This window comes from Carassius carassius, chromosome 18, assembly GCF_963082965.1.
Source record: "Carassius carassius chromosome 18, fCarCar2.1, whole genome shotgun sequence".
Classification (NCBI taxonomy): Eukaryota; Metazoa; Chordata; class Actinopteri; order Cypriniformes; family Cyprinidae; genus Carassius; species Carassius carassius.
Genome location: NC_081772.1, coordinates 2,913,312 through 3,057,490, shown reverse-complemented (window position 1 = coordinate 3,057,490; position 144,179 = coordinate 2,913,312). Strand labels below are relative to the sequence as shown.

The following is a 144,179-nucleotide window of genomic DNA, read 5'->3' as shown; positions in this document are numbered from 1 at the left end:
CATCTTGTTTAGATACATGGCATCTTTGATTATATCAAATACCAACACATAAAAAATAAAAAAGTGACTGACTCTGTTAGAAATCTTATAATGGGCCATGTTTGGATCTTCCAACCGTACAATAATACAAACACAAACCTCAAAAACAACACAAAAATGGGTCACTGAGCTCAAAACCAAGCTTCTGCTATAGCCATTCCAGTCCTCTGACCTGAACCCTACAGAAAATGAGAGGAGTGACCTGAAGAGGAGAAGCACCAACATGGAGATGGGAATCTAAAGGGTCTGGAGTGATTCTGAATGAAGGAATGGTCTCTGATCTCTTGTCAGGTGTTCTCTTACCTCATCAGGCCTTATAGGAGAAAATGTAGAGCTGTTAAACTGGCAAATGGAGATTTAAAAAAGAATTCAACAAAAAAGGTGTCCTCAATTGTGGCCAATGTGTATTAGAGAAACACATTTATTTCATAATGATATTTCCCCCCATTTTAAATTATTATTATTCAATGAAAGGTTATAATTTTTTAACATTTTTTAAATAAAAGATCAAAAGGATTAACAATGCAGATTAATTTTCACAGCATTCTTTGATCATATTTACCAAGGGTGTCCATATTGCCAATATTTACCTCAAAGTTATTAAAGGGGTGGTTCGGGATTTTTGACATCGGACCTCATTTTTAAGTCAGCCTGGTTGTTATTCATCAGTGGAGACATTTTTTTTTTTTAATTATCCAGTCTTTATATTTGGATAGATAACCGATGCTAGGCTAGCGCGAGTCAATGGGTATATGTTAGCCAGCCATTAAAAACCGTTTTACCCGCTCCACAGTGCACCAAACGCAAATCAATTATAACACTAGACTATCGATGCAAATGTCCGTTGATAGAATAATGTTAGAAATCAAACTTACCTTTCATCACATTGCATTAGTTATAATTTGTTCCCTGTAATCATAAGCCTTGTCGACAGCAGCAGCGGAGTGATATTGATTACCTAGGCAACCGAGTGAGCCGGTTAGCTGGATGTAACGACTGTAGTGCGCTTCTGTTCTGTGTTTACTTTTTGCCGCATTACTAACCGGAGCAAAGTAAAATTCCGCAGCGGCTGAGAAACTAGTTCCTTTAGGATCATTGAGATGAAAGGTAAGTTTGATTTCTAACATTATTCTCTCAACGGACATTTGCATCGATATTCTAGTGTTATAATTGAATTGCGTTTGGTGCACTGTGGAGTGGGTAAAACGGTTTTTAATGGCTGGCTAACATATACCCATTGACTCGCGCTAGCCTAGCATCGGCCAACTATCCAAATATAAGGATTGGATAATTTTAAAAAAAAAAATGTCTCCACTGATGAATAACAACCAGGCTGGCCTAAAAATGAGGTCCGATGTCAAAAATCCCGAACCACCCCTTTAATTATTTTAGCTATTTTTACTCAAATTAGGGTTTTGCCAGTAATAATGAACTCAATTAATTTATTTTTAATTCATACTCGTCGCCGGAGGGCGCCCTCGCACAGGAACTCCAGAAGTGAGACTCACTGATGAAGTTTCAGGAAACTCAGCTTTCGCTGTAGATGTAGCTGAATAACATTCAGATAGACGTTTTACTGATGAAACTTGACGAAAATAAACAGTGACTGCGACAATATATGCTTTTATCTCTGCACTTCAAACCATCGCGCGTATTTTTATGAGAATAAAGACGCAATCCTAATGCAAATTTATTCTGCGTGTTGTATTACCATGTGGACTCTGATTGGACGGTGGAGAGGTACTCATGTTTATGTAATGACCTGTTTAAATGAAGATATCTCCAAATGCATTCTTACTAGTTCTTAAATTTTTTTTTGGCTAAAGGTTGTAGGCTTGGCTTCCACACACTTGCTTTGACTGTATACGCAAGAGCAAGAGTCCTGTGAGTCCGTTTCAGTCAGATAACCATTTCGTCCTTATTTTATTTAGCTCTTTTTATCCCAACACAATAAAGAAACGGATGTCTGTCTAAATAAGCACGTCACTTTTGTTTTAGTGTTTAGCTGTAAAGAGAACATTTCCTTTGTGTTCACTAGAGCCTATTGCCCTCATTATTAAAAAGACTAAAAGAGAAGACTGAATGGATTGATGTCTATTATATTATACAAAATGGTCTAAGTATCTAGTCATACAACAGATTTGCTGAAAATTGTGTGTGGGTTCCCACCGTTCTTGCGAAATGTGTTCCTGACGCTCAAGTACGTACTAGCGCTGATATGATGGTAGTGCACTCACGTTTCTCTTCAGATCGTATAAATCTTTCGCCTTTTACTAAAGATTTCCGTGGAGAGGAACACAATGAGTATAGAGTAATTTTTGATTCCCTGCATAGTTGTAGGGATTTCTATACAGTTTGAAATAGCAGACTAATGTTGATTTGTTTATTTGAGAAAGTATGGTAGCATTAAATTACAAATGCAATAGTAATGCTGTAAATTATATTTTTTCATGTAATAGGAGTGTGAGTTTCAAATGTAATTGAATTCGTATTTGTCCGACATAAAAAACAATTGTTATGCATTTCATTGTAAAGCTACGGAGCCCCACACATGCGGTGTAGGAAAAAATAGTAGGCTAAAGCCTGGTTCACACGGCAGTATAATTAATCCGATTTTAGCCCCGATTGACAACTTCCGACAATTTTAAGTAGTGATGGGATTTATGGCTCTTTGACGGGATCCGGATCTTCGCGATCCGTTCCTTTCAAAGAGCCGTTCAAAAGAACGGCTCTTTTAAATATTTAGTCAGTTTTAAGAAGCCAGCTTGGGGGCATCTCAGTTTATCCTGGAAATAATTACTGGGAGGAAAAATGAGGTGAGATTTGTAGTCAAATAATTATGTAGAAGAGGAAGCCCAGCTGCGCCCTCTGCTGGACGTTATTATTATTTGTTCTTTTAACAATCATACAGGATGAGCCTGATCATGCCCTGATCACGTGAATGGACAGCCAATCAGAACAGTGCACAGAACTTTTTAGTTTGTTTAGTTCGATCATAGAGAGGTGGTTCGTGTGTTGTTTCCTCCTAATTCCTGCTAGAGTTGTGTGCGTCAATCATTAAAAACCACACACACACACACATGAAAACAACACTTGTGCACATGCTAAAGACCATACCAATGTAACCAGTAAACTTGAAGAACATTAAAGTCATTTAAATGGGGTTCCTGTCTCCGTGTCCTTACCGACACACCATGGCGATGACCACATCTACCTAAGAACCAGTCAAGCTTCATTACATTAATGGTCCTTCGAGCCGGAACCAGGTCGTTACCATGGCAACCCCAAAGTCTGAAATGTCGAAGTCTGCCCCTCCCTCGTCCCGACGTCCACGCAGAGTAATCCAGAGACCTGTCTACCTAGATGACTATGTGGTCGACTATGCTGGGAACCCATCAGGGCAGGCGGTTAGACCAAAAGAGAATGCAATGGTGACTTCAACCCCTATCTCCTCTCAGCACCCATTCGGAACAGCTGGTTCATCAGAAGACTTCATGCTGCAGATAATGGAGATTACAAAGCAACAGAGTGAGACTGCTAGGCGTCAAACAGAACTCTTGGAGAAAGTCCTGCTACACAGTACTCCTCAAGCATCTGCCCACTCCTCACGAGCATCATCCCGGCATCAGACACCTAGAACCCAGATCCTGAAATCAGTGGAGAAGGGGCAGTTAAAATCTGATGCTAGCCCTGATGATGTCAGTTCAGACCGTCATCCTTGGCCACAGCCTGCCAAAACCCAACCCCCTTTCATTGAGGAGCTTTCACAAGTACTGAGGAAAACCCAAATCAGAGACACTCATTTCCAGTCACCACCTCCTGTAAGCAGAGAGACTACCCTGTCTGAACATCGGTATGCCTCACCATGCCGCAGCCCCTCGTCAGACCCAACCAGAACCCAAGTGTGCCACAGAGAAGAACCCTGGATTAAACCATTGCCTCCTCTCCCTGAACAGAGACCGAGCCAAAATACCCAGCTTCCTTTATATCAAGTAGCACCCCCAGAGGCTTATCCAGCGCACAGTCAGTTTGCATCAGAAACTGAGCCAATACCAAGAACTTTGTACCCAGTTACAACATCTCAGCTTAGGGCTGATGCTGTACCATACAGCCCCCATCCCTCCTGGCTTTCAACAGTAGAAGGCCCTACCTTCCCAGATTTCACTAAAGAGGACAGAGCCCAGTACGTGGAACTTAGGATCACTTTAGACAACCTGCTCCACCCACAGTTACCAGAACATTATAAGTACTCCATCCTTCTTAAGCATGTGAAGGTGCCAAATGCTCACAGGCTGGTGTTGGCACATGCAGAGTCAGTCATGCCCTACACTAATGCAGTACAAGCCCTTGACAGAAGGTATGGTTGGCCCTACCAGTTCGTGCTGAAGGAAATAGAGATTTTGGAGAGCCTGCCACCTATCCGTGTCGGTGACGAGCAGGCATTCGATGACTTTTCTCTCAGAGTACAAGCAATAGTCGGCATGCTCAAAGCCCTAAAGGCGGATGGTATTGAAGAACTGCACAGTGGGTCAAATGTGAAACGCCTTCTGAACCGTCTTCCTCGTTCACAACAAACCCAATTCAGGAGGCATCACCTCAAGAGGAATCCAGATAAGACTAAGTTCTCCCTCCTCGAATTTGCAGATTGGCTGCAGCTAGAAGCCAACTGCATGGAATTTGACCCAACTGATGGGACAAAAGCCACAAAGCGAGATCAAAGGGCAGCAATTTGGGGACAAAGCAAACAAACTACCATACTGCATGGTGTGGAACAAAGACGGGTCATGGAACCACTAACCAAACCCAAGGCTGTTCATCCCAAAGTACTTACTAAGCCCAAAGCCATCTGTCCATACTGTAGTGCAGAACATTACCTCAGCCAGTGTACAGTATTTACAGCATTAACCAAAGAGCGAATGGTTGGCTGGATCAAAGACAATAAACGGTGCTGGAAATGTGCACGCTCCCACATGGCCAAAGACTGTGACCTAAAGAGGCCTTGCCACCTTTGCCAAGCCAAACACCTCTCCATACTCCATGACATCAACCAAAGGAAAGGTGACGTTACCAGTGAGAGCAATAGCCTATATAACTCCACCACAGAAACTCTTTACTTAGACCAACCTCGTTGCGGTGGAAAAGTGTTCCTGAAAGTGGTTAAGGTTACCATCCATCACCAGCACAGAGCTTTGGACACATTTGCTGTACTTGATGATGGTTCAGAGCGTACAATTTTGCTCGCCACAGCTGCACAACACCTCGGCTTAAAGGGCAGACCAGAGCGACTGAATTTACGGACAGTGCATCAAGACATCAAGACACTGCATGGCACTTCCGTGAACTTCAGCTTATCCACCCCAAGCAACCCCGCGAAAAGGTTCAACATTCAGGGGGCATTTACAGCTGATCAATTTGGACTAGCAGAATACACCTACCCAGTAAGTACCCTGCAGGAAAGGTACAGACACCTCAGAGGGATACCAATACCACCTCTGGTCAAAGCTTGTCCCCTACTGCTTATTGGTTCAGATCACGCTGAGTTCATCACCCCAATTGAACCAGTGCGATTGGGTCCACCTGGGGGTCCAGCCGCTGTCAGAACTCGTCTTGGCTGGACCTTGCAAGGCCCCTCCAAACATCTGCAGGATCAACTCCCAGTCTCGCAGTGTTTGTTCACGTCTAACTGCCCCCAGTCTGCAGAATTATTTAGTCAAGTTGAAAGGTTATGGCAGATGGACACCCTGCCTTATCGCAGTGAAAAGATGGTCATAAGATCACAACAAGACCAAGAGGCAGTGAACATGCTGGAGGCACAGACAGTGCGAGTGCAAGTGGATGGAGTTGAACGATATGCCACCTCACTTTTGAGAGTTAAAACCATGCCTCTGTTACATGCTCCAAAGGATGCTGTGATGGGCCACCTCCGTAACATGGAACGTCGGTTAGCTAAGGACCCATCATTAGCTAACAAGTACCAAGAAGAGATCCAAAAACTGGAAGAAGCGGGTTACGCCACTAAAATTCCACCTCAAGAAGCAGCCCTGTCTACAGAATCATGGTATCTGCCCCACCACATTGTGACCCACAACGGGAAACACAGAGTGGTGTTCAACTGCTCATACACCTACAATGGGGAAAATCTAAACAAGCAGCTGTTACCTGGACCTACTCTGGGCCCCTCTCTCCTTGGAGTGTTAATCCGCTTTAGAGAACATCGAGTAGCCATCAGTGGAGATATAAAAGGGATGTTCCACCAGGTCCGTCTGCTCCCCAAAGATAAACCCCTTCTAAGGTTCTTGTGGCGGGACCTAAAGCCTGGGAACCCACCTGACGTGTACGAGTGGCAGGTCCTTCCATTCGGCACAACCTGTAGCCCCTGTTGTGCGACATTTGCAGTACAGCGACATGTTTTCACCCAATGCCAGCAGGGTGATAAGATACGACAGTCGATTGAACGCTGCTTTTATGTTGACAACTGTTTACAGAGCACTGCATCCTCAGTTGAAGCCCGTGAGCTAATCGATGGATTAAGGTCCCTACTGGCTTCAGGCGGGTTTGAAATCCGTCAGTGGGCAAGCAACGAGGCCTCAGTGATTAGCCATCTCCCCAAAGAGGCTAGATCAGAGAACACTGAGTTGTGGATTTCTCGCAGTCAATCAGATCCTCAAGAAATGACCCTGGGACTAAACTGGCATTGCGTACCAGACACCCTCCATTACCGCCATCGTCCGCTATCCTACTATGAGATAACAATGAGGAACATCTACCGGGTCCTCGCCAGCCAGTACGACCCCCTGGGTTACATAGTACCTTTCACAACCAGGGCTAAAATCATAGTAAGACAATTGTGGGAGAAAGAACGAGAATGGGATGACCCCCTTCTTCCTTCTGAGCTGCTGCAGGCCTGGCAAAAATGGGAATCAGAACTGGAACACTTACCACTAATCAGTATACCTCGGTGTTATGTGTCAGCCGCATTAGATGTCCCAGAGGTGGAACGAGAACTTCACATCTTCTGCGACGCCTCTGAGGCAGCCTATGGGTCAGTAGCATACCTCCGTACTGAATGCCAAGTTCAAGTTGAGCTAGCATTCATCCATGCCAGATCAAGAGTATCTCCAAAAAGGCAACAATCAATGCCTAGGCTTGAACTCTGCGCAGCTCTCACTGGAGCACAGTTAGCCAAGTTACTCCATAATGAGCTCTCACTGGAGATCAGGAACACATTCTTGTGGAGCGACTCAACAACAGTTCTCACCTGGCTGAAATCAGAGTCCTGCAGATTCAAAGTTTTTGTAGGAACCAGAGTAACTGAGATACAAGAACTTACTGAAGGGTATTGCTGGCGCTATGTAGATTCAGAAAATAACGCTGCAGACGACATTACACGTGGCAAAACCTTGCTTGAATTATCCCAACCCAATCGATGGTGTAAAGGGCCGGACTTCCTCTACCTACCACCTGAATCATGGCCAGAAAGTCCTGCCATTGGACTGAATGAGGACCCTTCTGAGCTCCGTAAAACAAAGTTTTGTGGCCTCACTTTGACTGATCCTGGATCACCACTGCCAGATGCTACCCAGTTCTCAACCTTTGAGGAACTCCTTGAAGCTACCTGCAGATCCTTACACGGGGCGGCAGGAAAAATAGGTGATCCAGGAGCACCGGAGTATCAGCAAGCTGAAACTAGTTTATTGAGGCAGGCCCAATTAGACAGTTTCCCCACAGAATATCAGGCTCTTACAACTGATAAGCCGCTCCCTTCATCCAGCCGTTTGCTCACGTTGTCACCAGAGTTGGATAAAACGACTACACTCATCCGTGTAGGAGGCCGGCTACGCCAAGCTACCCACTTGAGTTACAGTACTCTACATCCCATAGTCTTGGACCCAAAACATCCTATTACCCGACTCCTCATAAAACAATATGATACCAAACTCTGCCATCCTGGTCCAGAAAGGGTCTTTGCAGAAATGCGAAGATATTATTGGATCCTCAGAGGGAGAGAAGCAATACGTCGCCATCAACATTCCTGTGTCGAATGCCAAAGGTGGAGAGCTAGACCTAACATTCCAAAGATGGCAGAACTTCCTCCCGCCAGACTCCGTCTAAGAAAACCAGCCTTCTATTCCACAGGAGTAGATTGCTTTGGCCCATTCCTTATAAAACGAGGAAGGAGCAATGAAAAGAGGTGGGGAATAATTTTTAAGTGCATGACTACCCGCTGTGTCCACTTAGATCTACTGAGTAACATGGATACAGACTCCTTTCTGCTGGCTCTTAGGCGTATGGTTGCTCGACGTGGAACTCCTTCTGAAATCCTTTCAGATCAGGGCACCAATTTTCGAGGAGGTGAAAAAGAGCTACAGTCAGCTTTCGCTTCCATGAGTCCACATCTTCAAACCCAATTAGCTAAACAGAAGATACAGTTCCATTACAATCCTCCAAATGCCCCACATTTCGGAGGTATGTGGGAGCGAGAAGTCCGCTCAGTTAAAACTGCCCTACATACCATAGTGGGGTCTCAGATCCTTACAGAGGAGGTCCTTCGAACACTCCTTACGGAGGTTGAGGCTATACTCAATGCAAAACCACTGGGGTATGTCTCTTCTGATGTAGCGGATCCAGATCCGGTGACACCAAACTACCTGCTGATGGGGCGGCCAGATGCATCACTACCGCAAGTGATTTATCCAGAATCTGAAATCCTTAGTCGGAAAAGATGGCGACACTCACAAGTATTGGCAGATCAGTTTTTGACAAGTTTTATTAAGAATTACTTGCCCACCCTACAACCACGTCAAAAATGGATGAGTGACTGTAGCAACCTCACACCTGGGACTGTTGTGATGATAATAGACCAACAACTTCCTCGAGCTCTATGGCCTGTCGGCAAAGTAATAACCACATACCCTGGATCGGATGGCCGTGTACGCTCCGCAAAGATTGAAGTAAAAACCAAACACTACCATCGACCAGTGTCTCGTCTCATCACACTGCCCCCCATCCCAGAGAACGACACTACAACAGACTAACAAGGAAGAAGGAAAGTACATTTGCACAGTAAATGTAGGGGCGGCTGTAGAAGAGGAAGCCCAGCTGCGCCCTCTGCTGGACGTTATTATTATTTGTTCTTTTAACAATCATACAGGATGAGCCTGATCATGCCCTGATCACGTGAATGGACAGCCAATCAGAACAGTGCACAGAACTTTTTAGTTTGTTTAGTTCGATCATAGAGAGGTGGTTCGTGTGTTGTTTCCTCCTAATTCCTGCTAGAGTTGTGTGCGTCAATCATTAAAAACCACACACACACACACATGAAAACAACACTTGTGCACATGCTAAAGACCATACCAATGTAACCAGTAAACTTGAAGAACATTAAAGTCATTTAAATGGGGTTCCTGTCTCCGTGTCCTTACCGACACACCATGGCGATGACCACATCTACCTAAGAACCAGTCAAGCTTCATTACAAATTAAAACTCAGATATCACACACCAATATCTGAGTTTGAATTATTCTGAAATATTGATTACTACCTCGTTTGTCATGTGTGGACTATATTCCATAGGGTTGCACAAATCCCTCTGCTTAGACAGTGACATCACTATTTTGGATTTACCTTTAGTACAAAGTGTGTGTGTGTGTGTGTGTGTGTGTGTGTGTGTGTGTGTGTGTGTGTGTGTGTGTGTGTGTGTGTGTGTGTGTAAAGCTACGTTGACTTATGTTATTCATACAATACCTAATCAAATAAACATCAAAAACAAAGCCGGCTGCAATGAATTTCTGTGCAAAACAGCTTTTACTACAAACACTTTCACACAAGAACATTGTTATCACACAAGAACATTTTGATAGAAAACAAAAAATATTTAAAGTAGATAAAATTAGAATAAATAAAATGGAAATGTCTACATACTACATACTATTACTACTGTAAACTTTGCAAATAGGACATCAGCCCCTTCAAGTCAATGAACAATAACAAAGTGGGCTGCAATGAACATGCACAACTAATAACTAATATCATCACGCTATAAAGGGTTGGCCTGCGCTGGGTGCGCCCCTCCCCCTATAACTGTTCTGTCTCGCGGGGGAGCTCATTTGTGTGCATCTGTGTGAAACACGCATAGGAAAAAAGAACGACAGAAAGAACGGCTCCCCTCCAGCCGCGACTCGGCTCCCATCGTTCATGTTTATGAGCCGTTCAAAAGAATCGGTTCGTTCGCGAACGTCACAACTCTAATTTTAAGGATGCTCCGATTATCGTAAAATAATCTGATCAGATATTCCTGCCGTGTGTGGTGTGTTAAGACTGCTCTCCTCTGCTCGGAAGGACGTCGGGACCGCTCCGATCTCAAATCGGGGATATCCAACATGTTGGATTTATTTGGCCCAATCTCTTCTCGTGTGTGGTGTCCCCATGGTGTCCCCCGAGGACAAACGATCACGCAGCCTGTGGACTGTGGCGTGTAAGCCAATCAGAAAGCGAGGTGACGAGGCAGCGAGGAAGTACCGGGAAACAAAATCAAAACAGCCGGCGGCATGGCGCACCAGAAAGTCCGGTGGACGTCGGAGATGGAGGACTTTGTCTCCACTTCTTTGACCATCGCCTTTTCTTGTTTTTCTTATGTTTTTTTTTCGGTTACAAACAAAGCACAAACTATGGCCACTGCATCCTCTTCGTCCGCCATGATTGTTTACTCTGAAGTCACGTTTGATCTCGAGGGATTTTGCCAGATTTCCCGTCTGACCGGGGAATGCTCGGGAGTCAAATCGGTTCGTGTGTGGTGTGCAGCCACACGGCAAAATCAACACATCACACACGAACCGATTTGACTCCCGAGCATTCCCCGGTCAGACGGGAAATCTGGCAAAATCCCTCGAGATCAAACGTTCTTCAGAGTAAACAATCATGGCGGACGAAGAGGATGCAGTGGCCATAGTTTGTGCTTTGTTACCGAAAAAAAACATAAGAAAAACAAGAAAAGGCGATGGTCAAAGAAGTGGAGACTGTACGACCAAAACTGTTAGACCCGTGATTTTTTTATTGCCGTGTGTGTGGGGTCTCTCAGGTTTGGAAAATCAGCCGACAATTTTAAAATCGTCCCGTGTGAACCAGGCTTAATCGTGTGCACGATTTACTAAATCGTTCCCTCAATGTACTAAAACGTGCACATTGCATTCCCTCGATTTAATTTTTCGTTCACTCGATTTATAAATTGTGTGCACGATTTACTAATTCGTTCCCTCGATTTGCTTAATCGTGCACACAATTTAGCAAATCGAGGGAACGCAATAATAATCGTGTGCACGTTTTAGTAGATTGAGGGAACGAATTAGTAAATCGTGTGCACATTTTTTTTTCCTTGAATTTCATGTGCAGGGCTCCGTAGAAAGTTAAGTGTTGTTGATTTGCTAAATAGTCTTGAATGCATGATATCATAAATTAGCCTCCGATTCATTTTATGAATCTGTTGCATGACTGGTAAGCTTCTGTTGACTTAGTGACAGCACAATAAACTGTAGCTCATTGTTTTTCCATTTTAATTAAGTTAAAATAATCGTAATGTTTTAACTGTCACGTGCTCAGTTAGCATATGTTATGAGTACGTCACTTCATTTTGACATGGTTTTATAATGTCTATTGAGACATGACATTAATGTCTCACTGGTTGTCTCATCTATCTGTTTTAAATTATTATTATTATTATTGTGTAGAGATGTTGCTGGTCCTGATGATCCTGGTAGCTGGACTGAGAAGACTGGGCATGATATTGTGGTGAATAATATATTGCATAATATTTTCAATGAAATATGATTGCCCGTAATCTGCATTTCATATACAAAACATGTGATAAAGAGGACAGCAGTTGATGTTTCATGCATCACTTCCTTTTGTTGATTATGTGGCTTGCCACACCAGATCTTTGGACATGAAGAGATTTTTATGCTTATGGCAAAGTGGCCTTTGTTTTTACAATGTCCAATCTGTCCTTTTTTAAGCGATAACACTATTTCTGTTAACCCAGCAGTGATTATGTTCTCCATTATATTTCAGTGAAGTTGAAGAATTTAATAGGGTGATAGAGAAACAATTGAGAAAAGAGGGGAGAGAATCCAGGAGGTAGTGCTGCTGCATACATCACAATGTGTGCTTTAAATATTTAAAGGTCAGGAAAAGTCATCTCAATGATATGTTATATTTCTATTCAGATTTCTTGCATCTCTGTTGTTATTTTTTATTTAATTTTTTAGTTCAGGTGGGCATTATTGACATGAATTTTTCAAGAACCTTTGTTCCCACAACATAAAAAATTAAAAAATAATAAAAAATACTTTGAACAGTATGCAATAACAGTATTATGAACATTAATTGGTATGAAGAGTTATATAATTATTTTTGTATTGTATATGTGTGTGCGCTCTGTGGTCACTAAGATCTTTTAAATATGAAATTTAAAATTAGAACATGTGCAACTAAATGTTCTTTATAATGAGATTCACGTCATGAAAAAAATTGTTTTTGTGTGTGTTCAAGTTCAACTGTTGTAATATGCTATTTTATAAAATATACACAATCTTAAATCTAACCCCAGAGTCATCCTTGTGTATTCCCTCTGTACTTGAAAATGTGGTTAATTTAGACTGAAAAGACTGATTCCTTGTTTATTTTACTTGATGAGTTATAATATTATGATACTTAGACCCAATAATTACTCAACATTCCAGGTTTAAATGCAATAAAGTAGTATTTGGGTGAAATAAACCTTTAAAAACCTCTAAAATTCTTAAGTAGTTAAAACGGGCTGAAAATACTGCTTTGGTGGCAACCTAAATCTAGGGTCCTGGAAATGCGTTCCTGGGACCTCAAGCGTGTACGTCTGCGGACTGCAAGACGGGGGCGTAACTTGAAGTGGGCGTAACTTGAAGTAGGAGGCGTAACTTGAAGTTGTCCAAATCACACAGAACCACGCGAGATCTCAAAACGATAAGTTGTTTGCAATATGGCAGCTTTAATTAGGGCACAGAGTAGAATATTGATTACGTTTTAAGGGAGGCAGGGGTTTTAGGTTTTTATGTGTGTTTAGATATTAATGTTAGGGGACAATGTGAGAGATGTGTAGGTTTTAGTAGGAAAACGTATTATCTGATCCACACTCCGGAACAGAAGAGGGCGGTAATGCACCAACTGGATGCCAACCGCTGTTAAACTGGAAAGAAGACGAATATGAAAGCTTGCTGTGATAGTGAGAGACAACGGTGAGAATATTTTTTTTTCCCGAAATAATTATTTAAATTGAAGTGTATAAGTCATTTTCATACAGTGGTATTGTTTTTGGAGTTAATAATTTATTAAAACTAAGGCATAAAGTAAGCAACCTATAAGCAAAAGGTCTAAAGACGCTATCCTCCGGTTTCACAGGTTTAATCTAAACCTGTCTGTGACCTAATATAGCATATTTGTGATTTTGCTGTAAACATGTTTTATAATGTTTCACTTTTGTCAACACTGCTATAGATGAGTGTAAGTCATATAAACAAACAAATCTATGTAAAGTAACTAAACATAAGTTATCTATTTTATTTGTCCATTTGCAATATTGATAATTTAAGGAACATTTGTGTTGAATAAAAAGTGAGTTATCAGTTATTAACTCAACATGTAAATGCAGTATATCACAGATACATGACAGAGGAGACTGACTCGTGTCTGGATGTTACAGGGACAGATGAGACACATGTGTGTTTATCTGCTGAAGAGACACTGATGAAGGAATGCTGCCATCAAAGGATTTGTGTAAGTACACTACAAAAATAAATTAAACATTTTAAATCTTAAGTTGTATTTTATTTTAATGTAATTTTAAACAACTATTACACCTCCTTTCTTATTCCTGATTTCTGTGCATTTGCTGCAGATCTTTTGTGCTGGAGCAGGACCTGCAAGGAAAGGTGAAAAAAAGGGAAAACCTGAAACAAAAGAATGATGTAATGAATTTTTGTATTGTGTATGTATATTTTTGTAGGACATGAAAATGTCTGTAGACTGGTGTGTGCACTGAGGATGGAGAAGACCAAAGCATCATCCTGGAAATGATCGAGAGTCACAGATGAGACGCTCCCTCACTCCACCTGCCCTTTACTATCTCATCGGGACCAGATGCTGCTGTGATGTCTTCATCCTCAGTTCGAATACCAGGGAACACATGTTAGGTAAAAACTGTTAGTCGGAATGCACTGTAAGTCACTTTGGATAATTGTATAATTTATTTATATATTTGAACCACTTCAGTGGTTTAGCCCACTACAAAAGTAATAAATCAATGCATGTACTTGTAAACTCTGTGTAAATGTTTTTTAGGTAGTCGTGCTCATGGGGTGCAGGCACACGATTGTTTGGAGCAGACACAGCAGTCAGATTGTCCTGCACGTGTTTTTCTGCTCTAGCTTCAAGGTTGTGTGGTTCAGAGAGCCGTCATCAAGGTCTTCCTCATCCTGTTGCTCAACGACATCCCCGTCGAGAAGAGTGAGATTATGAAGTGCAGCAGCAGAACTGTATCAGCTGTGTTCAGATGGCAGGAGGATGTTGGGTTCACCATCTGTAAATACATGATTGTTAGAACAATAAGTTTGAATGAAGCTTTGTATCATGTGTTGTTGACTTGTACATGTATGCATTTATTGTGATGCTAACTTTCATTATCATTATCATTATCATTTAGACATGTTTTTTGTTCTTAGTAAATAAAATATAAATATTTTATCCATTCATGTATTAATTGCTTGACTGAAAATTGATGTATTCACATCGACTGCTTTTATTTAACTAGTATTTATTAATGTATAGCTATGTCACAAAAGAAAATACATTTAGCTTCTTTTACTAAAATGTCATTAAAAAAAAATGATAGAATTATTGGTTGGCATTTATCGTTATTATTGCATGTAAGTGTTGGGGTGGGCAAAATATGCAATTCATTATGGGGTAATGTTAATTTTCGAGTAGTAATACTTACATTTTTAGAGTATCAAATCAACAGTCTTCTCCAAAGGTGAGATCTTCGAGCAGCTGATCGAAGTACCCTTTGTGCAGATATTGCAGAGTCGCTGTGAGGAGTTAGTGCACCTGACCCTCTTTTTTTATTATTATTGCCAAATTATTTCATAAAAGATCATGGTAAGACGGTTGAATCTAGCAATAAACAATCATAAAACAGTAAATAAAATAAAAATCATGTTTTCATCATAGTATGAGATACTATACAAGAAAAACATTTTTCACGTAAAATAATTAAGAGATAACAATTTTTCTAATAATAAAAAAATGCTTTAAGGATAACATTTGATCACATTAGTGATTAGTTATAAATAATTAAAATCAACAGTATTGGCTAAACTACAATCACAAAATAAAAAGGTAGCCGTTTCTGCAACAAGACTACAACATGGGCAATGTTCTTCATTATCAAGATACTTAAAAATACATTAATTAAACCTGTCACTTATATCTTTTAAGTTTTTGTGCTCGTTTAAACTTTGTAGGTCACATGATCAACATAGCGGATGATGATATACAAATTGCATTCGTACATATGCATTTAGTCTGTAGAGTATGTACTCTTTTAGCGCTCGTTAAGTTAGTACTTCTTGACAAAAATGCCTAATTAAAGGGTATGCGGTTTCGAATGCATCCCGACAAAATCTCGTTTTGAGATCTCGCGTGGTTCTGTGTGATTTGAACAACTTCAAGTTACGCCTCCTACTTCAAGTTACGCCCACTTCCAGTTACGCCCCCGTCTTGCAGTCTGCAGACAGACCCTTCTCTGGGACTTCGGTTCTCTGACTCGGTAGGTGGCGCTGTCACAAAAAAAACTAGGGTCCTAAGCTATTTGTGCTCTATTAGTTTGGTCTGTTACGATGCTCTTTGTGTTTGATTACTAATGCTTGTGTAGAGCGTCATTGCACCATAGACTGTATAAAAACATATAATGTAACACAATAATGGAACAACATAATACCTATAGTCACTTTCATATCGGTGTAGCCCCTCTCTTGAAATGAAATACAGGAATTGTATTATTGATAGCACGCTTTAATCAAGAATCACGCGATTACATCCTGCAAAACACACATCTCACGATCTTAAACAATTAAATAACTTACACAACACACTCCGGGACTTTTTCGTATGTACTAAAAAAAACTTTGATTGCTCAATTTCAGATAAACTCTATAATATTCATACTATTTAAAGAACCCCACATTTAAGCAGAGCATCAAAAACTAGTTTGTAGCTACTCATTGTGTTCCTCCCCACGGAAATCATTAGTAAAAGGCGAAAGATTTATACGATCTGAAAAGAAACATAAGTGTACTAGATTTAATGTAGCAGCAGTACGTACTTCAGTGACAGAAACACACTCCACAAGAACGGTGTGAACCTGACAGACACCATAGATACAGACGGTTGGTCTGGGAACGCCTCCGGGAACGCCCCGTCACGTGAGGTGAATTTAGCCCGTGGGGGAAAACATTAGCGCCAATTGAAATACACGGGACAATCACGCCGGAGAGCTGCTATGTCGTTTTGTGTCAGCATTTTTACACATTCATTCATAAATTCACCCTGTCTGTGTTTGCGAAACGATTGAATCGCGGAATCCAGTCAAAAATAGAAATTGCTGTATAAAGCAGAACGTCACGGAATTTGGCTATTTTTGAATGAATACATCTACCTTAGGGCTCTAAAATGAATCAAATATCGATAGTGTATATGAATATTAAAGTTAAAAGAGACTGCAATTGTTCTACGTGTCACTGGGAATGAGTGCTCAATATGTGCATTTTTGTCATTCGAATACACGCGATGTTCAGAGTGTTTTCCCCATAGACTGTATAAAAATATGGACGTAGTGTCCGTGACGTCACCCGTAGACTACTGAAGAGAGTTTTTGAAGCCTAAAGTGTGTAGAGCGGGCCGTCGCCATCTGGCAGCGCGTCACCGCGCGACTCTCCCGGACAATCAAAAATGGGCAAAAAGGCGGGAGCTAGTTGCTGTAGCCACGCCCACCTAGCGCGACGGCAGTGTCAGCAGCGGCAATCTCCCTGTCACTCAAGTGACCACGCCCTTAATTATGCAAAACTTTAAGCCTTAATATAATTTAAACGGATGAGTTATAAAAAAATTCACCCCCCTCACAGTTGTCATGAAGGGCAAAATGAGCTATTTAGACCAAAATCATTTTTTGAACCAGGCTGTAAACATGTTTTTTCCTGCTGTAAAGTTGGGCATTTTAACATGGGGAGTCTATGGGACTGACTCCCTTTTGCAGCCAGCCTCAAGCGACCAGTCGATGAATTGCAGTTTTAGTCACTTCCTTATTGGCCTCACGAGAGAGAGCGGGAGGTTGGCGCTCGGATTTCCCCCACGCCGACTCCGCCCTCGCCACGCCCCCAGCTATGACTAGATGCCGACTGTATCTATCTGTTCAACACAACATTGATTACTGTATGATGGTTACTTTAATATTCTGTATAATAAGAAAAACATCCGCTCTTCTTAAAAAAAAATAGTATTTTAGGTAATATATATATATATATATATACATAATTATTGCACTCAAATATCGCTTTTAGGCACGGGCACTAGTCTCATTAATGAACAAAAAGAAAGGGTTCTCTTCACGCATTTGTGAACATGTCATTTGTCTTTCTTTATTTTGTGTTTTTATAATCAAACCCCGTCTTTGTAGATCGTGTCAAACTACACGAAACGACTGTCCGCTTGATACTAAATGTTTCGCTGGAAGAAAGGTCTAAGATAATCTGCTTCATATCTTAATTTTAATTCTACGATACTTCTTCGAATCAAAACTCTGCCGTGTCTCAAATGCGTTCCACAAACTAGGCAGCAAAACACGTATTTGTACAAAACACAGAATATCTGTTTTTTTACCATAAAGAGAAGCCCCGCAATAAAGCAGGGCATCAAAAAATTAGTTTATACTCATTGTGTTCCTCCCCACGGAAATCTTTAGTAAAAGGCGAAAGATTTATACGATCTGAAGAGAAACATGAGTGTACTAAAGCTTTGGAGGCAGCAGTACGTAGTTGAGTGACAGAAACACACTCCACAAGAACAGTGAGGACATGATGACATCGGTACTGCACATATATTACAACAGAACAACGTATAATAACGTTAAACGACTGTGCTATTAAACTGCAAAACAAACAAGAAAGTACGTGTGTATAAAATAAAAAAAACTTAAGCGATTTTAAGTGTGCCCCATTGCATTGTGGGTAAGAGACCTTACTTCCGGTTTCGTCATCACTCTTAAGGACTTGGCTAGCTTTACCTGACATAGTATCACTGATGATCTTAGTGCAGTTACACTGGCTTCTGTGTAAATAAAGCAGTTTAAATGAGAAAAAAATAAGATTAAAAAATTAAAAAATTACTGACATTGTAAAGAACAAGCATTACGTTTTACTCGCCCCGCCTCCCTGAAATTTCCTTCGTTACTATTGGCTAGCCTATCCGCGTCGTACCAGTCGCAGATAGGTGTAGAGCGCTGACTAGCCAATAGGAACGAAGGAAATTCCAGGGAGGCGGGACGAGTAAAATACGCACAATGAGAGGCCACAAATAAAACAAAATGAGTTTGTATTCGTTTTTCTATCACTTTATCTAGATGAACTTTAAGAATGATTAACATATAATAAACGAACTTTGTGAACAAATATAAAATAAACCTTATAATATTGTTCTTGTGTAGGATGTAGCTACAAAATGTGCAACGATCTTAATAAACATTTACATTATAATATAGAATAGTTATCTATAATATTGAAAATCTGATTAATTAAAAAGAACATTTTGATCATGTTTATATATGTATAATTATGTACAGAAAACCCATATATATGAAATTTAACTAACTCACAAAAAAGTAAGTTTTTCATTTTATTTATAGTAAAATAATACACCTATTATAAAAATGAAAAAGGGTAATTACTACAGTATAGTACTAACCAAAATATATAATTAAATAAATATAGATACAATTATTATAGATTTAACAACAACAAATATAATAAAAATACAGATGTAGAGCACACACACAAAAAATAAGAAAATATTTTATGTAATACAGTTATTAACATTTAGTATTTACAAATCAGTCAGTAAAATGTAATATCAATAAAAAAAAATTGATTTTGAAATTTTTAATCAATAAAAAAACAACACACTAAAATACAGTACAAACAAGGCCAATACTTCTGGTACTTTAAAGAACAAATGATTTTTTTTTTAAATGTATAGATTCAAAATAACAACAATAACAAAATCTAAAGTTGTGGAGAACACAGAAAAAAAGTACACTACCAGTCAAATGTTTTTGTACAGTAAGATTTTTAATGCTCACAAAGCCTTTCTTTATTTGATCCAAAATACAGCAAAAGCAAAAAAATTGTGAAATATTTGTACTATTTAAAATAACTGCTTTCTATATGAATATATTGTACAATTTTATTTATTTCTGTTATCAAATCTAAATTTTCAGCATCATTACTCCAGTCTTCAGTGTCACATGATCCTTCAGAAATCATTCTAATATGCTGATTTGCTTTTTTAAGAAACATTTATTATTATTATTATTATTAATTCATTTATTTATTCACCAAACAATAAAGCATACAGACTTTTTTTAGAACAACAGAAAGAAAAATGTTTAGATGAAAATGCTCAATATACAATTCATTATGTACATTAACAACGATTCGGGGTGAATATAATGTAATTAATGGAAAACTATGTGAATGGCTCTGAGGCAAGCTTTTCTGTCAGCTGTATTTAAATCCAGATCTGAAGTTTCTCACTCTGTTCAGTGGAGCATCACGTGACTAGACAAATAGCACACGAACATTGTACAATGAAAGCAGAGCCTTCTCAGCCGCTCCAGCAACGAACGTAACCCGGAAAACCCTCGGCATGAATTTTTGCCGATAACCTATTGTTCCAGCAATCAAATATCGGTGCCGATTAATCGACAAAACCGATACATTGGTTGACCTCTACTCTCTTTTTTTGCTGTACTGCATCATGCACACAAAGAATTCAGGGTAATAAATGCTCACAACAACTCATGTGCACGGTAGAAATGGCCTGAGTAACAAGCATAATATACTTTCCTTGTCCTTGCCTCTCATATACAGTTTGTAGAACACATTGCAGACCGGGATCAGTGAGAAGAAACTGTTTCATCCAAAACTGTGCTGCATTTCTCTGTCTGGCCGTTACAAGTGAGGAAAACTCATCTCGCAGGATCAGGGCCAAAGGGCGTAAAGTAAGACATGGGTGGCCGTCCACAGTTGTGATTTCACTGTTAAAATCTTTTTCCATGCTGTGGCTTTGTGCGCTGGACAGTGTGGGAAGACATGTGGGATGAAAGAGTGTATAGTAAATGCTCAACCACACAATGTTTAAAGTCTACACAGGGATACTTTATGAAATCAAGTGTAAAGGATGGAAAGTCTGCTAGAATTCAGAGCCCTTTAGATAACAGAGTCTCAGGCCAGAAGATCATAATGAATATGTTCCATCTGACTCATTTCTGCACTGAAACCTTTTCAGAAAAGTGCTCTGAGAATAAATGCATCAGATTTTCTCACTTCTTGAAGGAATTGTAAATTAATCTCAAAGCCTGTCAAGCACTTGTTAGTTGAGGTTTACATCTGTTCCATTGTTTCTACATTGACCTCTGACCCCTATCATAAGGACGCTGCTGTGCACAATTTCTTGTTGGATAAAAATCATTTTATATCATTAGTATACCATTAACCATTAATTAATATCTCAACATATAAGGATTATAATGTAAAGATCGAGCTGTTTTGGACTCTATTCTGCCATTATCTGTGAACATCTGCTGGCTTATATGAACCAAAACATTGTTTAGTTTAGTTGGCTTCTTGCTCAGCTCTCATGCCTGTCTGGGACGATGCTCTGGTCCTCTGGAGGAGTGAGTTAGTGCCAGTGTGGTTTGGGTATCCGGTCAGACCATCACCGCCTGTCCACAGACCTCCAGTAAAGAGTGAGCCATTCATGAACACATTCAACACAAACCAAAAGTTTGTGGTCAGTGATGTTTCTGAAAGAAGACAGAACCAAGGCTGCATTTATTTGTTTAAAAATACAGCAAAAACAGTATATGTATTATGAAATATTATTACAATTTAAAAATTACTTAAAATCGTATGTTGAAATTAATATTCATGTGATCAAAGCTGAGTTTACAGCATCATTACTTCAGTGTTCAGGGTTACATGATCTTTCAGAAATAATTTTAATATGAAAACAGCTGTGCTGCTTTAATATCTTTTGAAAAGCCATGAAAGATTTTTTTTTACAATTCTTTAATGAAAAGAACATAAAATCTTTTATAGCCATTTTATTTATTCATGAAGCAAAAATTGTAAATCAGATCACTTCGAAAAGTGCTGTCCTCTTTATAAGGCTGTGTAAACAATGACACTGTTGGCTTTGTAAAAGGAGAAAAAATATAAAAACTATATATATAATATATACATGAAAGAAACCTGGGGGATTGCACTTTCCAATCACTAAACCTGCTCTGTCCTGCTTAGAAAACAGTTGTTCCTGAAATCCATGGCATCAATCTCAGATGATTTTTTTTCTTTTTTGTAATGTTGTCCTCACTCTATATGCTCTTTCATGATTGTATAACTCAGAATTATGAATTATGAGATTTGATCCCTCCCCAACAGAGCTGAACATAAGTGTAATACATTAGGCAGGAGGAGAGGCACGTGAAGTTGAGGATATAAACAGAAATGTCAGGCTCTTTCTTCAGCATGTGGACTCCATTTGTGCGGCGCATGAGAGCGTTTGGCACAGAAGCCCTTTGGTATCTCTCAATCCATCTGCTCGGGCCAAATTATCATATCCTCCAGACTCCAATGAACATAAATCATTGGCGGGAACACGTCATAAAATGATGATTTAAAGCCACGGCTGTCAAAACACAGCCATGCAGATGTCACACAGCAGTTAAGGCAGGGAACTCAAGGACTTCATCTCATCTGAACAATTTATGGCCTCTTAGGGACAACAGACAGATGAGCTGCTCTCTCAGCCCACCAGCAGACAGGAACGCACATGAAACCTGTATTTAGTAGCCCAAAGCCTTGATAAACCCATCAGCAGGGAGTTCCTCGTTCTTCCAGAAGTCTGGATACATCACTTCTTGCGTACTGGTATGTGGAAGCTTTCTGTCGGTTATGCTGTGTTTGTGAGTTTTGGAGGTTTGGTACTATATAATGTTGAAGGACACACACTGTTTTAGACTCAAGGCACAAATTGAGACCAAGGAAAATAAATACTGCGAGTTTCCTGAATTTGGGCAAGATGTATGTGAACATAACTGGGTCCTTCCTATTAAGCAGTACATTTTCATATCCCCATCATACATAACACTCACATTTATCAAGGTGGAAACCATTTGAGAAGAATAAATCGCAAGTTTTAAGAATTAAATAATTAATTTGTACATATTAATTTTAACAATTAAAAAAAAAAAACCAAAACCAAACTTTGTTTAACCAAAGCCAAGATATGAATACATAGCAGTTGTAGTTATATTATTTTTAATATGATTACTTAATTACTTTACGTATATAAATTAATTACATAATGTAATCTAATTGATCGCAAATTCAGTTTGACTGAAAATACACACAAAAATTATTTTAAAGCCATTGTTTTTTTAACAAGGAAAAGTATTAAGCAGACATTACAAAATGTAGCTTTAGAAAGAGATATTTTATTTGATTTATCATTTACAGCATCAAATGTATTACACATAAACATTTAAGATATGACAGCCTAACATAGACTAAACATAAAAGAAGATTATTTGAGAAAAATCTCAGTATTTTTTTGTTCATATAATGAAGGTCACTGGCAACAAGATGAACTTGCTTACCAACAATCTCAAAATATATTTTATCTTCCGCAAAAAGAAAGTATGTCATAGGGTGAGTATATGACGGGTGACATTTTTGGGTGAACTATCCTTTTATTTATTTGTTTGTTTGGAATTGGTTGTTTGTCAATAGGTAAATGTCTTTGAAAATTTTAAAAAGTCATTGTGTCATTCATTCTTTTGATTCATTCAAACTGCTGATTCTTCAGGAATTAAGTAAATTGCTGTGTCTGAAATGCCATACTCTTACTATTTCTGCAGTATTCAGTTTGTATTCTGTGCATAGTATGCAAACTTTCTTTATGCATGGAATACAAAGATGACCTACTATATTTGCCAGAATCTGCTATATATATTAATTATTAAAAATGTGAAAAAATATTAATACATTATTAAAATTATACAACAAATTTAATATAAGTCAATAATAAGTCAACTAATGTTTTACGTAATTATTTGAAAAAATTGAAATAAATGCATTTTTAAAAATGATACAATTATGTATAATAATACTATGTATAAATGTTAATTAAATGTTAACTTTATTTTTAACTTTAACTTTAAACAACGCAACATCTAGCTAGCTATCTGTCTTTGTTTGAATCAGGGTGTTCATGACTTTTGTGTTTTATATGTGGGCAGATGAAATTAAATGAAATCATTGAAGGCTTGAATCTGTTCAGTGAATGGAAATGGGCATTTGGAAAACAGCATGACGTGAAACCGCCTGAATGAGTAGTGTGTCAAATGTGGAAACGGTTCTGGCCTACGAGCCCCCAAATGAATGATAGATGTGATATTTTCCCTGCAAACACAAATATCTTTTTTAGATTTCAGCTGCTGAGTATACACCCGGGACAAAAAAGACCAGACCACCGTCACAGCCAAATGAGGATGAATTCTTTTTCTGGATTTTTTCATCTATTTTTACAACTTCCAGTCAATTCCCCAGCTGATCGTTGAACTCCATGTGAAGACAGGCTGCTCGGGCCGCACAAGATGATCCTGATGTAGACGGCTATACCTGCAGGTGCTTTACCCAGCCAATTCATGTTTTGGAGGACAATGCAAAGGATTTTTCTTAACAGGCAATGTGATTCTTCAGTTTAAGTCATGAAAGATTAGCTTTTCCATCAGACATTTTTACAAAGTAGGTATATCTTCAGATTGTTCATAAAGAATTAAACCAGTCCTACTGGACCTCTGAAGATTTATGTCAGTGATGAGATGTAAGATGAACAACAACAAATATAAGACAGACCAGAAAACCATGACTAAAGTGATTTTATAAAGTGATTAATTAGTTTGAGAAAAGTTAATTGTGCATAGATTTCGACCATGCTTTTGCACTGGGACACTCTGCTCAAATATCAAATCTGGATTATTGTCACTGCTGGTGATAATATATATATATATATATATGATGAACTATATGTCTAAGAAAAGCTGCTTAATCGTCTACACAGAAACAAAAGTCTGTCATCTGCGTTTAATTCAATGTGACCTGAGTAAGGTCCATAGTTAACTGCTTTATTAAAATACACTGAATGTTGCTGCACTGTAAGGTTTGTGGTTGCAGTAGTTTCTCACGCTCAGTAGATGTCAGTGTTGCATCATCAGAGTGGAATTTTCCCGTTGATTCCTGCACATTAAGCCCTGACACATGGTCCCTGTCATAGATATCATATATAAACGTTTATATATGATATCTATGGTCCCTGTCCCTTTGGACGAGAGGTCCTCGGTCTTCCAGAAGCGACTCCTCGTTTTTTCCTTCCTTCTTTTTTTTGTGATAGGTAAGACATGTTTTTGGTCTTGTTGCAGTTGGACAAGTGTTGGTCAGTCTGTCAAACAAATTCACTTTAACTTCTTCCTTTTCAAATGTAGGTTTTGATTGTAATTTAAGGTACATTGAAAATAATTTTTATTTTGTCTCTCATTATTTAAACAATTTTATTTTTCATATTTTTTAACATAAACATAATTTCTTACAACGTATAAAACTAATTGCTACGTGTGTAGGCTATGTGTGTATAATATTCTATTCTAATATCGTTATGTAAAATCTTGCATCTGAATTCCACATGTCTGATGTCAAGTGATCCAGACTTTCAATGTAAGCCTGAGAATAATTTAACCTTGTAGAATTTATCAGGTAATAAATAGACATTTTGGAAAACACTATCAGTCTTCTTTTCTCTTGTTTTTATGAATGCTCTGTTCTGACGTTTCTTACAAAATAATGAAAACATACATTTGTATTTTCCATTCAAATATTTGATTGATTTCAGCTAAGAAATGTTTCTTAAATTATTCTGCACTCATGCACGCGGACGCACGCAGATGAAATCTGTGTACCTTGAAGGTGGTGAACTTGTATAGCACATAAACTTGAAATGTAATGAAACTCTTTAAATATTTTATTTGCCCTGAATCAGGTGATAAGGGGAAATCACCGTTCTGTTCGGCGATCCCTCAACATTTATAGATTTTATTTTTCTGCATGAATATAACTCCAGATTTTTGCTTCAAGAAGTCAGGACACATGTTCAGCACAAGGAACCCTGAAAAGATTTCATTGTGGAAAGTGTGTGAAAGGTTAAGGACCAAAGAAAAAAAAGTGATGTTCAATCAATTTGTTTTTCTATCAATTGATTACGTTTGTCATGGTTAACTGCATTCCAGTAATGCATACCTCCAAAAATGTCCTGAAAACATCATCTTTCTAACTGATATATTCCACACTGTATTTTTAGTTCCCTGGATGTTTTGTAAAAATAGCTGGGATGCATTTAATGTGTGGAAAAAATAACCTATAAACCTGGACAGAGTAGGCCTAAGCCAAAACACGCACTTGATTCAAAAACAACAGAATCACTGTCTGCATAAATAAATTGATTCAGGTTATCTGAAAGATTATGTAGTTATTTTTTGCATGGCACAGGTCAAGCGCCCTATTTCAGTATTTTCTAAGTCATTTACAATCCTTTTTTTATTTACCCTAAAAAATTCATTATAATAAAAATAATTCAAAGTTACTTTTTGTCTTATTTTTGGCAGACGTTTTTGTGACTTCACAGAGCAATAAGTAGGCTAAATGTAAACCACATCTATAACTTCAGAACAAACTTTTTTAATTTTAAATTATAGCAGATCACTCTTTAATGTAGACACATGCATTTTCTGTAAAACTGCTTTGAAACAATGTCTAAAAAGCGCAAATAAATTTGAATCGAATTAAATATATAGGCTACTTAAATAACAGATTCTGTATTTAAAGTTTTAGGCATATACGCCACCCACGATTAAAAAAACCCGTGCACGGCATGTTTTCTGATGACTGTAGTCAGTTTAAATCTAATAGCAATTATAGAAAAGCGTAATTGCGCTCAAATCTTTCGATTAGACTGAGTGACAACAAACAGAGCCTTGAAACGGTTTCTTTGCAGTTAAGTTCAATTAGCTTCATTACCAAAGTGCCTGGCCCACCGGCTGGACCTGAAACAAACAGCCCAAATGACTGTAAGGGTTACATAAACATTCCCAAACGAGACGCTGGAAAACCCCTTCTGGTCTGCCGCGTATCTCTAATCCCAGGAGACATTCGGATTACAGATCTAGTAGGAACAATCCTGCCTCTTTTAATCTGATAATGAGCTCAATCCAAATCAAAGTGGCGGGAGGTTGAATATGTTGCTCTCTACATTTCTGTGATGCTATCCTGGGGTGCGTTTCCCAAAAGAGAATCGTTATAGCCACATATGATCGCAATTACATAATTCAACGATTCATTCGATTTAAAATACATCGAATCTATATATTTTAGCGTGTAAAAAAATCTGCGCCATTTATGAAGCGTGAGCATGTGCAAAAATGCGCGTTGGAACCCCACTTATGATGTTAAACAGAACCTGCTATTAATCAAATCTTAAGGCTTTATTTGTAGTAAAACTATGGTTAATTTTCGTAAGGGATTTCAATATATTGTGTTAATTACGAACACACCGGTTTGTAGCACAAGCAGTTTTACAGTTTACTGCACTTTCTTATTCTTCTTATTATACTTTCTTATGTTTATGATTTATATGATATTCGCTTAGAACATTATAATGCAAATTCAATGCTTCAATAAATACATCGACTTCACCAGCTAATTAAGCTACTGCACTGTTTGTTTACTTCACTGGATTGACCTCTATCTGCCATGTGCCTTGTGCTGCTTTACTTATCTTTCTTTTTACATGACCTTTTTGTATACTTGTATAGCTAGTTGTACTTTATATTTTATCTGTAGGCCTATTTAATGTTCTACTGTTAGTGTTATATGTATGGACCAAGGGTCTGAGAGTAACGCCATAAATCCTCTGCATGCACTGTACATGGGAAGAATTGACAATAAAGCAGACTTGATGCAGACTTGCACTTGTTTCTCTGATGCATAAGGTCTATAATGTTGGAACAGTGTGATTCAAAATGATTTCGAAAAAGCATTTGTGAATGACTAGATGGTTAGTTTCTCCAATGATGCGTAATTAAAGAGCGAGTTAACATCGTTGTAGAGGAAACATATATCTACCCCTCTCACCACAATGAAATGTTAGTAACCTAAATATTTAAGTGGCCTGTTAGTAACCTAAACATAGATGTACGTGTATGTAGGTGTCTATTCAGAGTCAACAGTAATCCTCCATCTGGGTAAGGTTTTAGGTGTTGAAAAGAAATATGGGCGTACTCTTTAAGGATATTATTAGTGACATTAAACAAGTGCAACCAAAAAGATCATTAACCCACAGATGAGTGTTTAATAGACATTTTGCCACAGGTGTGGTCTTTTTTTGTGGTTGCATTCAAGACAATGTCAATAAAAGGATTCAGAACTGAGATTTAGAGCGGAGGTTTTGCATATTATGATTGCATACATTTTTCCAGAAATGTATTAAGAAAGGGTCATAAATATCTGATCTTTTCCCTGAGAATGTTACCCATGACATTTCTAATCCAAAGGCAACTGTCTGCCGGTTACCAACTTAACTGTAATGGTTTCTTATGGGCATTTATGCATGGTTCTATTAAAAACCATGGAACCTTTCCATTACACAAAATGTTCTTTATAATAAATAAATAAATACATTCTAAATGTTTTTCTGATGCAAGACTCATTTTGAAAGACATGCGTGAAAGCTGTTGACACTTTAGTCAGATGCAGAAGGATTTGCATGAAGGTATGATATTTATTCTGTTCAGGAGCAGTTTCCACGTTTCATTAACAGTTCAAGTTATTATTATTATTCACCTTGTTTACTGTTGTTTCCATAACCCAAAATGCCATGTTATCTCACTTTGTGTTATTTTGTACATGTTTAAATGACTGTGGAAATTCATACCAACCTAATTGTATGAACAAACTGGGACTAACCTTACTTTATAAGCTATATATTAATCAGTATTAGTGATATTCTTACAATTTATGTGTTAAGTAAAGGGGGAAGGTGCTTCTGCGTGTGCGTCAACAATTTTAGATAAAAATAAATTTGCTTTGTTAAAAAAAAAAAAAAAAAACCTTCTGGAACCATTCTTTTTTCTGTTTTGGAACATTTTGACATTTGACTTGTTAATATTTTGTCCTCTTACTAGCATCGCTTTAGATGAACAAGATTCCTCTGTAGATTATGTTTTGTGAGACTTCCTCTCCAGGGACCCTGATTTTAGACAATCATTCCAGCACTATCATCATAGATCAGGAATATTCTGTCGACAGGAAGCCCATTCTTCCCCTTGGTTTGACTCATGCTGTCATTTTCCCATCTGCCCGTGTGAGTTTCAGCCCAAATGATGTGTTCTGATCGGTGTGCATCAGTGCCTCTCCAAATGTCAGTGGCTACAGGGAATTCACTGCAGCCTATCCAAATACAGTATACATACTGGGACATGAGCCATCCGTGAATGAAACTGGGCATTTCCTGACATCTTCTGAGCAGAGAACAGAAATAGAAGCCACAAACTAAATGGCTATATTTTACTGTTGTACTGTTTATGTACATTTTGGTGCAATAAAGATGTAGGAGGATTCATTGTTTACACAATCACAATGGTTATTTTAAATTATAATAATATTTCACAATATTAGTGTATTTTTGATCAAATAAATGCATCGTCTGTGAGTATGGCGCTTATAATATGACAAAACTATTTGAATTTGTATAAATTTCAATTATTGACAACTGGCATTTATCAAAACTGAATATTATGTGGCATTTAACATTTCTGATAGATTTGATTCTTTTAATTAAATATTGAACATTTGAAATGTGAAAAAACTGATTTTTATTTAATTTTTTTATTGCAGAGTTTTATAGATGTATTTTTGAACAGCAATTTTTTTGTTCCGAATTCTTTCACTGCAAATATCCAGTTTTTAAAAATACAACTTCAAGTTTTCAAGATGAAAAGGAAATTCAGATCATCAGATTCAATATTCTAAAATTCCATATGCAGAACTCAAATCATAAAGTAGGTCAGATGTAATCCACAGGGAAGAGTAGATGATCTCCGAAAAGTCAAACAAAGCATTTTTGCCAATTAGTAGTTTTCTGGTGTTCAGATCAGGTTGATCTAGCTGTTGAATAATATTAATAATGCTAACATTACAAACACAAAATTTACAAACACATTCAATTATGTCATTTGTTTCCAAAAACAACCAATTATTCTCAGAAATGGCAGTTACATGTTACTCAAGACGACTGGCTCCCGCCCTCCTTCTGTGTTGACCCTTTATGCTGCGGCGCCTTCCCGGTCGGCCTGCCACCCTAATTGTGCTCATAATCGAGTCTCTCCATTTCTCTAAACCAACAACATCAAAGTTGGACTCCAGCACTCCTGATAGCAGGATAATTTAATGGCTGAGTCTAGTTCTTTAGTGGGTGGAGGTCTGAGAGATGCTATCACCCATTTCCAACAATTTAATCACAGCAATTAGAACAAATTTTCGATCTGTAATTTGCTTTCATCTGTAACGACAGAATCGATTGGACGATGGAGATTGTTTGACGTGCGCAAGGAGTTAAGAAAAAGGAATTTCTATTTTAGGCTGTTTGTATTTTTGCTCACTAAATTTATTGTGGGTTTGCTGCTGTTTCTTTTGGATGAACCAAATGCGACGCCGTGGTTGGCTGTGTACATATAATCCCACAATCATCCTCAGAATCTTGACAGATTCCAGTCGGTCTGTTCATAAGTTTGTTGTAATTAGTACTGATGATTAATGTGGAAAGGAACCCACAAAACATGCACATACACATATGCAGACACACACTCACACACGGCTCAGTGTTTCCTATATGGACTGTTTGCGTTGATGAAAACGACTCGTTCTCAAGCTGAAGCGAAACCCCCGAGATACACAGAACTCCCAGAGATCTCTGCAGGAATGTCTTTGTGCAAAATGTGAAATATTCATTAGAGTTAAATAAGCCCTTCAGTCCTACCCTGAAGTCAACCGCGTCCTGATTTTAATCTTGCACATGAGACAAATCTGAGCATGACTTTCTTTAAGCCCAGGTGCCGCGCTAGAGGTGCTTTTGACAGGGTTTATCACCCACACGACAGATCATTTACAACAGCCCCCAGCTCTTACCAGCAGATAATCTCTCTGCTCGGCTTCAGTGCGGGTTCTGTGGCACACATCATCACCCCTCTTGACTGTGGCCTGCATCTTGCACACATGCTGTATGCTCACCGAGCACGCTTAAAGGACAGGTTCACCTAAAAATGAAAAATATGGCATTATTTATCAACTTTCATTTTGCTTAAAACCTATATGCTTTAATATGAAGAATCATTACACAGTGCATCACACAGCGAGCGTAAGCGCAAAAAGCACCATTACGGTAATGTACGAATCTAGTGCTATATTCAAAATGGTCTTAAACTTTGTTTTTATTTAATATAAATCAACAGTGAATATCTACAACTTAAACCCTAAATAATGTGCACTTTAAACAATGACTCTTTAGATTAACTTAATTGTGCACAATGATTCCACATGTTGAGCTTTCTTCTGTATCATATTTGATACCCACATTTCTAATGCCTAAATGAGCAACATGTTGCTGAGAAACCTCAGAAAACCTTAAAACAATCTACTGAAGTGACGTGTGGCCAAGTATGGTGACCCATACCTGGAATTTGTGCTCTGCATTTAACCCATCCATACACACACACACACACACACACACACACACCATTAACATAGGAACAACGTGTTTGCTTAATTATCGATGCATATATTTTTTTAAGAAAAATTATTCAAATGTGAATATCAAATTAGATTATCAGGCTTTTGAGCAATGTTTTTTCATCTCTCAATCATTGTTTTGCATTGCATTTGACATATTATTGGGAGAAAAGTATCTGCTGTACTGTTATAAATGTCTCCTTGATTTACATTACAAGATATAAGAATTTCATCTTACTTTAGCCATATAAATATCAGCAACTGCAACAATTTGCATATTTTTGCTCACTTTGGGCCTCTGAAAAAAAGTTTTTTCCTCCTTGAGTACGTGATCCATATTCTTACTATATCATATATGAGGCATAAAAGTCTGATGTATTAAATATGATACAAAACATAAAACACACATGCAAACTTTTATATATAAAAGTCTATATATTTATAGAATAAAGGTTCAAAAACTTACATTTTATTAAAAAAAATCGGAAAAAAGAAAAGATTAGGTTAACTACCAGCTTGCATGTTAGCACTTTGTTTTTTTGGTTGTTTTTTTTTTTGTTTACATGAAATCCTTGAGATATTGTTCACAAGTACAAGCCAACAACATAACAGAAACTCTTCTAAATTGCCAAATACCAAACCATTAACAACTAACAAGTCGACCATTTTCTCATCTTGCTCAAAAACACACTAAATAACACTTCATTTCAATTTTTTTCTTCCAAACCAGTTACATACAAAGCATACTTAGAACTAGAAAGCAACTGCCCAGTTTCAGCTAATGCAACAAAAAGTATTCCTGCAGTCCCAACACACAAATGCATAAATAAACTTCTATTTTAGCGGACTAAGCAAAAGTTGTGAGAAAATACTCGGAAAAAAATGTAAGTAAACTAAACAAGCACAATGAGAACAGGCAGTTTCATCACATTGTGTAGGTGATTTAAAGGAACAGCCCTTCAAAAACAGGGTTGGGATGACCTGGTGGTGGGTAGATAATGACAGAATTAAAAATTTAAGCAGTGCCTGATTAATGGTTTTGTCTTTTTCTGTTGATTTTAGGATGAAATATGACCTGGGCCTTCTTGACAGATGTTGTGAGATTCACAGAAACAGATGAACTCTCACACACAATGATGACTGTGCTCATTATATGAATGATGTCCTTCATTTACAGAAGAATTTATTTGGCCTACGAGTTGACCCAACTTTCTTTGGCATATTCCAGCGTACAACCACCCATCTCTCCTCTAAGTTTTAACGAGCGAGACTTGTATGACCCAAGAAAACATCTTAATTACTCTCTCTGGACCCTGTTTGAGACATGCAGGGGTGGGTGGTCCGCTGCAGTCTTCCCCTGCACAACACTCAAATGTGTGCTGTGTGTCCATTTAAAGGAAAAAAAATAACAAAATGCCTCATTGAAAACACTTGAAATGACTTAAACATGCACTCTTATTGGCTCATTTAATGGTTAAACTTTCAATAAAACAGCAAGGTCAAACACTGACTTTCTGTGATCTCCTGACATTTTCAAATGTTTATACTTTCATGTGCAGAAATTCATCAGTTACCACATGTATTCAAACATCCCACACAATAAATACAAAAATATTTCAGTCCCTGCATTTACGATTTACAGTTTGGATAGGTTGACGCTAGTTGCTGAAAGTCCTAACCAGTCTGCAGATCTGAGCCGACAGTTTTCATAGAACATTGTGTAGTGGATGATTTTACTTCAGACGATGGGTCTGTCCATTTACATTCACATTTATTCACTTAGCTGACGCTTTTATCCAAAGCGACTTACAATTGCCACATATGTCAGAGGTCGCACACCTCTGGAGCAACTAGGGGTTAAGTGTCTTGCTCAGGGACACATTGGTGTCTCACAGTGCATTCGAACCCGGGTCTCTCACACCAAAGACATGTGTCTTATCCACTGCGCTAGCACCACCCATTGATATACTGTCCAGTTGGAGTATATCAAACATGTTTGATATTTTAAGCCGATTTTAGAATGCGTATTGTTTTTATTTGTCATGCTTCTTCTAGCAACAAGGCACATTTTTCTGCATGAGTTCATTTTAATCGGTATGACTTTAAATTCTGGTAGTGTATGATCCTCAGCCGTTTTAATGTATGATGACCAGTTTTTCTATTAGAAAGTCAGTCCAGTGTTTAAAAATCTGGTCAGATTTTAAAAATCGTGTAGTGTATTCCATCCTTAAGAAATGTAAAGTTTAAATACATTAGCAACGCATACGAAACACCAACATTCTGTTTTTAGAATTACTTTAACACTTTAGAATGTTAAAGTTCAGATTAATTCTAGAATGTCATATTACTGAACAGGCGATGCAGTTTCTAGTGTTATGGGTGGTTGTTTTTTCTAGGGTTTTATTTGGCAGTGATATACTGGTTTAAACCAACATACAATCATTACCAATTGTACAAGCAGCAAAGCTTTCAGTTTGCATACCCGTGCCTCATCTGAATAAGTGTTGGGTATTTTCGATGTAAAAGCCGCTGCATCTTCAAACTGAAGAAAAGTAAATATTTAAGTGCTTATTTTACACTTTTTTTCTATTTTGCTTATTAATTTCATACAACTGGCAAGAGTAGTACGTACCTGGCAGAGCTGAGGACATGGCTGAATGTGCGTGGAAATGATTCAGTTGAGTGAGTGAGTCATTTACATTAGAACAGCTTCGATCGATTCAAACTTAAACTTAGGCTGGCCACACACTTGAAGATTTTAAGGTCGATCTAAGCCTGATTTGCACCTCCGAACTGATAATTGGGAGGGCGTGGCCTGATTTGAGATTTGTGGCAAACATTCAAAGTTAAATGATTGAGAAGATTAATCGATTCCTGGATCAGACATCACATGTTTTGAGTCTAAACAGTCAGTTTAACATAATATACACTCCTTTTGTTTGCTGATCCCTAGCTATATATTAAAAACAATTCCACTACTAAAAGCTATATGATTTAAAAATAGCAACGCTGCCATTTCACTACTGTGCATTACTGTTAAATAGAGAATCCTTTACGTAAATTAACCATGGTTTTATTATAGTAAAAGTATAGTAATCATGTTTTTTGGCATATTTGGAACACAGTTTTACTACAAATACCATGGTTAAACTGTGGTTAGTGTAGTTAAAACAAGGTTAATTTTTGTATGGTATATTATAGTGCTGACAGTGAGTCTAATCAAAGCTAGATTTTGGCAAGAACATGTCACCATTTTCCTGAACTTTGACCATATTAAAACTCAATCAAGTAGAAGACCAGCAGAAGAATATGCATGTGAAAGGCACTTATGTCACCTGTGGTTAATCAGTCTCTCTTTTTAATGTCTTAAAGGCTTTACTGCCTCTCTTCCCACACCTTTACTGTCTAAAGCAGTCTGGAAGTGCTTTGACAGAGTTTCAAATCAGTGAGATTTAGGCAAATGTTTGGACATATTGAGCTAATGCATGGATTTCGCTTTTGAAAACTTTAAAATAAAATAGTATAATATTAAAAATTACACTATTATCATGCAGTTTATTAATTAATACATTTCTTGCCAACATTTTAATTTACTTGTCAGATTAGTTCCTCTTTTTGCATCACTGACCAAGATAATGCTATTTTTTTATTTGCTATTTGCTATTTATGTTTAACATTATTAATTGATATTAATTTATTCCCTTTGAGACCTTTTGATCAGTCAAAGACAGTTTTGTGTCAGTGATATTAACAGTTGACACACTTGTCTAATTCTCAGCCTATTTAAAAGTCCTTAACATTATGATACTCTTAACATATAGTTCCCAAATATCTCCCAGATATCTGATTTAAATGTGAAAGCAAATAAAGCATTAGATGTGTATGTGCATGTCTAAGGATTTGGGTGTGTGATTTCATCTACTGATCACTATAGTTGTGTGATAAGTCTCTTGAGATCCAAAGAGGGCCGATGCTACAGACAGTTTACCTGCACATGTATCCCAGCATGCATCTCTCTCGGCCTTCCTTCTTTTCTTTTGTAACACATCACCTTTTCACATTAACAATACTATCTACATCAGGGGGCGTCCACAGTACCACCCAGAAGGGCTGAAAACATCCTCCTCCACTGCAGGTCCTGAATGAGCCCCCATTCGATGCATCTCTCTCACACCAGTGTGTACACAGAACCCATTCAGAGCTGATGGGCTGAGAGGAAACAACACATCCACACTGACTCTGCGCAAACACAAATGACGGATCAGATGAAGACTATTGGCTTCACATGAGACACTAACATTTTATTCAGTCTATTTGAAGAATAATGAAGTGATCATGAGAAGTATGTCCACCGACACAACAATCCATGCGTCTTCTGCACACAAAAAAAAAAAAGATTTCGCATAGAAGAAACATTCATGGTGCCACTGAAGAACCTTTCAGAGAACAAGTCTTAAAAGAATTGTTTTTCCTAATGTGAAGAACATTTTATTAATCTAAGGGACGTTTTTCCACAAAAAAGAACCTTTTGTCCAGTGGAAAGGGTTCCATGGATTTTGAAAGGTTCTAAATGGAACCCTCAGTGCCAATAAAGAATCTTTATTTTTAAGAGACTGCAATGAGATGAAATGGAGAAGTCTCCTGCTTTCATATTCTCCTGAGAAAAAGACCTCAAAGAGGCAAAATTGAGATTTAAATTAAACATAAATCCCCTGAGATCGGAGCAATACCCTTTTCCTCTAGGTGTCTTTGCTTTCCTTTACATCTCAGTCATGATCTTCACCTTCACGTTTCCACCTGAACATTCCTGATATCTTAATCTCCAGAGATTTTCTGGAAAGGCAGATCCTCAGTGCATCAACAGACAAAGTAATCTGAAAATATTTAGTTTAGGGATTAGGAGTGAAGCTTTTAGAGGTCCTCTGGGAATGAGGAGTGGCTCGGTCACTCACCTGTCTGTCGATGCTGAAGGTTCAGGTTTCACGAGAGAGGAAACAGATTCAAGGGCCGTCTCCACATGAGACCCACTTGATTGTGCCTTACATGCTGTTAACACTGACCTCAATTTAAATGTGAATTAAAGATGGATTAGAGACACTGTACACTGACTCTCACTATATTAGCAGTGATTGAGAAAAAATTCTCAAACCTTTCCTATATCTACATATGCACACAATATTTTCATATTTATGCATGCATTTTTTATGCGACATTATAGTCAATGATTTTCCTTTTCCTTTAGTGTGGAACGAATGAACCCATGCTATGCGGCTTGAGTGCGAACAAAAAAAGAAAAGTTATAAAAAAGGATAAAGAAGGCAGCATCAACCGAAATTAGATTGTTTATGTAACGCAGCAAAGACTGAATTGCTTGTTTCGAACAGAACAATCACGTGTTAGGTGAGAGGGCGGAGCTTCACAGCTCTTTCAGGCTGGATAAAGTCTGCTGATTTATCCACGTTTTAATATTCCTTTGTTCATAGAGATTTTTAGATATATGCCAACTCCCTTACTACCACCACGTCCTGCAACACAGCGTGTTTCGAATTGCCTGGCACATGTTTGTGAACACGTACTATATACAAACATAAAAAGAGACCTAGATCAGCACAGATTTAAACCCAACTAATGTCAGAGAGAGGGGGAAAAAACACAGATACAATCATAATTGTGTATAAAACACTTGAGTTTGCATTTTGCTGAATCTATTTCAAGAAATCTACAGCCTTTCTGATTCAGAGCTACAGAATGTGCCGTCTCAGCACTGATGGATTCGGATTAAACCAGCGTCAGAAACGACTCGCTCCGGCTAATGGAGCTATTAGAGACTCAGTGCTGTGCCCCTGTAATTGTTCACTGTTGTTCACCAAGGCTGGTGATAAAGTGAAGTGGGAAATGGAGGAATGGGGCCGTGCTGTGTGGCACGGCAGGGTAAAGTCAGCTTCTCGGCGGGTATTGGCTGTGATCTGTTCCCTGGTTCATTTCCATGAGGTTGGGGGTGGGTTGGTTACATACAACACTCTCTTCTATCAGTCACTGCCATCAGTGCAGCAGCTCAGAGCTGCTGATAAGGTAAAATGGGACACACACAGGGCGTCATGCACTTTTTTAAGGTCACCAGTTGAGGGCTCTATTTTTTTTGCCTATATAGGAGAGTTAAGACATGACCAAAGAGTAAAGCAAAATAAACTTTTAACAGTTTAGTAGCTGGTTCACAATTTAAACACTTTTTCTTTAGTGTTGAAGGACACCCAAAACATATAGCCTACGTTGTGTTTCTCTTAATACAACTAAAACTGCACCTGACCTTGAAAAACCTTGAAAAACATGACATTTTGATAATAGCTCCTTTTTGTTCAATCAGGAAAACTTTCAAGTGACACAAGAGTGGGTGGATGATGACAGATTTTTCAGTCTGAAGTAAATGATCTGCGGAAGTGTGACTCGATTGGACTTTTAGACAGACACATTTTTTACTTAGAACTTCTAAATTGCCCAACCCTTTAAAAATATTTAATTGGAATTGTCTCATTTTCATCCCATGAAGTATTTTATTTTATTTTTATTCTGTTTTTGTTTTATTTATTTTTATTTTAGTTTTTTGTTGTTATTTTCATTATTATTTCATTTTATATAATTATTTTATTTAGTTTTTGTGTTGTATTTATTTACTTATTTGTTTTATATTAAATTGTATGTTAATTTATTTATTTCATTTATTTATTACTACTATTATTATTATTTTTTTTTTTTTGAGGGGGAGGGTGTTGCATTAAACTACCAGAAATTCAAAATCATGATGTTTCAGTGCACACACTGACGCACATATTTTTATTTTTATTTTATTTTTAATTTGGGAGGTGTAAAGTGCACCACTTCCATATCGGTGGCCTGAGATATTCGTCAGCCAGTAAGTTGAGATGGAATTTCCCGATTACAGTCAAAACTTGAATTTTCTCTCCTCAGGAGGAGATAGCAATCAGTTTAGTTCATGTGTGCGTGCAGCTTTTCATTAAATATGCTTTTGACTTGCAGACATATTTACACCTTGTTTTCAGGAGCAATCAACACAATGACATCAATGAAAAGCATCTCAATACTTCGCTTTTCTTTGCATTTCTTTCTTTCTTTTGTCTGATGTGCAGACTGAGTTTAGTGGAGCTCAGATTAGAGACAGTCGTGTCGCTGCGGTGGCAAAACGAGTTTGACGGTTGCCATCCACCGTTACAAATGAAACACTCTTCCGAGGTCAGCAGAGAGTCAGTGCAAAAGATGAAACAGAACGCGGTGTCACATGACCACAAAAAGCTCTTGTCCAAGTCTTTCAATCATGGTAGATGATTTTGAAATAGACCCACCTTAAATTAAAGCACTGTTGACAGCACGGTCTGTCTCAGAATGCCTTATGACAAGCAAAGGCGTGATTTGATTTTTTTTTCTTCAGGAGAATGTAATCTGTTAGTCAATTGCTTCTATGGAAAGACAGACTTTAATTTATTATTGCAAAATACTATAACATAATACCAGCCCAGTGTTTGGATACACTTGACTGAATGATCTGAAAGACACTGAGATGTAAAGGCTTCCACTTGAAATGCTTGAAATTAGTTTTGCAGACAAATATTGGTATAAATATAAAAACGTTGTGCCTATGCATTTCTGTACAATATTATATAATTAATATATTTACATAATCATTTCTGTATATACAAATTATGTGTTTCTAATAATAATTTACTAATAATACTAGCTATATATATAACTATATATAACTTTATGTACTAAAATAACTAGAACGATTTTCTTTATTTAAATTAGACATTTAAAAAAATAAACACATTCAAAATTACTAAAACCTTAACTGAAATTAAAATGAAAACATAAAATATGTAAATATAAAAACTATAATATTAATCTATAGTAAACTTCAATAACATCTCATTTATATAAAACAATATTAATATTTGTGTGTGGGTGTGTGTAGAAAAATCACCAACAATTGTCCATTGATTAACATGATTAACACTATAATTTATATATATTTGCATAATATATTACAAAATGTTTGTAATGCAGAAATATGTAATCTTTCTTCTACATTTTCTTATTTTTACATCTCGACATCTGGATTATGACAGAGCTCATTATGGAGAAACACTGGCATAACGCTGTAGTGTTTCGCATCTGTTTTTTGCATTGCCTACAGATGAGGAAGCTGTTAACATTGGGAGCAGTGCATTATGGGACACAGTGAAGCCATATATGGTGGGTTGATGTTCAGACGGGAGGATTTTTGTACTTCAGTTACTTGAGAGCACTAAACGTACAGAATGTTTGGCTTTTGCTAGATCAGAAAATTAAACAGTTTTAAACAAGCTTTACATTTCCAGCATTTTCTGAACAATTTAGATGCTCTTTTTTGAGGAAATTCCAGTTTATATCATGCAAATATTCTAAGCACCATCATGCAGCTTTTGCAAGCAGCCTGGCTCGAACACAAACCACAACTAAAACAAATTCAACCTCTACTCTTTCTTCTGAAGCTTAATGTAACCTCATAAAACCCTGGGCAATAATTCATATTTTTTTGTATGTCGGGCTTCTTAAAGGTCAGTTAGTCCAGTCATCTTTCAAAGCCATGCCTCCATACCACCCAAACAAACACAACATTTCTGAGCATGTATCAGAACCACTGGTGACCGCAGCAGCTGTAAGAGTAAACAGAGAGTGTATAGAAGACACTGGGTTTGAAGACCAAGACGGGCTAAACAACAGAAATAGATATGCAACACACACACACACACACAAGTGAGTGCTCGACAAACAGAGTAACCCTAAACTGCTGAGCATCCATTAGCTCATTTCCCATGAAGCTCCACATCAGGATGTGTTTTATGAATGAATGGGGAAGTAACACACCAGTGTTTCAGCTCACATTTCAATGTCCAAATGCAAGTCACTAATGTACATCACTTCAGATATAAATGTCTGCTAAATGCATGTAAATTAAAAGCAAACACTTATGATTTTGGATTAGACAAAATGTAATGATGTAATGCAATTTTAAATGATTTTAAAAGAATGATTCATTTGCAAACCAGACATCACCTTGACAAATTAATTTCATACATCCAAATCAAATGTTTTTTATAATTTTTTTATTGGACTTCATATATATATATATATATATATATGTGTGTGTGTGTATGTTTGTGTGTGTGTGTGTGCATGTGTGTATACTTTTTTATTATTATAAAAATGCATTGGACATCTAGTGGCTGTGACAAAATTTTTTAATGCAAAATGGAATGCTTTTATATATATATTTTTAAATCAAACTTTTAAAAGAATAGTATTCTCATGAACTTTGGAGGCACATTTTATGAACATTTTTTTTATTATTATTATTAAAAATAAAATTAATTGCATTTTATGCATTAGACATCAAGTGGCTGCATGTGACAAAATTGTTTGTCATACAAAATAAATAAAAAATATTTAAAATCAATCAAACAAAAAATATTATAATGAACCTCATAGCCCCAATAATTTAGTTTTAGTTTTATATATATATATATATATATATATATATATATATATATATATATATAATAAACATATACAACAATTAAAAAATTATTTCAATAGTTTTTTTTTTTTTTTTTTTTTGTGAAGAATATTTCAGCTTACATTTCGTGTAAAAAAATATCCATATTCTGCATCTGCCAAATGCATAAAGTGATTTTTGTTTTTTTTGCAAATGTCTACAATGGCCAACATACCATACAAAACACATTGTGGTAAACACAAAACATGTTCATCCACATTGCCAGTAAACCTGTAATTAACAGGACATTTTTTTAATTTTACTTGATTGTTTTTGAAGATGAAGGCTTGTCATGCAACAACCTTGCCAAGTTGAACTGGCGTCAAAGTACTGCATCGTTTGATTGGACATGAAACTTTTGACGTCAGCAGTGACAAAAGATGCGGGAAGTGTTTCCTCCTCCCTTTTAAAATTTGATAAGCCTATTTATTATTTTATCCAATGCACAATTATACAGCAACTCATCAGTTGGTCTATGAGATACACACTTGAGGCCTTGTGTCATTGTTGAGGATTGACTAAGACCCTTTGAGTTACTCTGAAACCAAAACTGTGTGTATTTTGTCATTTTGTTTGTGTTTTATGTAGTTTTATTTGAATAGATGTGCGTGTGGTGTTGAATGTGTGTGGTGCTTTTGAATGAGCGTGTGATATCTAGTCCTACACATAAGACAGCAGTAAGGCAGGAGACTTCAGGCTGTGGTTTCACGCTCTGACTGTATAGTGCATCTCCCGGCGCCTGCTGTCTGCACTGCTCAGAGACATTCAAACCCTGTGGCCTGAAGTAGAGCTGTGTACTGCGTTTAATCACGTTTGACTTGGACAAGATTAATGATGTTTCAAGGTTTCAATCATAACTAACAAAAGTCTAAACTGGTTTTACACAACAAGGCATGTACCATAATACCCCATAATTACCTTCAACCTTTATCGTTTGTCTCTTCTTGTGATGCTGTGAGCGTGCTCACTGAAAATTAGGATTTTATGTAGGATTATGTCTGAGACATGGATACGCTTTTTAAAAGATGTCATGTGATTTTTTACCGGCTCTTTGTTTGCCTGCAAAGTCTTAAAATAACACAATGATATGAGTATCATGATGCTTTAAACTCCTTTGTATACAGTGGGGTCCAAAAGTCTGAGGTGTTATATTTTGTATTTTTTCAAATTTAATACAAACGTTTTCATTACAAATTGTATTATCAGCATTTAATCTATACATAATTATTTAATATAATTTGAAATATATTATAAACATCTTTAGATTAAATTGTATAAATTTTAATTTTTTATAAACATTACACATTTATATATAAATATATATAATTATATTTATTATAAGTGGCATGTAGTTTTCATATATAATACATAAAAATATAATATATTTTATTTGATAAAATATGTTATCATTTTGTTTAACTCTCTTTTAACAAAATTATTTGAGTAAAAGAATTTCATATTTTCATGACAAATTATTATTACCAGTGATATTTAATTATCAACTAAAGGTTTTTTTATTATGGAAAATAAATTGAGAAAAATGTATATATATATATATATATATATATATATATATATACAGTACAGACCAAAAGTTTGGACACACCTTCTCATTCAAAGAGTTTTCTTTATTTTCATGACTATGAAAATTTTAGATTCACACTGAAGGCATCAAGGGCTATTTGAGCAAGAAGGAGAGTGATGGGGTGATGACCTGGCCTCCACAGTCACCGGACCTGAACCCAATCCATATGGTTTAGGGGTGAGCTGGACCGCAGACAGAAGGCAAAAGGGCCAACAAGTGCTAAGCATCTCTCGGGGAACTCCTTCAAGACTGTTGGAAGACCATTTCAGGTGACTACCTCTTGAAGCTCATCAAGAGAAAGCCAAGAGTGTGCAAAGCAGTAATCAAAGCAAAAGGTGGCTACTTTGAAGAACCTACAATATGACATATTTTCATTTGTTTCACACTTTTTTGTTATGTATATAATTCCATACATAATTCCACATGTGTTAATTCATAGTTTTGATGCCTTCAGTATACACGTTTTCATAATAATAATAATAATATTTTTTTTCCATCTCTAAATGAAAAGATTCCAGATTTTTAAATATATGGTTTATATAAAGCTTCATTGCAACACTTTGACTGCAGGGCCATAAACAGTCCACAATATTCAAAAACATTGTTGTAACACAATATAACTTGCAATTTTGCTTATTTGTGCTTATGTGATTGTAAAACCCTTTGGTGCATTGAGCCGAGCCATTATTGAGAGCTACTTAAAGGCTCACGTCACCTCGGCATAGAGTGCTGCACACCCACATTCAGATAGAGATGTTTGCAACTGGACCATGTTACATCTCACGTTACCTGCAGGACATGCCTGAGCTAACACAAGAATTAAGCTTTGAAAAAGTAAGAAAGAAGAAGCTCTAGACGGGACAGATAAGGACCAATAATTCACTCAGATGAGAACATACACATATTCTGCTAAACAAGAGCAGGGTGGCATAAAAAGTTTGCTAGCATGGCAACTGATGCATAAGCTTAGATTTACAAATAGTATAGCTTGTGTTTAAATTGGCAATTAAACTTATGGATAATTTCCGACTCTTTCATATTTAAGTCTGTTTTAGTTTGTTTTATTGAAAACTGGGGTTTATAAACTAAAAACACATGTAGAAGCATTAGGTTGGTCTAATAGGGTGCTTCTACATCTCACCCGATAGGCCAAGACTAAAGGGATAGTTCACCCAAAAATGTAAATTCTGTCATAATTTCCTCACCCCCATGATTTCCCAAACTTACATGAGGTTCTTTATGCTGTTGAACATAATGGAAGATATTTGAAAGAATGTGGTTTAACGAAAAGTTGCTGGTCCCCATTGACTTGGAAAAAAAACATTGAAAGTGAATGGGGACCAGTCAGTGGAGTTACCCATATTCCTCTCTCTCTCTCTCTCTCTCTCTCTCTCTATATATATATATATGTGTGTGTGTGTGTGTGTGTGTGTGTAACATTATTATAATCATACAGCTTGAATGTGAGTAAATGATAACAGAATTTCGATGATAATAGTATTGTCCCTTTATAGCCCGTATATACTTAGAGCGAAAACTATAACTCTGTAGCTTTAATAGACTTGATCTAGCTCCGCCCCTTTACAGCGGAAGTTCAAAGATACTAAAAATACTAAAGATAATGATAGGGAATGTAATGATGCAAGCTAATGATTAGGACACAAGATATGGAAAAATATTTTTGGAATCACTTTCAAACGATTTTTGTCAAACTGATGAACGCTAAAAACAGCTGACAGAAGGCAGAATCCATCCATCCTTAACTAGTGCTGGCATTTAAAGCGGCAGACAACATAACTGTGCATGCGTAATAGGGGTAAACAATAATAAAAATAATAATTCAATAATAATATATATATCTAATAATAATGAACATATCTCAGGATTTTGAAGTGCTGAATTCAGTCTAGCTCAAATGTATAAACCAAAAAAAATCGCTAAACCGTCAAATGTAAAGCCTCACTTTTTAGACTTTGTTACTAGCCTACTATAATTAGGCCTATTTTTATTTGCTAAAAATGAAAATGTGAAGTTATAAATAGGTTAAACTATAGCCTAGGCTACTCCAAATTAATTACATTGCAATAGCCTATCGCTTTAAGGATGTTTTTTCCCCAATATCATTAACAAGGTTAAAATTGTACTGAGCAAATAAAACTGTATTAACTCAACATTTAAGTAACATAAAAAAGTAAAAAAATATATATCCTGTATGGATATGTATCCTAGCTGTTTTACTATTTCTTAAGTCACGTTAAGGCATCTATGATCGCATTACTTTCTTAATTTAGTAATTTTTTATTTTCACTTAATAATATATTTTGACCATAATTTATCGTATAAACTTTTACATTTTAGGTGACACTAACTGACTTGTTGCAACAGTTTGATATGATCGTCTATCTGTTTATTTTTATGGTTGTCCGCAAGCAGATCTTCTGTCACGTGAACAAACATCGACAGCAAAATCCCACATAATCTCTCTGTAAACATGTTATCTGTGACCGTTGAGAAGAAATCAGCCATAAAATTGATGACACGCAAAAAGACAGTTCACTTTTGACATGGCTTTATTAAGCAGAAATGAATTTATAAAAATAGATATGCATGTGTGTATTACTCTATAGGCCATTCAATATCATATAGACACGAAAATGCAATGACATGGACAGTTTCATTTCATTTCCCCTCTAACAATGTTGCTTTGCTCACAAGAAAATATTCCAACAAATTGCAGCCCATTTATAACAACAGCCTGACGCTATATTTATTTGCACCAAAGAACGAGAAAGAAAATCTACTGCAAATATTGCAGAAATCCTCTGTGGTATTTCCACAGCTTCAGATCCCACTTTTTCTTAATGGTGTGAAACATTCAGTTGTGTGTTTTATCTATCCAGAAGTTACTGCTGAGTGAGTCCTTGAAGCTGCTCATGAAGGATGAACAGGTGATTTTTAGTTGTTTCTGGTTTCTCTGTGTTCTTATGACTCTGATGAGAGTCCATGAATGGTGCTCAGACCCTCGTGCTGCTGTTTGCTCAGAGGACTCTTTCTTTCTACAGCTGGAGCCAAAAGAGAGGAGTGTTTATAGCAAACAAGATGTTTGTTAAGTCTATACTTCCTTTACAATGTCAGTGTGACCTACACTGTATTTTTGGGGTACATTTAAGCTACACTGGCAGCAGTGGTACAATGGAAGGCCATGTCATAAAACTTCATTAAAATTGGCCTAAAATATGACGTCAGAGTAACACGTGGAAATAAATTAATGTATGCATTTAGCAGACGCTTTTATCCAAAGCGACTTACATTCAGGCCAACATTTTTTTTACCTAACATGTAATAATGCCAAAAACATGAACTAAATAACATAAAATGCAATATAAAACACTCCATTGCACACAATAAGAATTACATAGTGAAAGACTATTTTTTATTAAATATAAACAAATATGATGGTTTATGCAGGGAATTCGTTTCACTTAAACAAGCTATAAAAATGTAACATTTGATCGAAAACGTGTACATATTGATTTCCTAATAATATATTATTATTTACACTATATTTTACAGCAAAGCCTATAAATTTAAATATATATTACAGTTTACAAAGTAAGTTTTAATGCATAATTATTATATTCTTTTCAATCAAAATGTCCATTTTGTGTATGTTTTTGCAACATTTATTCTACTTCTTTTTATTTTTGTTTTAATTTCATGTAGAGGTTTTCATAATTGAGTGTTCAGTCTTACCTTCTCGGAGCGGGTTTTTGTGCAGGTTCGGGCTCTGTATCATGGTTCCGGTGTTCGGATGGGTGAGACCCGCGCCCTGAGACTGCCAGTGCCCGTAGTTACCCGGATGTCCACCGTAAACACCGTACTGATTAGCGGCGGAGTACGCGCATGCAGGAACATATCCCGATAAATTTGATGAACCCTAAAAATGTAAAAAATAATCTTGATTTTTTTTATATCTGCACCAAAAAGAACGACACCGAATAGCCTAATTCATAAAAACAGAAAATTATATTATGATAAAATGCAAAATGCAATCAAACTAGTGATCCATTTTAACCAGTGATCAATAGAACAACGCAGTATTATTCGATGACACTCAAAAGATCAAATTTGACTAAACTATAGAAATAATGAAAATTAAAAACATTTGCACAGATGTCTTGCACTCAGATATAAATATTATTTATTGGCATTTATGATTGCATATTTAACATCCATTTAACCTTTTTACACAAAACGTTCTTTATAGAGGAAAAAAGGTTCTGCAAATTATTAAAATGTTCTGCATACTAAGCAAAACGGTTCTGAAAGATTCTTTGTGGAACCTTTAGCAAACTTCTGCGAAAACATGGAAAGTTTATTTTAAAGAACGCTTCTTTATATTGTGCATAAAATTGGAAATTAAGCATGCACACGTAAATTATGCATATTCTAAAATAAGTAAACCAATAAAATAAAAGTGCACCTGTGTGTACTTGATGTCACTTTCTATTGGGGGTTTGTCGATCCCGGTGACTCCGTGAACGGAAGGAAATGAAGGTCTGTTAACGCCCGTCCAGTCCTCCATTTTGGGCTGGTAACTCTCTGTTCCGGCAAGAGCTGTTAAAATATATATAATTAAAATAAAGCTGCTGCACGTTAACAACAGCAACAAATAGCATTGTAATAAAATATTATGATTTCAATATACGCGCTAATCTTGGATTAAAACCATAAAGAACTGAACTTCAAATTGGCTCAGTCTGAAAATAATCGTGCTTCCTATGCAAACAACATTGATCACATTTAGAAACAGAAACTACAAATGCATGATCAGACTCTTGTGAGAGAGTTGGAATTTTTTAGCTTATGAAATTAAATTAGATTCCCACAGTGATACCTGGTGCCATAAGAAAACGTTTTCTTTTTATTATCTGCAATCATGCTTTAAAAGCTGATCTGAAGAACCAAAAATAAAAAAGAAGAAGAAAAAAAGAAACATCAATAGCTAACTTTTTAATCTCCAGACAGCAGAATACATCGAGAATGCAGAAGCAATGCAACACTAATAATCCAGATAGACCTATTCCCCAAACACCTCATGCATCTTCTCCATTTCAATTTCTCCAATATTGGAACTTTTGGTGACAAACTGGTAAGACACAAAAATTATAGTATCTGATAAATGAATAACATTTCCATTAATCGTTAAAATCGCACAAAGCCAGCATCATAAGTGGCTCCGAATAGAAGGCCTATAGAAGGTGGATTACCTGCGGGGTCCATAAAAGCTCTTATTCCTAATATGTTGCTGACGGTGTGAACGGAGGGCCAGGCCCGGGACAGGCTGACAGACACAGCCGGAGGATTGCACAGTTTGGAGCCAGTCGGGGACATGGCGTTCGGGTAGGAGTAAGGATACACGGGATTATAGGAGATCTGCGGCGGAGAGGGTTTGCTGTCGTACTGACTCGGCTGAGACAGGTTCCCAATCTTGTTTCTTAGAATGCGACTGATGGAGCTCACGGACGGAACGTTGTATTTGTCACACACTCCGTCGGCCAGCAGTCTGTCGCGTATTTCCCAAGCGAATATTCCAGGATCGCCCTGTTTGTAATCCCTTATGCTCCTCACCACGTTTGGCGTCGTGACCCGGGGTTTACTCCCACCGATAGCACCGGGTAAAATGGAGCCGGTCTCGTTGTATCTGGCCAGAATCTTGCTCACACAGCCATGAGAGACCCGGAGCTGTCGACTTATGTCGCAAGGCCTGATTCCGAGCTGCGCCAGTTCGACGATCCGGACCCGGATCGCGTTAGGAAGAGGCCGACCGTTGACAAACACCCCGCCGAGCTGATTCACCTCCCCGTACGTCTGATCTGCAACAAACAAACACCGTTTATTCAACAGATTCTATTTCTAACCAATACAGACTAGTCGTACCATCATTTTAGTAGCTATACTGTTTTTTTTGCACTATTGAGGCTGTTATGTAAATTAAATCTACACTCAAAATAATAAGATAACAAATAATCTTTTAATTAGCCTGTCTATATTATTGTGAACTAATTTAGTGGTTGCTTTAAAACTAAAGGGGTTTTCTGGCCTTTATTATTTTGTGTAACAAAAACTAATGACAAATGCAGACCAAAAATGTTTGTGTGTGTGTGTGTGTGTGTATATATATATATATATATATATATATATATATATATATATATATATATATATATTAGATAATTTGTAGATATAAAAACCCCATCAATATTTATTTTTAAGAATGAAAGCGCATGCACTGTCAGAAATAGTGGTAGCAGTCCATTTCTGTCCCCCAATGTACAATCTGCACTAACGTACCACATAGGGCTTATGATTGGACCTCAAGGTAAATTTTTGAGGGTCAAAAAGGTACATATATGTTCCCAAGCCTATGCCAAGGGTACAAAAGCTGTAACCTTGAGGGTACAGCCCCAGTGACAAGCCATTGTACCCATAAAGGTACAATTCTGTACTTTATTTTCTGAGAGTGTGGTTGTAAAGTATGCTACATTTTTATTAATGTATGTTTGAGCTATAGGGTTAGGGTTAAACTCTATCAATATATTGATGCCTAAAAAGTTCGACTAGCCTAGGCTATATGATTTGTGCCATTTTTTGCTCTAAGAATCCGGAGACACACAATATTTACACACATTTCATAATTGTAGAAGAAAGATGCATCGTAGGCCTACTCTCTTAAAAAAAACTAAGAAAACTAAAATATATATATTTAGTGAACAGTTCTTAAAAGAAGCATTTTTTTCTGTGCAGAACATCTAAAGATCTTTTTTCAACAATAATGAAGCTTTTGTGGAACGTACATTCCATGGCTGTTAAAAATTATGGAACCATCTATAAAAAAGCCTTCATTTTAAGAGTTATGATTAGGCTATTCATTTGATTTTTTTTATAAACTAGCTATAGACTAGTTCTAACAGATCAAGAGGAACTTACCCATTTGCATCGTGATATTTCCCTACAGTGGTTGTGCTCCTTTATCCTTTAACTGTGCTGCTGTTAGTCCTGTGCAGCATTGGAGAGGTTACACTAATCTATGATCCACAAGTAAAACTCCGGACGTCCAGCAAACTGGCTCGTGCGCTCAATTTGACGCGTCACAGGCCTCGATCACACTAGACAGCTCGTGACTCCGCCCCGATCCTCCTGATCTGCCCCAGCAAGGATATACTTCAAAATGTAGTCTACTTTCCCTGCCATTTTTGGAGTGCATTCATGCAAACTCTTAAATGAAAATAAGGTATTTGAATAGCCTATATTTACATCTGGAAATGAAAGTCGGAATTCATCTCTGTAAAGCATGTATTTCGGCAGTCATTTATTCCTTAATGTCCACACTTTAGTAGCCTAATGTAATAATATGCATGCAGGAAACGCTTTGGAACTACATTATCCTGACGATCTCAATGTTAAACTCCAATTACAGTATAATATAGTAAAAGTATAGTATTATTACATAAAATATAATAGGCTATAGTTATATAAAACAAAGAAAATACAATAATTATAATGACAATTCTATTATATTTAAATTGCATTTTAAATAAATTATATTTTAATTAAAATATAACTGTATAAAATATAATAAGGCTATACCAAATTGTTAAGAGTTTTGTGGACCCATAATATTAGAAAAATGTTAAACTTTTTAGTTGCATAAGCATCTTAAAATTGAAAGAGAAAAAGTAAACAGTGGTTCCAAAATTACAACCTGCTACTATACAAGGTCTTTGCGCCTTTTCCACTGCTTTTAACTTAATCACCAAAGTTACAACTCTAAAAAAAACTAATAGCTAAACAATCAAATGGAATGGCAGGTTACAGATATTGCTATTAATGTAAGGACAGTGAAAAGAAACGAAGATCATATAAATGTTATTTGCAATCAAATTTAACTGCTGCATAACTATCACGAAGCAGTGGGAATTTAGTCTCAATTTAACGAAATCAACTCGAGGAGAAAAAGTATTGCAGCACCGCCATCTAATGGTGCATTTAGAAATCACAAGCATCAAGTGAAATGCGTATCTAAAACACAATATATATATATATACACCTTCTAGCACTAGTTTTATTGGCTGTATTTGTTTGCCTTTCGCACAATATAATAAACTCATTGAAATCCTTCTGTAATTTATATTTTATTGATTAAAAATGTAAAAGTTGAATCGGTACATGGACAAAACATGGTTCACATGTAGGCTACAAGACAGGTATAAAGGCTAAATTAAACATCTAGGTCAATAGGGTTGATTTATTCAGATTGATTAAGATTGCTTGATTGAGGAGTAAACACAGCGTATTAAGGACATTTTAAAAAAGGTTGTAGGTGTCATGCTAATAAAAAACTTAATGATTTTGATATAAACGCTTGGTCAAACACACACTCCAAATTCAGATTGTCCGCTAAATAGCAGAGGTACCAAAGTGAAGGTTTTTAAAGAACTCCAAGCTGCCTCATAATTAACACAACCTTTGTAATTTAACCCATTAGTGGGTTGTACATACCAGACTACACCGAAAGAGGGAGATAATGAAAAAGAAAAAGCTTGCATTCCATAAAAGTGTCAAAACAGAACATTTCTGCCAAATTAGACTGTAACTGTAAGATACTAAGAAATCCTATATGTTATCAGTTTGTGGGAAACATTATCAAAACATACACATATTTTTATTCATATTCTTGTCACTTAAAAGACAAAAACAAAAAATGACATTTCAAAACACAAAGAGGACTAGAATTACAAAATGGGTCTTGTGTAGGTGCATTAGAAATGCATTGTTTAACCCAAGTTATAGTTAAATCAAGTTCTAGTAGTGTCTTGATGCTATTGAGCAGACTAGGACAGTAAGATGACTATCTAGACAAATTTATTAGGGTATTACCAACAGCAAAAATAAAAAGCCTAATCAAAAGATAAAAAAGGTCAAAAAGCTTCAAAAAGCAAAGTATCAAAAAGTTTGTTGGATATACAGTAAATAGATTACACATACAATCTAAAACGGTTTTACATGTACAGTCTGATGCCATAGAAGAATAAATTCTCTTCTAAAATTTCTATTTTTTATCCTTAAACCTTCTGTGTAATTAAAAGAACAACAGTGACCTCTCAAACATATTAAAACAATGCTACAGAAATGTTGTTATCATTATATTCCGTCACTAGATGGCGCTCTTACACAAAACAACGCTACATGAAGCACGCGCGCACACAAAACTGCTTAGATATCTCCTGCTGCGCTGTATGTCTTAGATTCAATATTTTTGTCAACTGTTTTCTTTCAATTAGCCTATAGGCTTTGTTTTTTCATTTTGGAGCTGACTGATAGTAGGCACCTTGATCTAGAGCAGGTCCAATAAATACATAAATACTTTGGGCACTGAATATGAATATATTGAATATAAATATATTGCATCTATATATTTCAGCTGTTTGACGCTCATATATACATAACACAAAACTTCCTTTAAAACCTCCTTGAGATTTGTTCCATGATTTCTTGAGCTTGATCGGTGTACATTATGCATAAAAGCTTTCAAGTAACTTCAGTCTCGCTGTAGCCTGTTATTCATTACAGCATTAAGACGTCTTTTTTGACCGCAGGAAATTATATCTAAAGTAGACTAAAGGAGAAAACTCCAAAATATTTCGCTATGAATGTCTACTTTGGTTTTTATAAGGCAGTCAAAGCTCCAAACATGAATGAAGGAATCGTTCTTTGAGGCCAGTTGAATGCCATGACAACAAGGAGCGCGCTCGCTTTTATTCGACCAGTTTGGGTGTATTGTGCGAGGGCGTCAATCAACCATTATTTCTGCGCCCCAAATAAATGCAAACCCTGATCTAGCACAAAAACTTCCCAGAGGGAGCCTTTCATTAGTCTATTGACCAGAGCTTAGTTGGTTTGTAGATGTGTTTGCACAGTCCGACCACCCATGACGCACACAGAGCCCACTGAACATTCACATCACAGATACTGTCAGAAAGAGACTCCCAAATCATTTCAGATGATAGAAATTATACTGAATAAATAAATAAATGAGGCGTTCATGGTTGCATATAAAGCACAAAATAAAGTTATCCTAAAATATGCACCAAAAATATACAAAGTTCTAATTAAAGAAAATAACGAAAACAAATAAAAAGTAGCCAAAAACGCTTTTAAAAGGAAATTTGATCAAACAAAAATAAGAAAATTAATTGCAAATAAAATAGTGGATCAACTCAGGTCAATTGAGACACTTTTTGCCATTGAGATGACTCGCAAAAATGTCCCAGTTAACCTGAATTTACCCTAAAATACTCCCTACTTAACATAAAATAAATGCATTGGGTTTTGATCATATTAAAACAAGTGAAGTATGTCGACTTAGCGCGCAGTGCTTCAGCCATCAGTTTCAAACATCTGAATGCATCATTAACTAAAAGCTTTTAAGCACCACACTAAGTATCAATGACCTACAGCATGTAGGCAGTACGAAATCTGAAGGATGTCAGTAACAGGATTCTGCTCTTGTCGTCAAATATGGGTCGGTTTGCTTGATGAATTTAGCACTTGACTTAAGCTCTAAGCAAAATATTGACCCAAAAGGTTTCCATAATTTGCGCACTTGCCATTTAAAAGAACCCATTTTTCATCACGGACAGCTCATCACCCATAACATACAACGTTTCCGACCTAACGGGGGTTGTAAATGTAAAATGCGTGCGTTTTTAAAGATAATTATAACGGAGGGTTCCCATTTGCGCCACGTACGCTTCTGACATGTAAATGAGTTCGGGTGATTTCTCTCCCCCCTTTTTAGTGTTTTATGCGTGTCACCTCATCCCACTCATGCATTTCTGATGTTCCGCCGTTAGAAGCTCAACTCACTATTTCACGCCCGCAGAAAGTGCTCGATCGCCAAGGCCTTTTTTGACGTTTTTTTTTTGCAGGTCCGAAACTCATCTGAGACCTTGAATGAGCCAGACTAATAGGATTGGCTTGGTAAAGCACTGTAGCATCCGAGGAGCATCTGTGATCCGTGTATGTGTGTGTGCTGTCTAATCCATCTTCATACACAACTTACCACAACGCTTTTGAAGAAATTCCACTCTCACGGTATATTGGTTTGGAAAATGTCCCTAAAGAATTCCAGGTCAGGATTTTCTGTCCGCGATATTTTAGACCTCCCGGACACGAACGATGAAGGATCGGTGACTGAAGACACTGAGGATGAGGCGGATGAAGGGCTTTCTGGAAATCAGCAGCGCGCGTCCTCCGGGGATGCGCTTTGGCTCGGATCTCCATGTGGCCACAAATATACATGTACGGTTATGCGCTTTAATTATTTAAATAAAGGCTAACAGTTGGTGTATTGATATTTTTATATCTTAAAAACCTTTTTAAACATTCGAACCAAATAAAACAATAAAAAGTGCAACAACAAAAAAAAAATCTACGGAATACGGAATTTTTTAGATTATTGAAATATTCTTCACACTAAAAATACTGAAAAACAGTGAAAAAAATATGGTTCAAGTTTTTTATTCCTGAAAAATTGGTTCTTCCATAGCATACAAAAACTAAATTTTGGAAGCAGCCTATGATGGTCTATTATAAAACTTGGTAATTTATGTCTGATGAATGAATTTACATTAATAATGGCATTGAATTATTTCCAGCAGTGCCATCATCAGCATCTCCAGAGGATTTAACTCCAGAACTGTCCACGGATGAGTTTGTTGATCGGGACAGAGAGAGTTCAGAGGACGCGGGGAGAAAGCGCAAAAGGAGGATCCTGTTTTCAAAGACTCAAACCATTGAATTGGAGAGGTGCTTCAGGCAACAGAGATACTTATCCGCGTCTGAGAGAGAACATCTGGCTAAGATCTTACATTTGACTCCAACGCAAGTGAAGATTTGGTTCCAGAACCATCGGTACAAAGTGAAACGAGCTCGGGCTGAGAAAGGAATGGACCCGTATGTGCTGTCTCCGCGCCGGGTTTCTGTTCCCGTTCTGCTGAGGGACGGAAGAGTGTGCCATGTTCTCAGTCCACCCGACATCACTGCCTTTAATATGAAGCAGTTCCCTCAAATTCAACCCAGTCATAACATCTGCCCCAGGATCATGACACGTCTGCCATCTTGATGAAGAGGTTCACGGAAAGCTTTTACGCAGCAGTACTTTGAAAATAAGAATCTGTTTTCGTCACTCCGTTAAATTTCTACAATGTCGAAATATCTTTTTAATAAGTTTTTAATGTTCTTATGTTTTTTTACCCGTTGATTTATTTTATTTTCGATGAACCTGAAACACAGGGACTTGTTTAAATGCTGTTTGTAGATATATTTATTGATTTTTACAGTGTATTGATGAGTTAAATTTTTTAGCGGTCAGTTTTCGTTAAATTTAGAACGATTACAAGTAGGTAACTGACAGTTTGATAACGTTTAATGCAAAATAATTATTAGAAATAGCATCTGTTTTCTATTTTATTCGTAAACTGAATCTATTCTCACTAACCTGTAATAAACATTTTTCTCCTAAACTTATTAATTTTTGTTTTGTGCTACAAGAATGGTTGAAAGCATTTTCTCTGTAAAAATAAATAAAATAAACCACACACACACACACACACACACACACACACGCGTATATGCACAAGTATAAACAATATTCCTCGTCATTACTTTGCGCTTTTATGTGTTTTTTAGTTAGTTTGCGAGAAAGAAAATGTAGAAACTTTTAAAAGTATTTCTTAGTTTTATAATTCCAGTGGAAAAAAATACTAGAAACTGCACAATAGTTAATTACTCAAATTATTTTAAATGCGTTTGTGTAGCTTATTTTCCAGACTCCTTAAAAAACTTTGAACAAAGATAGCCCTGGAGCTGGAGCTGTTTCACACGTTTCTGGATGTTTTGAGTTTTCATAGCGCATTTAAGTCGCTTCAAAAAAAAAAAAAAAAAAAACGAATGAAAACTTAATAAACTGAGGTCACCTAAAGTCACCATAGCCATAATCTACGAACTGGCAAACTGGTAAATGTGCCTGTTAAGAGACGCACGCGCACTGCGTTCTCTTTACTGACCACTTGGTGGTAGCATTGTATTCTATAATGACTTAAACGAGAAACTGTTTTGCAGTTATTTGTGGCTCAGGCCTAGACATTAATGTGAGAAACCACTAGATTAAATACAAGATCTGCTTATAATACAGTTTCTCCATGAACAATTTCTCCCCAAACCAGACCTAATTCTTTTTAGTTCAGCTCAGGCTAACAGAAATTTAAACAGCAATTAGGCCTACTCCTTACATGCACTTATCGTAATCATATAATGCGTTCGATCATGCAAAACTTTCAAAAAACGACCTTACAGCCAAAAGCAGAATCGAATTACACCCCAGCATATATTAAAAGATGAATCCACTAAGAAGTCCACATGAATGCACAAGCACAAGATCAAAGTTACCCTTCTGGACTAATTTACGAAATGGACAGGTCTATTTTAAATAGAGATAATAAATTTGATAACATTTTAAAAATCTTTAACTGAACAGCAAGTAATATAAAGTAGAATTCAAAGATGACTTCAGCAAAGTTTCTATGTTAAAATGTTTATATATATATATATATATTTAATTTAGGCTACACCTTTGATTTCAAAGTTTGCATACCATAATTATCCCATTAATGTCTGACATTTGTGTCAGTTAATCTCTTCATGAAAACCACGTTCTTGATCATTTTCACCTTGCCCTCACAAACAATTCCTCATTTAGATTTGATTTGGTTTTAAAGCGCTCATTAGGCCTATAGTGGGAGGATATGCCGTCTAGGACTAGGTGACGCCTAAACGACGTTAGCAACTTTATACAGCTGCTTTGAAAGTAATTGGAATGCTGAACGTTCTAAACGTTCTATCTTCTGTGGCCTGGAGGTGGCGGCATTCCAGAAGAGGAGACCATCAGTTTTGTGTGTTTGTGTTCATCCTAACGGAGAACACGTGCAAATATACACTTTGAAACGTTAAATCAATTTTAATCACTTTACAACATTCCAAACATCCGTTCAGGCGTGTAGAAGACTCTCTTCCATCTTAAATTGGTCTTTTTAGTTGCTGTTTAATCACAGGGTACAAGGTTCTTAATATGCATTAATGGTTCCCTGAAGATTCCATCGAACCTTTCCATTGCACAAAAGGTTTTTGATTATTCAAATATTCTTCACACTAAGAAAAAAAAATGTTATTTTAAGAACTGTTCACTAAAATGTTCTTTGGGAAACCAACAATGGTTCTTCTATGGTACAGCTAGCTATACGTAAAACCCCTTTTGGAAGCTTTACTTTGATTTTCTGTTGATCTGCTGAACATCACCTCATTCAGACCCTGGCCTTAAACTCAGACCTCGCATGAGATGTTTTTGGCTGCTGCCTCTTTCTGAGTCATGTGTTTTGAAGTGCTGGCAGTGAGAGAGATGTGGTGATTTAGCTGATCCAGAACTTCTCTTTGTGTGGTTGTGTTTGCTGAACCTGAACATCTCCAGGTAAAGCCAGATGTCATTCGGTTGTGCGTGGACGTACCTGAGTGCTCTAAGCTTTCTCGAGGGCTCTTCTGTAGACCAACATCTTCACAAAGCATCTGCTTGCTTCAGCAAATATCAAGGAAGAAGCAAATGTCACTTCGTCCTGACTTCCTTCATTGTAGTGGAGATACATTAACAAAACATCCATTTACAACAAAAACCAACATCAACATATGACCTCTGCTGTAATTAAATTTAATTATTATAGTGAAATAAACGTTTGCTATCTATCTATCTATCTATCTATCTATCTATCTATCTATCTATCTATCTCTACATTATTTGTATAATGTTAATTATAAATGACTAAAGTTTAAACCAAACCAAATTCAACCTAAAAGGCAAACTTATATTAAAAAAAAAAAAAAAAAGAAACTCCATGCAGTGACTGGTTTGATGGGGTGATGTGGGTCAGCTGTGGGGAATCCAGGTGGTCTGAACCGAGTCTTTAAAGTGGGCAAAGTGGGTCTCCTCTTCAAATGCTGCAGGAGCTCAGCTGCCTGGCCTCTTGCTCATATCATCTCTCATTTTAAGAGAGAGAGAGAGATGCTGCTTTAGGGGGAAGAGGAAGGACAAAGAGAGGGAGAGAAGGTGGGTAGGTATGTGAGAAACACCCGATGGAAAGCTCAGCTGAAGAGGGGGAGGAGAGTAGAGGTCAGATGTGAATTCAACTGAGAACATGGCCTAAAAACCCTACACTTTGTGTCGGATATATTTGGTAGAAATGTTTGCATATTTTAATATATATCTTACAAATTAATCTATCTTATTATCTTATAAATTATATTAATATTTTGTAAAATTTCTTGTTCAAATATTTTTTACATTTAAAGACAGATGGTTGGTTAAAATTGTGCAAGATTTCCCTTGAAGCTTTTACTGCAAGTTGGTTTAGTGTCTTATAGTGTCCTTATTTTATAATGTAAAATAAGAGGCGTTATTTCTTGGCAAGTGTAAAAAATATATATATTTTCTTTACACATATGATATGACAATAAATTGCACAACAACATTATAGCGTAATTCACTTAGACACAGTACAATTATTTTACTTGTAAAAAATTATACTGGCTATATATACACATATATATACACACACACACATATATACACACACACACACACACACACACACACACACACACACACACACACATACACACGTATATGTGTGTGTATATATATGTATACATGTATACATGTATATATATATATATATATATATAAACATACGGATATATATACACATATACGTATATACATATATATACACACACTATAATTATCACGTATCACAATTATCACATATGAATTCATCACCACAATCTACGGTTTCTTTATCCATACAATAATACATAAAATTCAGTACAATCTTCTTTTATAAAAAATACTAAAAAATGTCGATATGGTTTAGTGTTCAGAGTTTAGTGTTGCGATGTGCGATGGTCCTGCTACATTCTTCTTGCACAGTATAAGGTAAGGTTTCATGAAATTTTCATTTTTTTAATTCACGTGACGGAAGAATCGCGATTTTTCGTGACTGAAAGCTATGTAATTCATCAAAAACATCATGTTTTGTATTATATTTGATTTAAGCATAAACATGATTTAGCCATAAACATTTTATATTCTCTACTCTGAATGAAACAAAAATAATATACGGACAGAAGATGTGTTTATGTAACATGGGTGTTCGTGTTTTACTTCACAGTCACAGTAAATACTGTGCATTTGTAATAAAAAATAACCAGCCTAATTGTTAAAGATGACATTGGCGACATCGAGATATTCCATAACAGGTTACAGGGGAGAAGATTTGTTATTTGTAAATCTTTATATATATATATATATATATATATATATATATATATATATATATATATTTTTTTTTTTTTTACATATTCTAGCCTATTTAATTCTAGATATGAGTCTATTGCATGTTTTATAGATTCAAGATGTATAATAAATGTAATAAACATGCACTGTGCACATGTACGAGCAAGGAATATAGCTACATTTGAAGTTCTGTAGCAAAATATCATCGATAAGGAACTGTATAAAATTACAGCAGCTCATCTGGTCGTGTAATCCTGTATTTAATTTTCTAAACATCGTGTAAGTGGTTTACGGTCTTTAATATTCCTAGGCTTTTGTTTTTGTAAAGACACGCAGCAAACAGCTCCCATTTAATGTGAACGAACTTTTGTTAACGACCATGCAGGGAAATAAAAAGCAACCCTCTTTAAAAATAACAAGAACATGTTTTAATCGACAACATTCCCAAACTGCAAGTAGTGATAAAATAGAAGTGCTTTAGTGCAATATTTTGTTTCTCCTTCACTTTAAGCAAATTGTAGAAAATGCATGTTTGAAAGATTGTCTCCCAGTTCCATTCATTTATTGTGAAATAATTTGCCATGCTCTCCATCTTATTATTATTTATTTTTATAACGTAGCTAATCGTCGACGAATAGTCGTTTAGAAATAACGAGCCATATTTTGTCTTTTTAGAATTTAATGAGATAGAATCGAGTCTAATAACCGAACTAGGCCTTACAAGTCAAAATCAGGACAAACAAATCTGTTCGCGGGGCTCATAAAGAAATATGTAGAGGCATTAAAACACTTCCAAGGGCTAATTATTTTATTATCATTCATTCAGTCCTTACCTCATTTGAAATCACTGCAGGGAATTCTGCTTAACTTACACATTTTATAAACGCGATGATAAAAATGCAATGACAAACTGAGTATATGCATGTGTTTCCACACAGCCAGAGGCTTTCTGCCTAACTATTAGCATCATTTCAGTCCTTCAATAACATTAATTGCGGGAGGCAGCAGAAGAAAGGTTGTTTAAGTGCTCTGTCACTTGCGTTGGACCTTTCACCTCATCACAGGCTGGAATGCGTCCTCAAGAGCGCCACTGTGCCACATGTACACCTGGAGACTCACCGTGCGCAAGCCTCTGGAGGAGAAAACGAAGGGGATTTAACAAAGAAAAGTCATTTTCTGCTTTCTGGTTTGGACCTCTCAGTCTCAAATATTCAAAAACCGATTAATGTTTTAATGACGCACATAACATTAACCTCGGCTGTGATGAAAAAAGTCATGGTTTATATAGCTATTTTACAGTATAAAAATGAACAAAAACACAACAAACTAAAATAATAGAGTACTAATATAGGCATTACATTCATGTGAGTTTGTTTCTTCCCGTATTTTACGCAATCAGATAAAACCGTTCTTTATTGTTTTGGAAGGTCTGTTAAATTACACAAATCCAGTTTATTTCTAATATCAAACATACCTAAAAATTAAGTCCTTTCAGGTCTGCATGTGTTAAAAAATGTAGTTAACCCATGTTCTTTGGTCTCTAACCTCATTACAGGAGCTGCGCGCCAACCGTTCCTGAACTTTCCAAATGTTTCATGACATTACATGGGCATAATGCAACGGTTTCAGTGGCGTTTTAAACATGCTTTATTTTGCATTCCCACCGTTGTGGTCGAATAAATAAAACCATCTTTTCTGAATCTCGGTTTATTTTTTATCGTGCGTGCTTAATAATGTAGGCAAATAAACAACAGGAATATTCGTTCGTTTACGAAAAAACAAAACAATTTAAGGTTTAATCGTCAACGCTCAATCCTCTTCCACATGGACTTATCTGAATCACAAAACCTGTTACGTAAAGACCTTATAAAAAAAAGATCAGATTTAAATGATCAAGAAAGAATTCCAATGAACGAAATTCTGACGCGCTGCTGGGAAGCATCCAGAGTAAAACAAGCTTTCTTTTGTGTTTTCGTCCAGACCATTTCTGAAACCATTTCTTAAACCATAAACTAGTACATATTGATTGATTACCTGTGTATTTGTGAGCTTTAATTTCGAACCTCTGTCTTTGACTCCTGAGAAATCCAAGGCAATGAATGCAGGAAATGTACGAATATTCAATTTTTAGAAACTTTTCCCATCTCTTTTTTTAGTTGCACGTTCCTCTCTGCGGACTGTGGAGATGGGAACACACGGCTGTTTTGTGGTTGTTGGCCATGCCCTCTGACTTCATATTCCGCAGGGTTAAAGTGTCCTTAATTTGCATACACATTTCTATCCACAAATTTTAAATAAGTTGCATTATCTTGTAACAAAAACGCGTGTATAATTGACTAAACCATTTTTTTTAAAGAATTTTTTTTTAAATGATTTCATACTTGTGTACACATTGAAAAAAATAGTTTATAGGCCTTGTTTAGCTGATCGTTTTTTTTCTCTCGGTTGAATAAGAACACACAATTTTAGTTCATATTGATGATTTGTGCCAAATAAATGTCAAATCCTTGTGATTTTAGCATAGACTTGCCTATCATGCGCATTGCATGTCAAACCGAGCTCTCAAGTTCGTACAAATAGAAATCTCCGATGTTTGGAGGAGAATTCAGATTGTGAGCGCCACTTATCAAAAAGCGAAAGCTTAGATTGATGTAAAAAAGCTGACGCCACTTGGAAGCTCAAAATGATACAAATTTGCGAGCGGAGCCGTTCTGATGGCATTCTTTGCGTATCTTTTGCTCCGTGAGTATTTTCTTCAATTACTAGGATGTCAATGGCTCGTTTTGCTCGTCGCTCCGCCCCCCGAGTTTGTCGTAAACCGGCGGTCTGACGGGGAATAAGGCAGAAATAAGAGCGTCCAGAACTCGCTTGTTTCTCAAGGACGCACACATCACAGAACGCGGTTACGCACGGCGGACACTTGGCGTCTGGCGGTCGCGCGCACATCCACGGGCTTGTGGCAGCTTCAGCAAACTCGCTCGCGGGCTGAACCATGTCCTTCAGCCCCAAAAATTCAACGCCTTTTTCTGTGAGCGATATTTTGAGCCCGATCGAGGAGACCTTCAAGAAGTTTGCAGCCATGGAGAGCAGCGCGTGCCTGGCGTCTCCTCTGTACAGACAGACTCAGGTGTCTCAGGCGAACCTGCAGCAGCACAGCATGAGCCACAACACCTACCACATGCCGCACTCGCAGTTCTCACACAGCACCATGGGAGGATACTGCAACGGCACCATCGGCACCATGGGAGACCTGCCGTCCTATCAGGAGAGCATGAGGAACGGCGCGACGGCCACGGCTTGGTACGGCTCGAACCCGGAGCCCAGATATCCCACAAGTGAGTCAGATGACCAGAATCTTTCATCCCGTGTACCTTAACTGATAAATGTCCATCAGAAATGTCATGTTATTAAGGCTTTTGCCATTTATATATTTTTTTGATCCTCTCGATAAAAAAAATCCATTATTAGCCTGTTACTATTTGTTTACACACTGTCAAGCTGTCATAATATCGAGGCTTATGGAATTTGGTTTATGGAACGTATTTCTTTTTTTAGAATAAATAATGCAAGTCCACTGCCTACAAAAACCTGCACATGAAATATACACATGAAATATTAATATAAATGAATAGGCCGTTAGCTACATAGATAGATAGGACGAAAAATATTTGTAAATAGATTATTTTATTAAAGTACGTACTAAATCGTTTGTCTTTCTGCTTCAGAATTTCACGTTTAATTTAATGTTGCTTGCCTTTTTCTTTCATTGTTTGAGAAATGTATTGCAATTTCTAAGTGAAAATTGTTTCAAAGTAAAGTGATATATCATTTTATTATTTTCTCTATTCGGCTTTGCCTTTGAAATAATTTTTTGTTTAATTCTTATTTTTATTCGATTTCATTTACCATAGGCCTATGAGGACGTTTTGTACTTGCACTTTTTCCTGTAAAAAAATAAATTTATAAACGGCTACAGGCTATACATTTAACAATGAATGTTTATTTTATTTTATATACAATTAGTTAAATGTTTTAGTCATACACTTGAAAAACAACGTTCACCCAGAAATTTCTAGTAAAATTCTCAAACGACCAGTAACATTGAATTAAACATGAAAGATTGAAGAAAGACTGAATTAGCCTATATTTTCCAGTAAAACACACTCCAATCTTTATTTACAACTAGGCTTCCAAACGCCGTTCAAGGTTTCAAATGAAGAGAAACTTAAGGCATCGATGTTAATATTAATTTGCTTGTTCTCTCAAGTCTCCAGGTTTATGGGTCCTTCGGCGGGCATGAACATGGGAACATTACCGGGCATGGATGCAAGTAAATCTATGGTGACTTTACACGCGGCGCCGCGGAGGAAACGGCGCGTGCTCTTCTCTCAAGCGCAGGTGTACGAGCTGGAGCGCCGCTTTAAGCAGCAGAAGTATCTTTCGGCGCCGGAGAGGGAACATTTGGCCAGCATGATTCACCTGACCCCGACGCAAGTCAAGATCTGGTTCCAGAATCACAGATATAAAATGAAACGCCAAGCGAAGGATAAAGCGCCGCAGCAGGACAGCGGAAACCTGTGCGCGCAACAGTCGCCGAGGCGCGTGGCCGTGCCGGTGCTGGTTAAGGACGGTAAACCGTGTCAGAACGGCTCCAGCACGCCGACGTCGGTCCATCAGCAGGTGCAGAGCGTGCTGGGCAGTGAGACATTAGCTTCAGCTGAAGATCTAGAGGAGATGTCGCCCAGTCCTCCTCTGATGAACAGCCTCTCTCAGACTGACGCCGCGCTCATCGAGTACACGAGCAGCATGGTGAGCTCCAACCTTCTTTACGGCAGAACGTGGTGATCTTTCAGCCACACAGACGGGAACGATAACTGAACACCTTTTTTAAAACTCATTTTTTTAAACCGCTCTCGTCTGATGCAGCGGTCCGCAGACCCTCACGTGAATTTTACGGATTGTAACATTAAATCATTATTGACTGAAAATATCTCTTGCGGATGAGGAGGAGTGTGTGATGAAGACTAGTCTAGCGTGATGCCATTAATCCGACATCAGTTTTGTTGCTTTGTAAAATACAAGCTGTAGATGAAGAAATGTTTTGTGTACATATCTAACACTGGACAAAGAATGCTTTCTTGAAGTCTTTTGTAAGTTTAAAAGGAAACAATAAATATGAGTGCCGCAAATATGAAAGAACCATTTGAATTCAGTATTAAATAATTTTTGTTCCTCAAAGTTTGATAGAGCAATCTGAGCAGCAATTATTATGCATTAAAGGTCTAAAAGTACTAGCTTGAGAGAGAGCGAGAAACCTATAGCATTATTGTAATTATAAATTAGACCAAAGAAATCTAAATAGTTTTTTTTTCGAAGTTGCAAATGAAGCAATTTTTTTACTTAAAAATTGCACGTTTAATTCAGTGTTACGTAACGTTTCTTGGTAATTAATTGTGAAATGCTCAGCATTGTAATTGAGTAAAACGCGTGCTAAGAGCTTACCTGGCGATTTAGATAAAATTAGTACATAAACACCGATTTTTTTTTTGCGTATTTTTATTTGCTATAAATGTTGAGCTAAGTTAAATCTATATAGCAAATGAAATGCATTTCTTTATGAAACAATAAGAACGAATCAGTGTTTCCCAAATTATTACATATAATAAATGCATGCATATTGATCTTAATTTTTGAATTGGTCGAGTTTACTTTGATTTAAAAAAAATAATAATTCTAATAGATCAAAACTAATTTTTTTTTTTTAAATAGTAGATTTACTTGTGTTGGTAATTTTCATACATCCCAGTCGACTCTGTATTATTATAGTTTAATCCATTATTTCAAGACAAATTTTAAACAGACTCAAAATATCCACCTGGATCTATAATTGGTAAGAGAAAAGCTATGAATATTCATTTAAAGATTAAAATACAACTACAGATACTGACTCCGCTCACCACAGCTATGCAAGGCAGTTTATAAATAGATCTGCATTAAAATAAATGATTAAAATTGAATTTCTAATAAAACACAAATACAAAGAAAATAGCAAAACTCCAAAGTCTTGTCTCTTATGTGTATTTCATAAGCTTTACAGGCATATTCTTAAAAATCAGTACATAAGAACATTTTGTCAGTAAAACAGGAAAAAAAATTTTTTTTTTTTTTTACAAATCAACAGCCCAAAAAAGACAATTTTTACTTGGAAAAGAAAATAAGAAGCCTGCTTTTATATAAGGCTGAGAGATCAGTTCCAGTTGTAGCGTTGTGATGGTGGAGGTAACCCATAACCCTGTCCAAACCCCTGAAAGACAAGCAGAGCTTTCCATGAGCATGAGGTTTTATGCCTGTGTGTTTTCACTGAAATGATCAGGAGGCAGTCAGACCTGCTGATGTCCTCCTCTGCGGCTGTCCTGTTGGTTGTGTGGGGGTCTCCATCCTCCTCGTCCTCTCTCCTGGTTCTGCTGGTAAGCAGTGCTCTGGGACTGCATGGCCCGATCCCAACCGTGAGCTCCGTGCTGGAATCTGTGGAGATCAGAGCAAACTCTTCAGCAAACACAATGGTCACACAGAAAAGAAAAAAAGTCTTCGGGAAGCTTCAGAAAAAAAATCACAAACTAAGCAAGTAGCTTAAAAAGTTTCCTTTTAAAAAGCACAATTCCTATCGATTGAAATATTTTGAGCAATTCTAGAAAAATACACGTTCTTTAAAAGAATCTTACACTTTTCGCCAGACATTCCACAAATTAATGATTAGTTTCCAGTCATTTGTGAGTACTGGGTAATGTTATAATAAGTAAATAAATAAACAAAAATATATCTTTTCTATACATAGTGTCTTCAAATGTTATATTATTTGTATTCTATTTTATTTAGTTTTATTCAGCAAGGATGCATTAAATTGATCAAAACTGACAGCAAAGACATTTACAATGTTACAAAAGGTTTCCCATTTCGAATAAATGTTTTTCATTTAAAATTTCTATTCAAAGAATCCTGAGGGAAAATAAAATACATGGTTTCCACAAAAATAAGAAGCAGCACATATGTTTTCAGTGTTGATAATCAAAAGAAATGTTTCTTGAGCTGCAAATCAGCATATTAGAATAATTTCTGAAGGATCATGTGACACTGTAGACTGGAGTAATGATGCTGAAAATTCAGCTTTGATCACAGGAATAAACGACATTTTACTATATATTCACAAAGACGACAGTTATTTTAAAATGTAAATATATTTCACTGTTTTTTGATCAAATAAATGCAGCCTTGTTGAGCTGGAGAGACTTCTATTGAAAACGTAAACATTTAAAATCACCTACCTCAAACTTCTATATTTAGCTAAAAATATTCAGATGATCACATTTTCACCATTCTCTGATATTTTATGGTTTTCAAAGACCACAGAAACCCACATTTTTCAGTTAAATTTCTCAACCACAAAGATCTCAAATCTATATTGGGTACATTTCATTAAATCTTGAATCTTGAAATCCAGCAGTACAAAAGAGATTTCATCTGAAGTGGCTTTGAAAGGCAAAGGCAAGCTCGTTCTTTGATTCCCACTTCACTCGTCGCCATTAAAACTAGTCCAACGTCTCCTGAATGCTACAAATAACATGGCTGTAACCTGGGCACGACCGTAAACCAGCTCACCAAATAAACGTCTCCCAAAATCTAAGGTTCTTTACAGAAGAGAGGCGGACTTCAGCATCCCTCATTACTGACGCAGCTCACAATCTTCCTGAGGAATCCATAATCCCTCCTCCAGGTTCCTTGTCCAAACGGTTAAAGAAACTCTGCTCTAATAACTACTGACCTAAGGTGACACAGGGCCACAATGGACTGCTGGGCCGAAAAATTTGAACCAAAAGAAGCTGATTAGTCTCTGAAGTGGTCTGGAGCCAGAATCAATGGCGGCTCTGTGCGGCCCCCAGTGGCCCCTGCACACAAGAGACGGTGAAGCACAACTGCATTAGCGCTGCCTCATTAAGCCCTGCAAACCTCTTTAGGAGAACATTTGTTTAGCACTCAAAGACAATAATTCAGTCCGGCCCCCCCAGGAAGAACATCAATAACCTGTATCCTACACAGAAAGACCAGTAACACTGGGAGAGGAAAGGTAACTGGAGTCTGTTCGGTCATATCAGGGCTGCAACAAACCATTAAACCCTAATCTAATGATTATTAGAACAATTAATAACGGATTATTTCACAGATGAATTAGTAGGTTTTGACTGATTATTCCAGAATATCTGCATGCTGTTTAAGAGCTGCACAAATAAAATAAATACCGTTTGAATGGGGTAGAGCAATGTCTAAGGCAACATATTAAACCGTAAAATGAGTAATAAAACAACTTACAGTTCAGATACATGTTTTTACAGAAAACAAAATTGCATTAAATGATAAACTTCATATTTCAGCCTTTTTCTTCAAACCATTTTGTAATCAAAGGGATGAGTCAAAAGTATAAATTATATGAATTTAAAACAAACATACCTTACTGTCTTTACAAGGCATATTAGTTTTTAGCAATCCACTGGTTCACATTTACAACTGCGTGTTTGCTGCATAAAAACATGGGTCGATTTTCACACTGGTCTGAACAAAAACATCAGAAGGGCTTATTAAAACGCAAATTCATTCTCTGCCAGTAGGTGGCAATTTGGAACAGCAGAAATATAGCCCTTTCCCCAGTAACGGCGGTTTACAAGCGCTACTTTATCAGGCATTATACATGGGCATTAGGGCTGGGTAAGGGGTAGGGCTTAAATTCCAAGAATCGATTAGTCTCACCTGTTTTCAGTTAATGGATGGAACACTGAAGGGCACTTCCCATCCAATAAATCGCAATAAGCAATGTGCTTTATTTATATGACAGAGTCTCAGGTTTCAATTTATGTCTATTGTATTGCAGTATTCAAACAATAAATGTAGTTTTGGCGCAGTTTAATGTGGATTGACAGATCGCTGTAGTACCCGAGTTCAACAGATGCAGCAGAGCGAGGAGCATGTGAACGGATCATCTCCTCAACATTAATACCAGTTTCAGCACAAAATAAACATCATGACTAAACATCCGAAGGTAAGTTAAAAGAAAGAATACAAATTTACAATCCGTATCCTCTCACATAATCGCTCAATCAGTGTTTCAGCCAGGCAAATACATCAATATAACAGCTGGTAAACAATGAAACGTAACGTCACATTTACCTCAGAAACAAACATAATCGGTGACCATAAACTCATTAAATCACATAGAAAAATAAACTGTAGAGAGGGGCATTTTGCTAAATATATGCACTATACAACATATTCATTATAATTTTAACTGTTCTCATGTTTATTTTAAGTTTAAATAAATCCACTTTTTTTATGACAGTCACCACTTACATTTGTACATTTTAAAAATACGAACTGAAGTAGAAATATTATTATGTAACTAACTTTATTATTTTAAAAACTTCATTGTGTAATTTTAACAGTTTGCTATAGCTTACAAATCAGTAAGTTTTAACATTCAATATTATAGTAATGTAGTACCAAATGATATATTTTAGAGCATTAGTTGAGATTATTTTTCTTGAGAAAATTTGGCAAGTACTGTACCTGATATATAGATCTAAAATAATCGATATTGAATCGAATTGATAATCGATTTGAAAGCTTGTGAATGAGAATCGAATTATAGAATTTGTCCAGCCCTAATAGGCAAGATGACATTTTCTGAAGACAGCCGGTTCCCTTCAGAAATACATTCATATAAAAACCGATACAATGAAATCATAGCCTTTCTCAGTAAAATTTAGCCATATCATAATTGTCTTCCCACTTCCAATTTAAGATGAACCATTTAAGAATTTATGACTTTAAATTTGATGCAACTAAATTTAACACTTTAAGGACCTGTGGAAATCCCATTATTCAGCTTTAGCAATTCATTAAAATACTGAGTTATATGTTTATAGAGCTGCTTTACAGCAAGTTGTAATTCTAACTAAAGCAACAGTGATGCTGTTTTTCATGTTTAATACTGTAAAACTGCTTGCTTTAAAGAAGCCTATTGGATAAAGTGTTATAAATAAATGTGACGTGAACTGGTGCAAACATTATCGCTATGTTCAGATGCTTTCTTAACTGCTGTTTTCCCATACTGGCATGTTTGTTGTGTTTATTTTGTTATTGAGAGTAAAGCGCACAGCACATATGTACATATTCATCTAAACGAAGAATGGAAATGTACCATTACTATATCAGGGCACTTACATATTTTTATTTTTGTAAAACCTTTATACACCCTTTCAGTCCAGCTTCATTTGTACGTCTCATAAGTGTGCCATCCTCTTGCATGTAGGAAAGCTGAATTACATTCCAGCGCTACAGCGCCACACTGGTCAAACTGCATTATTGCAGGTTCATAGGAGATCAAATGACTATTCAACAGTTGACAATTTTTATTTTTATAGATGATAATGTTGAATAATCGTTTCAGGCCTAGTATGCTTGTAGAGACACATAATCCAGACCAGCTTGAAATGTACTGTCACAGGTGCAGTGTAACCTTTGGGACTAAACATACGTGACTGTGAATAAAGAGAAAAGCTCTTACCTGGGATTCGCTGCGATGGCGTTCACTGGAGGTGGTCTGGAATCTGTCAAGATGAAAGCAGGCAATTAGTTTTTTATTAGTGGCATTTACTAAAGCAGTTCCAGAACAGAAAACTATGTAGGGGTTCAATTTATGCACAACTATGATAGAAACATGAATAATTCCTCATATTTAGGGAGAGGAGAGGTGCAATTTCACCTTTCTAAAAAAGGTGAAAAGGTAAAAAGAATTCCTCCCAGATGTTTAAGCAATGCAAAATTGGGTTCAGGTCATATAAAAAAAAATAAATAAAAAAAAAACCAACACGCTGACAATTATAGTTCCAAGAACATTGATTTTTTTTTCAAGAAAAACTTGGAAAAAAATTCATGTTAATCCCAGATATTTACACTGAAGATGGGCTCACTTGAGACATTAAGAAACCACGGAGCAACCACCTAGAACAGGGGTCATCTAACTCAGTCCTGTAGGGCCGGTGTCTTGCAGAGTTCAGCTCCAACCCCAATTAAACACCTGAACCAGCTAATCAAGGTCTTACTAATGCATACTAGAAACCTCTAGGTAGGTGTGTTGAGGCAATTTGGAGCTAAACTCTGCAGGTCACCAGCAGTCCAGGACCAAGTCTGGAGACCCCTGACCAAGAAGATCCTAGCAACTAAAACAAACAAACAAAAACTAAATCTTAGAAATACCCTTGCAACCACTAGGCACTGAAAACACCTTAGGAAGACACAGGCAACCACCCATAAAACACTAGCATTTTAAAAGCAAGTTTTGGATAGGTAAGCACCACTCAGAATATAATAATAAAAAAAAAATCTAGTTTTAATCCAATTAATTTGTCTGCTTTAAATGCAGAACCTTGAATCTAAAAACTACAATGATTTTCTGAAGAGCTGCCACAACTGGCTAAACAAGATAACATTTCAAATGCTACATGGACCACTTCTGAGAAGCATGTTTTCTATAAACTCAAATTTGTAATCATTCTTTGACATTGAGCGGCAAAACAACTACCGCCACACACCAGGCTACAGCGGGGTAAAAGGTCTTAATGATAATTAAATGAGATAAAATTCATTAATCTAATTTGTATCAGCTTCCAATTTCAGGGAAACAGTTTGAGAGATGAAGTAAATTGAGTTGTTCAGTAATATGAACAGGATTTAGTGTTTGAGGGGGAAGGGGGTGGGGGGTGTTAAAAGTGGCACATTTGCATTTCTTCCCGTGCTAAATGAAATAAGCATTCATCAGCCAGCGCTGCGGCGATCTCAAGTGCTCTAGTTCCAGCGCTGCAGGTCCTTCACAAAGACAGACTTAAAAAAAAAAAACAAAGTAGCAAGCGGCTTCTTTCCTGATCCGCTGTTGCCAAGGTGATCACCAGCTGCGAGCTGTTGGTTTTATAGGGGCAGGAGCTGAGTGTGTGGTGTGTGTGTGTGTGTGTGTGTGTGTGAGAGAGAGAGAGAGAGAGAGAGGGACAAAGACAAGAACTTCAGCCCAAAAGAGAAAGCTGTCATTTACAAATGTAGGCTTGAAGGTGGAGTAACAACGGAAAGAAACAAAAATGATTCCCCGTCTGAAAGCCGACAGGATTTTATGGCTTTAAATACAATGACCTAGGGATCGAAGCTTTAACAAATAATAATAATACTAACAAAAACGGTAAAAAAAAAACCAACAACAGCATTTACAATAATGCACTTACAGACAGTGCACAGAGGGCTTTTTCTAGAAAATTAAAAAAAAAGTTATACAAATCTTGCTTTGAGCAAGAAAAAAGAACAAAAATATTGGACAAAAGTGAACGGAAAATTTAACCGTGATAATCTTTGACATGGAGATAGTGGTGTGCAATCAGGCTTAATTAGATTGAAGTACAAAGCTGATGTGGACAGAAACAAGTTGCATTCAGTTGACATCTCTCTGTTCACGAAGAAATCACACAAATAAACTCACTGAAGTCTATGAAAGCACACTGCAGTCAAATTTTAAACATGACTGCAAATGTGAATTGTATTTTCTGCTCATTAAAGTTCATAAAAGGAATAGTTCACCCTCAGGTCATCCAAGATGTAAAGGAGTGCGTTTCTTCATGGGAACAAATTTGGAGACCAAACGGTCCAAACAGCTGACAAAAACATCACAATAATCCACACCACTCCAGTCCATCAGTTAACATCTTGTGAAGTGAAAAGCTGTGTTTGTAAGAAACAAATCCATTAAGACATTACCTTGAAAATGTTTCCATTGGAAAAGTCTCCTGAATCAGGAGAGAAATATGCACAGATCAAGCAGCCTTTACAAGCAGAAACAGTCCAAAACAGTTCTAAACAAATATTTTGGTTGATTTTGATGCAAGAGTACAACAGGGGATAGACTTTTTCACTAGGACTCAAGTAGCAATGGTGTTAATGATGGGTTTGTTTCTTACAAACATGCAGCTTTTTATTACACAAGATGTAAACTGATGAACTGGAGTGGTGTGGATTGTGATGTTTTTATCAGCTGTTTGGACTCATTCTGATGGTACCCATTCACTGCAGATGATCTACTGGTGAGCAAGACACTTCTCCAAATCTGTTCCCATGAAAAAACAAACTCATCTACATCTTGGATGATCTGAGGGTGATTTTTGAGTGAACTATACCTATAATAATGCGTTTCCAATGTTTGCACAGATTGCATACAGGCAGCCTATCGCTAGTGTTAAATATCTACTAGCAGGGCTTGACATTAACACCCGCCAACCCGTCAAATGCGGGTGGATTTTGCTCGTGGCGGGTAACACAGTAACTCCAACTAGCCACTTTGGCGGGTTGAAAAATTGCCAGTGTGAGAGTTGGAGGCTAAGTATAAGTTTAGCATAGATATATTTTCACTCTCAAACACTCTTGACTCAGACTGAGGGCTAGAATTTCACTATCCGTCAAGTGATCTGTGATATTTCTTAGTTCATCTCAATGGATACGCAGCCACCTGTTTTAAACTCTAGTGTGAAGGCACACAAATCGCCGTCGCTTTCTCTCACACACACACGCAGAGACCGAGAGAGAGAGAGAGTGAGTGAATTGACTCGCTACATTTAAAAAATATTCTTTGTTGTATTTTACTGTCAAAATAACAGTGTTCCTACGGAAGTCTTCAGCTTTTAAGAACAGCTGTGTTTTTCGGTAGTGGGTGGAGTTAATGTACAAACGGCAATCCCATTGGCTGGTGCTCACCTATTATCGTCCCTGTTTTGATTTCAGCAAATCAGTTCAACCAAACGCACAAAACCTGATTAATATTCATGAATCCAGCAGCTCAGTAATCCTTGGTGTGTTTTAGAGTTCTTATAAGAATTTGTGTTATTATTATCCTATCAGTATTTTTGTTCGTTTTTTTCCTTTTTTTTTTGTCAGAAACATTGAATGACAGAAAAAACAACCACATCTCAAGTTAAAATGACTAATATGCATTCAAACATGGTTATCAAATTTACTTCTAATTAAGTTATATTAAATAATACTTTATTATAAAGCTTGACTGACTGATGTTAAAAGTGTATTTAAAAAAACTGCGCCATTTTACAAATATATATATATATATATATATATATATATATATATATATATATATATATATATATATATATATATATATATATAAACAACAACCACATATATATATATGCAACCTAACCAGTAGTCATTATTAGGGCCTGAGCACAAAAAACAAACTGAAATGTGTTCTTTATGATGAGGAACGTTCCCCTCAAATTTTAATGAAGATAAAAGCAACTTTGTCCGAACCATGGCATGCATTTTTCGTGAGGTTTTTTATTTTTCAGTTTAGTTTTTTATCTTTTTTATTAATCTTCTACTTCCATGCACCACTTTTATTATGCAATAAGAAGCTAATTTTTATGTCTTTATCTTAATACATGGTTTTATTTAAAAAAGGAGCTTTACACACAACCTTATCAGAGCTAATGATAATGACCTGTATTGTTATGCATGTATGTAATCTCAGTGGTTTTACATTTATAAGGGTTGTAAATCTAGTTCAAGTAAATATTAGCACGCCATAGTCAACTTTTATCAGGTAATTTCACAACAACAAAAATGTGGCTAGTAAAAATGCTGTGTGGCTAGTAACTTTGGAAAACCATTAGCCACATTGGCTAGTGGGCAAAAAAGTTCATGTCAAGCCCTGTCTACTAGGTACCTTTAGAAAAGTCTTCAGCAATGGAAAATAAGTCTTTCAGCTAAAGTAAGTGCATTTCAGCTACAATGTCTTCATCCATTTTATTGTATATGCATTACTGTAAAAACAAGAAAAGAGTTTTCTGTGGCGATCAACAGCATGCAAAAGATGCTGTCAGGTTTCCTAGACGTTTAATTCGGCAGCTAATAAACACCTTCAAAAATCCAGTATGATATCTAATTAACAGAGAGAGAAAGGGGCCGGACCACCCACTTACACCTCCATTATAAAACACTAATTCATCCCGGCTCATCTCACCACCTGTCAAACGTAAGATAAAATTACAGCCAATTCATCCTGCTCTCAATAAACACTGACTGCAGTCCACACACTGAATGTTGGGAAGTTGAAGCCAGTTGATACAAAGCCTAAATAGGATTAAAAACACAACAGTAAACGGTGTTCTCATTAACGTAACACCGGGATTACATCGTCCCAGAGCGCAGACGTACACACAGATGGACCCTGATCTCTGTAATGAGCCTTTAATGAACCTCTACATTACAGCTTATCAATATCCATAGAATGAAGACCACAGGACTGTAATACACTAGTTGGTCCTTTAGCACCAGCTGTTTTGATTAGGGTTAACAAAAGCCTTCAGCGCGTCTCGGGAACTCCACATTGAGCTGACGACGCAGGAGGGAGAGGGAGACAGACAGTGAGATGGGAAAAGTTAGCGAGGATTTGGTATCTGGCACACAGACACACTCCTCTAGAGAAAAGCAGCACCAGCAGAACGGTTTGAGAACACGTCAGGAGGTAATCAACGCAACTACATGACTGATAAAACTGTTAAAAGAGGAGTTGAATTTCAGAAAAGCAAAATCTGATTCTTTGGGCGGAACACAAAAGGAGATGTTTGGGAATATGCTCATGCTGCTCCTTTCAATTAAAATGAATGGGGCTGTTGAGCTCCAAGGAAAAAAAGAAAAGCAGCAGAAAAAGTTTAAATGATTCGCGTAAAACACTCTGAAGTCAGTGATCACAGAAAAACTGATAAAATAAATGAATAAATAAATAAGCTTCTGTGACTGAAGGTTGCATAATGCAACGTCAGCACTAAAGGCTATTTTAACGGCAAGAAAAAGCTGAAAAAAAAAAAAAAAAGATTAAACAAACAAAACATGCATGGATTTTTTTTTGGGGGGGGGGGGGGGGGGTGTAAAGCTGAATTTTCAGCATCATTACTCCAGTTTTCAGTGTAAGAAATTAATTATCAATGTTAAAATCAGTTGTGATCTTCATATATATTTTTTTGGTGTAAACCCTGAAACATTTTTTTGTTGAATAGAACATATAAAAATGAAAAGCATTTATCTGAAATATTTATGTAATATTTTGTAACAAATGTCTTTACCGTCTCACATTTGATCAATTTAATGCATCCTTGCTGAAGAAAAAAACTTCACTAACAAAGGAGCTAACCCCACTCCCCTCCCAAAAACACAAAAATTAAATCAGCATAAGAATCGCAAGCAAAATATCTTGAATATTTACTCTGATTGCTTTATTCATAGAAACATGGCATACAGAAGGGTTAGCGTGCTGTACGTTTAACTGGAGGGTTTTGCACGAGGCCCAAGCGCACAGGCCACTGAAGAGCAGCAGTGATCAGCAAAACCCCCCAAACCTCTATTTGCATCAAGTGGCAGCAGGGCGGCTTCCATTCGCCCACAGATGCGATTATTCATCAACTTGCAAATTGCCACATCAAAGTGACAGCGGAGGAGAGCAGCACAGGAGACGGGAGCCACTCACGGGGGCGACAGAGACAGAAACTGAGGAGGACAGAAGGTCACTGTACATGTTAAGAGCGACTCCTGTCCCTCAGTGTCACCTAACTACTGTATTAAACGCTGCTTGGACAGAGCTTGGATTTTATGACAAAAGCCTTGGTATGAGGAACTGCACATCAACGTAAGTTACTTTTGCAGGATATTTGAGTAATAAATGATTTTCGCGGTTGGATCTTAAAGGGATACTCCACCACAAAATGAAAATGATGTCATTAAATCACTTACCCCCCATACTGTTCCAAACCCGTAAAAGCTTTGTTACTCTTAGGAACAAGATATTTTGAGAAAACTTTGTAAGCGTATAATACAAAAATAACGACTTAGTTCAACAATTTCTTTCTCAACAGTCTCCTCTGTGTCTCTCCAGAACACCTTATGCTGCGTATGCTCTTCTGTGTCCTCCACGCCACAAGGATGTGCTGTTTTCAAAAAGCAACGCATAAATACACATAGAAACACTGCATCCTTGTGGCGCGGCTGACACAGAAGAGCATATGCAGCATAAGTTAAGAAGCCAGGTGTGTCTTAGTGATGATGCACGTCATTGTGCAACTCTTTTACCGGGTGCTTTGAAGGCAGATCAACGTTCACGACGAAAAAAAATGTACAAACTAATGAAGCAGAGATTGGGGAGCTCCTCACTATCCGCGCTGAAGCAGAGATCAATCGCCAGCTTAGTGAAATGGTAAACGTGACATTACACTTCATATCCTAATGTCATGTGTCTTTACAGGTTCTTTACAGAATGTGTGTGAATGGACACAGACTCTGGAAAATCACTGGCAGTGTGAATGAACCATAATCAAATGATCCCAGGACAAGTCATGGGACACATTACCCATGTATTTTCTGGAATCTCTGTCTGAAAGAGGCTTAGGAAAGTGGAAAACTCACATTGGTTTTGAGGGTAATGGTCTCTTTGGGGTGGACGGTAGTTTCCTTGATTATAGTTTCTGGGGGGTGGGGCATTGCTGTATTGACCGCCCCTATGCTGAGCCTCGTAAGGCGGGCCAGAGCCAAACAGACCCGTCCCTTGATTTCTGTCCACATAGTGACTGTAGAGAGAGAGAGAGAGAGAGAGAGAGAGAGAGAGAGAGAGAGAGAGAGAGAGAGAGAGAGAGAGAGAGAGAGAGAGAGAGATTAACTTTAACATAAGTTAGTAGTTTATACATGTTAATGATCAGGGTTTTTAGCCTCTGGAAGTCCATGAGGTTTTCAGAAATGTTTTATATCATTTAATATTACATAATTAAAAACTTCTAAATTTCTAAATGCATTTAATTGGTTGTTTCTTATTTCTGGTCCATAAGTGGTTGGTTTGTCCCAGAACTGACTGAGATGCTAAGAGAGGGATGTTTGGGTCGCTATCAGTACGTAAAACTAAAAAAAAAAAAAGTATAAAAATTTGACAATTTAAATAAAATTAGTAAAATATAAACGTTAGATGAAAAAAAATATATATAGTCACTTGAAAAAAAAGAACATTACCTAAAATAAAATTTTACAAAATCAACTAAAAGAAAATGAGAAATGTTGACTTGTCAACTAACTGAAACAATAGTTTAAGCTGACCTACTAAAATAGCAAAAAATAATAGATAAAAAATAATATATAGATTTAAAACCATAAATAAAAGTGATAAAAGCAATACAATTACAGTAACTAAAAACAGAAAATTTTAATTTTAAAGAAAAACAACAATAGTATATCAATGATAAAATAACAATACAAGTTGAAGTACGACATATTAAAACGGAAACAAAAGCCTAACATAAGATAAGATAAAAGATAGATAAGAAACTAAGCTTACTTTTTTACTAGTTTTTAAATTAAAAACTAATTAAAATGACAAAAGCACATACAATAAATAAAACAAACTAAAATGAAAATAAGAAATGAAAATATATATATAGAAAAAAATTCTAAATATTAATAAATATTATAATATAAATACTAAAATAACACTGTTTTGGGTTGAAAAAGGTCGATAACCCAGATCGAAAATATTGAAATCTCTCCAATATTCCAAACATTAATAATGAAATAAAGACTTTAATTAGAGATCACAGAACTATCTGAAGTCCAAGAACACCTGTCTGCAACATCCAATCAAACCCAATAACAGCTTTCATTAAGAAATTAAGTCTTTGGTGGGCATTCATCTGCATACATCTTCTCTAAACAGCATGCATAATTCATCTCTCATCACTGAATTCGCCAGATGTTTAATTAGCCTGCTTTATACCAACTATTACACCAATTGATTTCTTTTTACACAATACCACTTAAAAGCATTAAATGCAAGAACGCATCCAAACAAACGGAGGGAGACGGTGGGATTTTCATTACTTACTTGAGCTTTCTGAAACCTGATTGGTCCAAATGGGCTTGTTGGCGGTTTGGGTTAAATCCCAGTTGAGGTCTCCAGGGGCCGCGGTTACCCTGCTCCCAATCACCCGGTTTTAGAACCTTGTTAGGGATCCTGAAGAGAGAAATTATAATACATAAATATAAAACATTACTACATCACTCCATCATTGAAATGCCCATTCAAACTCGCTTTTACGTGAATATTCAATAGGTTTTAATATTGAATAGTGCAGCACTTACTTAGCCCCTGGTAGGACAACAGCCTTGAACACAAAACCATCATCATACTGCGGATCCTTGAATTTGATTCTGTCAACCAGAAACCATCAGTATTTAAGTACAAACATTTAAGTGCAATTCCTGGATATATCTAATTCCAATGAATGCCTCAATCCAGACTTCATCTAAAGTTTTGTTGAACATCCCAGGTGTATGACCTCTAGAAGAACCAGCAAATATGTTCAGGACAAGGCCGATGTTTCAATGCCTGACACAAATATGAGTCCTTGAGTAGCTAATAGGGCTTAAATGTCTGATATCCAAACTACTAAACCAAACGAAAATAGGTCTATATACAGATCACTCCTATGAATCAGATGATATTGGACCACTTTGAGATTGGCTGATAATCGGTTGATGTATAAAACAAACTCTTACCCAATAGCACAGTTGCTGCTGATGTCTCTCAGTGTTGGGATCGGTGACTCCACTGGCCTGAAGAAAACAAAAATGGTGTTTCACAGGATTTGTAAGGCTTTAGTCTCAAGTGCCTCAACGGACACTGCCGAGGTAATGGCAAAACACCGAAAAGCATCAAAAAACAAGATAAATCTGTTGTCTCTTACTTATCTGGTAGAATAGGGTCTTCATCTAGATTTAATATACCTTGGATTCCATGACACAGTTCTGCAGGGATCTCAGTGTCCTTGAAGAGAGAAAGGATTGGAAAATTACAGACAGAGATTGCAAGGATCACTGAGCTTTCGGTCCAGACCGATTCGATTTGACCAAGCGCTACTTAAAATTTTGGCATAAAATAATAAAATATGTATTAGTGTGGTCAATATTGAAATAAAACATTTCACACATTTATTGATTTTTTTTTTTTTAATGTCTTTTTAGAAAGTGAATTTCCTTGAACTTAAACATAATTCAACTGAAAAACAAGAAATTAATTAAACAAAAATAAACTGAATAAAATTAATAATCTTGTTTTTATAATCACTGTGAAAAACATACATCAGTAAATAAATCTGAAAAAATAAGTATATATTTTCTACAAATGTTCATATATAAATGTTTATATACTTTATCTATACACATATATAAATGTATATAATAAAAAGTAAAAAAAAAAGTATTTCTTATTTTTAAGTATTAAAATGACAAATTCTTTTTTATTAAAAATAAAAACTAACAAGAATGACAAAAGCACATAAAATTACTATAGAAATAATACTAAAATAACACTAACTCCTGGGTCAGAAAATGTCAATAATTTTAAACACTAAAACATTTTTTTCTAATGGAATACATTTATTGATTTCTTTGTACTTTTAGGGAGGATTGAAAGCGCACCAAGATTAAGAAAGAGAGAATATAATATTTGATATTCAATTATTCAATTGATATTGAATAATTGATCTAAATTGTAGTTTTAGAATTATTGGAAGCCAAAATCATGATTAATTTATTAATTGTTTAGCTCTAATTTGATTTAGTTTAGGTTCACATGAGCGAGAACAAAAGAAAACTCAAGAGGAAGAGGAGTACCTCATGAGATTCTGCACGGTAGAGTTCCCGGATGAAATCACAAAGGGGATGGGACTTCCCCACAAATATGACATCACTTCCGAGACTGTTCCTCCTTACTGAAGAGAAAAAAAAAAAATTTAACACAAAAGTAAACCACTTAAGCACAAACAATTTTTTGTTAAAGAGAATACATAATGCAACATGATTGGCCAGTATTTCTGCTTGACCTTATTTAGGCATTCATAAATTAGCCAAATATGCCTCACCCTCTTCTGGGGACAAATTAGGGTAGACGTCTGCTAATGCTGCTCGTAACCTCCGCTCATCGACAAACGGCAACAAAGCAACACCTGTCGAGAGGAGAAGAGCAAATCACAATGACAGAAAACATGATACAGTACTCGTCGTTTCTGTTCAGACTGTGAAGCTCAAAGATATGTGCTGACCCTGCCAGGCGTACTTCTTCCCGTTCAAATCAATGGCAAAGTCATCAGGATAGAAATCAATGATAGAGGATTCCTGTTAAAGACAGATGAAGAGAGAAAAAAAATCATGTCACTAACTCTATATCTCATATACAAAAGTCTCTGTTCTTAAGAGTGCATGATTATAGAGCCATATGTCAATTTCATAAAAATGAAAACAAAAAACAAAATGACAAAAAAACTAATTGCTTGTGTATTGCACACTAAATGATAGATATAAATGAATATAATTAATACAAATTCATGAAGCAGCAGTCAGAGGTAAACTCGTCACTCACTGGGTCTGTCATCAGAGCTCTCCATGTTTGTGGCAGGAAGTTTCCACTGGCAGCAGGAAATACACCCATGAGCTGCTCCAGAGGTTTGAACTACAAATGAAGACACATGATAAAATTGTGTTAAACCAAGTCAATATCAGCAATACAAGAACAATGCCCTGACACACAAACTCTTATGCACTATTTGTTTTGGCTCAGTGTTGAAATGTGTTTCAAATTACCGGTTTGGTCCCTTTTTCGAAATTGCTGAACATGCCCTTGATGTCTCTGAAGTCGGAGGCAAACGGAGCATAATGAAAGGGAAAATACCACTTCCAGGACGCGCAGCCCTGTGACATAAAAACAGACAATTAGAGACATCCGTCGTACCGCACAAAGACGAGTTAAATACATCTTCAGTTACTTCAATCAGAAATGCTTGATTTTGGAAAAACCTTCAATCAAAGTCATTTTTAAGACCTCTTCCATTAGCCTGTCACACTTACACTTTCAATGGGAGACCTTGATACACAGTCAAACCTACAGCTCAATTAACACTCCAGAGGGCATTTAGACCAGACAGTTTAAAAGAGAGCTTCAACAACAGACACACACACACTATGAAAAGACCACAATTTGTGGATTTAGTCCATGTCTACTTTAAGGTCATCAACATTTACAAGATTTTTAAGTAGATATGCATGTACAAGCCCAAAAAACTGATCCAAAACACAAGCAGAAAAAAAAAATGCACCAAGAAAGAAAATAAGAACAATTTGGTTAATGTCTGCCTTCATCTGCATTTCTTGTTTTACTAAGGTTGAGAGTTAATTCATATCTGAAAATCAGTTCTTTCAAATGATATCCTGCTGGATGTAGCCATCAGAGGATGGGTACATGGTGGTCATAAAGGGATGGACAAGGTCAGAAACAATGCTCAGGTAGGCCATGGCATTTAAAGATGCCTAATTGGCACTAAGGGGCCTAAAGTGTGCCAAGAAAACATCCCCCACACCATTACACCACCACCAGCAGCCTGCACACAGTGGTAACAAGGCATGATGGATCCATGTTCTCATTCTGTTTACCGCAAATTTTGACTCTACCATCTGAATGTCTCAACAGAAATCGAGACTCATCAGACCAGGCAACATTTTTCCAGTCTTCTACTGTGCAATTTTGGTGAGCTCGCGCAAATTGTAGCCTCTTTTTCCTATTTGTAGTGGAGATGAGTGGTACCCGGTGGGGTCTTCTGCTGTTGTAGCCCATCTGCCTCAAGGTTGTGCGTGTTGTGGCTTCACAAATGCTTTGCTGCATACCTCGGTTGTAACAAGTGGTTATTTCAGTCAAAGTTGCTCTTCTCTCAGCTTGAATCAGTCAGCCCATTCTCCTCTGAACTCTAGCATCAACAAGGCATTTTCGCCCACAGGACTGCCACATACTGGATGTTTTTCCCTTTTCACACCATTCTTTGTAAACCCTAGAAATGGTTGTGTCCGTGAAAATCCCAGTAACTGAGCAGAGTGTGAAATACTCAGACCGGCCCGTCTGGCACCAACAACCATGCCACCCTCAAAATTGCTTAAACCACCTTTCTTTCCCATTCTGACATTCAGTTTGGAGTTCAGGAGATTGTCTTGACCAGGACCACACACCTAAATGCATTGAAGCAACGGCCATGTGATTGGTTGATTAGATAATTGCATTAATGAGACATTGAACAGGTGTTCCTAATAATCCTTTAAGTGAGATATTATATCTATATATATATATTAGGGGTGTAACGGTTCGTGTATTCATACCGGACCGTTTCGGTACAGGGCTTTCGGTACGGTGCACGTGTGTACCGAATGACGGAATGCAATATTTTGTGCGTGGAACGTAAGTACATTTTCGTGTATAACAAACGAACATATTAAGTGGCGGAAGTCTCCGCGTTCAGCGCAAATCCCGCTCTGCAGCTGATTCTAAGGCCGGCGACACACTGGATGCATGGCGCAAGCGTCTCAGCTGCGTGGCGTGTCCGTTTTTAATTCGGCTCCCATGTTAACAGGTTAGAGCTTGCAGACTGCCTGCGTGAGACGCGCATCTCAGGCGCGGCTCGAGCCGCGCGGAAAATGCGTGCGTGCTAGAAATAGAACCGATGCCTATTTTTCACGAGACACGCAAGTGTGTTGGAAGCGTTTCCAGGCAAAATATAATAGGAAAATATGTTTATATGTCATTTTGTACACAAATACATATTAATTCATGACACTTTGATGTCTGAAAGTCTATAGGTTGACATAAATTCAGATATAAATGTGATTTAAAAAATAAATTAATTATCGATTTTCAAATATTGCACCTGTCAAACAGTCTATTTTTCCGCCAATACTGTTGACGGTGTCCTTTATCAGTAGGCTTTATATTTATGCCCAACATGAAGTATAGATATTGTTGTCATGAAGACAAGAGCCTGGTCTGTCGGCGGTCTCCCTGTCACCTACAGCAGCAGGCACGGCATGGTTCTGGTGAAGCAGGCCTACAAGCTGGGATTGGTAATGCTGCAGTGTAATCATAGTTATTTATTTATATTTTTCATTATATTATATTTTATTATATGATATTGGTTTGAGACAGAGTATTTTATTTAGTGGGGAACTTTGCAGCAGTATTTTATTTCTTATTTTTTTTTATATATATATTTTATTAAAAAGTATAAAAAAAAAAGTGTATAGTAATAAACAACCTGCAGTTTAATATTTGCATTTCTTTCCCCTACTGTACCGAAAATGAACCGAACTATGACTTTAAAACCGAGGTACGTACCGAAACGTGATTTTTGCGTACCGTTACACCCCTAATATATATATATATATATACACATACACACACATACACATTTGGATAGGACATTTGCATCGATATAAACAAATCAATCACTTTTTTTAAATATTACATATAAATATTGTATGCAGATTAGGGCAGATTCTCGATATATTTTGCTATATCTTTATATACGATATATATCTCGATATCTCGAAAAATAACCCTCAAAAACTACTGCAAAAACAAATGCGCCAAATATTACATGTTTAGGGCCCTAAGAAATTTTTTCTTTTTTTCTTCACCATATGTTTTATTGTTACCTAATTCTGTGTTTTAGCATGTGTAATTATTTAAATGCATAAAAACAACTTAGTTAATTTTTTTTTTTTAAATGTTAAATTTTAAAAAAAACTTTATTTTTTGGTAAACAAAAGGGGATTTACTATTAAAAATAAAACATGGAAGAAATGTTGTGTGATTATTCCTTAAATTATGTTCGTTTCATTTTAATAGCAGTAGTGGGCTATGTACATTCTGCTGAACAATAGTAACAGATTTCTGGAAAATACTTTTATTTTGACGGGTTTACCGTTACAGTTCTGTGTATGTGATACTACAGTCTACGATGTGATATGACGCTAGTTTTACCCAAATCAAACGGTCAGATACTCATGAAGTGACTGTCAGAGTAGTTCTGGAGATGTTCTTCATGTGTTTACGTCCTAATTTAGTGAGACGACAGATGAAATCACAATGAGCATCACGCGCGCTTCAGTGTGTGTGTATAATGTTAATGAATGTAGCAGTGCTTCTGCGCCACATACATTCATATTTAAATAGACCTTTCTGGCTTAATATTTGCAAATATTAGTCCATATCGTGATTTGATGTAAGTGCAATGACCTACTTTTTCATTAATTCATTCAAAATTTGACAAATTCCGTGACATTCCACGTTAAACTGTAAATTCTGTTTTTATGACTGGATTCCGCAATTCCGTGCTCGTTTTCTGCATCGCGGAAATCATAGGGCCCTACAGTAGACATCTGCCTGCTGTTCACCCGACGCCTTAAATCCGAAGTATCTCCATATAATGGAGCCAGTTGTCCTTTTTTTAGAAGTTTTTTTTTAGAGTAGTTCTGTACACGCGAGGGGAGGGGGGACAAAAACAAGGAGGCGGGGGGCGAGCGAGCGGGGGCGAGCACAGCACAGAGAAAGCAAACAAGCAAAGTGGCGGAATCAGAATTAAATATAAACAATATATCGATATATACGATATGTAAAAATCCATATCGTGTTTAAAAAAATCTCGATATATTTTAAATAGAGATATCGCCCAACCCTAATGCAGATAATGTTGGATATTGTATATATTCAACTTTAAATATTACTTAGCATTGATACTTAAAAAAAAAAAAGATAAGCCCTTTGTAATATCTTGCATTCACTGAAATATTTATATAATACTTATACATTTACTGAATCTATGATGAGCCCTCTGGGGGAAATACGTGTGTAAATGTGTATGATTTAAAAAAAAATGTTTTTTTTTATTAATTTAGGATTAATAGGCTCAAATTTCCAAATGAGTGAGAAGAATGCATCTCTTCGGAGCAGCAGTGACAGCAGCTTCCTGCTTCCTTTATAGAGTCAACCAATCTATTAATTTCCCGTATTTAAATTAACATTCAGTCAAGTGGCAAAAAGCAAAAAGGTGTAAGAAATCCACGCAATTGAAATTATACTCGTGACCCCTCAAATGAAAAAGTAGACACCCTAATGTGGGTAAATAAAAGGCATGTAGAGATCTGCCCCTTGAACACACTCTGCAGTAATGCTTCCTCTCATCTACCATTTGGCAGCGTCTGTGTGTGTGTGTGCAAATCAGCGAATATGTGGCAGAAGGGAGCAAACACGTCTCACGCAGCAGTGAGACTCCATAATGAATCTGTTCAGTGGTTCCCGTGGGACGGCTTTCGTCCGCCGAGCACATGGAACGAGCGCTGGCCGTGCATAAATATAGAGCTCCAATTACTGCGGACAAATCCCTGCACACAGAACTCTAATCAACCGGAGATCTGCTGGAGAGAACAGAGCTCTAATGACTGAATTTCAAGCTAAAGATCAAGACCCTGCATTAAAACTCAACTAGATAACACGAACCGGCTCAAAGAGCAGCGCAAACACAGCACAAAGCTGTTTGATCCTCGAGCTGGTGAACAAACAGTTAAAGTGGAGGATATCAACATTTCCTGGAGCCGCTGGATGCTGAAACTGTTCACTTCTGATTCATAATTCAAGGGAGTTAAAAACGAAGGTAGGAAATGCACGTCATCTCACCACACGAACTATGAATTAACCAGGATAAGGCCAGAGACTTTAGCAACAGTACAATAAAACCAAAGATGTTTTAAGAAATGTTACACTTTTTTTCAGAAAGAATGCATTAAGCTGATTAAAAGTGACAGTAAAAACATTTATAGTGTTACAAATGTTTCAAATTCAACTAAGACACATACTAATTAGAGTAATGGCTGATAAAAATAAGCTGTCAACAATTGAATCAATTAAACTTTTAACGAAGAAATTTATATTTGTTAAATTAAAATAATATTACATAAAATTCCTGTTTTACACTGAGCACCATTCATAAACAAAAAAAGGTAAAAAAATAAAATAAAATAAAAAAAATACTGCACAGCAGTGTATGTTGCACGTATGGTCTTAAAATTACGAAACAACTTTTAGACAATCAAATCTAATTGTAGCAAAATGAATAATTAAGTCTACATCAACTAGTTGATAAAAACTCTAAAAATCAAAAGAAACAGCAATGACTTTCATCAACAAGTCAGTACACTTTTACATTTTACTGTTATATAAAGTGAGCATTTTAATTCAGCAAAACCACAATCAAGCGATTTAGCAGGGAATTAGAGCATAATCATTTTAATCAACTAAATTTGGTTATCACACATACTCATGTAAAAGCTAAAAAAGGTTTAGGTTGATGTACTAAAATAACTTTGACAAATTATACAGACATAAAATAAATAACGATGACGACAAACACAGATCCAACTATAAATAAAATATTAATAAAAACCACAAAAGTATGTCAATGATACAAAAGTAACACTGTGTGAAATATCCAAATTAAATGGAAGACATTTTGAAAAATATATAATTGATCAACCACTAATTGAAAGACTGTAAACCTTAGTTGAGGTGTGTGTACCAGTGACTTACCTGATAGTAATACCCGAGCACCCAGCACAGGCCCTCCACATATGACTGCACCACTTTCTTACGAAACTCATCGTCCGTCGCGTCCACATCAAATTTGGTTTTGTAGTAACGCTGTTTCCAGCCCTCCTCCCATAACCTGTGAAACACATTTATAACACAGTCACAGATACATACACCTCTCAGTTTGTCGTCTTTTCCAAAGATGGGCCTGAATTCATTAAAACGAGACCAAGCTCTCCTGTGCCAAACCCAAGCGGGTTCACTTATATGCATATGCACGCCTATGAGAATTTCCCACTTTGACGGGCTCCATTAAGAGGCGACGGGAAACTTGTTTTCCACCTTAGCGCTGGTCAGGATGTTTTGATATGCTCTGGAAATGCAGCTCATATAATCAAGGATGAGCTGCATCTGTCTAGTGTAACCTCTACAGCGTCCCACATGGGACACGGAAAACCTCCATGAATACCAATTGAACCCAATCGATTTAGACCGCGCTGGAAAGCTAATCACTGAAACATTTGCTGTATTAAATCACTGGTGTTACAGAGATGCTTCAGTGAGAGACCCCTGCAGGATTCACATAGATATGAGAGTAGGGATATGCAAAACATTTTACAATCAACTAGTTTGTTAATTTCCTTAACTAGCAGCCTTAAGGAAGGCTGGTATAATTAAGCTAGTTTCAGACTCACCAGAACAGAACTGGAAAGGTTTAGGTGGCATTTACATGAGATGCACTCATTCAAAAACAGAAAAACAAAGCAGAATGCAGAAGTCTTGAGATGCATGCTAGATTATTTCCAAGTTGATGTTATGCTCCAAAGAATCAAAAAGTAACTAAAGCATTTCAAAAACAGACATGTTTCTAATCGTAATCTAATCACGTAATCTAATTTGAAAAACAAAAAAACCAAGAGCAACACAATGCAAGTCTTAGATGCATGCTTCTTTGCTCTAAACAATCAAAAATAAATGAATAAACATTTAATAATAATAGTTTACAAAAAGGTTCCATTTGTGGACATGAACAAACAATAAAAAATATTTAAAGTAGATAATTCATCTAAAGCATTTATTAAACAATACTAAAGTCTTGAGAGGCATGCTAGAGAGTTGGATTATTTCTAATCTGATGCAATGCCCTAAAGCAAAATATGCATGTTACAGAATATATATATATATGTATATGTGTGTGTGTGTATCTCTATTCTGTATACAAATGATTTGCTCATTGTTAGTTTATTTTTATCTAATGCATTAATTAATGGGACCTTATTTATAGTGTGTTTGCAAAAATTACTACTCGACAACTACTCTGCATTGTGCCCCATCTCTGGTGGTCATTACCTGACGTTATCTTCTGGTTCAGGTTCACTGTCACTGTCCTCTGCTTTACGTTTCACACCACGACTATCCATGTCATCACTCTGAGAGGAATGGACACAGTAAATCAATGACAGTCATATTCAGCGGTTACAGAGAGTGTCAAAGCTAAAGCATAAAGCTGTTAAAACAACAAGAGCTGGAGCAAGAGAAAAAAATACATGCCTTTCCATTTTTCATCATGGCTCTCAAGGACTGAGCTGCTTCCTGAAAAATACAGAAACAGCTGATTAGACCAATGTTTAGCCAAGGTGACAAATTAAGCATGAAACTCAAGACGAATACAAAAGCAGCAATACACTACAGCAGTTGAGTTCTTACAGTAAAAATCCCATTCATGGTCTTCATAAAGAATGTGATTTTAACATGATTCTTTCACTACAAAAACACAATAAAAAAAGCTGTGGTTGATTGAACAATGACATGCTGCTGTAGAAGCCACGAGTTGGTGCAATTATTGCAGAACTTTTTAATGTCTGTGAAAATTTCTTCTGCTTACCAGGACTGCATTTATTTGATAATGCATAAATATTAATATTGGGAAATATTATTAAAATTTAAAAAAGTAGGTTTTCTATGGAAATATATTTTAAATGTAATTTATTGTGATCAAATCTGAATTTCCGGAATCCAAACTCGTCACATGATCCTTAAGAAATCATTCTAATATGCTGATTTGCTGTTCAAGAAACATTTCATATTATTACCAAGGTTGAAAACAGTGCTACTTCATAGAATAAGTTGATGAATTATAAATTCTTTGTAACATTCTAAATGTCTTTTCTGTTGCTTTTCAATTTAAGGCATCCTTGAATGTTAATGTACCCGAACATATTCTAATACACTTGAAATATTTTTATACTCAATCAATAACTACAATTACATCATTCGCATTGCTTTGTAGTTGATTGCCAGAAAGGAAATCTTGTATTTCTATGTTTAGGGAGAAGACGAAAGAGCAAAATAATCCCAGCACTAAAACGATCCCTGCTGCACTTATGTTGATATTAAGAAATCACAGAGACAGTGAAGGCAGACCTGATTGCGCTGATTTCCCTTCATCCTCATTTCATAGGCAGTCTGTCTGGCATTCTGCACTGCCATGGGTCGGTCTCTGCCGCCCAGAGCCTGAGGGGCAAACTGACCACCAGGGACAAACGATGGACCCTGCTCCGCCTGTGAAGACAGCAATTCACACAACACATTCATGAGATACTTGTTTAGTTCATATACTTCTGCCTAGTTCCACCATAATAAAGGTTCTACATTCAATTCAAGACACTTAATAACTAATCAATAGCTCAACATTTTAAAAGAAACTTAGCAAAATATGCATGTATGTATTTATGGATATTATAAAAATGTATTGTATTGGTTCATAGAAATTAAAATTTGATTTAGAAAATTTGATCTTTGTGCACAAAAAGGTTATTCAGCTGTACCATCCAGTCCTACAAATCGCCACCGTAAAACTGTGTTATTTGCATTATACAGTATAAATGTACTTAATGTTCTACATACATGGTTAACAAAACATCCGAGGCATTTCAACAAAAACCTTTATTTTGTGTGAAACAAAGTGGACAGCTGGCCTTTTTCGGGGACTTGAAGGAATTAGTGTCATTTTAAAGCTGCAATATTCAAGAAATCACAGATTTGGAATGACTAGCTGTTGCAATCTGGACAACCTCCTGTCACAAGCTTTCAGTCACCTTAAAGTGGCCGGCCATCTTGCAATCTCAGGGAAAATTGGAGGAATGCTGCCAGTTAAACAGGGTTTGTCAGATAATTAAGGAAATTAGCACCAGGTGCCAGATTAACACTAATAACTTGGAGGTGTCTGTAAGTGTTCTCTAATTTTGATCAGAGTTGTTTTTCAAATATCTCACTTAAGATTTTTATACTGTGCTTCAGAATACAATTAAATTTATGAAATATGCTTAAACTGCCTTCTGCTGTTAGGATAACTTCAAACAGGACTAAGCAGTGAACTTAAAATTTAGGAAATTGTGTTGATTTCTAATTTTGTATATCTCCTCTGTATATTAATACTTGATTTACAAATCTTTGTGCTCAAAGCTATTCAGCAATATCAAGTCCTACTGATGACCGCCATCAAAATCAGTGTTATATGCATGATAAAAATGCACATTCATTCAGAGTGAATGCATTATTTTGCAGGGTCAATATACAAACTATTCAGCTACTGTCAGCTAAATTAAACGACCTTGTGAATGAACTCAACTCGCCATCTTTCAAAGGAACTGTGGATGTATGCGTGTTAAACATTTCAAAAGGAATTATTGTAAAACCTCTCCAAATTTTAATTGCTTTTTAAACTGTTTAGAACTCACTTTCATCCGTTTCTTCTTTTCCTTCATTCTCCGTTTAAAACTCTCCTGCAAGAAATAAAAGGCACTGATGAACCCAATGAATTGCGCATTTCTGCAATCACTGGCATAAAGAGTCTGAGGTCATAAGCCCTTCGCTGTGCTGTGTTGAAAGCAAACAACACTTATTGTGCATTCTCACGTCATCGTCTTTGCGCTTTTTGAAGATGTTGTCCTCTGCCACCCCTACGGCTTGCATAATGAGCTCGACGCGCTCAAGATTGACAAAGCCATTTTCTGTTAAGTAGCCCTATTGAGAGAGAGAGAGAGAGAAAAAAAATTATTTATACATTTCTCCCTTCAATCAATTCCAAAAGTTTTGCCACTGAATATAATCAATTAAAACCATGTTATGTTGACTTCAAGCATGCATGGGATATGTGGACATGGAAATATTCACCCCGGTCTTATGCACAACATCTTTGTAGATGCCAACCAGACGATCGATGGCGCCCTCTCTGTTTAAAGACAAACTAGAGTCAGAACTCACTGAAATGACAGACTAATTAATGCAGCTTCTGTGAGCGTACCTGATCTCAAGAGACGGTAAGTGGGGCAAGAAGTCGTTTCCCACAAAGAAACACATGAACACCCAGTCGTCCACACTCCGCTCGAAGTCAAACGGGAACGGCAGGCTGGCCATTGTTAACTCCCTCTCTAGATACTGCAGAGAAATAAAAATAGTATACACAGACAAAATGTTTCCAAATTTTCCAGTTTTCCAAACATCTAAGCAAGCGTTCACCAATACCAATACCCAAGATTTACGGAGGTATTTTTTGCACATGCAAACACATCACATTTTCCTTATGAAATGTGAAAATCTAGTTTAAACGATTAAGAATCAGAAAAATTTTATATTAAAAACAAATCACTTTTAATCACTCCTAAAAAAGGACAACACTTAAAGTCTTTGGGGTCATTTTTACCCCAAACTTTTAAAAAGCGATTGCATAAGGAAATATACATTTTTTATATGGAAAACTATATATCATTTTTTTTATTTACTTCTCAACTATACATTTATGCTGTGTTTTTGTGGAAATTTTGAAGTTTTTTACCTATTTACTGCACAATTACATAACTAGGCCATAAATTGGCTCATGAAAAATGATTTTTTAAAGAAAAAAATCACTTAAATGATGATCTTAATTAAATCTAAATAGTTTCTGGACATTGCTCTATGTGTTAGGGATAGAATACTGCCATCTAAAGGTTAGTCAAAAAACTTTATTTCTTATGGGTTAGGAATTAAAGTGCAATGGCCACATGTATCCACTAGAGTGCTATAGAGACTCATTCATTTTCACTTCATTTTTCTTGATGCTTCAACTTCTCCTCACAACTTTATGATATATATTTTGTGAATATTTATTTAAACATTTTGAAATACATAAAAAATCTGTAGTTTTGTCAGAGTTAGAATTTGTTGTTTTCTAATATATTTTGAATTATCTGCTTTTGCAAATTATTATACATACATTTGAAAAAAACATTACAAGTCACCACTATGACATGATTGTAATCACACACTATTTATTTCAGAAAATTATTTATCAACAACTATTTATTTTTTTAGAACAAGATGAATTTTAAAAGTAAATAAACCAATATAATACAAAACAACAGCACCAATAAACTGTAATGAACAGGAGTGAAGGGTACACAGAACAACTTTTTTTATAAATCACATGGCTAATAAACATGTGAAAGAACAAGCAGAATATTATAGAATATATATTACAAGCTTGTTCCATGTTGCATATGTGACATTTTTCAGATTTGTGCCAGTTTAGTTGATTTTATTTGCCAATTTCTATAAAAATGCTCTCTGTTGCAGTGGCATACGTATGTTTGTGTGTGTGTGTGTGTGTGTGTGTGTGTGTATGAGATAGAAAGTTTGTTCCACTTTGGGTTTATGCTCTAGGACCAGACCTTGAATTAAATGTAAAAATTTTTAGATTTATGCCAGTTTAGTTAATTTTATTTGCCAATTTCTGTAAAAATGCTCTCTGTTGCAGTCACATACATGTGTGTGTTTGTGTGTGTGTGTGTATGAGATACAAAGTTCGTTCTACTTTTTATTTATGCTCTAGGACCAGATCTTGGTTTATTTGTAGAAATTTTCAGATTTATAATGGATTTAGTTTTATTTTTTTGACAAACAAAATTTTAAAAAGTCATTTTTTGCATTTTCCCATTCATTTTCAATGTGGACCTTAAAAGGTAAATTTTTTTTTTACACACCTTTAGAACAACCAAATCAAGCCCAGTTTTTTTGTGCATGTTTAGATAGATTATTTAGGAAATGTCACCGAGTTTCATGCCCCTGCGATTAAGGTAACACTTTTAAAAAATGAAGGAAAAATCCATTGGGGTCATTTTGACCCCAAAGAGTGATTAAAGGTTAAAGGAATAATTCATTAAAAAAATGAAAGTTTTCTGAAAATTTACTCGCCCTCAGGCCATCATGGATTATGGATTACAATCACCCCAGCCTTTTGCATCACAAGATGTTAATTGATTGACTAGATTCATGTGGATTGTGTTTTTTATCAGCTGTTTGGACTCTAATTCTGACGGCACCCATTCACTGCAAAGGATCCAATGGTGAGCAAGTAATGTATGCTAAATTTCTCCAAATCTGATCTGATAAAAAAAACCTCATCTTCATCTTGGATGGTCTGAAGCGGAGTATATTTTCACTTCTACATGAACCAAGTTGAACAAACCTCTCGTAACACAGCCAGTCGGATGAATATGAACTCCTGTTCTGATACTGGAACTGTGCCTGCAAATTCATCATGCTGAGAAAGAACACACAAAACAGAAGTTTACACAAAGCTGAGGTGAAGCTCAGGGCTGATGAATGGAGAGGATGAATCTGTTACCTCGCCCTGTTTTTCTCGGGCCAGTCCCTGACAGTCTTTGATCTCGTGGCCCATCTGACTACACAGGGCGCAGGGTCTGGGTTTGTTGGGTTTGAACTCTTCTCTTATAATGGTGAAGTTGGGTTCATGTGTTGCCAAACCCAACATAATCAAATCAGCTGGGGGGGAAAAAAAGATAGAATTAAACCTGTAATTAAAAAGTTAAGTAAACTGAACTCATTTTAAAATGGGCAGTTAATAATAATTTTTTTTTTTTTTTTTTACAGAGAAGTGTTTTAGAGAATGGTGACTCCAGAAAGTACAAAGATAAAATGCTGATATTACACAAACATTCAGTTGATGTTCTTCATAAATGTAAATAATGAAAGCTTTTGAAGTGTCTACTCTTCAGTAGACAAATACAATATACTACAGACATAAAGCTGTGCATCAGATATTAACAAAACCAGACACATTAAACAATTCTAATATTTTAATATTAATATATTAATATTTTCAAAACCAGTCCAAAACATTCATTATTATGCCGTGTGTCCTAAATTCGACATGAAACTTAAGTTATGCCAAATTTAGTATTGCACTGAGACAAGTGAAACGGCTATTAATCAAGAAGAAAAATGGAGAGGGGAATTTTAATCATTTGTTGACTGAATTGTGAAAAATGAGCAATGCATGCTGGAATAAAAGCAGGTCTGAATGTGATTCGTTTAAATGCAGTGCAAATTGAAATACGTCACAAGAAATTTATTAAATAATGGAGATTTAAAAGACCTGTAACATACTTTAAGAAAGGCTAATTTTTATTTAATGATGACATTAAAACAATGAATCACTGATATTAGCATTTAAGGATTCTTTTTCAGAAGTCTAAACTAGGTGGCCAAATTCAATACTTTAAAAAACAAAAAAACAACAACACAACACACAAAAAAAACACTTTACCATCAGCTCCACAGAGACAGTGATGTGTGTTTGGGTCATGATTTGGCTGAGCTGGAAAAGAAAACGACCGAAAAGATACATTAGAGCAGAGAGGTTCTTTGCTAGACATTTCAGACATTATTAGGTTTATCCAAATGCATCGGTGTCATAAAAAAAATGTGGGAAAAAGAAAAGGCTTCAATTGATGAATTGCAACAAATCAAAGCTTTCAAAAGACCTTCACAATAAGACTATAATCCGAGTTCTCAGATCTACCTCTCTGTCTCCTGATGTAATCCATAATTTTATGCTCCCCTTCTCCAGGAACACTGGCATCTGACAAGAAAACCTGCAGGACAAAGTAGTTATTTATTGATAATGTCCCACAGCAGAATAAAAACTCGCCGTGTGACCTACTGTGATATTGTGCCATCCAGGGTCATTGGTCAGTCTGTCCGCGACGTAATATCTCAAACATTTGGCCAAATTATCCATGAACTCGGTCCCCTACACAAAAAAAAACAGGAAAGCTGCTCATTACATCTGACAAAAACACAGACCGAGATTTCCTGCAATCCTTCAATTAGAAACAAAGAAACTGAGTCCATAATCATAATCAGAGGACACATAACTTCACCAAACCATCCAAACATTTTGAACACTTACAGGGGTAATACAGTTACTGTCAAAGCGTTCTTTTATTTCCTCAGGTGGCAGGTAACCACCTAAAAAGAAAAACATCTATTGAATCGTGAAACTAGAACATGTGTTAGTGCTCATTTAGTGTTTATATGCAACTTAAACTTTAGTGGATGTCGTGTTGGTTAAAAGTGGTCCAGTCTCTCTCACCTCTCTGAATAACTTCTTCTCTCATTTTGTTTTTCTCCTCCGTTAGCTCCACTCCTTCTTTAGATGCCCGGAATCGTCTCGAGCGCTGCTGGTTCATTTTGGCACGAGGAGCCTACAAAAAAAAAAAAAAAATTCAAGCATACAGATGAAAAGCACAAGAAATGGTTACTGAAAATTGTGCATAGTTCATGAATGTACAGATCACTTATTTTCAGTGTCTTAAAGAGATTATCAAAGCTCATCTTTATTTAATTGAGCCCTTATCTCGTCAATCAGGTTGGCTTTAGTTTTGGAAACCTGAGTTAGAATGAGTTGATGTATTTTGCATCAATATCATTATCTTTGTTTTGCCATGCCAGCTTCTATATTCACAATTATCTTCCAGTTAACAAGTCACATTATAACCTTATAATTCCAAACTAAAGAAACAAAAAATAATAATTTAAATTATTAAAGATATTTAACAAAAAAAATTAAGTTTTTAACACTTAGTCTAGTTTGCAATAATTCCTCACTCCTGAATTTAAGTGCATTATTAAATGAAATATCAAACAATGACCCAGAAATGATTTTTTTCTGCAAAGAGATGCAGCAGAAATACTGTGTGAAATAACGTGCTGTTGTAGTTATGCTGGTGCATGCAGTGCCAAACAGGCCAAATATAGATGTTATGAAGGACGATACGTACCACACCATCAATTGCCATGTACAGAACCCGTCTAGGTCGAACAATGTTAAAGAGACGGTCGATATATTCGAAAATGGCAACCATCATTTCATCTTCATTTTTTGGTGCTGGCCTGCACAGAGTACCAATTATAATGTTGTAAGAAAGGCACTTAAAAACATCAATACATGAATGAGAGAATCTCACTTGTCCTCCGGATGTGTGCACGGGTGAATAATTCCATTCATGTCTAGATACAGGTTGTCAAACTCCACTTCATTTGGATTGGGTTTGCTGGTATCAACCGGGATTTTAAAGCCATTGTACTCCTTGGTCTGAAAACGAGAAGAAATTAAGGTATTTACATATCCTCCTGGTACCCAGGCACAGATTTTGTCTAATGTAGAGGACATTATATTTTAGTGAGACTATTTTAACAGGCTTTGTATGACACAGTTTTAGAGAGCTTTACATTCAGGGCTTTTTAGAGATATCAGATGTTTGGAGGTTTGATTATAAACACTCTCTCTGCTTGTACTTTAAATATGACTGATAATGACAGAATGATCAAATTTAGCACTTTTATATAGAAATAACATTTTGTAATGATCATTTAAAACCTGTTAACTGTCACCCGTCCCCTCGGTGGGCTGCCTATATTTACTTCATTATATTATAATAAATTCTAATCTAATCATGAAAAACTGTATATAGTTGGAAAGGTCTAAGACTCCTAAATATACATTTTACCAATTTATTTTGTAAAAAGTTATGTAGGAAAAGTAATAGATTAATTTATGGCAAGAGTGCATCTCAAAAACCTATATCATAACAGGAGTTCTGATCAAAGTCTTCTTTGTTGGCTTTTTCTCTATCACACTTTAGAAATCATCAGAAATTATACATCACTTGAAAACCTAAAATCTCAAAATTCATCCTTTGAAACCCATTTTAAAATCAGACATTGCATTACCATAAAAAAGTTACATCAAAATCACTTTACAAAATGTTTTCAGTCATGAATTATACAAATTAAGGTTCGGTAAAGCACTTTCAAGTCTATGTTAAAAAATGTGAGTGACAGTTAACAGATTAAATGACTAATTTTCAAATTGTTTGTCGTAAATAAGCATCTCAGAAAATGTAATGGGGTTACAAATCGGAATATGACTTTATGAAAAAAGCCATAATATTCATGCAAAATTAAAATGTTGCCAAGTTATTACTCCCATTATAACACTTGTTTTATTATTATTATTATTATGGTTTTCCCCAAGAACACATCAATATGCAAATTAGATGTAATCTATACATTGAATTAAATGGTCATTTTACACACTTATTGCATAAATCACAGTAGTATATCAAATCATTTTATATCTTTTAAAGTTGAGAATCATAGTTATACAAAGTTCAGTTAAAAATAGCCTGTAACTGAAAAAAAAAATGTGCCTATACATGTCTCTTCATATCTAACGTTATTATTTTTTAAATAACTTGGCGTCCTCTACAAAGGACATGGAATAAAAAAAAAAGTCTTATGAGCCAAGCAATGTATTGACATTTATAAAACTTTTTTTGTATGGTGCTCAGGAGGATATTAACATATTAAACCTAAATTACATATATTTGTGGACATCGCGGTCTTAAAACTTAAAATCGAGTGAACTCAAACACATACAAAATCACATCTGAGAGTCAGGCCCGTGAAAACTTATTTCATTACAAACATTATTAGCATAACAAATGATTAATCACGCGATTAATTCAACAATCAGTCAGATGCTAATGTGTCCCACCTTCTCCTCGAGACAGTGTACTATTATTGACGGATACTTCCGACTCAACCAGCGGAAAAACGCGGGGACTCCCATCTCCCGTAAAATACAGCACTTCTGAACGAAATAGCAACTTTAAAAACGATTAAAAACAGCAGAACACGCCGCAGGATGAAAACAGCTAGCAAACACAGCGTACGCAGCTTATTTACCCCAGCACACTCTGAGTGATTTCCGGTTCAACAGGAAGTGACGATGAACGCGCCCCGCGCTGGATAAAAAAAGCGATATGCAGCTCCAAATAAAAAAACAACAAATAAAAAAGATATTGAAACATTTATTATAAATAATAGCCAATAAGACATATATGTTACTTTTAAATATATTATTTTTGGACACTTTCCGATTCTAATAATAACAAAGCTTGTTTTGTTATAAATTTAATTTATTTTCTTGGTAAATTCTGTATCCATCAAATTCCCCAACAACAAACCAATTTTTATATTTTTTTTTAAAGAATTTAAAAATGTATCTTAATACTATTTCATCCTCTCTAAATAAGAAAGCGTGAAAAACAACCACAATTTGTAATGACTTTAATTTGTATGCTCTAATTGAAATATAAATTAACATCTTACCCTCATGTTCTTTTTTCTTTATCTTTTTTCTTTTAGCAGTTGTTAAATTGTTTGTTTGTTTGTTTTGAATGTTCAGATGACATATTGTTGATACATGTTGTGAACTCTAAAAAAACCAAAAAACCAAAAAACAACAACAACAAAGGTGTATAGCCTATATATGTATATACATTCAAACATAGGCTACATACATACATACATACATACATATAGTTTTAAAATTTAATTAATATTATTATAAATCATTATCATTAATAAGATGCTTGAGCTTTGCTGTTTTAAAATATTACTAGGCCTATAGCAAGCTCTCAAAATATATATTTATGATATATTTATAAATTAAAAAATAAATACACATGTTTTAAAGTTTATCTTAAGTTGTCCTTGAGATCATTCAGTACAAAGATAAAAATAAATAAAATGACTAAAATAGCCTAATATGAATAATAATACTAAAGTGATTACCACTTAACAATAACCAGAATTGTGTATCAGTGAATAAAGGTTTATGTGTTTTAAATGCATTTTTTTCATTACTTCAGATTTCTGTAGCTCCTTTCCAATGCAAATGAGCATCATATGACATTCTGTGGAGACTTGAACTATTCAGCTGATTCCTGTAAAGAGCTGTTTGATCTTTGGTGATGCAAATTCAGTAGTTTGTCCTTATCTTCATTTGCTCTTGAGTCTTCACGGTACGTCCATGAACCAAGCGGCTCATTCATTAATGAAGCCTCTTGTCACACAAACATGGACACACACCGACACACACAAACATTTATGCAATTGTGGGTGAAATTACATACATAGAGAACGAAACCAATAAAGTTAAAAATAACTATAATTCAGCCCTCCACAGAAGCAGAGCAATAAGCAACCATTTCCCTAAACTAAAAACACATTAAATGTAGATGCACGGGATCTCTTGAAAGAAAAGAAAGTGAAAAAAAACCCACTGTTGAGTGCAATCCTAGATGATTATCAATCAAATTATGTTTATAATAATAATAATCCAAAACCAAATCCGGGTTTGGTCCTATATCATATGTATGTTAAATCATCAATTTTTAAAGAAAGCAATAAGCATATCTATGCTTGAAGGTACTATATCTCAGCAAACCAACTGAATTTAATAGGCCTGCTTTATTGTCATTGTAGCTATCATATTTGTACAATGAAATTTAAAGTGCAACTCCTTAAAAAAATTATCTACGCCAATAATACAAGAATGCATTCTATTTAAATTTTCAGCTGATTATATAAACCTCTGCTACAGCTTTGTTGTCTGTGCTCAAGTGTCTTCATGTGATTCTCCATTTCCAAAGCTTTTTGCATTCCCGTTTATAGTCTGACTGCTCCCTTGTGGTAGATTGTGGTATTTCAGGGGCTTTTTCCTTCATTTACTGAGCCTTTTTATTTGTATTTTTTATTAGGGCCCGTACTAACTCATCATTTGCTACAGAGCTCTAATGAATCGAGATGAGGATGTTCCCTAATTAAAAATAAACAGAACAAACAAAACATGTCGAAACTGAATCCTCTGATGCTCACAAGTACAATGGAAAAATACATTAAAAAGGAATAGTTCATGCAAAATTAAAAATAAAAAATGTTGAAAATTTACTCACCTCAAGTCCATATAAAATATAAAAGAGTTTGTTTCTTCATAGGAGCAGATTTATTACTTGCTCTGCAGTGAATGGGTGCCGTCAGAATAAGAATCCAAACAGCTGACAAAAACATCAAAATATTTGTTTATAACTGTTTTGGATTATAATCAGTGGTTGGTTTGTGCATGTGTCTCTCCTGATTCAGATAAGACCATTTTTTCAACGGAGAATACAATATTATAAGGATGCAACAATTTCAAGTTAAAAACATCTTAATGATGGATTTGCTTCTTACAAACACATGCAGCTTTTCAAATCACAAGACATCAATTGTGTTCTTTTCTTCTTAGCTTTTTGGACTCTTATTTTCACGGCACCCATTCACTGCAGAGGATCCATTGGTGAGCAAGTGATATAATGCTAGATTTCTCCAAATCTAGAAAATCAAACTATTCCACTGATGAAAGCACTTAATAAAAGCATAAAACATTTGCATGCAAATAAAATGCATTGCATGAAAATCGTTCCTCTTCTAAGATAAAATACAATTTATATGCAAGAAAACACGAAAACGGGAAAAGCAGCTTTAACTGATTTTATTTGTGTTAAACAAGTTTATTTGTTCTTCAGCTGATAAGTGCCTCAAACCCAGTAGAAGCAGAAAGTCAGACTTACCTTAAACTATTTTGGTGCCCACTTTGTTTTAGGTTTAATCTTGATTTATCTCCTGCACGGTTTGGGACATGAATATGTTTCTGTAATCACTTAACTGCAAAAAAGCATTATAAAAGTGTACAAAATAAAATGACAATGTAACTACCTAAAACACAACAAAATATAAAAAACACATTAAAATATATTATCAGTTCACTACAACTGCATGTTCAGGTTTTTGACTCAAGATGTACTGTAGGTGTGCAGGTTAGAGTATCATTTTAGAGAGCTAAAAATATTACACCTTGAAGAACAGCGTCCTCTGCTGGACAACAGCACTTTTCTTAATGTCCCATAAAATGTCCCATTAGAATTTGCTTGCTTGTTTAATGTCTATTCATGTCTAATGTATTTTCTTTTGCCATTGTCAAAGACAAATCCTATTCTATACATTCTATTCTATTCTAACAAATTGAGTAGATAATAAAGCATAACGAATGCTTGCAATAGTTGTACCCTGTAATAGAAATAGAACAAACACCTTTACAGCAATTAAAAGGTTAATAAACAAAACACATTTATAAAAGAAACTGTAAACAGAATATTTTCTGAATTCAATTAAGCAAACCAATAAAGTCATTTATCACTCAGGTAAATGTGCCACATTTGGATTTACAGCTTGTCTAACAGTGCACTTTTAAATTTCTTTAAATCAATGCAATGAAATAAAATATGTCAATGGCAATTGTGCAAACAGTTGCTCTTTTGTGGAGGACCTAGTAAATTATTCCTCATGTTTTATTATTATTATTCAGGGCAAGACAAAGTGTTTTGGCCTTTCAATGGTTTGACCAATGAGGATTCACTTGCACATCTCATTCTGGATTTATAACATAGAACCTGGCGACAATACATAACACATAACAAGCTTCCTTACAAATGAACATGCATTCAAGCAGTAGCAGTTGCACAAATGGACCTGTTAGAAATAGAGGTTTATTACATTATAGAATAAGGCAATTCAATAGGTATCCCATATGCAAAACGGTCTAAATGGTGCTGAATCATCATGCAAAATGTAATTTCATATTTGAGTTTGGTGTGAAATATGACTTTGGGCATATTTATGGCATGTTCTGTGAGATTTCAACCCCTTGTAACTGGTAAAAAACTGCATAACTGCAGAAAACATAATCAAAACACAAAGATTGTGTGAGTGAGAATGACTTGTTATTTTTTCAAATTTCCTCTTCGTTCTCTTTTGTGCATTTACAACTTGGAATGCACACACGCATGAAAAGCTCAATCTCAGTTCAGTAAAGGATCGTTTTATGCACCCAAGGCTAAGAGCAGACCTTGAACCGTGGGGCTGCTGAATGCCTTAGAAAAGGAACACACTCAACATGGTTTTGTTTAAAAAACCATAATGAAAAGAAATCCTGCAACTGACATGTCCGACACACAACTGACATTCATAAGCCATCACAATTAGCATCTTCTAGCTGGATTTTGCATTAGTACATTACAAGTATGTTAAATTGATGCCTGAAATATGAACTTGCATCAAGGATCTGTGGAGATGATGAACTAATTGTCAAAAAGCCAGAGACATCGCAACTGCAACTTTTCCAAAAGAACGAAAGATCGTGTCCAAAAATTTTCCAACAAAACCGCAGCTGACTTGAATTTAAAGCATCTGCTAATTAGTGATGAAGGAAAAAATCTTCATAAACAACAGCAACATTTTGGCTTAATAACCAGACTAAAGCAGTTTTGTTAAAAGATAATAATGGTCAGGTTGACCCATACCAATTAATTAATGCATCCTGTTCTGTTTATAATTTTGAGTGAAATTTTTTTTTTTTGTATAATCATGATTGAGGAAAATGGGTTCAGTGGAGTACAGATATAAATGCAAGTCACTAAATGGCAACTGCATTATTACCCTCAATTTCAAGCCTCAGTATCACGGAAACTCTTAAACATCTGAAATAGAAAATTACCTCTGTTCTGATCTGTTGAGATAAAAAATGAAGCATTATTAAAGTAAATCAGGATATGTTCATTAAAGCCAAGAGAATCATTTTACAAGTAATATGACACCCAAATGAGTGCAAATGCCGTATAACTTTGTTTTGGCTTTTAAGCTTTTTTTACAAGCACGCGAACTAAACTGGGACACTGCACGCACCATTACTCAGTTAGAGCATTTTGGTATTTCAATATATGCACATTCTTTTATTTTAGAATATTTGTCTGCTGAGTTGTTGATATGTAGCCTAAAATACTCCATTGTTTCAATATTTTTGTAATCAGAAGTCCCGGTGGATTCAGTTAATGAGCACATGTCTTTTTTTGTCATATTTCATAATGAAATAGGATGTTTTGTGTCCAGTTCCCTCTTTCTTGCTGCTTGTCAGCTGGATAATGTTTGATTGGACAAAAACCTGTGTGGTGCAGGATGAGTCATCAATATTTTTGGTCTGTTTTTCATTCAAGAAAGAGTGCAGATTTGGTATTATTCCTACTGATAGCCAGCGATAGATAAATTATTTCATGGATATGATGCTTCAAAAGTTTCATCAGAGTTCTTAAAATGTGTTATTTTTGTTATCATAAAGTTTATTGCGTTTAGCTAGTGGTGCATAATGTAGTCATGTTTTTCAAGTGCACAGTAGTGCTACTTAGTAGCATTTATAGTTAAGGCTAATGCGTTGAATTCTGCTTCATTTTTAGTGTGCCGACCTCGCAGTACGGTATTGAACAGAAAGTAGGCACAGTGCATTTCAATGCATCAGTGAAACCTGGATCTTTATCTTTGCGCTTAATTGAAAAGAGTGGGGTTGTAACGTGGCTCTAAAATGCTCTTCGTACAGGCAGAGCGCTTTAATTGGGCTAAATTGATGAGAATTGAAAGCACTCAGGTAAAAGCAAGACACCACATTGGCAGGCAGCCTGTTGTACCCAGTAACACAAAAGCACAAGGGCTCTTACCTGCACATTAGCATAGAGATGCCAAGGGTGAGGATCCGCCGTACACGATTTTAATAATAAACACATTTTCCCGTTAGCCTCCAGCACAAGAGGGAGTCAAACATTTTCAGAGGCCGTTAGTCATGAATCTATAGACTACTTCAGCTCATTTTAACCGTAATACAGAACTAAAATATAGTTTCAGTCATTCTGGCTGCAGCATATTTTGGGAAACTGAGTATCCGTTGGTTGTGTAAGAGTTTATGCTTGGATAGAGACTCAAACAATCACCCAGAACTCACTAATATAACATACTGTTTAAATCTTCAGGGACTGTTGTACAGAGGTCTGCCTTGCTTTGTACAGCTTTATTCTTGAAGCCTGAAGGCCGTTACAAACTATGAGATGTTTTTCAAGGATCCAGGAAGTAGTCCTTACTTACATTAATGAGATTCTGAGCCACAGTCGGGTCAAGCGCTGTCATTTAAAGTGAAAACGGATGTGGATCACACACACTCAACGGCTGTCATTTCAATGCAAACATTTTAAAGGAGTTTTTCTCTTTGCATTTCTAACCATGATGTCATTTTACACTATTGAAAGGACTAGATCGCTCTGATCTCGTCTCTAGTGCTGTAATAATGTCTCTGGCCTTCAGTCGTCCTGGTGTCTTGTGTCTCTACCTGCTGACCTTCAGTAACAGAGGTCACATCCAAAGTATTCTCACCTCTTCAAACAGAGCAAAAGTGTTGACCTTGTGTGGTTAGTATTTCTCATTCATTATTGCTTACCGTATTTGGTTATCTTTGTAATAGAGGTATTGTCACAGCCGGGATCCAATGAGGCACGGAGATAGAACCAATTGCGAGTAAGTCTTTTATTAAGGGGTAATCCAAAAAGCATAAACAGTCCAGGCAGGGGTCAATAGGAAACATCCATCCAAAACATAAATTAAACAAGAAGACAAGGCAAGGGCACGAACTGACGGACATGAATAAACAACAACTCCGTGACACATACTAAGACAGACCGGGTTATATACACAAGGAGAGACAAACGCTAATGGGAAACTGACAGGGTGTGATGATAGGTAATTAGTGACAGCTGGGTGCAATAATTAAGCAGGGACGTAAGGAATGTGATTAATGAAGTGAAAGACACCGTGGGAAAAGAGGACATCTAGTGGACACCCAGGGAACACAACCCAGACACTGTGACAATACCCCCCCTCTACGGAGCGGCTCCCAGACGCTCCACGACAAGACACAACACAGAGACAAGGAGGGAGGCAGACAGGTGGAGGCTCAGGGGGAGGGACGGAGGGCCAGAAAAAAAAAATCATGGGGAACAGATACCAGAAGTGTAGACACAAAACAGAGAGACCAGGAGGGAGGAGGACCGGAGGAGGTTCAGGGGGAGGGACGGAGGGCCAGGCTCACAGAGGGGAACAGGCAGAAAACCTAACAGAAAACAAGAAACACAAAACATAAGTCCATAAGGACATCACGTGGTGCCCACCAGGGCAGAACAGAAGACCACCACAAACGTGTGATCAGGGCGGAAGCCCCCCCAGGGCGGAGCAGAAGACCACCACATCCTTGTGGTCGAGGCCGGAGTTCCCCAGGGCGGAGCGGAAAACCACCACAACCGTGTGGTCAGGACGAATGCCCCCCAAGGCGGAACAGAAGACCACCACGTCCTTTTGGTCGAGGCCGGAGTCCCCCAGGGCAAAGCGGAAGACCACCACACCCCTGTGGTCAAGGCGGAAGCCCTCCAGGGCGGAGCAGAAGACCACCACACCCCTGTGGTCAAGGCGGAAGCCCTCCAGGGCGGAGCAGAAGACCACCACGTCCTTTTGGTCGAGGCCGGAGTTCCCCAGGGCGGAGCGGAAAACCACCACAACCGTGTGGTCAGGACGAATGCCCCCCAAGGCGGAACAGAAGACCACCACGTCCTTTTGGTCGAGGCCGGAGTCCCCCAGGGCAAAGCGGAAGACCACCACACCCCTGTGGTCAAGGCGGAAGCCCTCCAGGGCGGAGCAGAAGACCACCACACCCCTGTGGTCAAGGCGGAAGCCCTCCAGGGCGGAGCAGAAGACCACCACACCCCTGTGGTCAAGGCGGAAGCCCTCCAGGGCGGAGCAGAAGACCACCACACCCCTGTGGTCAAGGTGGAAGCCCTCCAGGGCGGAGCAGAAGACCACCACATCCTTGTGGTCGAGGCCGGAGTTCCCCAGGGCGGAGCAGAAGACCACCACCACCGTGTGGTCAGGACGAGAGACCCCCAGGGCGGAGCAGACGTCCGTGCGGCCAGACCAACGGGACGACGAAACTCTGGTAATCCCCTGATGTTTCTACCTGACTCCAGAGGATCGGTGCTGACCTGACTCTGCTCACGAAGATCATTGGTGACTGGCACTTGTTCATGAAGATCTATGGTGACTTGACTCTGTCCCTGAAGATCACCGGTGACTTGACTCTGTCCCTGACGATCACCGGTGACTTGACTCTGTCCCTGACGATCACCGGTGACTTGACTCTGTCCCTGACGATCACCGGTGACTTGACTCTGTCCCTGACGATCACCGGTGACTTGACTCTGTCCCTGACGATCACCGGTGACTTGACTCTGTCCTTGCAGATCACCGGTGACTGGCCCTGCCTCTGGACGGTCATCGGTGACTGGCCCTGCCTCTGGAGGGTCATCGGTGACTGGCCCTGACTCTGGAGGGTCATCGGTGACTGGCCCTGACTCTGGAGGGTCCACGAGCACCTGACTAGACTCTGGAAGGTCAACCGGAACCTCACTCAACTCTGAAAATTCAACGGTCACCTGACTTGACTCTGGAGGGTCAACAGGAACTAGCCCTGACTCTGGAGGGTCCATGAGCACCTGACTCGACTCTGGAGGGTCAACCGGAACCTGTCTTGACCCTGGAGAGTCCACTATAACCTGACTCAACTCTGGAGGGTCAACAGGAACCTGACTCGACTCCGGAGGGTCAGCTGAGACGGTAATCCCGTGCGCTGGGCAAGCAGCCACCTTGGGCCATGACTCTGGACAGGCGGCCATCTTGTGCTGTGGTGCTGGGCTGGCGACCCTCTTGTGCTGTGGCGCTGGACCGGTGGCCAACTTGGGCATTTGCGCTGGGTTAGCAGCCATCTTGTGCTGTGGCGCTGGGCTGGCAGCCATCTTGTGCTGTGGCGCTGGATTGGCGGCCATCTTGGGCCATGGCTCTGGACCGGTGGCCAACTTGGGCATCGGCGCTGGGTTAGCGGCCATCTTGTGCGGTGGCACTGGGCTGGCAGCCATCTTGTGCTGTGGCGCTGGATTGGCGGCCATCTTGGGCCATGACTCTGGACGGGCGGCCATCTTGGGCCGTGGCTCTGGACCGGTGGCCAACTTGGGCATCGGTGCTGAGTTAGCGGCCATCTTGTGCTGTAGTGCTGGGCTGGCGGCCATCTTGTGTGGTGGCGCTGGATTGGCGCCCATCTTGGGCCAGGACTCTGGACGAGCGGCCATCTTTGGCATTGGCGCTGGGTTAGCGGCCATCTTGTGTTGTGGTGCTGGGCTGGCGACCACCTGGTGCTGTGGCGCTGGGCTGGCGGCCATCTTGGGTTGTGGCGCTGGCTCAGCAGCTGTGACGTGAACAGTCTTAGGGATCTCCAGGATCTTTGACAGCGTGGAGAAATAATCCAAGAATGAGTCCGCGGCCATCTTGGGCGTTGGCGCTGAGCTGGCGGCCATCTTGCACCGTGGCGCTGGACTGGTGACCACCTTGTGCTGTGGCGCTGTGCTGGCGTCCATCCTGCCTCTTGGCGCTGATCTAGCGGCCATCATGGGCAGTGGCGCCACCATGGCGGGCGTGCACTTCTTCTCTCCTCTCTGTCCGCCATGGTGAGATGGTGGCTCTGACCCATTCCACACGAGCCCCGGGTCGAAGGGAGGCCATGGTTGAGAGCGATGCCGAGTCTCCTCTCGACCACTCCCTCCTCGGTGTCCTCCCCTGGTCCCCCGGAAAACCACCAGGCGAGTTCCCTCAAAACCGTCTCTCTCCCGCTCTGTGGCTGGGGATGAGACATAGGCAGACATACCGCTGGTTCTTACTGTGACGGAGTCGTTCTGTCACGGCCGGAATCCAATGAGGCACGGAGATAGAACCAATTGCGAGTAAGTCTTTTATTAAGGGGTAATCCAAAAAGCATAAACAGTCCAGGCAGGGGTCAATAGGAAACATCCATCCAAAACATAAATTAAACAAGAAGACAAGGCAAGGGCACGAACTGACGGACATGAATAAACAACGACTCCGTGACACATACTAAGACAGACCGGGTTATATACACAAGGAGAGACAAACGCTAATGGGAAACTGACAGGGTGTGATGATAGGTAATTAGTGACAGCTGGGTGCAATAATTAAGCAGGGACGTGAGGAATGTGATTAATGAAGTGAAAGACACCGTGGGAAAAGAGGACATCTAGTGGACACCCAGGGAACACAACCCAGACACTGTGACAGGTATTTATTCACTCATTTTCCTGCAGTGATTGTGTAAGAACATTTGAGCATAATAGAAGGTCAATAGGTGAGATAGGCCAAAATCACACAGACCTTTTATTATTTATAAAACTAACTTGTTTATTACAAAGATTTGGGTGATGATGGAAAGCTGCTTTTTGTCTTGTTCCTGGTTTGATCTCAAGTGCTGTCGCCTTGTTTTGCCGCTATTTAATGCAGTCATAATATGTTTGAGAAGTATTCTTGAGAGGAAGAGAAGTGCATGCTGTTCAGAGGTGGGCAAATCTGTCAGTTTCTCTTCATGGTCATAATTTTCTCTATGATCTGGCCAACGATTGCAGTTTTGACAGACAGCTGAAAAGTTAAAGGGGTGGTTCGGGATTTTTGACATCGGACCTCATTTTTAGGTCAGCCTGGTTGTTATTCATCAGTGGAGACATTTTTTTTTTAAAAATTATCCAGTCCTTATATTTGGATAGTTGGCCGATGCAAGGCTAGCGCGAGTCAATGGGTATATGTTAGCCAGCCATTAAAAACCGTTTTACCCACTCCACAGTGCACCAAACGCAAATCAATTATAACACTAGACTATCGATGCAAATGTCCGTTGAGAGAATAATGTTAGAAATCAAACTTACCTTTCATCTCAATGATCCTAAAGGAACTAGTTTCTCAGCCGCTGCTATGTGATGTTAGTGATAATCAGTGTGCCAGCGGCAGGTAAATACACTTGCGTCATGTGTGGACCGGCTCACTCGGTTGCCTAGGTATTCAATTATGGGCTGAAATATGTGCCACTAGAAACTGAATTTGAATTGCTAAACTTGAATAATTGCATTGAATAACTGAATTTGAATAACATAATTTGAAAGTGTATTGTTTAATTTGAATCATTGCATTGAAAATCTGAATCTGAATTGTATAATTTGAAATTGTATTTATTCAAAAACAGAATCTGAATTGTGGTCGAATAAAATTTGTCCAACAAAATTTGATCCTCACTTAAAGTTAAACTCTCTATATATCTTCACATTCACTTCTCACAATTCAGATTCAGTTCTCAAACTCAATTTCAAGTTACTGAGACAGACATCCGGGTAGTTGGAGGATGAAGGAAGAGCAATCGAGCACAGATCGATAGATCGCGTTCATTGGCGCACAGGAGCCAATCAGCACCTACGTTTTGAAGCAAAGTACGTACCCACCATGAAACAAGGAAGAAGTGCTTGCCTTGCCGACTGACTTGACCACCATGGATCCGCCTGGGACAAATATGGTAATGACAATTTTTTTTTCACGATCTAACGATCTTTAGTTTAATGGTGTAGCTGTTTTGTAGAAACGGGGGAAATTACATCTTTCTCAATGTGTTGCAAACACAGTAGCTATTATCCCACGTTTTTGTGGTTATGTACTAGCTCTGGTAACAACATCTTTGCTTGGCGTTTATTATTTCTAAGCATTTGCCTCTTCCTCCGGTGAAAATGTTGTTGCCGCCAAGTAGACTGGTCATGTCTTCAGCGTGATTATTTACGATAACTACTCCTCGTGATTGTCATTGTCAGGGTACTGCTTACTAAGAGGGAGAGAGAGAGTAGTAAGCCTGTATGTCTCACTATGTTTTGACAAGGAGACAACTCAGAAGTAGTCAATTCAACATATTTGCTCACAGATGCAATACCTTCCCATGGTCCTGTTGGGCCCAGTGCCCAACATCAAACTTTAGTATATTTTTTTAGTCAATAAAAAAAGTCAATATATTGTCGCATTTTAGTTAGATCTATCCCTCCAAGCATCTGTCTCCCCACCAATGGATTAATGCATTGACCAGTTAGATTTAATGCTTTTTAAATTGACTGAGCTGTTACCATAAAGGCTCACTGTGCTGTGTGATGTACATTTATTTTCAACAGTACAAAGGTTTTTCTTTGGTTGTCACTGTTCCCATATGATTATTATTGATCAGTTTGTCCTGACCATAGCAAAATTACTTTCTCTCAAAAGTCCACCTTTTAACTTAAACTTTTATATGTGAAGTGAAACTTTTATATATTTATATGGCTTCTGTACTGAGTTTATTGTACACATTTTTACATTTTAATTTTACATTATATTTCATTCTTGTGTTTTGTCATTTCAGCAAAGCTGACTTCATTCCTTCAACTTCAAAACAAAAGTGAGCATTTCTAGGTTTGTACGCTTCTATATTCTCCTTCAAATTTAAATAACCTAAGACTCTTAAACTTTTGGGGCCAAGTACCTCATATCATGTCAAAGAATCCAGGGATCACCTGTAAGCAATGACCCTACAGAAGCAACAAAAAAGTAAATGGCAAAAATATGCAAATACTAACACACAAGAGAAAGAATAATTCACGTACATACACCACAGTTTCTGAGAAACAAGAGGAAGGTGAAAGAATTTAAAGCAATGTTTGAATGCAAAATAGACTGAGTTGAACAGATTACATTTATGTCTGTTTAATTGTTTTTATAACAATATACACATAAATCATAACTTGATTTTGAAAGATTTGTAAACCGATGCTCTACGGTTAACAATGATTTTTGATGATTCCTGCTTCTGATGTCTTCTGACCCCGTTCTGCATGATGTCAAGAAAGTCTTCCAGCATACTGTACTGTATATTACACCGGCAGAGAGGAAATAATTATTGTTATTATATTACAGTTCCTAAACATTTTTATATTTTTCTTTACCACAGAAGCTCTGTCCCGAGACACTCTGGAGCTAGTTGAGACTGATGATTCCCCAATCTTCCACAATGGACTTCACATAGGATGAACTGTTTCCAGTTTCAGCAAAACAGCAAGAATTCATTAATGGATGACTGCACCTTAGAACTCTTCACTAACACTGCCTGCATCACCTGGGCCACAGAGAAAACAATGTTACTGCCTGTACATAGCACAATTAACCTTTAACCTTACAGCTGAATCAATGCAGTAACACTGTTAACTACTATTGACATTGTACCAAATGTTCAAACTGAATATACAGAGGAGAACTGGTCCCCAGTGTTTTTGATTAGTCTGGTTTCTCCAAAGGTTTTTTACTCCATTATCTACATCTTGCAGATTTTTCTTTATTAACCACTGTTGCCTATGGCTTGCTTGCTGTATGTATGAAGACTAAAGCATTTAGCACCAACTATTAAAATAGTGAGGGTGTTTTTGACCATATAGACACAACAGTATGTCTTTCTGTAAAGATTCTTTGAAATGTTATGTATTTCGAAAACTGTATAAATGGCTTACATTGATAGTGTGCATATTGCTTGAACATTTATATGTAAAAAAAAAATAAAAAAATCAGTAGAATTATTATTATAATGTCCTTTTTATGTACTGTGTTATATGTGTTAAACTCAATTACAATTGTAATTTCTGTCATCATAATTTAAATAGTGTGATAATTACTGTATGATAGTTTCTTAAATAATAGACAATCAGTAATTACAGTACATTAACTGCCTGTAAGCAAAACCATATATAACAACGTAATTAATTATTACACTTATTACGACCACTGGCATGGCACCAACATACCAAAACTCACTGGTTAAATCTTATGTGCCCTCCAGAAGTTTGCGCTTTGCAAGTGAACGACACCTCGTGGTGCCATCCCAAAGAAGTTCAAAATCACTCTCACTGACCTTTTCCTAGACTGTGCCCAGCTGGTGGAATGACCTCGTGATCTCTTATCACACCGGATCCATGGTGGTCAAGTCAGTCGGCAAGGCAAGCACTTCTTCCTTGTTTCATGGTGGGTACGTACTTTGCTTCAAAACGTAGGTGCTGATTGGCTCCTGTGCGCCAATGAACGCGATCTATCGATCTGTGCTCGATTGCTCTTCCTTCATCCTCCAACTACCCGGATGTCTGTCTCAGTAACTTGAAATTGAATTTGAGAACTGAATCTGAATTGTGAGAAGTGAATGTGAAGATATATAGAGAGTTTATTTTTAAGTGAGGATCAAATTTTATTGGACAAATTTTATTCGGCTACAATTCAGATTCAGTTTTTGAATAAATACAATTTCAAATTATACAATTCAGATTCAGATTTTCAATGCAATGATTCAAATTAAACAATACACTTTCAAATTAGGTTATTCAAATTCAGTTATTCAATGCAATTATTTAAGTTTAGCAATTCAAATTCAGTTTCTGGTGGCACATATTTCAGCCCATAATCAATATCACTCCGCTGCTGCTGTCGACAAGACTTATGATTACAGGGAACAAATTATAACTAATGCAATGTGATGAAAGGTAAGTTTGATTTCTAACATTATTCTATCAACGGACATTTGCATCGATAGTCTAGTGTTATAATTGATTTGCGTTTGGTGCACTGTGGAGCGGGTAAAACGGTTTTTAATGGCTGGCTAACATATACCCATTGACTCCCGCTAGCCTAGCATCGGCTATCTATCCAAATATAAAGACTGGATCATTTTTTAAAAAAAATGTCCCCACTGATGAATAACAACCAGGCTGATTTAAAAATGAGGTCCGATGTCAAAAATCCCGAACCACCCCTTTAATGCTGTTACTTATTAATGTTAAATGTCAAGTGTCTGTATCTGCATGCCTCAAATGCTGTATGATATTTTCTCTTCAGTAACGTCACTTTTATTCATCATTTTTGAAGTCTTTATGTCTTTTATAACCTGGTACATTGGTGATTTTAAGTGGCTTTACTAGAAAATTAAAGTTAAAAAGTTGTTCCAAACCTATTTGTCACATTCTCTCACAAAGTATATCAGTCATGGCTTTTGCATAAAGCTGCATCCATATGTGTCAGTGTAAAGCCAAGCTTTTCTGAGCAGCATTGAACAGAACAAACCTGGTTTTAACTAGCACAATATAAAATTACTGTGTGACTTAAGTATCTAAAGACTTTTAGAGAGGGACACTAACTGTATCCAACAGTCTTACAAGTTTGATCAGTTCACTTGCACTCAGGATAAAAAGAACATTGCAGAGTAAAGCTAACAAAAGTGCTGTTTACACTAAAGCATACTCTAAATAGCATATTCTTCTACAAACCTAGGCAAAGTAACTCAATTACAGCAGCATCTATGAATAATACATGAATAACACATCTGAAAATTCTCTGTCTTTTGTGTCTTTGTTTTATATGCATTCTTAATTCCAGAATTGGCATGAAATGCATTCAGCACGCAAATGACACATTTATGGGACACAATGGCACAGGTAGACCTCATTATAATGGTATGCATGTGAGATGGCGCTCGATCCATCATGGGGCTAATGGAGCTGTTCAGAAACCCTCTGAAGTGTTTAGCGCTCTTGCCTACATGCTCTCTATCGAACGGGTCAAGTTCTGTCTGTCTGTTCTCTCGGTAAGGACCAACAGTGGGAAATTTTTTAAAATGTTCTCTATTCAACAAAGAAAAAATTATGGTGACATAAAATAGGTGCAGTACAAATTGGACTGAACACTAAACTGCATTTGTATTGTAAGTAGACCTATATGGACTATATTTATGTTCACAAAATATTACTGCATCTATTGTTACAAAAATGCATGAATTTCAATTGCATTAAAATAGCAAAACAAGTGGCATTTATTTTAAAGATGGCACAAGAACATATTTCTGAACAAAATATTTCACAAAAGAACAATGCATGCAGCTAAGTGAGCTTTACTGGTCTGAATCCCAGGGAATGCATTATTAAATGTATACTTTGAATACTTTGTCATTCTTTTTTCAAATGCATTTAATTGTCTTGCATGGCAATCTTTTTTATTTTAGTTTGGCAGCTCATTAAGTTGAAAACAGACATGGAAACCAACATGGAAAAAGAATCGAGATAAGATTGCCTACTCCTACGTTGAACGTAAAAAAAGTCACTTTGAATAAAAGCACCGTGGATTTGCATCGATAATAATAATAGATGTAGTGTTGACACGTGCAAACTGGAGGAGAGCTGGCTTAATACATCAACTTAAAATCAGCAGAACACCAGCTGATTCAAAGACATTGATACTAAAAAACTGAGACTTATAAAAAGTGATTTAGTGAAGGGAAAAAACCTTGCAGTATTTGAGTGCAGATGCTATTTTTTTCATGTATACAGCATTTAGGCACTTTTAAGTATTCCTTAAGTGTCCGTATCTATTTTGAGGCTACTGTTATAGATAGATATCATCAAAAATAATGACAGTGAAAATGGAAAAGATGCATGAAAGTTAAATTGGTTGAATTATTAGACAAGAGTACACACAACACTGTTCTAGTCTATCAAACAATCTCATTGAGAAAATAGCCACATACAGATGTAATCTGTCTGAAAACAGCACATACGAGCATCTGCTGCAGGTTCATTTTGTTGGTTTTATTTACATGTAGAAGAGACTGTCATCATTACCGGTATCATTATGGTTGAGGGATCGAGAGCGAGAGAGAGAGAGATCGAGAGCGAGATCGAGAGCGAGATCGAGAGATCGAGAGATCGAGATCGAGAGATCGAGAGAGAGATCGAGAGATCGAGATCGAGAGAGAGATCGAGAGATCGAGAGATCGAGAGATCGAGAGATCGAGAGATCGAGAGATCGAGAGAGATCGATCGAGAGAGAGATCGAGAGATCGAGTGAGAGATCGAGCGAGAGATCGATCGAGAGATCGATCGAGAGATCGAGCGAGAGATCAATCGAGAGATCGAGAGATCGAGAGATCGATCGAGAGATCGATCGAGCGAGAGAGAGATCGAGCGAGAGAGAGATCGAGAGATCGAGCGATCGAGCGAGAGATCGATCGAGAGATCGAGAGATCGATCGAGAGATCGAGCGAGCGAGAGAGAGATCGAGCGAGAGAGAGATCGAGAGATCGAGAGATCGAGCGAGAGATCGAGCGAGAGAGAGATCGAGAGATCGAGCGAGAGAGAGATCGAGATCACTAGAATTGCAGTGTTTGGCTCTATAAATAATTTTGCATGGTATTTATTTTCCCCCTAAACACATTCTCATGGCAGTTCATAACTATTTTACATTTTGGCCTCTTGGTGGGTATGATTTTTTTTGTATTGTTTGTACATTTTTGTGCAATCTGCTTATGCTGATAGTTACATTTAGCGAAAGACCTTCATGTGATGCTTTGATAGAGTAGAACAGCGATTGGGGTTTACTTTGTTATTTTAATCAAGTTGACTGTCATGTGACTTCCATTTTCACTGACAATGATTTTTGAGTTTCTGTACAAATCACATACGAATCGATATGAAATAAAATTGGTGCGATTTCTCATGAGATCTTGGTTGGATTTTTCTCTCTTTACTAATGTTAAGTCAGGTTACAAAGTTAGTTATCTGTTTAATGCAACAGTGTGGCAGAGCAACAGTTTGAGGAGAATCTTAGTTCAGTTAAAGGGATTCACTAGTTCACCAAAAATCAAATCTGCATGTACTTTATTTTTTCTTCAGAACACTATTATTTAAAGGAATATCTCAGTGGTTTTGTTTATTTAAACTCCAGTGTTCTTCAAAATATCTTAATTTGTGTTCCTCCAACATAAGAGTTGCATAGAGATTTGTAACAGTGACATCATTTTCATTTTATGGATGAACTGTCACTTTAACATAGGGGAAGATGATCAGTAATGGCTAAACTATACATTTATATTGCAATGTTGTAAGGGCTCAGATGTTCTTCAAAGTTTATTTGTTTGAGTTCTTCAAAAGAACGAAAATGCATAGAGGTTTGTTAAAATGAAAGAAGTTTGGTGTATGGTAAGGTTAGTGAAGTGAATGGCTAAAATTCTATGAAAATGCATTATTGCAGTGTTGTTGGGGCTCCAGTATTCTTCAAAATATCTTCTTTTGTGTTTTTCAGAAGAAAAAAAAATGCGTAGAGACTTGTAACAATGGCAGTATTTTCAAGGTCAGATATCATTTAAAAAAGGTTAGACTATGTTTTGACAGTATTAGTGAATGGCTAAAAAAGTTTACAATATTGCATTATTGCAATGTTATTTGTGCTCCACTATTCTTCAGAATGGCTTCTTTTGTGTTCTTCAGAAAACAAAAAATGCATAGAGGTTTGTTACATTGAAAGAGTTTTTCATTTTATTGGTGAACTATCACTTTAGTTAGGTTAGTTTTAGAAGTTTTCATAGAGGGGAAGATCAGTGAATGGGTAAAATTGTACACTCTTGCAAACACGCTCACTCTATCACTTTTCTTTAACATGCATCTTCTCTCCTCCTGAAACCAAACCCAAATCCCTGCAGATGTTGGTGCACAGCTCCTCTCACCCCAGCTAGAGAGTGTGTGCCCTCTCATTTATCACAATAGATCTCTCTAAACCGTGTGTGTGAGTATAGAACTGTCCCCGGGAGGCCGTGACAAGCCGGATCACCAACAATCCCGGCCGGCAGACAGGGTAAACAAACCCAAACAAAAGCGCAAAGGCACCCGAAGAGGAGTCTTTGTACCCTCCGACTCGAGGGATTTCCATTTAGCCCAGCAGCATTAGTCTGTTTCCTGTTGGCCTTCTTCCACAAACTCCAGAGCTGCCCCCTCATTAGAGATAGATACCCTCACCCCAGAGCCCCAGAGTGTGCAGGGGTTATTGTGTGTCGCAGGCCTGCATGTGAAAACATACGTTTGAAGATGGACAGTAATGGAGGGCAGGTGCTGAGGGGGTGGCGTTGAGCTCATCCGTAAGCCTACTGAAAAGAACCAGCTGTGGGAGAGAACGACATTAAAAGACACTGTTCTGTTTAATGGTGCATTGCTCTGATTTCTATCTGGTGTTATTAAAAACCAATTTAATTAGTGCCCAAATTGCTATTTCTAATATTTAGGGTCAGGGTCATTATAGTTAACTAAAACCTTAAAAACAAAAACAACAAAAAAAAACACTTAAGTTAAACACTTTTGTTACTTAAAATAAAAATAATATTAACTGAAATAAAATAAAATAAAAGACTTTTAATTTTTGTTTAGTTACTAAAATAACTAAAACTAATAAACTTGAATAAATAAAACTTTATATATATATATATTTATTTATTCATGCAGGGTGAAAAGGGCATGCTAAATCTGTCTTTTTCTGCAGGGATACAGGTACAGATATAAATTAGGACCTAAATTCCTTTTAAACACTAAAATTTACACTGTAATCATTCATTAATTACAAATATTTATTTAATATTGTAATTTTTTAATAGTTGTATGTATTTATTTATTTATTTATTTATTTACTTATTTCCTTACTTGCAAGACTGAATACTGCTTTCATGGAGATCTGAAATGACATCCAGTATTGATCTCGTCTTTAGAATTCATCTTCAGTCAGTTGTTTTGTATGGAGCATTGTGTTCTTTTCCAGTCATGATGTTCGCAGCACTCAGCTCAGTACAGTTCCTCATGCCCAAAGCTTTTTATTCCCTTCAGTAAATCATTACTAAAACTAGTAATAAGTAAAACATGTTTGTTTCCCATTCCCCCTATAATGGAGTTGTGGGCTCCTGCACCACAGACGGGTTGCATATCTGTCTTTTGGGAAATCAATATTGCAAGATGTGTGTGCTTTACTAATTAGGGAAGCTCTATTTAGTAAAAATGTTTGTGATCCAGATCAGATGGTCACTGCAGTCACCCGGATCCAGTCCGCATCCAGACCAGATGGTGGATCAGCACCTACAGACGACCTCTGCAGCCCTGAAAGACAGCGGAGACCATGATGAGCTCCAGAGACAGACACTGCAAAGTTGCAAAGTTAAAAGAAACAAAAAGGACAGAAGACATGTTTACAGACAGTACACAATAGTGTTGACCAGCTAGCAAATATAAAGCAGAAAATCTCTTCCTACAATCCTCACATAATAGTGACAACAGCAACTGTAACAGAAAGCCTAAAATACACTGAAACATGAAGAGAGTGATTCACATAGAAAGAGAGAGGACAACAAGTGAAAGTGTTTGTGAGAGAGAGAGAGAGAGAGAAAGAGCTTCACTGTTGTGTCCTGCAAGTGTTCAGGTGTAAGTGATGCTACAGTTTATTTTAATGGCCACTTATAGGGTTTGCTCTTTTCCACGCACCCATAAATGCATCTTTAGTGCGGTGTGTGAGTGTGTGTGTGTGTGTGAGTGTGTGTGTTTGTCCAGTAGCATGCAGCACGTTCCCAGAAACCCAGCTAACAGGGAACATTCCCATTCAAATGTTTTTAAAGGATATGTAAATGTAAGGATCCATTTTTCTTAATATAATGGTTCTGTAATGATCTTATAATTACTATATGATGTATATTTTGGTAATGTTGTGAGGAAAATGAGTGATGTTTTTGGAATTTCCTTATGATTTTAATATTTGCTTGCTTACATTTAAAATTTTTTGACCATTATTCTCAGAAAGTACTTTAATCATTAGAAGGATCAGCTAACAGGGAAGGTCCCTAGAACTTTAGAACCATGTTGAATAATGCCCTTTAGTAATAACAATAGAACCTTCTCACCGTTCATAGAACATATTTTTTGTCAGCTGGGAACAGGCTTTGGAATGGAATACTACTGTAATGTTTAATTATTATTTATTTATTTATTTGGATAGTGTATCTAACCGAGAATATTCCTTAAAAAATGTTTGTCATTTATCACAACATACATTTCACTTCATGCTTCGACATGTCATCTGTTTCAGCCAATCAGCAGTCGCTCTTCTGCTGAGGTCATGACTGAATCTTTAAGAGCTTCCTTTTGTTGAGGGGGACTTTGGAAGGTCAGGACCAATAAAAGAGGGTTTAACAAAACATCTATTAGTGTAACCCGGGACGGCATTCCTGCTCATACAGGGATATGTAATTGGCATTGTTGCAGCAAGCCGTTTAGTTGTCGTGTTGTCAGGTGGAAGTGGCAGTTTGTCTTTGTTAGAGTATCATGTCTTGCTTGTTTTTGATTAAGTAAGATAGTGTCAGTCCAGTCAGCTTGCATGCAACAGATGGACGAGCTTTACTCAAACTAATAATCAACAAGAAACTCTTCGGGCAAGATTAAGATGTTAAATGTATGAAACGAGTTAGATGTCATTAAAACAATATTGAAACGTTCAGAAAACATGGGAATATTAACAGCAATATTGCTGCACAACATGTGCAGCCAAGAGCCCTGTTTTAATCAAGAACCATTTTTGGATTCTTGAGTTGGACATTTTCTTTTCAGAGAATAAAGTTCTTTAAGTTTAGTTTCTTCAGACCAGCATCTGGGTTTCTGGAATCTTTCAAGGACCAAGATGGTTTTCTTAAGAACTAGAGTAGAAAGTTATTTGTGTGACTTAAAATTCTCTTGTGGCGTCAAACTATAAAACTTTTTGTTTCTATTTTTAAGATCCGAAACAGACACATGTGTGAATGCAAACACTTCTACTCAGTATTAGATTTTAAAAGTGTACACTGTATTCTATGGCTGGCTATAATTCAAATCAAGCACTTATAATGTTAGTTCAGGTCAACTACAGATAGATAGAAGGTTAACTCTATAGGGCCCTATACATTTTTTTTCCAACTTCATGCAACTTCATTCCATTTTAGTACTTAACATAATTTTTAATTATTAAAAATCATGTCTAATCAGATTAATTAATACAACTTTAACCATTTAACAGCTCATTAAATTTTTATAACGAGGACATGTTCATAGCTAACTTGAACAAGCATGTTTGTATTTTAGAAATGTTTCCATTGATGCTTTCTATTTTTTTTCGGTTGGCTTGATGAGCATTTTTGCTTATAGACGCTTCGAGTCATTAATCAATTAAAATCACACACATAAATATTTCATCTTATATAGACGATGGTGTATGTATCTGATGTCTCTTCTATTGAAAGATATTTGTAGTGTAATAGCAAACACAGATTCACCGATTGTTCATAAATGTTGAAGGCATTCTGCAACTCCCACTGGTTTTAAACAGCTTCGTAACTCCATACTGCTGTGCCAGTGTGACTGTACTTCATCTGTGTACTTTATAATGCTGTTTGCCAAATGAAGGGTTGCCATGGTGATGATGCCCACACATATGATGAGGGACAGTGTTTGGAGGTGTCCTTCTGACATGAATCACCACTTATAGAGGATAAATCCTCTATCGTGACCAAAATTATCAGGCATATTAATTTGTGCTCTTTGTCCTCTTATCATAAATTAAATAGGTTCTAGCTAGTGGTGTTTGTCTTACTTAGATTTAGTCATTTGGATGAAACCCTAACATTTACAAGGACCAGAGTATCATTGATAATTTGGGATGACTGTTCTGAGTTGGACCTGTAAGCAATAGCAACCACCCCGCAATGTTCTTGCAATGTTTTAGCAACCACCCAGAATACAGAACCACCCAGTAACCATCTGCCCAGCAAACAAAACTATGTTCTACGAATGTTTTGCTAACATTCCCATTTCACATGGTAAGCATGCATAATGCTTGCATATGTTCTATATTGGTCGGCAGCGCTGCGAAGAACTTGACCCACTCTCAAACACTGTTTGTGTGGTTTACATCATGTCAAGAAGATGCTGTTTCCTATACTGTGAAAGTATATTTGTTTTATTTTCACTTCTGGAAGATGAGGCTGAAAAGAAACAGTTGTTTAAATTAATTTTGTTCCACTGTACCACAGCAGTACATCACCAATTTAGTTGTATTTTTTTGCATTCCCGTCATTTTGCTGATGACTGCTTCTCTAATCTCGGGGGAGACTGAATCTTAGAACTGCTTCGAACAAATAATTTGAGAATCGTTGCAAAAAGAGGTAATATTAAATGCATATTTTGAGAAAACAAAAAAACAATTTTTTGACCTTGAATGCATGTAAACATTTTAGGAGTATCCCAAAACAATATTAGGAACCTTAATAATGGCATAAAAAGGAGACTTTAAGCTATGAAAGCATTATTTCTGAATGTTCAGAACATTGTGTTCTTGAGATGTTTTAGAAAATTTTTTTGGTTATAAACATTTAATTTGATGATTTTACAAATATTATAGGAACGCTGTTTTTGAAAAAAAAAAAAAGATATTTCATGAATGATGTAGTAATGTTCTGAGAACATTATTAAAGACCAGATAATTTTGAACAAATATTCCATTAACATTACTGAAAGAATTTGAGGGAGTACATTGTCAGAACATCAGCCAAAGTTCTAAGAAAGTTCCCTGTTAACTAGGTAGCGATATGTTCGTGCAACGCTTTAGAAACCACCCAAAACACCCTAGTAACAACCTAGCAATGTTCTAACAACTAGCCAGAATACCATAGTAACTATCTAGCAATGTTCTAGCCACATTATACCAACCATCCAGAACACACTAGTCACTAGCAACCTTCTAACAACCACCCAGAATGCCAAAGACTACTAAATTGTCCCCAGCATTGATTTTGATCAAACAATTAAATTTATGCATATGTAACCACTGTTGTTGTAATTTCGGCTGCATCTGAAATAGGCCATACCATTGATTATTATGTGAGAAGATAAAGTAAATATGCTAGAAAACTATGGATTCAAGAACATCCTAGTGTTCTATCTACGCTTTACTATCTACCCAGAATGCAACATTTTAGTAACCACCCAGAACACCCTAGAGTTAACCTTGCATCCTTCAAGCAATGTTTTAGCAACTTCCCAGAACACCTTAGCATTGTGGTAGATTTGTCTAGTTAGGCAAATATATTCATAAAACTATTAAACAAGACTGGCAGTTGTTTTCAAAAGGCCTTCATTCATTAAAGTGCTCTGTGTGCGCTCACAGGAGCCGTGTACGAGCGTGTGAATATCTCGTTGAACGTAAATGTGGCAGGCAGGGTCTGCTGTTTTGTTCTGTGTGCAGCAGCTCATTACATTGATTCATCACGTCACTCGTCTTTTTCATGTGCCACTCAATCTCTCTCTCCCTTTATGAGACCACCCCCTCAATGAGTGTGTTTCTTATCTTGTCTCGGTCTGTAGCGCTGGGTTTCACAGAGCGTTCAGAGAGCTGAAAGAGCCCCGGACACCTGGAGCTTACAGCACCCATGTCTTTTTAGGTCTGGGAATCACAAATGAGGGACAGCTGCATCTTTATGAGAGGCTTTAGCTCACCTTAAACCTGGAGGAGCATCTCTCCCTCTTCTCATTTTACTCGTTCTAACTTAATCTTTTTTACGTTAATTAAATGGATAGTTCAACCAAAAACAAAAATTGTCATCATTTACTCAACCTCAGTTTTTTCCTTCTTCTGTCGAACAAACAAAAGGAGATATTTTGGACAATGTTTGTAACAGACAGTTGGTGGTAGCCAATGAGTTACTCTTTCCTTCCATACTGTGGAAGTAAAGGGCTACTGGCAACTGTTTGGTTAGGCTCCAGTATTCTTCAAAATATATTCTGGTGTGTTCAACAGAAGAACGAAACTCATACAATTTCAGGGTAAATAAATGATGACAGAATTCCAAATTTTGAATGAACTTAACTGGATATATTAGTTCACTAATAAAATGATTGTTTATTAATTTATTTACTCATCTCATTCCGAACATTTATGCTCTCCTTTCTTCCATTTTCAAAGAGTTTCCTGGACACTCTTTTCTATCTAATGAATATGCATTTGGCACTCGAGCTGTCATGGTCTAGAATGAAAAAATGTATATTACTATAATTATCCTGAGTGCAAATTGTCAACCTTAATGTTTTTGACAAATGTCTGTTGTGATCACCAAGGCTGCTTTTTTTCAACAGTAAAAACAGTAAAATCTTGAAATATTATTACAATTTCAAATACCTGTTTTTCATTTGAATATATAGTAAAATGTAATTCATTTCTGTGACACGAAGCTGAATTTTCAGCATAATTTATCCAGTCTGCAGTGTCACATGATCCTTCAGAAATGAGTAAAACATGAGTTTTGCTGCTTAAAATACATTTCTGATTATTGTCAATGTTAAAAACAGTTGTGCTGCTTCATATTTTTTTTGTGGAAAATATTATGTATTATTTGAAATGTTGTAACCCCCCCCCCCCCCCCCCCACACAGTGTTCTTTGATGAATAGAAAGTGCAAAAGCATTATTTGAAATAGAAATGTGGTTTTGGCAAGATGTTCACATCAAAATAATGGATCCTTTAGAAAGTATAATGCATTTAATGGTTGTAGCAACTTCAGAACAAATAAATAAAGATGAATACTGAGGGCAAAGATCAAAAGCAAATGTTGAAAGTCTATCAAAATCTCTGTTAATCCAATGCAAGTCACTTTGAATAAATATGTCTGTTAAATAAACTTAAATCCATTGAAAAAAGTTCATTTAGAAGCTTTAAAGAAGGAATATCTGAATGTAAAGCAACGTTTCAGTCAGTTAACCTCGATTAAAACAGGAACAACAATAATACTGATACTAATTTGAGTAATAAACAGGCTGTATACCGAGCGAGTAGTTTCAGATCTGCATAACACTACTTGAATAAAACACACAGGATTAGGCTGAATGATCCTTTATGCGATGGATTTTTTATTTATTTATTTTGCACCGATAATACAAAAGATCTTAACCCGGCAGTGAGATGTTTCCACAGAGTTCAGCTCCTGATGCGCTGATGTCTGCCTGCTTTAAAAACACAGAATTCATTATCATTTGCTGAAGAGCCTCTCCTTCATTGTTTCCATCTCATCCAACCTGAAATCCTCTAAAACCCACAAACACTTGTATTCCGGCGAAACCGGCCGAAGCTGACAGATTTCCTGCGCTGTAAATTTGAGGAGTGTGTCAAGTGTGCTTCTGGTTAGGCACAGGGTCATTAGGGGCAAATTAATTTAGCCTCATTAAGGTGTCAATTATTCAATCGCTCGGATGGCATATGCTGAGAACGTGGATTTCCGCTGGATTTGCGAAGATGTGGCCACACTTTTGAATGCATTAGATGCAGACATGATTTTTTGAGATTGAAGATGAGGCTCAGAGTTGGAGAATCAGTCATCGAGATGCTGTTGAACGTGGCAGAAAAGTGTTTTACTCATTAACTGTGTCCACCTTCACATTGAAAGGCAAACCCACACAGAAAATAAAGCATAACTTTCGCAGCAACAAACCAGGCCGTTCATTCACACACACACACACACACACACACACACACACACACACACACACACACACACACACACACACACACACACACACACACACACACACACACACACACACACATTTGTTTTTGTGAAAAGTGTGTTCATCCCATAGGTGTAATGGTTTTTATACAGTACAAACTGTATATTCTATGGCCCTACACCAACCCTACACCTAACCCTAACCCTCACAGGAAACTTTGTGCATTTTTACTTTCTCAAAAAAACTCATTCTGTATGATTTATAAGCGTTTTGAAACATGGGGACATGGGTTATGTCCTTAGAGTTGTGTCCTGATATGTCACAAAAACAAGAGCACACACACACACACACACACACACACACACACACACACACACACACACACACACACACACTTTTTTATTCAGTATTTGTGTAACTTCCAATTACTGTCTGCTTTGATTTAGGAATGTGTAATTTAATTATAGACAACTTTTTGGGCACTTGGTATTTTACAAATCATAATTAATGAATGTCTTGTGAATATTGGATGACTGAAAATATGCATTAAATACATATATTTTTGATTGTTTACAAATCATGGTTTTAACCCATTAAAGGAAATGCTTTTCATTGTTTACAAATCATTAAGCAAAATGCACATCATAATGACATTAATTAGAAATAATAATCATAATGATTATTTTTGCTGTTATATTAAACTATTTTATATTTTTATTTATGCATTTTAGCGGTTTTTGTTTTATTATGATTAGTTATTACTATTTTAAATGTAAAATTGTATACATTTAAATCAACTATTTTATATAAATGCAAAATTATAAATTATATTTATCTTTATTTAATTATTACATGTTGCTTGTTTATTCAGTTTTACAGAATACATTTTTTGGTAGAAGATTATTGCCTCCTAGTGGTCACAATTAATGAACTCTTTTGTAAATATCTAATTGTAGAAGTAATTCACAATGTGAAAGCCAAATGTGAGATTGATGAGCCTCTAATTATTTTAGCAATATACCATTTAGATCAAAAAATTAAATGGAATGACCCTGTAAATAAGGGTCCACCAGTTTCAGAACGCTTTTAAATACGCTGAACTAAGCTGAAATGATTTTGTCCATGTGTCTTTCTGCCTCCTTTTGAGATTCTTTCAGAAGGAGCTTGACCTTCAGATGCTCCTGAACTGCAAAACTGATGCCAGAGGCATTTATTCCTGACCTCTGTGACCTTCTGTCCTTCAGTGTTAATCAAAGCCTTTCTATACCAATGCCACTTTCACACAAAGTGAAAGAAAACCTTTAGTAATACATTGTCATCCTTCAGTATGTTATTTTCAGTGACCTCTAAGCGTAACCCAGAGTAGCCAAGGCTGAAGGATAGTGTGCTTTGTCAAATGTTATTTCTCCTTGGGATGAGATCCAAGCAACTATTGACTTTTGTTTCAAAGATGGACCATCTTTTTGCAAGATATGATTTCTGAAGAAGTTTTCTAAACACTATTATTACAGTCAGTGTTATTTACAACAATTCATCAGATTTTTAGATAATTTGCATTACATTTATTTAGTAATGATGCATTAAATTGATCCAAAATGACAGTAAAGACATTTATTAACAAAAGATTTATATTTCAAATCAGTGTTGTTCTTTTGAACTTTGTATTCATCAAAGAATTCTGAAAAATGCATCATGTCTTACACAAAAAATATTAAGCAGCACATTAAACAACATTTAAGTAATTTCCAATCAGTATATTAGAATGATTTCTGAAGGATCATGTGACACTGAAGACTGGAGAAATGATGCTGAAAATCAGCTTTGATCACAGGAATAAATTACAATAAATATTTTTTTATATATAAAATTGTAAAATATGTTTGTGTGTGTGTGTGTGCATGTATATATATATATAAATATATATATATAAAATGTGTATAATATAGTAAGTTAGTATCAGCTAATCATTCAAATGTTAAAGAGTGAAAGTGACGTGACATTCATCCAAGTATGGTGACCCATACTCAGAATTTGTGCTCTGCATTTAACCCATCCGAAATGCACACACACAGAGCAGTGAACACACACACACTGTGAACACACACCCGGAGCAGTGGGCAGCCATTTATGCTGCGGCGCCCAGGGAGCAGTTGGGGGTTCGATGCCTTGCTCAAGGGCACCTAAGTCGTGGTATTGAAGGTGGAGAGAGAACTGTACATGCACTCCCCCCACCTACAATTCCTGCCAGCCCGAGACTCAAACTCACAACCTTTCGATTGGGAGTCCGACTCTCTTACCATTAGGCCACGACTTCCCTTGAGGAACATTAAGGCCTGGTTTCACAGTCAGGTTTAGGCCATAGTTAAATTAGGACATTTAAGTATCCTTTATAAACACTCCTTAAAAAAAGAAACACATTACTGGTGTGCATTTTGAGACAAAACAAATGCACTGATATATTTTCAGAACAGTCAGTGCAAGTTTCTTTCAGTTAAAACAGCTCAGACATACATTTTAGTCTGGGACTAGGCATAAGCTTCGTTAGTGAAACCAGGGGTAAGTGTCTTAGAGAATAAAAACGTGATTAAGACTTGTGCAAAAGATGATTTATATGCATTTGACCTTTTATGCTTATCTTTTGGTAGGCCTATACACTAGGTGGCGCTGTTGTTCAAGTTTTACTTCCTCTTCCTCTACCATCATCATCTCATATCTGAATCCTCCCATCCCCTAGCAAACATTTTTAAGCACATGATTCCTGCCTGTCATTTACAGTTACATCTCACTTTATCTCCTTAGAGATCCGATCCATCATTTCTGAACCTGAGTGTGGTTATGAGAGTGTTGCTATTGTTTTAATGTGTTAATAGTTGTAATGCCACTAGAGACTAACACAGACTGTGGAGTCTCACTGGTTTCGGCTACATGGTCTTGGTGGTTGTTTCAACCTGCTTTCACAGCAAGTGTCATTCTCACCCTGTCTAATGCATCCCAACATGCACCTGGCTCCTGTTCAAAGTGTCTGGCCGTGTGCCATCCCAAACGGCTCGTCTTGTCAAACAGCACTATGATCCCATGTGAAACACGACCCCTCGGATAAGAGAAGTTCTGGATCTGATCTGGTTACGGAACACTGGTGTTCATCTCCAGCTAGGATTGAACTCAAAGCTTATGGTCTGTATAATGCAGTGGAAACGCTCCATCTGTTCCCTGTGGAAATATGTGTGATAGACGTGAGATTGTTGATGTGTTATATTTGATTTCCCTTAAATACTGAGTCTGAACATGAATTAAAAGTTAAAAGAAATTCTGAAACATTTTTATATGCATAAAAAACAGTTATGCACAATCATGAAAAGATCAGCAGATTTGTTTGGGATGTTGTATAATACGTTTTTATTACATAGATGAATAAAAACAAATCTAATCTACGTATATATGTTTAGGCGATAATACATCTCTGCATTCATAAAGTTACTTATATGGTTCAATAAATTATTATAAATGATCATAAAGTTAAATGTTATTATAAATGTTATTAGACATTGACGTTCAACAAAATATATATATCAGTGTTCAGTAAATTGGTTATTATTATAAATGTTAATAAATATGTATATAATGTTATTAAATATATATAAAGTATATCATAAACAGTCATATAATATATTTGCCGTTAATAATAACTAATGATTTGAAATTATATATATAAATAATGTATAGATAAACAACTCTATATATCAATGTTCAACAAATAAATATATCTGAATGTTCAATAAATTAGTTATTATAAAAGTTTTATTTATATATCTGAAGTTAATAATAACTAATTTATAAATATAAAATATAGTTATCAATAATAAACAACTTTATATATCAATGTTCAACAAATATCTCAACATTCCTTAAATTGGTTATAATGAATGTATTTATTTATTTATATAATTAATATTTGATATAGTAACTATTTATTAATAGAACATTGAGATAAATATATCTTGTCGGTTATAAAAATCACTGTAATGGTGTAATGGTGTAATGGCCTACAGCAGTGGTTCCCAACCACGTTCCTGGAGCTCCTCAACATCACACATTTTGCATCTCTTCTTTGTCTGACACCCATTTCAGGTCTTGGAGTCTCTACTAATGAGCTGATGATCTGAATCAAGTGTGTTTGACTGAGGAGACAGATGAAAATATGAAAAGACAGCATGCAGGAATGTGGTTTGGGAGCCTCTGGTCTACAGGAACTGAACACAAGTCAAATCTTCATGTGCTTTAGTGTAGAACTGGATAATGCTAGGGGGTGCTATAACTGAGAAAATCTGGAAAACTGCATAACAGCTTATTCACTTCGAAAGCACAATATATTCACGTGTGGCAGTTTTGGTCATTTTGTTCACTTGGGTACTAGGAACCCTGTGTATTCGGTTGTTTATTAATTTAACATTTGACTTTGACGTTGATCTTGAAGCATTTGAAACATTTAAGAGATGCTTGCTGAGTTCCTGTTGATTCCACATGAATGTATGTAATTGAATGGCAGTGAATGGTGTTTGTGGGTGTGGAGATGGAGGTGTGTGGGGACTTTGGCAGAGATCATCTCCATCTCCTGCTGTGAACCTGCGGTGCTGCTGCATGGTGAAACCAGGTGCTGCCTATTCATTAACCATAAGTGCTCAAAGCTTCAGCCAGACGAGCTCGCCGAGCGTCCCAAACCTGCAAACAGCTCTTATTCCCAGATTCAGTTTCTTCTGCTTAGAGTTGGTTCGGTAATAGTATAGTCACATTAAAGAGTCATATTATAGAGCCTTTATTGAAAGGCAAATGTAAAGTTATAAAGGCCAAATGAAAGATTATGAGGACATTTTCTTTCTTTTGGAATAACATTCTCTTATCTTGTGTATATATTGAATAATACGACCCATATCAGTGTTGTATATAATATATTCTATGAGCTTTGTATATTTATTATGTATATGTAATTACACACACATGCAAAAATACTTTTTGTTTATATATGGAATATGTATACATATTTTATTATGTATATATTAATAGACAAACATACATATATATTTAAAAATATTTACATGCATATAAATATAATATAAATTACACCTGAATATATGTGTTACAATTTGGAATTACTTTTATAGGTCTTTTTCTGTATTTATACATGTGTGTAAATATATTAAGGTCAAGGTCAAGGTCAAGTTTATTTATATAGCCCTTTAAAACAACATAAATGCTGACCAAAGTGCTGCACAACATAAATTGAGATATAAAGATATAAAATTATGATGGAAATCACAAGTGATAGGAGAAAAGAAAATATTCCACTGTTAAATGACCATATCTTTTAAAATGTTCAATGTTTAACTATGCTAAATGTATAGGACATTAAATGTTTCATTTCCAATCAATCACCCATCTGTATGGATATATGTGGAAAAGCATCGTGTTGTGGTGTATGCGCATCAATGAATATTTCCTGAATGTAATTAATGGGCCATGAAAGAGAGGCCTGAATTTAAGGCTTGTGTTTTTAATCTGGAGATTATGTTCAGATAGGCCTCTCTCTAAAGCCTAGATTAAATGCAATCCTCCCCACGGGCAGAAAACATCCAGTAGCTTCACTCTAATTGGCTTTGGCTTAGAAAAAAACAATGAGTAGCTGACAGCTTAGAAAAAACAAAGCATTACTCCCATCTGTAGTGTAACCTGAAATATTGATTGTGAATATGTAATTTGTCAGCTGTTTTAATATGACTATTTACATTCACTTTCTGAATTCACATTGTGAATTAAAACCCATCAGTGCACTTATATGAGTTTGTGTGCATCTATGAATTATTTATCTAGATTTGCTCCAGGCGCCCTGTTTATATTAACTGTTGTTTATTCACATTGTCCAAGAATGCAGTGCAAATGGTTTGATCTTCCACCGAAATATCCATTCAGTTCATTCCACACACACACACACACTGTCTACCTCTTATAAAGAAGAGAAATACAGGGATGTGAGTAGGTGAGTGATGTAAGTTTGGGTTTGTATTGATTGACAAAACCCAGAGGACGCTAATGTACAAGCACAGCCGTCTCTCCTTCTTCCAGTCTCTGTATTTTAATGCATTACAGCTCATGCTCTTAATGTTATGAAGGTGTATTTGTGGCATCTGGACGGTTCTGCTGGCAGGATTCATGTCCAGTACAAACAAATCCAGACACTGAGCAGACATGAGTAACATGAACGAGAAAAAACACAGATCAGTGATTAGAAGAGAAACACAAACCTTTGATCAGAGACAGATGTGAAGATCAATTATCTATCTATCTATCTATCTATCTATCTATCTATCTATCTATCTATCTATCTATCTATCTATCTATCTATCTATCTATCTATCTATCTATCTATCTATCTATCTATCTATCTATCTATCTATCTATCGATGAATGTAATGTTCCTTTTATTCCGTCTGGCTTGCCATCTGTCTGTCTGTCTATCTGTCCGTTTATTATTTGTTCTATCATTCTCTTTATCTGTTGTTCTGTCTATCCATTCTGTCAGTCTGTTGTTCTATAGATTGTTCCATGTATCTCTTTTCATTCTATCATTCCATCATTCTGATGTTTCAGCATTCTGTCCATCATTCCGTTCGTTCTGTCTGTCAAACATTGGTTCTATTTTTGTCTGATTTTCTGTCTGTTTTGATGATGAATCTATAAATTGTTCTATTAATCTCTTTTCATTCCATCATTCTGTTGTTTCAGCACCCTATCTATCATCATTCCATTGCTACCAATCTATCTGTCGTTCGTTCATTCTGTCTGTCAAACGTTCAGTTTTTTCATTCTGTCTGTCTGTTTTGGTGATGGATCTATCGATTGTTCCATCTCTGTGTTCATTAAATCATTCCATTATTCTATCTTTTCAATGTTCTCTCTATCCACTGTTCCATCATCTGTCATTCTGTCTGTCTATTGTTCTATTGTTTGTTCTATCATTTGTTTTATTGATTGTTCTATCTATGGATTTATCGTTCTGTCTATCAATCTATCAGCCTCTTTCAGCGTGTATTTTTCTCTTTCTTCTCAGTGTTGGCACGCTGTATGACTTTAATCTCGGCTGATTTCAGGTTGAACACACTCTCTCACATCCTCTCTGATCTCTGCGAGCCGTCACACACACAGATGGTCACCTGGACGTCTCGCTGACCTCAACACCTGTAGCATCGCCTCACCTGTGCAATTTGTCATGAGAATTGTTTCTTTTCTCCTCAGAACAAGGTTTGAGATATTGCATTCAGTCAGTCACTTGATTTATATTGTCATGAAAATTTGACCCTTTTGTTGAACGTTTATGTTCATTCTTAAGTATATGAATATTGCATCACCTCAAAAAGAAATACTGTTTTAGGCTTTAAAAACTGATTTTCAAAAACGGTTTAAAATGCATAATCATTACAGTAATATTTTCAGCTAAAGCAATTTAATTACACTGTTAAATAGATTTTTTAAAGTTGCAAATAAAACACAATATTGTAGTATGTTTTACAGGAAAATACTATTTCAGTCTTTCTGCTTCGGAGTTGTACATTTAATTCAATTTACACACTGTATAAGATATTTATTAATTAATCAACTCAATAAAATGCTCAAAGGATGTTATTGTTTAATCACCTAACATTATATCATGAATAAGTGTTTCTAGAAAGGGTTTCTAAAGGCTGTGAAATGTTATTTTTCAAGCCATTTTCAAACAGGGCTTAGAGATCCAGGAAACGGGAATGACCACAAGCAACCGAAAAATTTTATAATTTTCTAGGGTTTGCAATTTTATCAACGTTTCATTCCAGGATTTAGTTCCACTTTGCTTGCTCTTTGTTGAAGGGAGCTACAGAACGGGAACTAGTAACACGATGGTTAATCTAACGTCTTCCCTCCTGGCTGAGCGCTGGTCATCCAAGGCTTTCCAGATACAACTGTACTGGTGAAGAATTATTTCTGCCATCTGACTCTGGAGAAGTGCGTCGCTGATTCTGTGAACAGCCGCCAGGTGTGTGCTCAGAATGACTTAGACAGCACACTGAAGGCTTGAATCTTTACTACTAAATCTCTGCCAAGCACATAATGGTCAAATGAAAGTCAGAACTACACTACATTACACAAGCTGAATCTGTGCAGAAAGCATCTAGTGACCCTCTTAAACTTGAACCGGTCTTGAGAGCTTTCTGATGTGGTTGACCACTTGAAAAAAGAGCTATAATAGTTATGCATAGGCAGACTGGTCTTCTTTGCAACTTATTGTGATCACAGTTCAAAGAAACTTTTCAATGTTTCAAAGATTTGTTCCCATGACCTGTGGCAAATCTGGTTAGTAGTTTGAGAAGTGCTTGTTCAGCCTGGTACCTTGTCAACATATTTGCTATATGTAACACTAGACTCCTGTGAATTGCATAAGTTACTCAATGGATTTTTCTGTTTTGCCAAATTATTTTTGACTGTCCATGAGCAGCCTGTTGATTCTGGTGAATTAGTTCATTTGGACTGTTTGTAACGTTAACAGTGATTTTGGATACAGATGGAGTTCTGATTTTTTCCCCCCTCCAGCATATACAGGTTGTGCATCCCGTCATCATTAGCAGTTCTGTGTCAGCCAGAGGCCCAGCGAGTTCAGAGAGGACCTGTGTTGTGAGATGAGGTGAAAGCTGTCTATATTCCCACAGTGACGGTACAGTCTGTTCACATTATCAGGTTACAGAATCCACGGCAACATGGGACATCTCGGCATTCTGGGATTAAGCAAGATCTGAGCAAGAGCCCAGCTCACTCTTTTTCTTTATTTCACTTTTCCTTACATACACAACCATTCAAAAGATTTATATATATATTTTTAAAGATGCCTCTTATGCTCATGAAATGCTGCATTATTTGATCAAAAATATATTAAAACAATAATATTGTGAAACATTATTAAAATTTCTAATAAGTGTTTTCTATCTGAATATATTTTAAAATGTAGTTTGTTCCTGTGATGTAAAGCTGATTTTTTTTCAGTCTTCAGTGTCACATGATCCTTCAGAAATCATTCTAATATGCTGATTTGCTGCTCAAGAAACATCAGCAAATCTGAAGTCTTCTTATCATCATATTTTGTGGAAAGATTTTTTTTCAAGGTTCTTGATAAATAGAGAGTTCAAAAGCAACATTTCTTTGAAACAGAAATCTTTTGTAACATTATAAATGTTTTTACTTTCACTTTTTTAATCAATTGAATGCATCCTGGTTGAATAAAATGTATTTATTTATTTTTTTAGTAAGTCAAGCCTTTCTAATATTGCTCTTAGCTGTGTTTACTTTTAGTAGATGTTATTATATGCCATCTGCAATTTTTTGTCTCCATCAGGTGCTGTTGAGATGTATCTGAATCTGCTATTTTTAAGAAGTTTTTGGGATGTTTGCAGAGAAACATTATAAAAGCCCTTGCAACACCCTATTCTGAAGTGCACATTTGATGGATACTTTACTATCCCATGAGGCCACAAGAGAGGATTTAAGAATAGAAGTGAAGCGACGCAACTGACGCTGATAGGAGTGAATGTGACAGTAACATGGCGAATGTAGTACATCAGAATTTCATTCATACTACCCATATTCTTACTATATTGAACATACTTTTTTTTAACGTGAATTAATTCAAATGTAGTACCTAATCTGACAGTATGCAATTTCGGATGCACATCTTGTGTTATAGCAACAACCTTTGCATGATTTTCTCAAGAAAGTCTTTTAATAATTTTTTTTTCTAAAGGTGTGTACCAAATTGCATACTTATCCACTATTTTATGTTGTTTTGTAGTATAAATAGTGTGAGTAGTGTGTTCACACTGAAAATACATAGTGGAGGGGCTATCAAAATCCAAATATGTGTGAAAATTAACCTTGTAAAATTCATACACTACACGTTTTAGTACATGGTTCATAGTATATAGTGCATCATTTGGGATGCAATTTAAGTGTTTGTAGAAAAACATGTTTGTTAGAAACACCATTAGAGCCACCCGGAAAACCATAGCAACTCACCAAAACATTCCAAATAGCTGCATAGCAACACCCTTGCAACCAGCTAGAACACCCTAGTGACTTTTGCACTCGCATTTTACTTTATTCTGTTTTCCTAACTGTGATTCTAAACGCGTTTTGTCTTTTTATTAGTTGATACTGATTGCTCATTAGAGGCTGGATTGCGTTTAATTAAAAAGCAATTGCACGTGTGTGTGTGTCTTAAACTAATTAGGAGCAGCAATTACCCCAAACTGTGACTGCGTCCTCCTACCAGCCGCGGGAACAATGGACTGTCTGTCAGCGGCGGTGTTGCCCAAGCATAACAGATGTGTGTGGACACACTAGACAATGGCGTGGCTGGATAAGTGGGTTCCTGATCTCAGAGCAGGCGGGCGGGTGGGGGTGATGGCAGCTTGTGTCCGAGACACCCGCGTGGGGCGAGGGAGAAATCCACAGGACCAGCACAGAGCCAGCCCCGTAATACACTCTCTCTCTTACACACACACACACACACAACCTGCCATGGCCCCTGTGGAGACAGACCCTGCTGATCGGCTGCTAATGGACATCTGCTAATGGTCATAAATGCCTCGCACCCGTCGCTCTGAAGTGACGGAGATTATCGTGTATCGTAAACGAACTTCCTCTCTCGCTGCCCACCTCACACAAACAAAAATGCAAAATCCACTCTGCTAAGTGGAAAATCCCCCGTATGAAGTGACACACAGTCAATAATGAAGGACGGATCAGCCGAGATACGTGTCCGACCATATGAACCGGGGCCAAATGTCAAATTAGCACACATTTTTCCATGGACAACAGCCTGCACTTCAGTTTACTTGCTAAGCTACTTTGAAAGTTTAGCTTCCCAGCCTACTCATATTTAAAAGTAGTTCAGTTTGAAACTGTAGTTTAATAATAATGTTAGTAACATTAGCATATCCAAACATTTAAAATTATGATTGTTTTCATACAAATTCTCAAATGCTCCCTCTGTCTTCCATTGGTCAGACCTACAGACCAAAATGCATGCTATTAGTTTTCCATGCATTATAGAAATAATGTTATGTTGGGATGCAAGGTGAGGAATTCAAACATACAGAGCAATGTTTTGCATCACATTTTTCAGAGGAATCAACCTACAAATCAAGCTTTATGCAAATTATACTGTAGTTAAATGTAAAGCTGAAGTAGGAAAGCCTGGCTCACAATACAGGATTTTTTGCCCGATTTAGCCCAGATTTCCCCCTCCTGAGAATCGGAGCAAACATCTTGTCTAGCACCTCGATCGGTCCCGATGTTCGGCGTGGAATATCTGGTTAATGTGAGGCGTTCACCGATCGAATCTTGCACCTCCCGATCTGCTCGCACACAAATCGGGGCAGCCCCGATTATTATCAAACATGTTTGATATTTAGGATTTAAATCGGGATGATGATGGCTATTTTAAAAATCCTGTAGTGTGAGCCAGGCTTTAGTTATCTATTATTACACGGCTCTGTGGAATACTTGATTCTGATTGGTCAGTCGCAACATTCCATGGTATGTTATCCCTCAGTATATTATAAAAATAGTTTTGAGCTACCAGTTTAAAAAAAAAATTATTTGTATATTTCAGTTTACATTTTAGTTTAGATTTGAGTAATTTTCTTAAATAACAGAACTAAACCCCGATTTTTGAAAACAGGTTTCTACAAAATATTAAGCAGCACAACTGTTTTTAACACTGATGATAATAAGAAATGTTTCCTGAGCAGCAAATCAGCATATTAGAATGATTTCTGAAGGATCATGTGACGCTAAAGACTGGAGTAATGATGATGAAAATTCAGCTTTGCAACACAGGAATCATTTAATGTATTCATGTAACAGTTATTTTGAATTGTAATAATAATAAAGAGAACTAGATTAAATTCTGGATAAAAAGAAACTTAATTTTTACACTAAGTAACACTACTAAACCCTAAATTTTTTATAACTGAGTCAAAAACATAGTGATGAAATGCATTAAATGTAAATTAAATGAAATGCACATATAAAATACAGTGCAATGTAAAGTGTTTTTTCATCACTTCATAAAGCACCAAATCGCTAAAATCATTTAAACCATTCAGGGCTCCTTTTGAGAGAAGAAATTGCATTTTACTGTAAACTTAGTCCTCTTGAATGTAAGATTACAGGCACAATAAAATGCAACACAAAAACGACCATTTGTGTCTCTAATTTATTCTTGGAAAGGCTACACTCTGTTTAAAGCACCTAATCTACTATCATACTATTAAAATAAGTAGTTAGATTAAGTAGCGTAGCTAATCTGCGTTCCTCGCTCTCTCTCCATATACTAGAGTTAACCCAGCTCATCTCAGCGATTGTGTTTGTGTGGTTTTTGTTGCAGTGTGTCCGAGGAGCATGTTGGAATGGCATGTGAGGACATGTCGGTGCAGAAGGCAGCTGCCACCATCAGGTGCTGGAGGAGGAACCTGCCATCCGTCTGTGTGGCTCTGACTCGCTGGCACCTTCAGCTGCAGGAATCCCCCGATGTGAAGAACTCATTATTCACTTTTGTCCTGTCTTTGTCTCTGTGGCTGAAGCTGTCAAACTTGTCATTGCCAGAGGAACACTGCTATTCCTCGGGGATTCCTCCTCTTTCTCCCCCTCTCTAGGAAATGAAAATCACTGCATGTGAAATGGAATCACTGTTGTCCGTTCCTGGTTCACTGAAGGAGATGCTTGTACTTCAGTAATTTTTAATCAGCACAAAAGCCTATGCGAGTTATATTCAGACGGCTGCTCCACAAATGCTTTGTGTTTCTTTCGGTTCTTTGTTTTTGATAAGTCAAACAGCAGATCTGTGGCTATTACAACAGGCAAACATAATATTGATGATGAATACCTTTCCAGCATTTATTAATTTGGGTTAATGTTCATTTGTATGTGTATCAAGTTGTATAAATTATCATAAGTATATGGTGTTTGTATGAGCAAACAAAGAATAATGATATGTACTTTGCAGTTCAAAAGTTTGAAGTCAGTAGGATTTTTTTTTCTTAATAAAATGTAATAATGAAGTAAAATGAATACTTTTATTCAGCAAGGACGCATTAAATTGAAGTGGCAGTGAAGACATTTATAATGTTACAAAATATTTCTGTTTAATATAAGTGCTGTTTTTTTAGAATTTTCTATTAATCAAAGAATCCTGAAAAAAATTTCTACAAAATATGAAGCAGCACAACTGTTTTCAACATTGATAATGATAACAAATGTTTTTGAGCAGTAAATCAGCATATTGAAGGACCATATGACCCTGAAGACTGAGTAATGATGCTGAAAATGTCATTTTTGCATCACAGGAATAAAATATATTTTACAAAATATTCAAATAGAAAATGGTTACTTTGAATTTTTACTGTATTTTCAAGAAAATGCAGCCTTGGTGAGCATAAGAGATTTTAAAAACATAAAAAAATGACCAACCCCAAATGTTTTAAGCGTATTTATTTATGAATTAGCATTAACTTTAAATTCTGTAAAAAACAAAAAAACAAAAAACCATTCTTAATTGCTAGTTAATTGTTAATTGCCATGTTAATATATTAATGTTTCTCAGATTTTGTCAAGAATCATTTTTCAACATGTATCAGCTAACATGTTTTTGGCCTGTAAAACTGGACATGCATCACAGGTCTGTTGAGCTAGAAATCAATAACTTTGTTCAGCCTTGTTCTTTTCACCTTATCTGTCTTCTGTTGTCTCAATAACACTCTTTTCTTCTTTTCTCGGGCCACTATGCTTTCATGTGACTATACCCTGAATGTTTTTTCTTCTCATTCATTGGAACTGTCTTTGTCTTTCCTCTAGCGAGACCTTCAGCACAGAATTCTCATCAGCCTCCGATCCGTGTTCTGGGAGAAAGTTCGAGGAGTTTGGGGATTAGATGGTGGTCATACTGTATGTCTTTCTTCGTCTAGCAGCAAGAGGTCTGATAATATGAGCCTTTCGTTTGTCTTTTTAAAGGTAAAGTGTGTATTGTCGATTATGAAAATGATTGTTTTCAGAAATGAAGACGTTCCCCATGATCAACAAACAAACAGCCCTGCTCCGATTGAAGTAAAATTGCTCTGGCTTGTTAAACATTAATGTAAGACTTATTTATTGTAATGTTGTGTTATTACCTATAATGTTCAAAATTGTTCGATTTGTCTCTGCATCCCGATAACTTCACTTTTTTTCAATGTAATATAATTTATTTAAAATTATTTCTTAAAATTATTTAATTGCTTTTTATTCGTTTTTTAATTCTTTTAATTTTATTAAGTGTTTAATTATTTATTATATTGTTCTTTATTGATATATAATGTTCAGTTGTTGGTGCTTTGTCTCTGAATCTAATAAAAGTAACAATTAAGCGAACTGTATTTATTTATTTATAATTGTATTAATTTTTTACATTTTATTTATTTAACTATTTATTTCTGTAGTTTCTGTAGTGATATATAATTTAAAATTTTTGTTACTTTGTCTCTGCGTCTAATAACCTTTTTAACAATGAAACTATGTTTCTTTCTTTCTTTCCTTCCTCCCTCCCTCATGCATGTTCTCTCTGTGTCTTGACAAGCCTGAAGCGAACGTTTATTTTGAACCACAACTGATTAATCATTAATAGGATGTGCATTATGCCTCTTTACATAGTTCAAAGGCTCGTGAAACGACTGTGTGTGTATACACGAACTCCTCACCTCTTGCACCTCAGCATGTTTACTCTGAGTGGAATTTGTTTGTCTCTGTCTCTCTCTCCACACATGGCTGGGTAAAGAGGATTAAAGTGATGCAGCACTGCATCTGTCTGTCCTTCAGCTCGCAGCTTTCAGTCCCCAAGCTTTGATGTGTTAAATGGGGCATCTTCAGTGTGTGTTTGTGTGTGTGCGTGCGTGGGTGTGTGGTGTGTCAACCAGAAAGGCAGAGAAGAGCAGAGAGGATGTAGAAATGCATGTGAAGAAATGAATCATGGGTCTAATGGAGCGCACAGCCTGTGTAAACCATTAAAGTTCCCTCGGCGCTTGACAAATGTAGAATATCATCAGCCCGGCAGATAGAAGGATTAGCCAAGCTTTCTTGTTCATTTGAGTTTCCATCTGAATTAATCAGCATTCAGGAGAGGTTCGTTTGCTCAATTAATCTTTCTGCATGTCTGTTTACTCATTCATTGGCATCTTACTGCAACACAAAGCAACAGGCGTTCTGATCATGAAAGCATTCAGCTCAACCCGAAGCTGCTTAATTCGAGCTTGTAATTTGTGTTCACAAATTGCTGTTGTTCATGACCCTAGCATATAAATCTAAAGTATTGTTATTAAAATGAGCCCTGTTCACTTGACTCTCATTATAATGAAAAGAAACAAAAGAAAACAAACAAAAACTAAAGCAAACAAATGGTCAGTGTTGTGAGTTTATTCTTTTTACATTTCCATGTAATGTTTGTGTCCAACGGCCATTTCACTAACAAAACAGTACCGCAGAATTACCTTTTTTTTTTTTTTTTGTAACGGTATGATCTTAATTACTTGTTTTTTGAATGTGTGCTAAAAAGTAACTGGAAATACCATGTTACATGATGTCAATAGTATCATGGGATCTCTCAAAGAATGTTTTTTTTTTTGTAAGAAGTAGCTTCATTTAATGTCATCATGTCATTTTAATAGTTGAAACAAGTAGTTCTGTGATTCGCCAACAATGTTTATGGTACATATGTGAAAAAACATTTCAAATAATATGGATTGTTAAGGAGAGGAGAGTGCTTATACTTTTCTAAATGATCAGACTAATTGTTTTTGCCTGACAAATCATTGCATAGATTGATGGAGAGGCCCGATCCAGAATACCAGAGAGAAAACAGTAAGTAACAACATGGCAACTTCCCATATCACCTTGGCAACCTGTCTTAGAAAACACTCAGAACACCTTAGCAACCACCTAGTAACATTCAAGTCTCTAGCCAGAACACTCTAGTTACACGCAAAACACCAAAACACCTTAGCCACTGCATATCAACAGCCCAGCTAATTTAGAGAAAATCAGATTACTGCCCTAGAAACCAGTCTTACCTTAGCAATTGCCTAGACACACCTTAGCAACCTCCCAGAACGGTCAGATCAACATTACTGTCCAAAAATATAGAATAAACCCAATCCCTACCTCTAAACATAACCCTACCCATAATTTATCCCTAAAATCAGTGTGAAATGATAGCGGATTAACAAGGGTAGAAGCACCTAACCCTGATTGTAAGCCTAAAACAGATATTTCCTGAAAATTGGAATGTTGTTCCAGGATAAACAAGGATGTTGATCCAGGAACATGTTGTACTTGGTGAAATCACAGTCACCATCCAGAACACTCTATTAGCCACTGAGAACCCTTTAGTAACCCAGTAACCTCTAGGAATACCCTAGAAACCAGTCAGAACACCTTAACAATCGTCTAGCAACCACACAAGAACACCTTTGCAACAAACCAGAAAACCGTAGGAACTCCATAAAAACCACTCAGAATTCCAAGGAAACTGTGTAGCAGTTATACTAGTAGCAACCAACCAGAAGACCTTGGGAATGCCCTAGAAACCGATTTAGAAACCATCCAGAGCACTGTCTAGCTACTTCACAGGAACACTTTGGCAGCTTCCTAGCAACCAACCAGAAACCATAGGAATGCCCTAGAAACCACTCAGACTGCCTTGGCAACGGTCTAGCAGTTACAATAGCAACCAATCAGAAAACCTTTAAGATGTCCAGAAACTACCTAGAACACTTTAACAACCGTCCCGTCTTAGCATCTGCCTAGAAACACCTATGTAACGGAAGCAAGCTACTGAGAGCTGTGCAGGTAAATCTCATGCCCTTGATCACGAGAGGCTCACTAGCGGCTGATGTTAGGGAATGCGGTCTTTAGCGCCATTGTTAATGTGCCCGCCTCCCATGCCGGAAACAGCGAGCAGAACTGAAGGGGTTATAATGGTGCCGTTACTTGGATGGGAGTGAGGTTTTGGTGGTTGAGTGTAACAGAGGTCAGCTAGTAAGACCTGTGCAAGTAAACCTCACTTCCCTGATCTCAAGAGATGCACTAACAATTGATGCTAGGGGCTGCAGTCTTTAGCATCCTTGTTAGTGCGCCTGCCTCCCATGCTGGAAATGCTGCTTCAAATCCTGTTTCTAATGGGTCAAGTAGAACCGGAGGGGTTACACTTACCTGGAAAATCAGGAAAACTTTGGAAACCACTTGACAACACACCTTGGCAACCATAACTACCACCAAGAAACTGCTTAGTTTACCTTAGCAATTCATTTTCAAATGCAGGGGAAAATTATTTGGCAAATTTCACTGTTGTTCCATTGGGCTTTGCACTTGGCTCTGCAATGGCAAGCACTGTTTAGCCTGTCTTCTAAAAATTTAAAAGTCTAATGTTTAGGTTTTGTTGTTTTTGTAATGGCCCCATTGTGATACAGTACACTTGGCATAAACAGACCTGAAGAAATGACCTCTTAAACATTCGGCCCGACCCTCCGTGCAGGGACCCAGCCCCTTAAATGGGTTTAAACGACATTGTTTCTGGGCCTGTAAAGAATACATATTGTCTGCCCTGGGGCAAAAAGTCTGGGTGACAGGCAGATCAGGGAGGGGGCGGCAGTCTTTATTAACCCTAGAGTAGCCAGCTAATGTGATTGAAGAGGTGCCACCTGGCTGTTTGTGTACGTGTATGTGTACAGTCAGCTGCTGTAGATTGGGGGGGACCAGGTGCTGAGATTTGGTTCTCCTAATTGTTGCCATGTAACAGCTCGCTTGACTGGTAAATCTGAGCGAGAGGATTAGAGCAAAGAAAGATGCTGTTGCTGACACAGAAGTCCATTTTCTTTCTTTCTTTTTTCCAGATCCCCACCCCCCTGTCCTCCACAATCCCGGCACTCCTCCCAAGAAAGACTGAGGGTTGAGGGCGGACAGGCAGAGGGAGACAAGCTGGTCGTATTGTTTGATACCCTTGAGGTGGAGACCTGGAGTGGATTTCGAGTAAGCAAGATATTGGCTCGATCTGTTTACGAACTTGATGACTGAACTCATCTGAGAGTGAGACACTCCTTCACCTCATTAAAATACAGTAGACTGTAAATCTCTGAAGCTCGAGAGAAATAATGAGAAATACTTAAGTAGAGATACTGAAATGGAGACACTCACTCCCAATATTTGGAATAAAAACTAGCCTATTTCAAAATGAACTCAGACATTTCTCATCCGGTTTTTCCAAAACTAAAATGATGTGAGCAATGCTGTGCCCACAATTTGAAAAGCCTTAACTTAAATTTGCTCTTATTACGGTACATCAACAATTCTCCCATTTGGGTGTTTATTACTCCCAAATAATTTTAGGATAATCTTTTGAGACTAATTTTTACCTAAACCACAATTAGGTATGATGTAGCCTACCTGGAAATGTTGTGATGCATTTCTTGCATTGTAGTGTGAGTGCATTCAAAGGCCATCTGCATTCATGTGTGTAAGTGCTGTAATGTTCCAGGATCTCCTCTGCAGTCCCCTGGAGATCCCCATCCAAAGCTTAATGTGAGAGTGACAACCCATTTCTCAGTAAACACACTGTGCTTTTACTAGTTAACTCACCCTTTCCTCCCTGGCCACAGGAGACGCCATCAAATCCCGTGGAGAGATGTGAGTCAGCCTCGCCTCCATTCTTTCAAGCTCATTACTACTTGTGTTTAATGCAACGCTACTCTCAGAACTGTTCGTCTAATTGTGCGCCATTGTGTTTAACCCATCTGAGCCTCTGACAGCACTCAACAATTGGAAATGCAGTCGCAGGGTAGCAGTTGTCAGCACGAACATGCTAATTTGAATATGCAGTGAACGGGGGGCTTTCAGAGCGAGACAGAGAGGGAGGCCATATTGAAAGCCGCCATCTGTGTCCGTGTCGCTCAGTGCAGCCAAAGCAGGGAGATCCCATATGTCACATGAAGCCCCGTTGGGTATAGCACTCTTGTTGCTATTTGTTGTTTTTATTTATTTATGAAAGGCCTTAGGAATGAGAAAATCAAGCCGGGCTTGCAGTGCCAGGGCCGAAGGGGCTATAATCTGGCATCGTTAGGACCATCTAACGAGCAGACTTCACGTCAATTGGCCTGCGTGTGTGTGTTTACCATCTGCAAGACGGTATGTGCACATCTGCTGAATCACTGTGGTCTATTGGGCGTTGGACCATCATGGGACCATGTGGTGCGGTGGCAGAGACGGTCCCCAGAGCTTTCAATGACAGGTCTGGACTACTGACATCACAGACACACCTCTACACAAACTGACATCATGGCTAGGCTCTCAACTAGAAATAAAGGTGACATGTTAGCTTCAGGGTGATTTCACACTAGAGATTTTGAAGTCAGAGTTCAGTTGGTTCGGGGGGTGTGAAAGCTGTTTTACATGGGACAGGGTTTCCCAAACGTTTTAGTCTTGTCCATCACACATTTCTATAGTTCTAAGGGCAGCTATGGAGAAACTAAACCTGAAAGTGACTATTTAAAGGGTTCACACAAAAAATGTATTTTCACATCTTTTGCTCATGGTCATGATGTTGCAAACCTACAACTTTTACTTTTGCTGAACACATATTTTTTTGTTTTGTTTTTGTTTATACAATGAAAGTAAATGGTATCCAATGTTGGTTTATGTCCTTTCCGAAGAATAAAATATCACACAAGTTTTGACTGACTTAAATTAGGGGTGTGCAATCATGCTTCTGCAGGGTCACTATGCTGGAAAATTCAGTTTTAACCACAATTATACACACCTGAAGAAGCAACTAATAAACGTTTTCTGGCATACTAGAAACTTTCAGGCAGGTGTAATGGGTCAAGTAGGAGCTAAAGTCTGTAGGATTTCGAGCCTCCAGGAGCAGCTTTGGACACCCTGGACATAAATGATGACAGAATGTTAGTTTTGGGTGTACTATCCCTTTAAGGTGTAATCTTGGTTTAATAGGCTTAACTAAGCAAAGCCAAAATCTTTCCAAAGACCCCCTGGCACCTGCATAAAATGGGAATTATTGGTCTAAATCAAGGTATGATTTATTTGGACTTTTGAATTGGTATGCAAGCAATTTGATGATACATAATTTTT

At 36.9% G+C, this 144,179-nt stretch overlaps 4 protein-coding genes, 2 long non-coding RNA genes and 3 other non-coding genes across 9 annotated transcripts; 4 read left to right on the top strand and 5 right to left on the bottom strand.

Annotated features, from left to right (window-relative positions):
• The first annotated feature begins 2,268 nt into the window (after window positions 1–2,268).
• LOC132092953 (U5 spliceosomal RNA) lies at window positions 2,269–2,382 on the top strand. The gene has a single exon (XR_009422329.1). It is a non-coding gene; the product is annotated as a U5 spliceosomal RNA (small nuclear RNA).
• An 11,335-nt stretch (window positions 2,383–13,717) lies between these two features.
• On the top strand, window positions 13,718–15,214 carry LOC132091774 (uncharacterized). The gene is made up of 3 exons (XR_009422127.1): window positions 13,718–14,262; window positions 14,411–14,719; window positions 15,076–15,214. It is a non-coding gene; the product is annotated as an uncharacterized LOC132091774 (long non-coding RNA).
• A 1,090-nt stretch (window positions 15,215–16,304) lies between these two features.
• LOC132092954 (U5 spliceosomal RNA) lies at window positions 16,305–16,422 on the bottom strand. The gene has a single exon (XR_009422330.1). It is a non-coding gene; the product is annotated as a U5 spliceosomal RNA (small nuclear RNA).
• Window positions 16,423–18,014: 1,592 nt separating this feature from the next.
• LOC132092950 (U5 spliceosomal RNA) lies at window positions 18,015–18,130 on the bottom strand. Its single transcript, XR_009422327.1, has one exon. It is a non-coding gene; the product is annotated as a U5 spliceosomal RNA (small nuclear RNA).
• A 26,907-nt stretch (window positions 18,131–45,037) lies between these two features.
• On the bottom strand, window positions 45,038–49,631 carry LOC132092113 (paired box protein Pax-1-like). The gene is made up of 5 exons (XM_059498200.1): window positions 49,476–49,631; window positions 47,756–48,361; window positions 46,969–47,102; window positions 46,239–46,422; window positions 45,038–45,547 (listed from the first exon to the last, which is right to left on the bottom strand). Exons 1-5 carry the CDS (start codon window positions 49,483–49,485, stop codon window positions 45,468–45,470), a joined length of 1,014 nt encoding a protein of 337 aa, XP_059354183.1. The 5' UTR covers window positions 49,486–49,631; the 3' UTR covers window positions 45,038–45,467.
• Window positions 49,632–53,442: 3,811 nt separating this feature from the next.
• Window positions 53,443–54,672, top strand: LOC132092849 (homeobox protein Nkx-2.2-like). The gene is made up of 2 exons (XM_059499281.1): window positions 53,443–53,849; window positions 54,209–54,672. Exons 1-2 carry the CDS (start codon window positions 53,570–53,572, stop codon window positions 54,670–54,672), a joined length of 744 nt encoding a protein of 247 aa, XP_059355264.1. The 5' UTR covers window positions 53,443–53,569.
• A 5,056-nt stretch (window positions 54,673–59,728) lies between these two features.
• On the bottom strand, window positions 59,729–61,633 carry LOC132091773 (uncharacterized). Its single transcript, XR_009422126.1, has 2 exons — window positions 60,982–61,633; window positions 59,729–60,079 (listed from the first exon to the last, which is right to left on the bottom strand). It is a non-coding gene; the product is annotated as an uncharacterized LOC132091773 (long non-coding RNA).
• Window positions 61,634–61,800: 167 nt separating this feature from the next.
• Window positions 61,801–64,230, top strand: LOC132091772 (homeobox protein Nkx-2.4-like). Its single transcript, XM_059497883.1, has 2 exons — window positions 61,801–62,282; window positions 63,215–64,230. The coding sequence occupies exons 1-2, from the start codon at window positions 61,940–61,942 to the stop codon at window positions 63,790–63,792; spliced, it is 921 nt and encodes a 306-aa protein (XP_059353866.1). The 5' UTR covers window positions 61,801–61,939; the 3' UTR covers window positions 63,793–64,230.
• Window positions 64,231–65,009: 779 nt separating this feature from the next.
• LOC132092112 (5'-3' exoribonuclease 2-like) lies at window positions 65,010–97,655 on the bottom strand. Its single transcript, XM_059498199.1, has 31 exons — window positions 97,434–97,655; window positions 95,842–95,969; window positions 95,656–95,767; window positions 94,968–95,079; window positions 94,785–94,843; window positions 94,536–94,625; window positions 94,395–94,467; window positions 94,140–94,190; window positions 93,198–93,355; window positions 93,039–93,113; window positions 90,837–90,970; window positions 90,707–90,764; window positions 90,449–90,556; window positions 90,271–90,315; window positions 88,955–89,092; window positions 88,082–88,123; window positions 87,881–87,960; window positions 86,531–86,666; window positions 80,713–80,820; window positions 80,492–80,581; window positions 80,175–80,247; window positions 79,995–80,078; window positions 79,747–79,844; window positions 78,819–78,898; window positions 78,631–78,687; window positions 78,214–78,282; window positions 77,957–78,085; window positions 76,498–76,658; window positions 69,560–69,602; window positions 65,334–65,472; window positions 65,010–65,251 (listed from the first exon to the last, which is right to left on the bottom strand). The coding sequence occupies exons 1-31, from the start codon at window positions 97,506–97,508 to the stop codon at window positions 65,195–65,197; spliced, it is 2,862 nt and encodes a 953-aa protein (XP_059354182.1). The 5' UTR covers window positions 97,509–97,655; the 3' UTR covers window positions 65,010–65,194.
• Window positions 97,656–144,179: the final 46,524 nt, after the last annotated feature.

What these genes read in the sequence shown, in the direction of transcription:
- LOC132092113 (XM_059498200.1), bottom strand. An exon ending in GTGACATCAAGTACACACAG is followed by an intron (nt 46,423 to 46,968) that starts GTGCACTTTTAT and finishes TTACATTTTTAG; the next exon opens with GGTTCATCAAATTTATCGGG. An exon ending in CAAAAACCCGCTCCGAGAAG is followed by an intron (nt 45,548 to 46,238) that starts GTAAGACTGAAC and finishes TTTTGGCTCCAG; the next exon opens with CTGTAGAAAGAAAGAGTCCT.
- LOC132092849 (XM_059499281.1), top strand. Translation starts at nt 53,570, where the DNA reads ATGTGTGTGTGCTGTCTAATCCATCTTCATACACAACTTACCACAACG. An exon ending in ATGTGGCCACAAATATACAT is followed by an intron (nt 53,850 to 54,208) that starts GTACGGTTATGC and finishes TATTTCCAGCAG; the next exon opens with TGCCATCATCAGCATCTCCA.
- LOC132091772 (XM_059497883.1), top strand. Translation starts at nt 61,940, where the DNA reads ATGTCCTTCAGCCCCAAAAATTCAACGCCTTTTTCTGTGAGCGATATT. An exon ending in GGAGCCCAGATATCCCACAA is followed by an intron (nt 62,283 to 63,214) that starts GTGAGTCAGATG and finishes TGTTCTCTCAAG; the next exon opens with TCTCCAGGTTTATGGGTCCT.
- LOC132092112 (XM_059498199.1), bottom strand. Translation starts at nt 97,508, where the DNA reads ATGGGAGTCCCCGCGTTTTTCCGCTGGTTGAGTCGGAAGTATCCGTCA. An exon ending in AGGGAAATCAGCGCAATCAG is followed by an intron (nt 88,124 to 88,954) that starts GTCTGCCTTCAC and finishes TGTATTTTTCAG; the next exon opens with GAAGCAGCTCAGTCCTTGAG. An exon ending in GACCCTATTCTACCAGATAA is followed by an intron (nt 78,688 to 78,818) that starts GTAAGAGACAAC and finishes TGTTTTCTTCAG; the next exon opens with GCCAGTGGAGTCACCGATCC.